Here is a 114,378-nt window from a genome sequence, read left to right as displayed (position 1 = left end):
TTAGCGATGTTGAGCATCTTTTCATGTGCCTGTTGGCCATCTGTATGTCTTCTTTGGAGAAATGTCTAGTTAGGTCTTCTGCCCATTTTTTGATTGAGTTGTTTGGTTTTATGTTATTGAGTTGTATGAGCTGTTTGTATATTTTGGAAATTAAGCCCTTGTCAGTCACATTGTTTGCAAATATTTTTCTCCCAATCTGTAGGTTGTCTTTTCATTTTGTTTATGGTTTCCTTTGCTGTGCAAAAACTTATAAGTTTGATTAGGTCCCATTTGTTTATTTCTGCTTTTATTTCTACTGCCTTCATAGACTGACCTAAGAAAACATTGGTATGATTTATGTCAAAGAGTGTTTTGCCTGTGTTCAGTTCCCTCAGCTTGGGTCTTTGCTTGAGTGGAAAGGACAGATGCCAGGACCCTAATGATCTTTCTAGCCCTAACAGCCTGTAATTCCAGTTAAATAAAAAGGAAGGAAATCATTTTGGCCCCCCTCTCAATGTTAATTTTTTTTAATAATTAGCAGGAAATCTTCAGGACCAGTCCCCAGAACTGGTGGGCTTGTCTTCTGTGGAGGTTTGGCGCTGTTCTGGGTGGGCCAGAACTTTCAGCCCAGCCTATGCTCCTAGAGCATGTATGCCGGGCTCAAGAGAATGAGATTAAGTGGGCAGTGAAGTTAGCTGGATCCTCTATAGAGGCATAGCAAACTCCTGGAGGGTGGCCCTTGGCACCTCAAAATCCTTACCAGACCTTGGTCCAGCATCTGGAAACTCTTGTTTCCAATTTTTTTCAAAATTCAAAACTTTTTCTCCCTGTTTTCTACTAGCCTCTGAAATTTCTAAACTAGAATTTGGACCCAGCTGGGGGGAAAATTTTTTTTTTTAAGGTACATCTACATCTTGCTTACCCAGAAATAACTTTTCACTTTCATTTCTACTCATCAGAAATATGGTTAAAAAAGAATATGTTTGAATATGAATTGTTTGGAGAATTGAATATGTTTGGAACTGAATATGTTTGGAGAGGAGTGAGCAGTTTGGGGTGGAGGCATATTTTGGGTCAGCATGACCCAGGGGTCCCTGCATCTGAGAGTCCTACTTCATTACTGGAGAGACCAGCCAAATACTCATAGAACAATTAGAGAATGACCAAGTGCTAAACAGGCTTCCAGAGCAAGAGAAAGGCCTGGACTGGACAGAGTTCACAGAGCTCCTTAGGTTTCAATAAGCCTCAAAGGGGAGTGAGAGTTCAGGCAGAGAAGGTTCTTGAAGAACAGCCTCTCAGAACACTGTGCAAGGACAGGTCGACAAGATAACCCAGGTTATGTAAGGTCTGGGGTTGCTCATTCCTTCATCATTCAGTTCTGCCTGTTCTGGTGGAAAGAGAAGAAGGGAATGAAAAAGAAAAGTGGGGAAGGGCCCTAGAGCTGGGCAGTGCCCTCTGCACCCTGCTGGCTCCAGGTGGGTTGGGGCAAGTGGCGCCCTGCAGTAGAGGTTGTCAGGGCTCTGGCTGGGCTGCATGATGGCTCGGCGGATGTTCATACGACCAAGGGCCCAAGGCCCTGAAGTCCCTACCCCCTCAGCCCCAGCAGCTGGACCTCGTGAGCTCTCGGAACCCAGCAGGGCTGGATCTGGAGTATCCCATGATGGGAGGGCACGGAGAACACCAGGACCTCGAAATGCTTGAGGCCCTGGTCTCAGGCACACAGCAGGCTGGCCTGCCTGCTAGTTTCCAGACGCAGCTAGTAGGAGGCATGGGCAGCAGAAGCGAGGCCTAGCGCCTGGGCCAGCTGGTGGTGCGCCCAGACCTGGCAAGCAGGGACCTTGCTGTGCCTGGTCCAGAGCCACGTGGGGAGCCAGAGTGGCCAGAGCAGGCCGTGGGCTTCTGGGGCCCTGGCGTCAGAACATATCACCTGGAACCTGCCCAATCTCCCCTGACCTCAGGAGCAGGGTTACTGACCTGGTTATTACTTGGTTTGCAGACCTCCTGGGGACACCAGCTGCTGAAGGCTTTAGCCTTCCACCCCCTCCCTCTCCCGCAGCTCTTTCCAAAGACCCCCCCCCCCCACCGTCCGTCCTCCCTCCCCGCCCTCCAGCCACTGCCCTCCCCATCCTAAAATCCCACCTGCCCACTACATCCCAGTGGCCTTCGGTGGCCCCCTACGGCAACACTGGCAGGAGGCAGCATTCCAGCCCCTCAACCTCACAGCCCCACCCAGACTCAGGGCAATGGGGTGGGCGGGGGCACTGACTGAGGGGACCCCTAACGTGCGGGCAGCAGGCTCCCTACGTCCTTGAGTTCTTCCTATACTGGGAGCTCCAAGAAATTCACAAGGCAGGGGCTGCAGGCCACAGCCGACTCCAACACAGTCATTCCCTTTCCCAAGGGAAAGACGTTCCCTTGGCAAGACAGGGACAAGCCAAGAGAACGAATGTCCTTTTGCACCTGGACCCCATAGTACAAACTTTGTGTGCCCTTAGGTCCCAAGGACATAAGACCTATCTGAGGCCTCAGGCCCCGCTGGCGTGCTCATGGATATCGCTCTTACAGAGCAGCGGGTGGGGCTGGCAGGCACCCTGTGAGGGGCAGCCTCAACACTTCCTGGCCCAGCTAGAGCAGACAGCCCTCCCTCGGGGAGCTGCCCTCTCCCCCACAGCCTGCCCTCTCTCCCTCTCTCTCTCTCCCCTCCTCTCTCCTCTTTTGGCCACCTGTGGGCAGGGTTCTGGTCTGGGTGGGTTGCATGGTGGGTTTGCAGGAAAGGCTGGGCTACTGCCCTCTGGACTTCCTGGCTGGCTTCCATTGGGTGGAGCAAGTCTGAGCTGAACTGGAACACAGTACTCAATGCTAGCAAACTGTATGCTCAAAATGAACCTATGGCTGACGTGAAATTTGGAATACTTCTTACAACTACCATTAAATATGTAGTTTCCATGTGCTGAAAGTGACCTCCATCCCACATCTTCAAATTAAGGGGAATAAAATGGTTCATATGTGACTCATATAATTGCAGTGATAAGTGCAGGCAATTTAGTCATGAAGGAGAATGACCCTGTGTGATTCTCTTTGTTTCAGTTCCATGAGTCTCTGAGGACTTTGTGAAGAGTCACACTTTAAGTATCATTACTGCAGTTCAAGAGATCATTTGAACTGCAATTTATAGATAAGTAAATGAAAGTGTGAGAGATGAGTCCAAGGTCAACAGATCCAGAATAAGAAACCAGCTAGTTATGGTTTTTTCAAAGGCATGCATCAGCCACTTGGATACTTGATATGCTAACACTGTCCACCTAGACTTTAAATCCAACCTCACTGACCCATATATGAGGTGGTCGAGAAACATTCGGGTGCTTACTTGAATTCTTATTTAAAAAGTACCCTAGGGCTTTCCAGGGAATCCCTGGTGGCGCAGTGGTTGAGAGAGAGTCCGCTTGCCGATGCAGGGGACACGGGTTCGTGCCCCGGTCCGGGAACATTCCGCGGCCTGCGTGCCGCGGAGCGGCTGGGCTCATGGGCCATGGCCGCTGGGCCTGCGCGTCCGGAGCCTGTGCTCTGCAGCGGGAGAGGCCGCGACATTGAGAGGCCTGCGTACCACAAAAAGTACCCTTTACTGCTGCAACAGTGAAGTACAGTTCCTTAGTACATAACACTCCTTTTTTTTCTGGTCTACATTCTGGTTCCTTGTCACTATCCTGGATTCCAAGTGAATATGAAAACACAAGGGGAAATAGTTTCCTTAAAATCACTAGTTCAACTGGTTTAACCTATTTACAAAAACAGGAAGGTCTGTCAGAATGAGAAAGTTCTTAGAGACCAAGGAGTTGGTACATGGGCACTCCAGCAGGTGACCACTACACCAACCATTCTTTTTTCAGATCATTATTCCTAGGGGTTTATTGATTTTATAAATCAAGTTTGGGCTTTGTTAATTTTCTCTATGGTTATTCATTTTCTATTTAACTAATTTCTGCTCTTTTTATTTACTTCACTTACTTGGGTTTGATTTGCTCTTTTTTTTTTCTAGCTTCTTAAGAGGAAACTTGGATAACTGGTTTTAAACTTACCTTTTTTCTTTTTCTAATGTAAGTATTTAAAGCTACACATTTCCCTCTAAGCACCACTGTAGCTACATCTTACCAAATTTGATATGTTACCTTTTTATTATCATTATTTGAAATATTATATAATTTCTTTGTTATTTCTTCTCTAAAGCATGGAGTTTTATGAAGTGTATTGTTCAATTTCCAAATATTTAGGGCTTTTCTAGACATCTTATTATTACTGTTTTCTAATTTAATTCCAGTGTGGTCAGAGAACATAATTTGTAATATTTTAATATATTGGTATACATTGACCCAGAATATCTCAGTGAATTTTCCATGTTTACTATGAAAAAATGTTATTTTTTTCTACAGTAGTTAGGTGGAATAGCCGATAAAAGTCAATTGTGTCAAGATTAATAGTGTCATTCAGAAACCTTCTATGTACATATTGATTTTTTGTGTAGATGTTCTATCAGCAAACTTTAATTATATATTTTATTCTTCCAACTTCTTTTCCAATATACACTTTTATATTCCATGTTAGTAGTTCACTAAAATTATATAACTCATCTTTGGAATTTCATAAACAATTTTAAACTGTAAACAATACTTATTAAAATTCAATAAATACATATAGGTGGTAGCCAAACCAACTTAATTATTAATTAACTAATTCATAGTGATCATTAAATAGGTAATGTTTTAACATTACAATTCCCTTCTAAGTGTTTTTATTTCCAGGTAACCCAAGTCTTTATAATAAGTTTATGAAATTTCAGTTTCTCATTTGGTCAGTCAGTGTTTCTAACAGGGCATTTTTAATTACTATTAAGAAATAGCAATAATAAAGTAATGAAGTTGCAAAGAAAAGAAATAACATAGCATAAATTGTTCACCAACTACTGTTTTACATCCAAAATATTGACCTTCCTTCAATCCAAAATATTGATAGCCTTTACTTTGTTTTTTCCCCTTTGCTTACTGATATATCTGAAAATTAGATTGAAGGATAGCTGAGTCCCTTACATTTGATCTCTTTTAGAACACTAAAGATAAAGCTTAAAAAGTCAACACTTAGGGCTTCCCTGGTGGCGCAGTGGTTGAGAGTCCACCTGCCGATGCAGGCAACACGGGTTCGTACCCCGGTCCAGGAAGACCCCACACGCCGCGGAGCAGCCGGGCCCGTGAGTCATGGCCACGGAGCCTGTGCTCCGCAACGGGAGAGGCCACAACAGTGAGAGGCCCGCGTACCGCAAAAAAAAAAAAAAGAAAAAAAAGAAAATCAACACTCACATTTTCACTGAGTTCAGGTTTTCCTCTATGTCTATAGGGACTAATTTTCCAACAGAATGTCCATGTCTTTTATCCATTCAACTAACATCAGTCGAGCACCTAAACTGTGTCAGGCACTGAGGTGGAGGGAGGACCTGCACAGCTACCAGCTAAAAGGTCAGAGGCCATCCTGACTTCTCCATTTAAATTAGCCTCCTTTCCACATAAGGGGTGTGTAGAAGTTCTCTTTGAGGGAATGATAACACCTGCGGGATGTGCAGGTGATGAGCAGGAAAAAGAGTATTCTAAGCAGAGAGGATAGTACCAGAGATAGGAAAGAACTTGGTGTGTTCAAGAAGCTGCAAGAAAGTTGGCATGATCAGAGGATAGTGAACAATGGAGAGAGGGTCAAAAGGTGAGATGCAGAGACAGGATACAAATCAGGCAGGGTATTGATCAAGGATTTGTGGATAATGCATTCTCTTATCCCATGATATTCTTCTCATGCATTGGTTTGAAAAGAGACATTTATTTTCTACTGCTGAAAGACAGAGAGAAAACATAAACAGGGAAGAGAATATATATCTGTATGTATGCAAGAGAGATCATAGCATCTCTGTGCCTGAAACTAAGGGATGTGTTAAGAGTGAGCCAGAAAATGAGAACATATCTCTGCCATCCCATCTCTTTTTGCTAGAGAAAAAACAACTAGCAAGACCCTGCAAATAGACAGTTCAATAATTCAGTGCAACAAATATTTATGATTTCGTCTGGGCAGGTCCCTTTGTTAGACACTGTGTGAAATCCTGAAAAGAGTGGCCACAGACCCTGTGCTCTGGTAAACATTTGTGAGGGGGGTTCAGTGGGAAAAGTCTAACAAGAGATGGATGGGAGAGACAAGAGAGGAAAACCCATTAGAATCTAGCATTGCTGATTGGAATACAGCCATTCAAATATAATGAAGTCTAGAGGAAGGATTCTTGGTGAGGATAGGAGAGGTTTGTGTCTGTGTGTTTATGTTTTGGAGACAGAAGGGACAAAGTAGAGATAACAAACATAGTTTTAAAAGTTGAGATCAGCTACACTTTTCTTATCCTCTCGCTCCGAGTTTAGTGGTTCTCATCCCTGTCTTCCCATTAGAATCACCCAGGGGAAACTAACAAAAACAGACAAACAAACAAATAAAGCTTAATATAAGACTCCATCCCATCCCATCCCATCACATCCCATCAAATCACATCACATCACATTACAATTAGAGCAGTCTCCAGCAGTGTGGCTGGATAGCAGCATATTTAAATATTTACCCTGAGTATTTTAAATTGCAGCCAGAGTAGAGAACCACGAGCCTAGCCTCTACTTTGGAAGAAAGTCTAAAACGATGAAAGCCTCAATATTTGAATTACTTTCTGGATATTTTTTATTGTTTCTGGAATTTCAATAAATGGTCTCAAAATACACGATGTGACCAACTGAATGATTGCCTTAGAGACTAAAAGGCTTTCAATGCATATACACTTTACTAATGCTTTTCCCTTAATTTACAAAACTACTTTCTAATGGAAATAAAATCAATGTAGTTCAGATTAAAGTAGACACAAATCTTTCAGTTATGGTATGTATAAAAGTTTTTTACAGTTAAAAAACCCTCCGGATTTTTTTTAAAAAACAGGATACTACAGAAGGAAATAAATTGCATAACACAACTTCATCAATTCTTTTCTTTTTCTCCCCTAAGAACTGGACAGTAATGGTAATAATCTGAAACCAGAAAGGAAAAGATAATTTACTTCTCTTAGACCTCTCAGAGCAAAACTCCATCCCATTAAGGTAATAAAACCAATTGAGATAATCACTAAAATAGTAATGATTATGATAATAGTTATGGATTGAACACTTTGGGCCTCAAATTTACTTTTTTAAGTTAGTTTATCCCTTCACAAAACTATTAGTAACCTCCAATGTACATGAGTGTATGTGTATGAGTTGGAAGGGGGCAGGATCAGAGCTGGAGGATGAATAATGTATGCACAACCACAGGGAGCCTTTTCACACATGTAGATCTAAACATTGGATTACCCGGGTTGGGTGGGGAGTGGGGTCTTCTGCACTTTAAAAAGTTAGCTTATTAATTCTGGTACATTTTCCTTCTGTACGGTTGAAAACTACCATTTAAAACTACGAGCCATTCAAGATGAATAAAAATCAAATAACATAAAAATATTTTAAAGTTTTCATTTTAATAGTAAAACTGGGAAAGTCCCAAGCAAAGTGGAATGATCAGTCACTCTAGTATAATCATCTATGGTACATTTTAACCCATATGCACCTTGAGAAATTTCTACTGTGGAGTGATGTCAGCATCATGGGAGAATAAAATGTCTCATTTTTGTGCCCCTCTCAACAAGAATTATTTGGCATCTGTCGATGGATGCAAGTGCCTTTGAGGGAGCTGTGGAATTCAGCACCATATATCAAGAGACCTGGGAAGAATCTCACCCACCCATGAATCGGGTAATAGGCATACAGACCTCGGTCCTAGCTGTGGTCCTAGCCCATGGATCAGCTCTGACCGCTCTTGGCCATGGTCCAGTACCCTCTGGAAAACAATATTTTAGACAATGACCCAAGAATGAGAGAGCTTTTGTGGAAATCCAGGTTTCCAGAAGAGAAGTTCCAGCACACCACTGGAACAAAAACAAAAACATATGAGTTTGGGTGCAATGGAGAGGAGTACTGAGTCATGAGCTGCAAGAATGGATGGTGGGAAAAGACTAGGAGAGTGGCAGATGGCACTCTCTGAGAGAATTAAAGGGCCACCGATCCTACTAACTGCATCACAAGTTCTATCAAGAAGCCTGCCCACAAGCTTCTGGGAGCACCTTACCTGAAGATACTCTGGATGGCCCACAGGCATCCCAGCACTCAGTATGCCTCACTTTTCCTCTACCTTCACCCCTCTGCCCCTGGGGCTAGCTCCCAACACAGGCACACTCCAGACAGCAGCAGCAAGAGTGAGATTTGGCAGACAGCTGGTGGGCATGCACAGATAATGGAACCAGATCAGGCCAGGAAGAGACCACAAACTTGAGTTTTAGTGCCACCTTATGGAAAACAAAGACTGTCAAAATCCAGGCTGGTGCATTGCAGGATTGAGGGCAGGCATACAATCTTAAGAATTTTACACTCCCTCTACCACCAAGAGGGAACAAGAGGGGTGGTGAAGATGTAACCACAAAAGGCTGGAGAAAGCCTCAGAATCACTAGCAGCACTGATAGAAGGTATTTCTCTCCTGAAGGCAGTAAAGACTGAAGGAGGTGACTGCTATTTCAAATGCAAAGACAGCAATGAAAAACTTCAAGGAACATGAAAAATCAAAGAAACATGACACCAGGACTTCCCTGGTGGCGCAGTGTTTAAGAATCCACCTGCCGCTGCAGGGGACACGGGTCAAGCCCTGGTCTGGGAAGATCCCACATGCCACAGAGCAACTAAGCCCATGTGCCACAACTACTGAGCCTGCACTCTAGAGCCTGCAAGCCACAATTACTGAGCCCATGTGCCACAACTACTGAAGACCGCGCGCGTAGAACCTGTGCACCACAACAAGAGAAACCACCACAATGAGAAGCCTGAGCACCACAACAAAGAGTAGCTCCTGCTCACCACAACTAGAGAAAGACTGCATGCAGCAGCAAAGACCCAATGCAGCCATAAATAAATAAATAAATTTATTTAAAAAAAACAAAGAAACATGACACCACCAAAGGAACACAGTAATCTTCCAGTAACCAGCACCAAAGACATGGAGATCTGCAATTTACCAAATACAATTTCAAAATAGTTATTTTAAGGAAATTCAGTGAGCTACAAGAAAACACAGAAGACAATTCAACAAAAGAGGGAAAATAATACATTAACAAAATGAGAAGTTTAACAAAGAGATAGAAATCATTAAAAAAAACACAAATTCTGGACCTGAAGAATAAAATGAATGACATGAAAAATGCCATAGAGAACATTAACATCAGAATGGATCAAGCAGAAGATAGAATCTGTGAGATAGAAGACTAGAACTTTGGAATTATCCAGTCAGAGGAGAAATAAGAAAAAAAGACTGAAAACGAGTGAGGAAAGCCTATTTGATCTACGGAATGACATCAATAGAGCCAATTTGCAAATTATCAGAGTTCCAAGGGGAGAGGAGAGGGAAAAGGAGACAGAAAGTTTATTTAAAGAAATAATAGCTGAGAATGTCCCAAATCTGGGGAGAGATTTGGATAACCAAGCTTATGAAGCTCACAGGTCACCAAACAAAATCAACTTAAAGAGTTCCTCTCAGTGACACATTATAATATAACTCAAAAAACAAAGACAAAGAGAGAATCTTAAAGCAGCAAGACCAAAGAAATTGTAATTTATCAGAGATGAAGAGAACTTAAAGAGATGAAAAAAAGATATTCCATGCAAATGGTAAACAAAAGAGAGAAGCAGCAGCTACATGTAGACAAAAATAGATCTTAAACTAAAAACAGTAACAAGAGAAAGACAAATTCTTGATGAATTGACCTCTTTATCATTATATATATAAAACATTCGTAAATATATGTGCACCCAACATCAGAGCACCCAAATACATTAAACAAATACTAACAGAGCTGAAGGGAGAAATAGACAACAACAGTAGGGGATTTCAATTCCTCACTTTTAACAATGGATAGGTCATCCAGGCAGAAAATCAATAAGTAAACATTGAATGTGATCTATACTTTATACCAAATGAACCTAACAGACATGTACAGAACATTCCATCCAACAGCACCAGAATACACATTCTTCTTAATGCACATGGAGCCTTCTTTATGATAGGTCATGTGATAGGTCACAAAAGAAGTCTCAGAAAATTTAAGAAGATTGAAATCATACAATGTATCTTTTCCAACCACAATGGCATAAAACTAGAAATCAATAACAGAACAAAAGCTGGAAAGTTCTGAAATACTTGGAAATTAAACAACACACCCCTGAATGGGTCAAAGAACAAATCCAAGGGAAAAGTCAAATATCGTGAAAAAATGAAAAATAGAAACAAAAAATATCACAACCTATAGAATGCCACAAAAGCAGTTCTAAGAGGGAAGTTTATAGTGATTAATACCTACATTAATGAAGCAACTGACAAAGATTAATCTCTAAAATTTACAACCAGCTCATGCAGCTCAATGTCAAAAAGCAAATAACCCAATCCAAAAATGGGCAGAAGGCCTAAATAGACATTTCTCCAAAGACGATATACAGATTGCCAACAAATACATGAAAGGGTCAACATCACTAATCATTAGAGAAATGCAAATCAAAACTACAATGCGGTATCACCTCACACCAGTCAGAATGGCCATCATCAAAAAATCTACAAACAATAAATGCTGGAGGGACTTCCCTGGTGGTGCAGTGGTTAAGAATCCACCTGCCAATGCAGGGGACACGGGTTCAAGCCCTGGTTTGAGAAGATCCCACATGCCGTGGAGCAACTAAGCCCGTGTGCCACAACTACTGAGCCCATGTGCCACAACTACTGAAGCCCATGCACCTGGAGCCTGTGCTCCACAACAAGAGAAGCCACTGCAATGAGAAGCCCGTGCACCACAACGAAGAGTAGCCCCCGCTCGCCACAACTAGAGAAAGCCCGCGCGCGGCAACAAAGACCCAAATGCAGCCAAAAATAAATGAAATAAAATAATTAAAAAAAAATAAAAATAAAAAAATAAATGCTGGAGAGGGTGTGGAGAAAAGGGAACCGTCTTGCACTGTAGGTGGGAATGTAAATTGATACAGCCACTATGAAGAACAGTATGGAGGTTCCTTAAAAAACTAAAAATAGAACTACCATATGACGCAGCAATCCCACTATTGGGCATATACCCTGAAAAAACCATAATTCAAAAAGAGTCATGTACCACAATGTTCACTGCAGCACTATTTACAGTAGCTAGGACATGGAAGCAACCTAAGTGTCCATCGACAGATGAATGGATAAAGAAGATGTGGCACATATATACAATGGACTATTGCTCAGCCATAAAAAGAAATGAAATTGAGTTATTTGTAGTGAGGTAGATGGACCTAGAGTCTGTCATACAGAGTGAAGTAAGTCAGAAAGAGAAAAACAGATACCGGATGCTAACACATACATATGGAATCTAAAAATGGTTCTGACAAACCTAGGGGCAGGACAGGAATAAAGATGCAGATGTTGAGAATGGACTTGAGGGCACGGGGAGGGGGAAGGGTAAGCTGGGATGAAGTGAGAGAGTGGCATAGACATCTATACACTATCAAATGTAAAATAGCTAGTGGGAAGCAGCTGCATGCATCGCACAGGGAGATCAGCTCGGTGCTTTGTGACCACATAGAGGGGTGGGATAGGGAGGGTGGGAGGGAGATGCAAAAGGGAAGAGATATGGGGATATATGTATATGTATAGCTGTTTCACTTTGTTATACAGCAAAAACTAACACACCATTGTAGAGCAATTATACTCCAATAAAGATGTTAAAAAAATAATGCTAGAGAAACAGAGGCCTGTTGCTCAGTGAAAAGGCTTGCTCTTATCTTGAAAGCTGGGGATTGTCACTGAAAGCTTTTAGCATGGGAGTGACATGATCTGTGTTGTAGAAAAATCACTTTTTCTAAATGTAAGACTGACTTGACAAGAGGAAGACTGGTTAGGAGATGGTTGCATCCAGGTGAGGATGGGAGTTAATGAAGTAAGTCAGGGCAGAGGTTTGAACAGGAGCTAATATGAGAGCCACTCAAATCTTCAGGTTCTGGCATTGGGTTGGGCAAAAGTGGTGAGAGGGAGGCACTGAGGACGACCCTGAGGTTTCTGGCATGGGCAAATGAGTAGTGTAGGATGGTGGGTGAGACCTCTAGCCTGGGAGTCAGAGACACTTGGTTCTGGATACAAAAATTAAAAAAAAAAAAAAAGGATCCCTGTCCTGGTGGGGGATACAGACTAAAAAATACTCACTTTCAATACCAAGTAGTAACAGCAAAGATAAAGATAAGCACAGGACCCAGCCTGGGAGGGGGAGGCGTGGCAGGAGAGTGGTTTAAGGCATGCTTGCTAGAATTATACGGCATTGGAGTAAAGAAGGTGAGAAAGGTGCTCAGGATGGAGGGGGCTACATGCCTAAGACACAAAGGAACAAACAGGATGGTGGCCTGGGAGATGTCCCTGACTCTCTGGCTTGGGTTCCACTCACCTGCTAACAGCACCCAGATCCACATTTCAGGCAGACTGCTGCCTCTGTCCACTGGCCACCGCCACATCAAAGTTCCACCTCAAAGCAGTGCATCTGTGAGTCTTCCCTGCACATGCAGCGCCCCCTCCTGAAGTGCCCACTCAATCTGCTCCTCACCCGCCTGGCCCAATGCCACTCCCATCCACACAGGCTACCACTTCTGGGATCCTGAGAACCAGCCTCCACTCCTGTCTCCCCTGCCCCATACCCAACCTGTCACCAAATTCTATTCCACTGTTTCAAAAGTTCTAGGACCTGCTCCATCACCATTACTACCTTTATTCCAGTTTCCAGCAGCCGTAGGAGCACCTCTCTCTTTTCACATTATTTTAATTGAAATATAGTCTACATACCACAATATATCCTTTTAAAGTGGCCGATTCAGTGGTTTTTTAGTATTTTCACCATGTTGTGCAACCATCACTCTTATCTAATTCCAGAGCGTTTTCATCACCGCAAAAGAGAAGCTCTGTACCCGTCAGCAGTCCCCATTCCCCCCTCCCCCTTCCCTCTATCAACCACTAATCTACTTAATGGCTCTATAAAGTCCCCTGTTATGGACATTTCACAAAACGGAAATCATACAATATGTAGCCTTTTGTGTGTTTGCTCAAGAATCCATCTCAGGAATTCCTCGGATTTCTTCACTATTAATGGCAGTGATTTCAAAGCCTGCTTCACTGTGAATTTCATATCAAAATGAATTAAGCATAATGTTTTTAAGTTTCATCTATGTTGTAGCATGTATTAAACATGTTTTTTATTTTCTGTTTTCTGATGCTTTGACATCTGGGGCCTTGCTGACTCTGGAGGGATGGCCTCCTCTCTCAGGGCTTGCTAATTCCTAGAGATAGTAAATGACTTCTCTGCAAAGTGTAACTTTCATTTGCAAACCAACCAACTCACCACTGCCCATCTACTTTATCTGGGTCAATACCAATATCCACCTGTTCTAATCACCCCAGGTCCAGGTACCAGACAACTAGGGACAGCCTCTATGCCCCAGAGCCCACTGAAATTATTCAAAGTAGTCAATCTTAACCCTGCTTCCCCTGCCTTGCCCATTACTTGCCATGGAAACCACAATAAGTGTTTTCTCCTCACTCCCTCTGCCTCTTGAAGCTGGTGCTTCCCCGTGTGACTCCCTGTGGCAGGGTGTGCCCCCTCCTTTTGGGAACTGTGAGTAACAAGTATCTTTTCAATGCTAATTGTCTCCTGATCTGTTGCCCTTACTAAAACCCTCAAATTTTCTACTAATACACTGTATTTTTTAACAGTTGGAAAACCACTTATCTTTATTATCAGTGTCAGGGGTCCACCTTCAAGAAGGTGCGGCTCACCTGCATCACATCAGGATCCCCAAGTGCACCTAGGTACCTAGATCTGACCTTCATTTGTTGAACTTGTTCCAGGAAAATCCTGTGGTTTCTTCTTTTGCTTCCTCAGCCCTGATTAACCTGGACAAGAGTGAGATTTTAGCCACTCTGGCTTATGATGGAATCCAAGATTGATTCAACATTCTTTGTTCTCACCTCTCCTGCACTGACTGACCCAATCAGTCACAATTTGTTTATTTTGTCTTCCAAGCTGGGCTCTAGCACCATCCTGGTGGAGGAAGCACCTTAGCAGACTGTCCAATCTGAGTACAAACATGGAGTAGTCTTTCCGTACTGTTGACACACAGCTTTCAATCCAGTATATAAATGCTGCTACTTTGCAGCCCGCTTTACCCTCTCTCCAGGGCAGCCAGGGAAGTGAGGGGTTCCAAAGCAGAGGTCCTAGGGACACTAAGTCAGCACACAGTTTTCAGGCTGACCTCCATCCACTCACACAGAAACACATTTCTCTCCTTCAACAATCATCATCCTTGTACCATTTCAATGGTGTGATCTAATCATGACTCAGCATGCTGTTTGTCTATTGTTATGTAACAAACCACCTCCAAATTTGGTGGCTTGAATTGAAAATAGAGTGTCAAATACATATTTCTGTACCCATATTCATAGCTGCATGATTCACAATAGCCAAAAATTAGAAGCAACCCAAGTGTCCATCGGCAGATGGATGGATAAACAAAATGTGGTATATCCATAAAATGGAGGCTTTACAAGGAAGGAAATTCTATACATGCTACAACATGGATGAACCTTGAGGACATTATGCTAAGTGAAATAAGCCAGTCACAAAAGAACAAATACAGGGCTTCCCTGGTGGCACAGCGGTTGAGAGTCCGCCTGCCGATGCAGGGGACACGGGTTCGTGCCCCCGTCCGGGAGGATCCCATGTGCCGCGGAGCGGCTGGGCCCGTGAGCCACAGCCGCTGAGCCTGCGCGTCCGGAGCCTCTGCCCCGCAGCGGGAGAGGTCACAGCGGTGAGAGGCCCGCGTACCGCAAAAAAAAAAAAGAAAAAAAAGGACAAATACAGTGATTCCAGAAGACCTAGAAGAGTCAAATTCATAGAAACAGAAAGGAGAACAGTGATTGCCAGAGCCTTGCGGGAGGGAGGATGGGAAATTATTGCTGAATGGGTCTAAAGTTTCAGTTTTGCAAGCTGAAAGAGTTCGGAGATGGATGGGTGATGGCTGCACAACATTATGAATGTACTTAATGCCACTGAACTGTACACTTTAAAATGGTTAGGATAGTACATTTTATGTTATGCATATTTTACCACAATTTTAAATTTTTACTGGCTTAAAATTATGCTCTGTTATTATTTCTCAGAGTTGTGTGGACTGACCGGGCAGGGAGACATATTTGGAGACTAGCTACCACAATCCATCTCAGGGATTTCTCAAGTTTATTCTCTTTTTTTTTGGCTGCATCAGATCTTATTTGCATCACGCGGGCTCTTCCTTGTGGTGTGCGGGCTTCTCTCTAGTGTGGCGTGCAGGTTTTCTCTCTCTAGTTGTGGTGCACAGGCTCCAGGGTGCATGGGCTCTGTAGTTTGCGGCAGTCAGGCTCTCTAGTTGAGGCACAAGCTCAGTAGTTGTGGTGCATGGGCTTAGTTGCCCCGCGGCATGTGGAAACTTAGTTCCCTGACCAGGGATCGAACCCGTGTCCCCTGCATCGGAAGGTGGATTCTTTACCAATGTACCAATGGACCACCAGGGAAGTCCTTCAAGTTTATTCAGTATTACAGCAGTGACTTCAAAGCCTGCTTCATTGTGAATTTCATAGCAACAACCAAGTTCCCAGAGAGCTTGTTTCAACTTATAGAGCACTGGAAAAGTTGTGAGCTCTTCTTGGCATATCTGCTACCAACCTCCTTTCCCATTCTAGAAAAAAAAAATCTTAATTTCTTATGAAACTATGTGTCCTTTGAGATTAGGTTAGAAGTCAACTTCTAATTGGTAATTCATGAGGGCGTATTTTAGATAGGGTAACCACTCATATTTCAGAGTATATTTTGTGTTTCTATTATCAATGCCTAGCCCTTTCTCAGTTAGCATCGAATTTCCTGCAACCCAGGAAACCCATCAGCCTTAGGCAAACCAGGATGGGTGATCACTCTACTTTTAGACCTTCTCAATTTTATGAACTCACCTAATGTTACATAAGGCTGATATTCTCAAACCATGTATATGTCTTAAAATTGTGATTCCAATCTTGAGATCTCTACAAAATTCCTTTGTCTTTCTGGTGGTTGTCCCAATCCATGATGCTTTGTGTCTGGTGCACTTGACTCCAGAGCTCTATAAATCGATAGATAAATCCTTTCCTTCACCACAGTACAATAGATAAATCCTTTCCTTCACCACAGTACAATAAGAGTTTCACAAAAAGCAGGAATGGCTGGCTATAGGGTCAAACCTCTGACTTCAGCCTCAGGGTCAACAATACAGGGGAGGTGGTGGACACAGAGAGATAGAGGAGGAGAGAGAGGAGGAGACATAGGAGAGAGAGAGACAGAGACAGAAAGCGACAGAGACAGAAAGAGAAAAAGAGAGGCCACTCCCTGGAGAATAAGTAGCAATAAACCTTTGAAAGAACTAGTAGAAGCAGATTTCTCTGTAACACCACAGGTTAGGACTCTGTTCTTAAATTTTGAGCAAACATATAAGCAGAGGCACAATACAGAAACATTCATTAGGAAATTGGAATTGAAACCAGAATCTCTGGGAAAATTGTTTATAGTATGTCTAATATCGTTTCCAAGTTAACTGTACGGACAGTTGCATGTAGCTCCTGTTCTGTTTGAAGACTCTCAGCCACTTTCAACTAATCCTTTTGTTGTCTCCATAAAATCCCAAGTTAAGTCCCCACTCCCTGAATATGCCTTAAGCAGACTAAATGTGGCCTCATTATCCCACCACAAATTCTGATAATAATCTCTGTGCTCTACTGACTTGTCACTAAAAGAAAATTACTAAAGTGGCTATTCACATACGGCATGTATTCTGTTTTCTAGTCTAGTTAACTTCTTACCTTAACCCAGGAACTAAAGCCAGGATGGCTCTGACCTCACAGCTGTGGTTGGTCATCACTGAATCCCAGACTGAGTGTCTCTGCAGGAGAGAGGGAGGTGGTGGGAAAGGAGGGAAAATAATCAGTATTTACCACGTGACTGCCTCGTGCCTGGCCCTGTGCTACCATGGATGTTCTGATTAATTGTCCCAACCACTTTATATCTGCCTTCCAGATGGGGAAACAGGCTTAAAACGTTTGAGTAATTTGCTCAAGATCCCAGGTTAAGGACAGAGGAAAGCCAGAATTCCAACAGAACTCTGTCCTATTCCAGTGCCTATGGTCTCTTCACGGGAGGTTTGTGCAAATACCACCTAATCTCGAGCCTTTACTCTCAGTCTCAAATCACACAGAGCATTTCCAAATACACTTCTGATAATAGCATTATTCTAAGGCATGCTAAGGAGTCATGGGAATGATGTTTCATTATGGGAAGAGACATAGAGTTGGAAAAAGAGTAGACAAAGGCAGACAAGAACTGAAGCGGTTTTACCGGGATAAAGCCAGTGTACCTAAGATTGCCTCAGACCTGTGTATCCTGTACTGCCTGGCCATCCCTCAAGCTTTGGCTCAAAGGCTGCCTGACCCCTGTGCTGTCCCCACTGCATACTCCCCACCCCTGAATCCCTTTGGCTCAATTAAAAGGCATTCATGTACCTGACTGCCATCCCAGGGTGAATCTATTCCACCATGCCTTCCTTCGCCCCACCCCACAATGCCCCAGGCAGAAATAGCTTCTAAGTGGGTAGAAAGGATCCTGAGCTACTAGGCCTCTGTCCCCATGCCAAAATGAACTCAGAGGTTCAGCCTGTGGCTTCAGTTCAAGGGAGCAGGAAGGACAGGACCAAAGGGGACCTACTAAAATGTAACTTTGAAACAGGCAAAAACCGTGCGCATCTTGCCGGATAAACCTATCAGTGTTACTCCCAGACTGGTGGTTCTTAAACTCTTTGAACCTCTAGTAGTAATAGTAGTGGTAGTAAATACTCCAAAGAGGTTTATGTGAGTACAAGAGTTTAGCCAACTCTGAAATTAGAGGGAACACAGTACACAAGATTTCCCTTACTTCTGTCAACAACTGCAAGTTTAGGGGTCCCTAAGATCACCCTTGGGTGTGATATTTCCCTAGAAAGACTCACAGAATTCACTGAAAGCAGTTATACTCATGATTATAGCTTATTACAAGAATACAGATTGAAATCATCTTACTGAAGAGTGCAAAGAGCAGAGTCCAGGAAAAATACCACACCTGGAGCTTCTACAGTCTTCTCGCCATGGGGTCAGGATGCCTCACCCTCCTGGCATGTGTGACAGCATGCACAGAGTGCTACCTACCAGGTGGGCTCACTCAGGTGTCAGTGTTCAGCGTCTTTACTGGGGCTGTATTAAATAGGCATGGGTGATCTTAGGCTCCAGCCCCGCTGAGGGTGACACAAAGAAAGACCCCACTCACACATTGATAGTCTTTCTGGTGTAGCCAGCGCCCGGTCTAAATCATATTGTTAGACTATCCAGTGGGACCCAAGGTTTGCAAGCAAACAAAGGTTATCTCCCGGAAGCTAAGGGCAAAGGGCAGAACTCTCTTTGGGCAAAGTTAAATTTTTGACTATGCAGTGGGATATATCTATGGATGTTTACTAAATTAGAAATTAAAACAAAAGTTTTAAAATATTTACTGATTTGTGTAAAAATTATATATACCAATTACATGTTAACAAAAAATAGTAATTTAATGAAAAGCTATTTTCCCAAAACAAAAAAGAAATCAGTAAGAAGAGTTGCAATGTTTTAAATTTTTGCATATCTCTTTAATGATTGGCTTACTTTAACTTATCTTTTCAGGTAACTGTGGATACTCTTCTTTGATATGACACTAAAACAAAACTAGCTGTAGTTTCTTAAAGGTTAATTACAGTGTGGAATCTGAAGCCTTAACAATGAACTTTGTGGATTCTGTTATATTACGGTTTGGCTTATCTTGCACTTTAGATGGATTTTTTACCCATAAATGATTGTAAAACATCACTGTGATGGTTAATTTTATGTATCAACTTGACTGGGCCACAGGGTGCCCAGATATAAGGTTAAACATTACTCTGGGTATGTCTGGATGAAACTAACATTTGAAGCAGTAGACTGAGTAAAGCAGATTGTCCTTACAATGTGGGCAGGCCTCATCCAATTCACTGAAGGTCTGAATAGAACAAAAATTTGAGCAACAGAGAATTGCTCTCTCTGCTTATAGTCTTTGAGCTGGGACAGTTCCTCTGGTCAGACTCGGACTCAGACTAGAATTTACACCATCCACTCTCCTGGTTTTCAGGTCTTTCGACTTAGACTAGAATGATACATAACTCTCCTGGGTCTCTCTAGCCTGCAGATTTTGGGACTTCTCAGCCTCCATAATCATGTGAGCCAATTTCTTCATAAACATTCTGTTTCTCTGGGGAACCCCAACTAATATAACCATGCATTGATCATTTGAAAAATATGGGTTCACTGAGTTATGCAGCTATTCCAAGTATTAATATACTTCCTTATCCAATATCAAAAATTACATTTGCTTCACTGTTGAATAGAAAAGCCTTTAAGGACTGGGAAGCCGTCAAGCTCATGGTGAATACAAGTATTTCAAAATTATAATTTTTCCTTCCAAGCCCAGATTTTAACACTGGCAACACATTCTTTCAGTTGTTTTCCTTGAAGTCAGAGACTCACTTTGATTATTTTTAAAAAATAACTACCAAACACCCAAGTCTGAATATTCATAGTGTTACTGAGTCTAAGCTCATACTACTCACCGCACGACAGGCCAATAATCAAGAGACGAGTTTTTGGGACAAGGAATAAGACTTTATTTGGAAAGCCAGCAAACCGAGAAGATGGTGGGCCCGTGCCCCAAAGAACCATCTTGCCTGAGTTAGAATTGAGGCTCCTTTTATACTAGAAGGGGAGGAAATAAAGTGAAACACTTCTGGGGCTTCCCTGGTGGCGCAGTGGTTGGGAGTCCGCCTGCCGATGCAGCGGACGCGGGTTCGTGCCCGGAACCGGTAAGATCCCACACACCGCGGAGCGGCTGGGCCCGTGAGCCATGGCCGCTGAGCCTGCGCATCCGGAGCCTGTGCTCTGCAACGGGAGAGGCCACAACAGTGAGAGGCCCGCGTACCGCAAAAAAAAAAAAAAAAAAGTCAAACACTTCCTGGTTCCCATCAGCCTCCAGAGGGAGAGTTTAATTTCTTCCTCTCTGCAGTCATTCACAGGTTGGCCTGGTCAGGATGTTTCCTGTAAGCTAAACAAAGGTATTTGAGCCTAATGCTCATTACCTGGGAAGATTCCCGGAGATGGACCATTATGTATTATTTAAGCTTATAGGCAACATCCCTGTAGTGATTAGCTTGTAATAGAATACAAAATGTTCTTCCCTATTACAATACTTTATCATAGTTGTTCTTCTGAGTAAAAATGGTGTTTCATTAAAAAAAAAAAAACAGTACAAATCACAACTCAACAATCACCCCAGTGTGTGCCTCAAGAGCCCATCTGGTCTGGGACAGAAGTAACAGGCACAAGGCTGGCAACATGGAGCCCCTGACCTCAACAGCACTGCACTGCCTAAGCACAGGTAACGTGAACTCACCTAGCAACTGGTACCTGAGCACTTAGGGATTAGGGGCCCATGGTGAGTGCCCCGTTCTCACAAGGGAGCAGAGTGGGGCTGCCCACTTCATGCCATTGAAGGGCTTGATCAGATCACTGAGCCACCAGCAAGCAGCTGGGCATATCTGAGTCAAATTCTAGCTCCCTGTTGCCTGTTCTGATAGAGCACTGGAAGACTGCCCACAGAGCATCTGGAAGCCCTGAGTGGTCCACAGGGGCACCTTTTCCCTGGGATTTGATAGGGCACCTTGGGAAAGAAAACAATGTTGTTGAGGCCAGCAGTTCCTTTGCTGTGTTTACAACAGTGGAAACTCAGGGAAAACTCAGCTTACAAGAGCTACAGTTAGGGTGCAGGTCATGGCAAAACCTCAGACAAATAGCAAACGGTGGCAGTGGTCAAAGCACAAGCACTCCAGCGGGGAGTGATGCCTTCCAGGCTGCCTCCACCATTCAGCAAATCCTGTTAGTAAGGCAAGAGCAATCAGGTGTCATCTGTCTCTGGGGACAAACCACCCTGCTCACTGCAGATTGTTTTAACCATAAAACCTTGGGTGAGGTGTGGTAAGGTCAAGGGCAGATCAAGGGAGGGAAAATGGGAAGAATTTTACAGTTTGTTATACTCAGAGTCCTCTGAGAGAACGTGCATGCCACACAGGCCCATTCAGGGGAAGTATCGGGTTCAGTCGGGAGGCAGAGGGAGATAGGGGAACTGTGGGCACTTTACTGTGGTTTCCACAGGAAGGAACAGGCAGGGCAGAATAAGCAGGCTCATTAGCTAGTTTGAATACTTTCACCAGCTCTGGGGCATAGGGGCTGTCCCCGGTTATCTGGTACCTCACCCTGGGTGATTAGGGCATGTCGATAGTCAGAGTGTGAGAGTCAGATAAGGTAGGTAGTTGGGGGTGTGGAATTCATTGGCTGCTCAAGAAGGGAAACTGACCAGCCTCTAGCCAGGGTCTCAAAACTAGGTCAAGAAGACATTTATAAAAACTTTATTACAAGTGGCATTGAGTATATTCACAATGTTGTGTAACCATCACCACCATCTTTTTCCAGGACATTTTAATCATCCTAAACAATAACTCTGCACCCATTAAACAATAACCCTCCACTCTTCACTACACACACACCCCCAGTTAACCCCTATTCTACAATACTTCTGGCTCTATGAATCCGCCTATCTTAGATGCCTCATATAAGTGGAATCATACAATATTTGTTCTTTTTAATGTTCGAGGTTCATCCATGTTGTAGCATTCTCTTCGGTTCCTTTATGATTTTTATCTCTTTACTGATATTCTCTATTTGGTGAGAAATGTTTCTCCTGGTTTCCTTCATTTCTTTGTGGATGGTTTCCTTTCATTCTTTGAGCATATATAAGACAGTTGGTTTAAAGTCTTTGTCTATTATGTCCAATGTTTGAGCTTCCTTGGGGACAGTTTCTGTTAATTTCTTTTTTCCTATTAACGGACCATACTTTCTTGTTTCTTTACATGCTTCACAATTTTTTTGTTAAAAACTGGACATTTTGAATATTATAATGTGGCAAATCTAGAAATCAGATATTCCCTCCTCTCCAGAGTTTCTTTTTTTTTTTTTTTTTTGCAGTACGCGGGCCTCTCACCGTTGTGGCCTCTCCCGTTGCGGAGCACAGGCTCCGGATGCGCAGGCCCAGTGGCCATGGCTCACGGGCCCAGCCGCTCCGTGGCATGTGGGATCCTCCCAGACCGGGGCACGAACCCGTGTCCCCTGCATCGGCAGGTGGACTCTCAACCACTGCGCCACCAGGGAAGCCCCTCCAGAGTTTCTTGTTGCTACTCACTGTAGAGTGTTTGCTTAGTGACTTTTCTAAACTATATTTGTAAAGACTATATTCTTTGTTATGTGAAATGCCTGAAAAGAAGAAAGAAAAAAGAAAAGCCTCTTTACGAACTTTTAAGATTCTGGCAGGCAGAGATCTACACTTGTCTTATGGGCTCCAAGACAAGCCTGGTATGTAAGTTCCCTTGCTTATGAAACCTGTCACTTACCAGTCTGGAGTGGTCTGCCTCTTGCTTCAGTTTCTCTCTGCCCTCCATCCAAGGGGGCAGGTTTCAGATTTTACCCAGGAAGCCCTTGAGTGTGTGAACCAACGAAATGCTAGCAAACATAATTTAACAGACTATTAAAAGGATTATATAATGGTGTTGGGAAAACTGGATATCCGCATGTAAAAGAATGAGGCTGAGGGCTTCCCTGGTGGCGCAGTAGTTGAGAGTCCGCTTGCCGATGCAGGGGACACAGGTTCGTGCCCCGGTCCGGGAAGATCCGACATGCCGCGGAGCGGCTGGGCCCGGGAGCCATGGCCGCTGAGCCTGTGCCTCCGGAGCCTGTGCTGCGCAACGGGAGAGGCCACAACAGTGAGAGGCCCACGTACCGCAAAAAAATAAAAATAAAAAAAAATAAAAAGAATGAGGCTGAAATCTTACCTTACACTACATACAAAAATCAACTCAAAATGGGTCAAAGAACTTAACATAGAGCTAAATGTATAAAACTCAGAAGAAGACACAGGGGAAAACCTCATGGCATTGAATATGACACCAAGAGCATAGGCAACAAAAGGAAAAAATAGACAAATTGGACCCCATAAAAATTAAAAACTTCAAAGTTTTTGTTTATTTTTTTATTTTTAAATAAATGTATTTATTTTATTTATTTATTTTTGGCTGAGTTGGATCTTCGTTGCTGTGCACAGGCTTTCTCTAGTTGGTGTGAGCAGGGGCTACTCTTCATTGTGGTGTGTGGGCTTCTCATTGCAGTGGCTTCTCTTGTTGCGGAGTACGGGCTCTAGGTGCGTGGGCTTCAGTAGTTGTGGCTCACGGGCTCAGTAGTTGTGGCGCACAGGTTTTGTTGCTCCGCGGCATGTGGGATCTTCCCGGACCAGGGATCAAACCCATATCCCCTGCATTGACAGGCAGACTTTTAACCACTGTGCCACCAAGGAAGTCTCAAAGGAAAGTTCTTATGAGACACTGTTTCTTTGTGAGAGGCTCTACCTGGAAAAGCATTGTGCTAGGAGGTATTGCTCTATGGGGATGTATTGTGTTTCTGCCCCCTTCCAGAGCTGAGACCTCTCTGGAGGCCTAAGGGGTACTCTCTCCTTTGGTTGTGTCTGCCCCAGTGCCCAACACATACCTTCCAGAGTCACAGATACATCTAATTCAAGTGGTACCCCTGACTGGGAGGTGCTTAGAGCTTTAATCTGCTTCACTAACATCTTTCCCTTGTCAAAGGTGGCTTGTTGCCCTGATACCCAGTCCTATATGTGCCTTTCTTTACCAGATGGTGAGAGATGGAGGCATTGTGCCAGATGGGGAATGAAAGTCCTCCAAACCCCAAAATTCCTACAAAAGCTTGCACTTCTTTTACATTCTTAGGGATTGGATAGGTTTGTACCTTACCAATCACAGCTTCTGAGACAATGTACATCTTATCCAACAAAACAACTCCCCAAAACTTTATCATGTTGCCTGGGCCTTGAATTTTCTGTGGGCTCACCACCCATCTTCTCCCTTGCCGATGTTAGCAAAGTCTGCAGAGTGTCCTGCAGCACAGGCAAGTCTTTACATTCAACATAATATCATCAATGTAAGGGGCCTGTTTTACTGATGTGCGAAGGAGAACAGGGGCAGGTCTCAGGCTACTATCCATGACATATGGTGGGGCTGTGCAGGCAGCCTTGGGGAACCACTTGAAAGGCCCACTATTGTCCCTCTCACATGAAGGCAAATTGATCTTAGTTACAGAAACCTGTATTTGTCAGAGTCTTTTCCATGAATCTCCTTGAAGATGAAGCACTTTTGCAGGAACTTTTGCAAACAGCAAAATAAACAATAACTGTCTATAAATGAGAAAAGACTTTAAAAATAGCCATGGTTAAAGATCTGATGAGAGTTCATTATAATGCAATTGACAAGGAAACTTCGTTATCTCTGTGACATACAATTAAAAATTATGAATGATAACATCATACCAGGATATATCAGATTTTTAGGAATTTCATACCAATATACCCTAAAGAAAGTTTAGCATCTGCTTCCCAGGTAATTTAACATATAAAATAAGCCCAATTAGTTTAATATCTCTCTTTTATAAGGAAAAAGAACATATCTTTTGAGATAGTTCAGGGACCCTCTGGAAAATCCCAAAGTTAGTTCAAGGTCAACAAGACCTCATTTAGAATTTGATTTTGGGGAAGCTTGTCAAAAATATCAAAAGGTTTTAAAACACTTGATTAAATAGGATCATCGTTCACTGTGAAACAATACTTAGTTATCCATTTAACTAGGCAAATATAGAAAGTTACATAGTTGTAAAAAAAAGTAACTCTTTTAACAGTTTTCTTAAGTAATCAAAAACCTGATAAAGACAACATGAAGCACAGGAAATTATTTTACTAGAAATTAGAGACCTTTTACAAATTAATTTTGGCAATACCCTCTGAAGGTTAAAAAAAATCACATATACATAACATATATCCATAGATATACATAAACGTAGAGACAGACACAGAGACCCCATAGCATTTGTTCCAAAACCTTAGCCATACATCAGGTATAACAATACAAAACTCATTAGTTTATAAATAACGGTTGAATCCAAATTGTGTCCCTAGCAGGCAGAATAAGTTAAGGTTACCCATTCATACAGCTAAAGATTTTACTAATATTTATAGAGAAGACTTAATATTTGTATTTGCTCATGACAAATAACCTTATGGAGGCTGTGGACTAAATCTGGGATGAGAAAGCTTCTGTATTTTAAAAAGTCTCTTTATCCCCTTTTTCCCTGAGAATCTGTGAGCAGTGTTTGAGTTATCTCCTGGCATGTTTACATTTCAAAGACATGATAAGATTTACAACTGCAAAGGACAGAGAAACAATGAGGTTTTCTCCCAAGAATTTTGGGGTATATTCCTCTACTATCAGAAGTCTAGGGAAATTACTATTTAAATTTTTCCTTTGTATTAGGGCACAGGGCGCTCCAACCATTTCACTGTTAATATAACAATTCACCCTCCTCACTTTCCCAGGGATTTCACTTCTTAGTGTCCCAATCAGGATTTATCACAAATGCTTGAATTTTCATCCATAGCAGCTTGCACCCTCCTAGCTTTGCAAAACAACACACTAAGGTCTGCAACTTATTATCCTGCTTTCCCACCTAGTCTGCTAACCCTGAAGCCAGCAGAGCAGTGGACACCACAAGTCATTCTCTAACCTCAGCTCTTCTTCCAACATTCTAACTTGACCTTCAGCTTCTAGCTGGGCATTGGTGGTCAGCCCACTGTGCAGCCATGCATTCCACTTCTCTGCCCCAGTGAGCTCTGCACAGTTCCTCAAACAAGTGAATTAGACCAGCCAGCATTTTGTGCATCCCCTTATTCACGTGGCAGTTCACAAGCACCTAACATACGGATCACCCTCCCCACATAGAGACTGATGGCCAACTCAGGATTTCCCCTGAGTATGCCTCTCTCCCAAGGCCCATTTCTTTGGTCGCCTGGCTGGCTCACCAATTGTTCATTCACACACTCAGGAGTTTCCTGGGTGAAATCTGAAATGGGCCCCCATATACAGATGGTACGGAGAGACTAAAGAAAGAGGCAGACACTCTAAATTGGTAGGTAGCAGGTTTAATAAGGAAGGGAACTTGCATACAAGGCTTGTCTTGGGCAGCCACAAGTAGACCTCCATACTCACCCACTAGAATCTTAAAAGTTTATATAGATGTCTTAACTGAGTTCCGTCAGACATATGCCATCCAGATGGTCTCAACAGCACTTTATTATCTGAAAGTTGTGTCCCTGTGGCAACTTCTAGTATGGGGAAGGCAAGTGAATAAACAATCCAAGGACTGGGTAGAAGATGAGGAGCCTCAGATTGCCTGGGTCTAGCTCATGGGTCAATCAGCAGTGACGTCTTCTCAATGACTTCCTCCAGCACATTTTGTGGAGAGTCTTTGCATCAATAGTCATAAGGAATATTGGTCTGTAGTTTTCTTTTCTTATGGTTTCTTTGTCCAGTGTTAGTATAAAAGAAATTCTGGCTTCAGAATAAGTTTGGAAGTATCCCCACCTCTTCAATTTTTTAAAGAGTTTGAGAAGGATTAGTGTTTATTCTTCTTTACAAGTTGGGTAGAATTCTGCCAGTGAAGTTATCTGGTCCAGGCCTTTTCTTTGTTGGGAGGTTTTGTGATTGTTTAAAAAATTGTGGTAAAATACATTCTTTGTTGGGAAGTTTTTGATTACTGTTTCAATCTCCTTGCTAGTAATAGGTCTATTTAGATTTTCCATTTCTTCGTGATTCAGTTTTGGTAGATTGTTTTTCTAGAAATTTGTCCATTTCATCTAGGTTATCTAATTTTTGGCATACAACTGTCCATGGTACAGTTGTATACCTCTCTAATAACCCTTTTCATTTCTGTAAAATCCATATTAATATCCCCACTTTCATTTTAGTTATTTGAATTTTTGTTATCTGAGTCTTCTTTTTTCATAATCTAGCTAAAAAATGTTTATCACTTTTGTTGATCTGTTCAAATAACTAAACTTTTGTTGTATTGATCTCTCTACTGTTTTCCTATTTTCTATTTCATTTATCTCTGCACTAATTTTTATTATTTCCTTCCCTCTACTATCTTTGAGTTTAGTTTGTTCTTCTTTTTCTAGTTCCTTAATGTGTGAAATTAAGTTGTTGATTTGAGATCTTCCTTCTTTTTTAATGTAAGCATTTACAGCTATGAATTTCCCACTGAGCACTGTTTTTGCTGCATTCCATAAGGTTTTTTTTAATATAAAATTTATTTATTTATTTTTGGCTGCGTTGGGTCTTCGCTGCTGCGTGCGGGCTTTTCTCTAATAGCGGTGAGGAGGGGCTACTCTTTGTTGTGGTGCACGGGTTTCTCATTGCAGTGGCTTCTCTTGTTGTAGAGCATGGGCTCTAGGCATGTGGGCTTCAGTAGTTGTAGCACATGGGTTTAGTTGCTCTGTGGCATGTGGGATCTTCCCGGACCAGGGCTCAAACCCGTGTCCCCTGCATTGGCAGGTGGATTCTTATCCACTGTGCCACCAGGAAAGCCCCTTCCATAAGGTTTTGTATGCGCTGTTTTTGTTTTATTTTGTCTCAAGATATTTTCTAATTTCCCTTGTGATTTTTTTCTTTGACTCATGGGTTATTTGGAGTATGTTGTTCAATTTCCACATATTGTGAAATTTTCAGTTTTCCTTTTGCTATTGATTTCTAGTTTCATTCCACTGCAATCAGAAAATATACTTTGTATGGTTTCAATTTTTTTAATTTTTAAGATTTGTGTATCCTAATATATGGTCTATCCTGGAGAGTGTTTCATGTGCACCTGAGAAGAATGTGTATGCTGCTTTTCTTGGGCAGAGCGTTCTGTATATACCTGTTATGTTCTAACTATTATTGAAAGTAGGGTATTGCAGTATCCAACTACTGTTGTAGAACTATTTCTCCTTTCAATTCTGTTAATGTTTGCTTCACATATTTAGGAGCTCTGATGTTTGGTGCACATATATTTATAATTGTTAATATCTTCTTGGTGATTTGACCCTTTTATCAATATATTATGTCCTTTTTTGTCTCAAATAACAGTTTTTGACTTAAAGTCTATTTTGTCTGATATTAGATAGCCACCTCTGTTTTCTTTTGATTACTGTTTGCACAGAATACCTTTTCTATCCTTTCACTTTCTACCTATACATGTCTTTTAAACACAGGTATGCAGGTCTAATTCAACAAGTAATTGATATTTGAAATATCAATGTAATTCATCACATCAACAGGCAAAAGATAAAATCATATGATTATATCAATAGATGCAGAAAAAACATTTGACAAAATCCAACACCAATTCTTTTTTTTTTTGGCCATGCTGCGTGGCTTGTGGGATCTTAGTTCCATGACCAGGGATTGAACCCAGGCTCTCGGCAGTGAAAGTGCAGAGTCTTAACCACTGGACCGCCAGGGAATTCCCTAACACCAATTCATATTAAAAACTCTCAGTAAAATAAGAATAGAGGGGAATTCCTTAACTTGATAATAAACATCTACAAAAAAACCTACAGCTAACATTATACTTAATGGTGAGAAACCAGATACAAAGAACTCTTAAAACTCAACAATAAGAAAACAAAAACTCAATAAAAATGGGCAAAAGATCTGAACAGAACCTCACCAAAGAAAATATATAGGTGGCAAATAAGCATGTGAAAAGATGCTCAACATGATAACTGCCAAAAATGGAAACAGGTGAATATCTTAGGTGAATGGATTAAAAAAACTATGATACATACAAACAATGGAATATTATTCAGCAATAAAAAGAAATGAACTATTAAGCCATGAAAAGACATGGGGGAAACTTGAATGCATATTACTAAGTGAAAGGAACCAATCTGAAAAGGCTACATACTGTGTGATTCCAACTATATGATATTCATGAAGACACAAAACTATAAAGACAGTAAAAGTACCAGTGCTTGCCAAAGGTTTCCGGGAAGGGAGGGGTGAATAGTTGGAGCACAGGGGATTTTTAGGGCAGTGAAACTATTCTGTAAGATACTATAATGGTGGACAAGTGACATACACATTTGTCAGAATCCATAAACTATTTAATGCAAAGAACGAACCCTAATGTAAATGATGGACTTTAGTTAATAATAATGTATAAATATCATTTCTTCAATTGTAACAAATGTGCCACACTAATACAAAGTGTCAATAAGAGGGAAACTGTATGGGGGTGAGGAGAGATGGGGTACACTTTCTGTACTTTCCCTCAATAATCCAGAAATTCCACTCCTAGGCATATACCCAAGAGAAATGAAAACATACAGCCACACAAAAACTTGTACACAATTATGCATAGCAAGATTATTCATAAGAGCCAGTAAGTGGAAACAACTCACATGTTTATCAACTGATGAATGGGTAAATAAAAAGTGGTATCATAGGGCTTCCCTGGTGGCTCAGTGGTTGAGAGTCCGCCTGCCGATGCAGGGGACGCGGGTTCGTGCTCTGGTCCGGGAGGATCCCACATGCCACGGAGAGGCTGGGCCTGTGAGCCATGGCCACTGGGCCTGTGCGTCCAGAGCCTGTGCTCCGCAACGGGAGAGGCCACAACAGTGAGAGACCCGCGTACTGCAAAAAAAAAAAAAAGTGGTATCATAAAATTATTTGGAAAAAAAGAAATTAAGTATTGATAGTTAATATATGCTATGTGGATAAACCTAAAAACATTATGCCAAGTGAAAAAAGCCAGTCATCAAGGACAATTTATTGCATGAATCCATTTATATGAAGTGTCCAGAATAAGCAAACAAAAAAGTAGATTGGTGGCTGCCTAAAGCTGGAGGGAATGGAGGTTGCGAGATAATAGCTAAGAGATACAGGATTTCCTTTAGAAAATTAAATTTTCTAAAACTGTTTATGGTGAGGATGCACAACTCTATACTAAAATAGCCATTGAATCATATGGTTTAAATGGGTGAAGTATATGTAGATGAGTTAATATCTTACTATAACTGTTTAAAAAACCAGAATGGCAGATGAACTTATGAATACAAAAATAGGTTTAAAACTGACAGATGAACAGAAAGATAGCTGAAAGATGGACAGACAGTCAGATAAACAAATAGTGTAAAGGTAGACAAAGACAGATGGACAAGTGGCCACATAGAAACACATACAGAAAGAGAGTATGTAGATACTCCCTACATACTTGCATAGGGAGTTAGATAGATAGAGAGACAGGCAGATGGCTAGATAGAGGGATAGATAGATGGACATTCAAGCATTCACACAGACAGACAGGTAGGTAAATAGGAAGAAAGAAACAAAAACAGAGATGATAGAAAGTAGGCATAAATATAGACAAAAAGATAGGTAGAAAGCCAAAATGACAGACATACAGAGACCTGCAGATAGACAGTTACTAGGATTGACAGACAGAAAGACAGATCTAGACAAACAGAATGACAGAGATACAGACACACAGAAAGATACAGAAACAGAAAAAAAATCAGGAAAAAAAGAGACAGAAGGACAGATCAATATTATGATAGTGATAGATGATGAAATGGATAAATAGACGTATTGACAGATGGACAGAGAGACATATTGACAGCTATATAGATAGGGAGCAGAGAGAGACTTAGAAATAGAGAAACAGAAAAATAGGCAGACAGAGAATCAGACAGAAAACCAACAGAGTAAACAGACGGTCAGATAGGTGAACAGAGATTAAGACATCTAGACAGACAGAAGACAGACACATTGAAGGGATATAGACAAATAGATGTATAAATGGATGGACAGAGAAACAGAATACAGACGCAGATAAATAGAAAATAACTAAGCATTCAGACACACAGACAAGTAGATAAACCAGAAAGAAAGATGGACAAGGGTTCCACTTACGTGATGCTGGCATGAGAGGCTCTGTGGGCCATCAAAACAAGCGGAGCTGTGAAAACATTTAAAATATCTGAAAATAGTCCTAAGGACATACTGTACAGGAAATGAAGAAACTTTTGTTTTTTTAATTTTTGGCTGTGCCGTGTGGCTTGCAGGATCTTAGTTCCCTGACCAGGGATCGAACCTATGCCCTTGGCAGTAAAAGCTCAGAGTCCTAACCACCGCCAGGAAATTCCCAACATTTATTTTTTAAATCAATTAACACTCAATAAAAACAGCAACAGTCTACAGCATTTGAGGCACAACCAGCTCTCTTCCTCCCCAGCCTTCTCAGTGTGCTGAAAGCTCCTCTCCAGGTGGTGGCCAAGAAGGCAGGGCTCCTCTCCCCTCAGCCCCCCACTGACCAGCATTTCACTGGGAGAATCAGCATTTCTCATCCCCTGCAACTCCAAGTAAAGAAGGTAACTTCCTGGTTTGTGCAGCTGAGCAGTTGGGGGATCCCTTTGTCCACCCATCACCCAGAGAAGTGACCAAGGATACTTGAAAACAATCACCCTCTTAATTAAGAGCAAGGAGCAAACTATGGCCAGCTGGCTCACCACCCAAAGCAGGGTGGAGACAGCTAAAAGAGCCCTCCTGGGGTCGAAACACAGTGATCACAAATACACAAACCACTCAACACAGTGTCTCTCTCTTTCTCACACACACACCCCACTCCAATAAGCTTCGAGCCCTCATACTCACAGTGTCTCACACACAAAGCCCACCCAACACAGTGTCTGCCACAAACACACAACACTAAATACAGTTTCATATACATGTGTTTCTAAACAGTGAGTTGGAAACATCTGCTGAAGGTGGTTCAATAAAAAGGGCCACGTGGACACTTCTCGGCCCGTCTTGGCTGGCTTCATCTCCCCTCTGAAGCAACACAGAAAACCTTCTGGAGGTGCATCCTGCAACAGGGTCCCATATCCTCCTACACCCGACACAAGCTGACTTTGGTGGAGTCCCTACCACCCTCCCCAGGACTTCCTGGCCCCCCTCCAGAGAGAGACAGAGACATCTTCATGGTGTGCAACCACTTGCACCCTGTGAAGGGTTGTGGTGGGACTGGGGCACCTCCTTGGCCCAGTCCTGGCCCTCTCTGAACAGTCCTGGTCCTCCCCCCGCCCCGCCATTTGGACATTTTTTGGTGGAGGCTGCTCATTACTGAGACTCCACAGGACTGAGGCATGACCAGGTGTGCAACCTCTAGGACCCCTGGCCAACCCAGACCGCTGTCCTCACTCCAGGGGGTGGCCTGGAAATGGTAAGGGAGAATCATACGCTCACCAGGGCCCAGGTGGAACCGTGCCCAGCCCCTCACCTCACCTTGGTGCCCCCAGGGCCTGCCTGTCCATCCTGGGTTGTCCCCATCACCAGAGGGGGACAGAAAACATTGGGAAACGCACTGACCAAGCAGAGTCAGCCAGGCCCGGGTGCCCCCTGTCAAAGATAAACACAGCGAGACATTAGTTAAAGCCAGAAAACAGGTTTTACTCAGTAACTTCTGACAGTAGGGGATAGAGCTGAGCTCTGTTCCAATAAGTGCAGAGCTGATTTGGGCATTTTAGGGGAGAATGATGGAGGGGCGTGTGACGGCTGGGCACAGTCAGAGAGCTGAAGAAGTACACAGTGTTGCTCAGTGCAGATGCAACGTGTTCATCTGTGTTTGTTCACTGGCAGTTTTGGAAGTTAGGACAGAGACTGGGAGACAGAGGCCTTATCTTAGTGATTACATTTCCAAGGAATGGCTCTCAGGTCCTTGAGAGAGATGCTTCTGAGTTGCAAGAGATAGATACAATTACAGACTCCTTTCAGTAAGTCCTCTAAGAAAGGGAGGGCAGGGGCCAATCGTCAGGTGTCGGCTGGAACACTTCATGTCAGCACTGGGCGTTCCCAAGCAGGTATTTTGTTTGGGGTGGGTGGTGGGTGGGACCTGGGGTCATCCTAGAGACACATGCTGCCAAAAGACAAGCCACAGTTTGCTCAAGTCTTTTAGTGGAAGGGTTTGGATGGAGTTGTTCTGTGCCATGAGTTCTTGCAGTTCTTACTCTCTGGGCCTCAGAGGGTGGGCCCTGTGCAGCGGTGTGGTGTGTGCATGGACAGCTTCCACAGTCGCCCCTCTCTGCCTGAATCATTCCAGGACTGTACAAAACATTGTGTGAGGTGCTCCCAATGCTGGGGAAGCCAGTCCCAGACTTCCTCTCCAAGCCTCCCTAGGTCCAGAAGTGGACATGGAAACATTTTCTAAAGGGGCGTGTGATGACAGGGGCCCATGCGGGACTGTGGCTGGACCATCTGCCCCTCCACAGGCATCTCTGGCTGGCCACTCCAGAGACACACATCTCTGTGTGTCTCTGGAGGCACATCTGACCACCGAGCCACACCTAGGACTGTGGTCAGGACGGTGCTATCACTGGGCCTCCCTGTCCAACCCAGATCAGTCTCTGACTCCAAAAGGGACTTGGTAAAAATTTCAACAGACACATGTGGTAACCAGGCCCCACGCAGGACTGTGTCTAGGCCCCAGTACCACCCCATGGCATCCCTACCCAGTGCTACGCACAGAGAAGACTTGGAGACATTTTCCACAGTTGACCAGGGCCCATGCCTGACCATGCTCAGGACACTCCGTGGGGCTCCCTGGCCATCCCAGGCTGGTCTCCACCACTGATGAGAGATTAGGAAAGTGGTTGGGTGCCGCCTCCAGTGACCTGCCCTACAGAGGACCTCATGGAGTCTCGGTGGGATCTCAGGGTGCATCTGACCTGCCTGCAGTGCCCCCTTCTCTGGTCGGGACATGAAAACATTTGGGGGGCTGCATGAAACGACCAGGCCCACATGGGATACCACCAGGCCTGGGCACGTCCTTCTTGATTCTCACTGGCTCCCCATCACTGGAATGGGTCTTAGGAATGTTTTAGGAGTGCCTTCTACGACTGGGCCCCATAAGGCACCCTTCCAGGGGCCTCTCTGGCCAGCTCAGACCAATCCCCATTTGTAAGGGGGATACAGAAACAACAGCTGAGATGAAGACTCCCTCTTGGAGCCTCCATGTCGGTCACAGGCTGGTGTTCACCACCAAAGTGGGACATAAAATTTTCTGGGGGCACATCAAAAACTGGACCTCACACATTACTCTCCCTGGGCAGCCCTTGCTGACCTGGGCCAGTGCCCACGTCCTTCAGAGGTGAACATCCAGAGGCCATCCAATGACCGGACCCACACAGGCAGGGCCTGACCCTTAGTGCCCTCTCAGACCTCCCTGGCAGGCTCATGGTGGCACACACCCACCCTTTGAGGGGAACTTGGAAATGTTTCTGGAGGCACACCAATGACTTGGGCCCATGCAGGACCAGAGCTGTGTCCATGCTGCCCTCCCCTGCTTCCCATCTGGCTCGGTCAGTCTCGGCCAGAGCGGGGCTAGGAACACTCAGGTGGGTGCTGCTGACAGCCGGGCCTTTGTGGGACTGTGGCAGAGCCCAGAGCCCTCCCCAGGCCTCCCTGGCAGGCCGTTCACATCTCAGCCACTGGAGGGGGATTGAGAAACGTTTTGGGGAGGCACCCTTTTCATTCAGAGTCAGGTACCAGCCCAGGTCAACAGGGAGGCCACAGGGGGCACCCCAGTTCTGGCCATGGTCCCACTTGGAGACTAAAAGGTGGGTGCACATTCTGAAGATATTGATGTCTCCCTCTTGAGGGGGGTCATCACCAAGACAAGCCTGGAGGCTGCAGAGGCACCTTGGCCCTGGCTGTGCTCCTGCCTGGTGACTGGTCCTTGGAGATACCTCAAAACATTTCTAAGCCTCTCTCTGGTGTGGAAAGGCCTGGGCAGGCCAGGGAAGCCTGAAGAAGGAGCCTGGATAGGTCCTGGTATTGGGATTCCCACCCCCAAAGTTTCTAATTGCCCTTCCAAGGCCAGGACCAGCCCCATTAGTACAGACAGGCCTGGGGAGGGCACTCTGACCACAATCCTGCATCAGTCCTGGTCACTGGCTATATCTCCCCCAAACATTTCCAATTTCACCTCCAGAGGTGGGCATCACCTCAGGTTGGCCATGGATGAAGGGAAGGGCATTGGACCTCCCCCAAATTTTTGTAAGTTCCCTCTAAAAGCCAGTCCAACTTGGCTGGGCATGTAGATCTGTCGTAGGCATCCCTAGACTGGCACAGTCCCATATATGGCACATTCGACAGAAACACCCCTTAAATATCTCTAAGTCCCTCCAAAGGGGACATTGGGACAGGCTGGACAGGAGGATGGGGATGGCACCCTTAGCCAGGCTGCCACTGCCTGGGGCCTATTCTTTGCATGCACTTCCAGAAAATTTATCCAAGGGCCATTCTGGAGGGCTGCACTGGCCTAGGCCAGCAAGGGACACATGGCAGTGCATCCAGCCTGTTTGCTATCCTGTCTTTGTATGTTCTTTCCAAAAATGTTTCCACATCCCCTGCAGAGTGGGTGACCAGCCTTTGAGGTCCACAGAGGATATCTGGGGGCCAACTGTATTTTGAATGGGGCTCAGTCATCAGAGGCACCTCTAGAAAAAATTTCCAATTCCCCTTCCAGAATGGGAACACTGGCCCAGGCCAGCCAGGGAGGCCTGGGAGAGTAGCTCAGTCCCTACTGGGTCCAAGTCATTGGGAGCGCCCTGTGGAAAGTTTTCTAAGTATCCCTCCAGAGGTCAAGACCAACCAGCTACATAGGGAGGCAGGAAAGACACATGTAAGTGTGTATGTATACTTTGATTTTGGAGATGTACAATAAGCAATTATAGATTTGGAGTGCTAAGGAAAATGTGAGCTGCATACACAAATTTGAGAGTTATAAACACACAGATGATAGTTGAGACTGGAGTAGAAAAGACTGCCTAGGGAGAGAGTATAAATTCCATTTCACAGAATCATTTCTACTGCTATGATTTTCGCCTTCTTGTGGGATTTGTGCAGTTGTGTGCAGCCTATGTTTTAGGTAGTTGTTTGTATCCCCTCAAAATTCATAATTTGAAATCCTAATGCCCAATATGCTGGTATTCGGGAGGTGATTAGAAAAGGAGGGTGGAGCCCTCAAGAATGGAATTAGTGCCCTTATAAAAGAGGCCCCAGTGAGCTCCCTTACCCCTTTCACCATGTGAGGACACAACCAGAAGTCAGCTTACAGCAAGCGGGCCCTCACCCAATCATGCTGGCACCCTGATCTCAAAATCCAGCCTCCAGAACTATGAGAAATAAGTTTCTGTTGTTTATAAGCCACCCAGTATGTGGTACTTTGTTACAGCAGCCCAAACAGACTGAGACAGTGGTGTATCAGCTATCTTTTACTACGGTAATGCAATGTAATAAACCACATGAAAACCCAGTAGATCCCTAAAAGAAAAAATTAAAGAGTTCTATGTAACAAGTCTTGGAATGGTTACGAGCAATTCTTAACGGAAACAGTTTTAAAGTACAGTTTTAATTACGAACAACAGCAAAGACATTACTCTACCTCTGGCCAACGATGTTTACCAAATTCTCCTTTGGCCACTGGGAGTCACTGGCAAGAGCAGGAGGTGTAGCACTCAGCCTGTGTGGGGGACAACGCACTTTCCTTACACCTGCCGGAGCGTGGGCCATGTACTATGACCCTTGTAGGCAGAGAGGGACCGAAAGATCACTGGAGATCACCTCTAGGAGAAACTGAAGCTTAGAGAAGAATGGGCAACTAACGGATCATGGTACCTGAAAGTTCAGGTGCAAACAGATACACCGAATGAGAAGTGGCTGCTCTCAAAACATTAGGAGTTAAACCATCAACCAAGGTTAGCCAGAGACTATTATTAATAAAACTACTAATAACGTCTACCCCTTTTAAGGCGTTCCTAAACTTAACCACATGAGACCCAAGCCACCAACAAAAATCAGAGCCAGGGCTCAACGCGATTGCAGCGCGAACTCTCGCGAGAGAGGCCGCAGCCTCGCTCAACTAGGCGGTAGCTCGAACACTCGCGAGAGCGGGCGAGACCGGGCGAAGGACTGCGGGAGCGCCGGAGGTATGGCGTCTCCGGCGCCGTCTTGGAGCCGGCTGGACCGACGGCAAGAACGCGACGTGCGCGAGCTCGTCCGCCTTGTGGCGGGCGTCCAGGACGAGGCGGACCCCAACTTCCAGCTCGCCTTGCACTTCGCTTGGTCCAACTTCAGGTGCGGTCGCGGCACCGGAGCCGGGGACGGAAGGGGTCTGGCGAGGTGTGCGGCGCGTGGCGCGACCGGCAGAGCCCCAGCGCGCCTTGCCGCTCCAGCTGCTTGGTGACCTCGCGCCTTCTGGGTCCCTGACGCAGTGACACACGCAAGCTCGAACAGTGGGTTGTGGGTTGCTGGGGGTCGTCCTCCAGTCTTAGAAGTGCGCCCCTAGGGAAGGGTTCTGTCTATCCAGTTCCCTGCCCCGCCCACTGCCCATCAAACAATTTTTTGAATGGATGGGTGAGTAAAGTTTTAGAGCAAAATAATGGCCATACCCAATTTTAAACTGTATTCTCGCTGACTCTCCCTCCCTGCTTGGGCCACTCCAGATCTCTTTTACCCTGCTCTTTTTCTTTTTCCAAAACGCGTAGCATGACACATGGGATAACTTACCTGTTGTTACTGTTTGTCGTCTCCTCCCCCACCTTCATGCAGAATACAGCTTCCACCAGGGTAGGGATCTTCGTCTGTTTTGTTCAGTTCTTATTCCAGCACCTAGAACAGTTCTTGGCATAGAGTACACCAGGCCACCTAATGCAACTTCTAATACAGTTTTTCATGTAATTAATTTTTAAAGATTTATTCCGTTTAGGTACTTAGGTGAAGTCAGAGCTCCCATTTTTCTTTATGGAACATGTAAATTAGACGATACTGTTTTGATCATTACCTGTAATTAAATTATTATTTTTAAAAAATTATCAGAAGAATGTTAGTCATTGTTAATAGTCTACCTGTTTAATTTCAATAGAAATCTTATTGAATAGTAAACAGTTTTGCAAAATCTGTAATCTTGATTATCAACCTTAATGATCATAAAGTGCCTACCTGGTTTATAATAAGAATAGATGAGTCTAACAGCCCCCCAAGTTTCTGAAATAAAATACTCAGTTCTTAAATGTAACTTATAAATATAACAATTCCTGAATAGGTGATATAAATAGAGAAATTTAAATGCTGTATCTCAAATAATTTTTTATATTATTATTTCTAAATGATAGTAGGTAAGTAGACATCATTTTAGAGTTGAGAGAGACATTAGCAGTTATTATCTACTTTTGCACACTGAGAAACTAAATTATTATAAGTAAAGTGGTATTCCACTCAGCCATTTACTGGGTTAGAATTTGATATGTTATTTAGTAGTATAATTTACTTCAAGTACAGATTATGTGGCTTTGATACTAAAAGATGAAAAACAAGAGTTGAGTGAGCTATACTATAATTTCATGATGCTTTAATCCATCAGAAAAATGAACAATTCATGTTTGTTTTTTAAAAAACTGACCACATTCTAGGCCTTAGAAATTCATAGATAGGCAAAATAAAGCTTCCGTCCTTTGGTAAGACAGACAAAAATTAATTACATATGATGTAGAATAGGACTTCTTAACCTGAGGGCCTGAAGATAGAATTCAGATGTTATGGATTTGGACAAGAAAAAAATTACACTAATCTCTAACTAAAAAGTAGCATTTCCTTCAACTATGAATGAAAGCAACAAGCAGTTACTTATTATATGACTGTGTCACCAGCAGAAATCACATATTTCACTGCCATATTGTAGTTATTGCAGATATTTTTAAATGTCATTTACTGTTACATAGTTATGAACCCACTGCTAGATTTTGTTATTTAATGCTGTAACAAAGATATATGTCTCTTACTGTATCACAAACTTTAAAAAAATATTTCACAAATAAATAAATAAATAAAAATAAAAATATAGGGCTTCCCTGGGGGTTCGTGCCCCAGTCCGGGAAGATCCCACATGCCGCGGAGCGGCTGGGCCCGTGAGCCATGGCTGCTGAGCCTGCACGTCTGGAGCCTGTGCTCCGCAATGGGAGAGGCTACAACAGTGAGAGGCCCGCGTACCGCAAAAAAAATAAAAAGTAAAAAAAATATTTCACAACTGTATTTCACTATGCTTGGCTTCTTTTGTATTTCATTTTATGATTAAAAGCATTATCCTGAGAAGGGGTCCCTAGGATTCACTGGGCTTCACTGGCATAAAAGGGTTAGGAACCCCTGCTATAGAATGTATTGTGCTGGACTTAGACACATGGCATTATGAAAAGACAGAGGAGCCAGAGAACAGGGTTGGGTAGCTCAGGACAGCCTGTGTCCTATGGAAAGAATGCTTGAGCAATCTCTCAGATTCAGTGGTTGTTTACATGAATGATAGAGGTGATACAGGGAGAGAGGTGCACTCACTGGAAACATATAGCTGAGGATAGGGTGTCGGGGAGATGTGCATGGTTGTGAGACTAATCTGCATAGCTATATGACAAGATTGTTATAAGAATTACATTTTCTCGTTTAGATTTCATCGTTTCTTAGATGTCAACAGCCACAAAGTAGAAAAGACAATAGAAGGGTAAGTTTATATGTGTGTATATATATGTGCATGTTCAGATATATATGAATTTTCTTATAGACCTTTTTGTTAATATAGTTTTACAGTTACCGGTTGATATTTTTTTTAACGTTTTAGGATTTATGAAAAATTCATCATTCATTCTGATCTCAGCAAAGCTGCTAGTTGGAAGAGATTAACTGAGGAATTTCTAAATGCATCACTTCCAAGCATAAAGGAAATCAAGGTATGCTATATTGTGAGATCTCTGTTGTATTTTACTGTTTCTAATCTGATTATTGTCAGCCTGTTTCTATTAACATTTAAACATTCATTCTGTTTTAGTATTGTCTACTAACTAGAACCAGAATCTCCTGGAAATTGACTTAAGTGTTGCCATCAAATCCAGTGTGTCTCAAGCTTGTGATGAAAGAAGTATGTTCTTGTTTAATCATCTTAGCCCCAACCTACTATGGAAATTGAGATCAGAGATTGGCAGAAATAATAGCACTCTCTGGCTATCCTTAAACTTTTAAATGACTTCTCTGCACTTGGCAATAATAATTATCCATATATTGCTCACTAGATGCCAGGTGCTTTTCTAAGGACTTCCATATTCTGTCATGGGTCCCCAAGACCACCTTTAGGCTCAATGATTCACTGGAAGGATTCACAGAGCTCCCCCCAAAAAAATTGCTCTCCTTTTTGTTATGGTTTATTACAGTGAAAGGATACAGATTTAAAATGAGCAAAGGGAAAAGGCATGGGGTGAAGTCCAGGAGAAACCAGGCACAAGCTTCCAGATGTCCCTTCCCAGTGAGCTTGCATGGGGATGCACTTAACTCTCCCAGTGACAAAATGTTGCAAACTAGGGAAACTCTCCTGAGTCTTGGTGTCCAGGATTTTCTTGGTGTCCAGGATTTTCTTGCCCATGTGGCTGACCTTAGCTACTCAATCTCCAGCACTCCCAGAGGTCAAACCAAGGACTTCAGGCCTACAAAATCGTTCACCATAAGTCACATTGTTAGCATAAACTGTCTGGTCAGGCTGATAACAGTGTGGCCCAAAGAATGGCATACTGTACTAGCAGGATATTCCAAGGGCTCAGAGGATATCTCAGGAGCCGGTCAAGGGCCAGTCCTGAAGATCTTTGAGATGTTCAGGGTTTGGGCAACCCAGGCCTCCTGAGTTAACCCTTTAGTGCGTACATATATTAACTCAATCTTCACAATAACCTCTGTGGAGTATTCTGTTATTGATAGACTTTCCCTTTGTCTGCACTGAGTTGGTGGCCTAAGAAAGAAAGCTTTAGATAGAAAGAAAGCTCTGGATAGACTATAGAACTTAATAATTTAGGCACTATGACACCATAATATTAATAATAAACATAAAGGCAAGCATTTTTAGGGCATTTACTACGTGCCAAGCACTGTTAGTCCAGTAAAGACCATCTTCAGTACGTACTGTTACTATCATTTTGCCAGGCAAATGCCCTAATCTCAGTTTCATCTGTACCAATGAAAATACCTATGTGGTGCAGAATAATTAAGTGAAACATTGAGTGTCACTTCTGATTCCTACTTTGACCTTTTTGTTGCCATCTTTGGTTATTTTTCTGTACACCCCCAGTCACAGGGCTCACTGAACACAGTGAAACCACATACCCTAGTTCTTCTGTGGCACATCCTATGTCCTGTACCTGCCCTTCCCCTTGTGCCTGAGGAATCTCATCATTTAATGTTAAATTCAAATATTGTCTATACATACTTTTAACTTGTTTATCATGTTTGTTATTGTTTATTTCCTATCTTCCCAATAACATAGGAGTTTTACAGGTGTAGACTTTGCTTCTGATGTGTTCTCAGGCACCTAAAACAGAGTAGACAATAGATATTTGTTGAGGAAATAAATCTGTGTATTCCTTTCTGCCTTGCTGTCCCTCTCTGTCCTTGGCTTCTTCCCCACTTACACAGGCAAAGTTGGTTGGTTGCCCTTTTCTCCTTTGCTGTGGTGTCTTTGACACATCTCTTGTAGTGCAGCAATAACGTCACATTTTTTCAGCTTTATTGATATATAACTTACTATAAAGTTCCTCCATTTTGAATGTACAGTTCACTGATTTTTAGTAGATACGTAGTTATGCAACCACAGTCCAGTTTTAAAACATTTCCGTCACCCCAGAAGCTCTCCTCAAGCCCAGTTTTTTTGCAGTCAATGCCTGCTCTCACCCCAACCCCACACAACTACTGATCTACTTACTGTATGTATAAATTTGCCCTTCTGGATATTTCATATAAATGAGATTGTACAATATCCAGTTTTTGTGTCTGCTTTACTTTCATGATGTTTTTGAGGTTCATCCATGTGTAGCATGTGGCCATATTCTATTCCTTTTAATTACTAAATGGTATTCCATTGTATGGATATGGCCACATTTTGCTTAATCACCAGTGGATGACATTTGGATTGTTGCCAGTTTTTGGTTAGTATGAGTAATGAACTGCTGTGTATATTCTCATATGAGCTTTCTTCACGCTTCTTGGTAGATTTCTAGGAGTGGAAGGGCTGGTTTAAATGGTAAGCTTAGGTTTAACCTTTAAAAAAACTGCAAAATTATTTCCCAAAGTGGCTGTATCATTTTATATTCCCACTAACAGTGTTTAAGTGTTCCAGTTTCTCCACATCCTTTCCAACACTTGTTATAGTTTGTCTTTTTGATTGTAGACATCCTAGAGAGTAGGTAGTAATGTCTCCTATGGTTTGATTTACATTTCCTGAGTGACTAACGATGTTGAGCATTTTTTCATGTGCTTTTTAGCCATTTGTATGCCTCTGTGATATTCATTCGAGTCTTTTAACCATTTTTAAATTGGATTGTCTTCTTATTAAATCCTCAGAGTTGTTTGTGTATTTCTCATGCAACTTCTTCATCAGGAAAATGATTTACAAACATTTCCCTCTAGACCCTACCTTATCTTTTCATTTTCTGAGTGATGTTTTTTTGAAACTCAAAAAATGTTTTCATTTTAATGAAGTCCGTTTTAGCTATTTGTTTCTTTCATGACTCATGCTTTTGATGTCATATCTAAGAACTCTTTGCCTAACCCAAAGATATACTTTTCTCCTCTGTTTTCTTCTAGCACTTTTAGTACTTGCACGTAGATTCGTGACCCACTTTGAGTAAATTGTTGTATATGTTGTGAGGAAAGGATCTAAGTTTGTTTTTTTGTTTTTGCCTACGAATATATTCTTCTGTCCTATCACCATTTGTTGAAAAGATTATTCTTTTCCTATTGAATTGTCGTGGCAACTTTGTCAAAAACAAATTTACCATATAAGGATTTACGGGCTTTCAATTATTTCATTAATCTTGTATGCCTGTCCTTACACAAATACTACATACTACACTGTCTTTATTACTGTAGCTTTATAGTAAGTTTTGGAATTAGGTGATATAAATCCTCCAACTTGTTTCTTTTTCAAAACTGTTTTGTCTATTCTAGACCCTTTGAATTTCCATACACATTTTAGGGTCAACTAAACTGCAAAAGCCAGCTGGGGTTTTGGCAGGGATTGCATTGAATCCATAAATCAGTTTGGGAAGTATTGCCATTTGTTAGGTTGAATTGTGTCCCCCAGATAGATATGTTCAAATCCTATCCCCTGATAATCTGTGCATGTGACCTTACTATAGGGTCTTTGACAATGTAAGCAAGTTAAAATGAAGTCAAACTGGATTAATTCATTGATTGGTGTCCTTATAAGAAAATAGAAATTTTAATACAGAGATACATATGGGGCAACACCATGGAGGGAAAGAGGCAGAGATTGGAACAATGCAGCTATGAGCCAAGGAGCGCCAAAGATGGACAGCAACCATGAGAAGCTAGGAAGAGTCAAGGAAGAATTCTTCCCTTGAGCCTTCAGAGGAAGCATAGACTGCCAGCACCTTGATTTCAGACTTCTAGCCTCCAGAACTGAGAGAATAAATTCCTTTTGTTTTAAATCACATGGTTTGTAGTATTTTAAGGAAACCCTAGGAAACTAACACACAATCTTAACAATATTAAATCTTTTTTTTCTTTAATAATGCAGTGTATTTATTTTATTTATTTATTTATTTTTGGCTGTGTTGGGTCTTCGTTTCTGTGCGAGGGCTTTCTCTAGTTGCAGCAAGCGGGGGCCACTTTTCATCACGGTATGCGGGCCTCTCACAATCGTGGCCTCTCTCGTTGCGGAGCACAGGCTCCAGATGCGCAGGCTCAGTAGTTGTGGCTCAAGGGCCTAGTTGCTCCGCGGCATGTGGGATCTTCCCAGACCAGGGCTTGAACCCGTGTCCCCTGCATTAGCAGGCAGATGCTCAACCACTGCGCCACCAGGGAAGCCCCCAATATTAAATCTTTTAATCCACAAATATGAACTCTCCATTTACTTAGACCATTTTTAATTTTTTCACCAATTACCTCATTTCTTTTACATTTATTCCTAAATATTTTATTCTGTTTGGTGCTATTATGAATGGAATTGTCTTAATTTCATTTGTGGTTTGCTTATTGCTAGCATGTAAAAAATAGAACTCATTTTTATATTGATTTTTTTTATGCCTAGCCTTGCTAAACTCATTTATTCTAGTAATTTTCTTCTGGATTTCCTTAGTATTTTCTACACTTAGGATTGTGTCATCTCTGAATAAAGACAGTTTGACTTCCTCCATTCCAATGGGAGGTGTCTTTTTGTTTTTTTGTCTTATTGCACTGGTATCAATACAATGCTGAACAGAAGCCAAAGTTCACATCTTTGCCTTGTTCCCAGTCTTAAAGGGAAAGCTTTAGTTTCAACCATTTATTATGATGTTAGTTTTAGGATTTTCACAGATGCCCTTTATCTGAAGGAGGATGTTCCTTTGTATTCCTAGTTTGGTGAAAGTTTTTACCATGAATGAGTGTTGGATTTTGTCACAGTTTTTTCTGTGTCTTTGAGATATCATATCTTTTTTTGCCTTGAATCCTATTCATGTGTCTTAGTCAGCTCAGGTTGCCGTAACAAAATACCACACGCTGGTATTTTGGTGACTTAAAAAACAAATTTATTTTCTCACACTTCTGGAGACTGGGAGTCTAGGTCAAGGTGCTGGCCAATTCAGTTCCTGGTAAGGACTGTTCCTGGCTTGTAGGTGGCTGCCTTCTCACATGGTGGAGAGAGAGAGAGCTCTCTGGTCTTATCCCATTGGACCAGTTGCTCCACCCTCATGACTTGATTACCTCCCAAAGGCCCCATCTCCAAATACCATCACAATAGGAGTTCGATTTTCAACATATAAATTTGAGGGGGACATAGTTCAGTTCATAAGATATAGTGTATTACATTAAATGATTTTTGGTTGTTAATCTGATTTACTTGTGTGTGGACTGAGAAGTACATTCCTACTTAAGCTCTTTTCAAGACTGTCTTGGCTTATACTTTGTGTGGGCTCTCTCATCTCTGCACATGAACTCAGTCTCCATCGGCCAAAGATGTGGGTGGCTTGGGTCCACTCCAGTCTCTGCTGTGCACATCACAGCTTCTAGTCAACCCAAGACATGTGGAGAGCTTAGCAAGCCCCCTTTCATTGTCTTGCATCCAGGAGCTCCCTGATAAACCCTCAACTGTTCTGCTGGTCCACTGCTTGCCCGACACTCAGGTCTGCAACTGCTGGTTTCGCCACTCACTTGCCACTGCGATCACCACTAAGACAATGGCAGCAAAGCTGCTAGTGTTCACTTGCTGTCCAGCCCTGGCTGAAGTACCACTCTGATGGAGCTGGCGGGAGAAGGGAGATAGCTTTAGGCATACATGCCTCAAACTCACACTGTTCTTACCTGAGGTTATTTTCATGGATAAACACTGCATTTGTATACCTATGCTTGATCCAGAGCACTGAAATGGTTGTCTTTGGCAATCTTGTCCAGACTTACAGTTACTTTTTGGGGAGAAGATCTGAAGGCCATCTTCCTCCATCATGCCAGAAGCGAATCTCTAACCCCACTTTACTTAGATTTACAAATAGATAGACATAGTTTCCATAGGAGTTACTCAGTAAAGGACACCTTACCTCCAGGCTTGAAACGATGTTTGGCAAAGGAGAATTTAGGGTTATTTGTTATTCCAGAAGAAATAAGCAAAGACTTTGGCATATCTGTAAAACGCCACTGGAACTAGGAATTCTGGCTCTTTGTAGCTTTGGACTTCAGAGGATGTGGAAGTAGAAAATTATTTCTAACTTTGAGATTCAAGGCCACCTCTGATATAATGAATGTATAGCACATGGAATTGCTCTTTCAATATATATGTACATGTATTTCTTGACTTTCCATTAAGTAGCAGGGATTGTGCAGGTCTTCATAAGACAGACTATGAAGGGACACGTGACTGATTTAGAGATGAAGCTCTAACTCTTTACTTTCATCTCTTTGCGAACAGGTAGCATAAAAGAGCAAATTAACCCGTGTTTTAAAGGTTAATTGAAGTATAATTGACCTACAACACTATGTTAGTTCCATGTGCACAGTACAGTGGTTTGATATTTCTAGTTACCGTATGTCACCATACAAAGTTATTACAATATTATTCCTATGTTCCCAATAGGGTACATTTCTTCCCCATGACTCATTTATTTTGTAACTGGAAGTTTGTACCTCTTGATCTCCCTCACCTATGTCACTTATTCCCCATCCCTCTTCCCTCTGGTGACCACCTGTTGTTCTCTGTATCTGTGACTCAGTTTCTGTTTTGTATGTTTGTTTTGGTTTTCATTTGTTTTGCTTTTTGATTCCACATGTAAGTGAAATCATACAGTCTTTGTCTTTCTCTGTCTGACTTACTTCACTTAAGCGTAGTATCCTCTGGATCCATCCCTGTTGTCGAAAAAGGCAAGATTTCATTCTTTTTAATGGCTGAGTAATAGTCCATTAATACCACCACCACATCTTTTTTATCCATTCATCTGTCAATGAACACTTAAATTTCTTCCATATCTTGGCTATTGTAAATAATGCTGCAATAAACACAGGGGTGCATATATTCTTTGAATTTAGTGTTTCTGTTTAGTGGAATTGCTGGATCTTATGGTAGTTTTTGTTTTGTTTTGTTTTTTCTTTTTTGGTTGTGCTGCACAGCTGCAGGATCTCAGTTCCCCGACCAGGGATTGAACCTGGGCCATGGCAGTGAAAACCCAGAATCCTAACCACTAGGCCACCAGGGAACTCCCTATTTTTTATTTTTTGAGGAAACTTCATACTGTTTTCCATAGTGACTATACCAATTTACATTCCCACCACCAGTATACAAGAATTCGTTTTTCCACATCCTCGCCAACACGTCTTATTTGTTTTCTTTTTCATAATAGCCAGTCTGACAAGTGTGAGGTGACATCTTGTGGTTTTAATTTGTATATCCCTGATGATGACTGACGTTGGGCATGTTTTCCTGTGTCTGGCCATTTCTTTGTCTTCTTTGGAAAAATGTGTATTCAGATCCTCTGCCCATTTTTTAATCTGATTGTTTTTTTTAATATTGGCTGTATGAGTTCTTTGTGTATTTTGGATATAAACCCATATTGGATATATGGTTTGTAAATATCTTCTCCCATTCAGTAGGTGGCGTTTTCATTTTGTTGATATTATCTTTCATTGTATAAAAGCTTTTTATTTTCTGCAGTCCCATTTGTTTATTTTTGCTTTTGTTTCCCTTGCCTGAGGAAACATATCCAAAAAATATTGCTAAGACTGATGTCAAAGAGTGTACTACCTATTTTTTTTTAGGGATTTTATGGTTTCAGGTCTTATATTTAGTCTTTAATCCATTTTGAATTTATTTTTGTTCATGATGTAAGAAAGTTGTCCACTTTGATTCTTTTGCATGTAACTGTCCAGTTTTCCCAACACCATTTATTGAAGAGACTGTCTTTCCCCATTGTATATTCTTGCTTTCTTTGTCATAGAATAATAGCCCATATAAATGTGGATTTATTTCTGGGCTGTCTGTTCTGTAACACTGATCTGTGTGTCTGTTTTTGTGCCAGTACCATACTGTTTTGATTACTATCACTTTGTAATATAGTTTGAAATCAGGGCATGTGATACCTCAAGCTTTGTTTTTCTTTTTCAAGATTCTTTTGGCTATTTAGAGTCTGTTGTGTTGCTGTACAAATTTCAGAATTATTTGTGCTAGTTCTGTGAAAAATGCCTTGGTATTTTCATAGGGATTACATTGAATCTGCAGATTGCTGGGTAGTGTGGCCATTTTAACAGTATTAATTCTTCTAGTACATGACCACTGTAGATCTTTGCATTTCTTTGTGTCATCTTCAATTTCGTTCACCAGTGTGTTATAGTTTTCCAAGTATAGGTCTTTTACCTTCTTAGTTAGATTCATTCCTAAGTATTTTATTCTCCTTGATGCAACTGTAAATGGGATTGAGTTCCTAATTTTTCCTTCATTAGTTCATTGTTAGTGTATAGAAATGCAACAGATTTCTGTATATTAATTTTGTATCCTGCAACTTTAGTGATTTCATGAAATAGTTTTAATAGTGTTTTGGTGGCATCTTTAGGATTTTCTTATATATATTACCATGTCATCTGCAAACAGTGACAGTTTTACTTCTTCCTTTCCAATTTAGATTCCTTTTATTTCTTTTCCTTCTCTGATTGCTGTGGCTAGGACTACATTGTATGAAAGTGACAAAAGTGGGCATCCTTGTCTTGTGTCTGATGTTAGAGGAAATGCTTTTGCCTTTTTTTTTTAACTTTTTTTTTTAATTCAAACAAAGTCACAAAAATTATAATCATCCTCATCAGTTCACTCAGTCCCATTAATTAATTTTTTTTTCATCTTGATCTTTTGTTAGCACTTTTATGAATTCATCAGTTTTCCATTAGAGTTCTGAAAATGCTTATTCATTCAGCACTATATTTCAGCAGTATAGTCAGTTGCCAGAAACCTGTACTTGTCAGAGTCTTTTCCATGAATTCCTTGAAGATGAAACCCTTTTACAGGAACATTTTTGCAAAAGCATCAGAGTATACCCAGAACTGTCTGTAAATGACAAAACACTTAAAAATGACCACGGTTAAAGATTTGATGAAAGTTCATAATAATACAGTTGACAAGGAAATTTAGTTATTTCTGAGATATACATTTTAAAGTAATAACTAGAATTATGATTTATAACATTATACCAGAATATATAAGATTTTTAGGAATTTCATGTAACGGCTGAAACATTTATATTGATATATTTCCATACAAATAACCCAAAGAAAGTTTAGTATTAGTTTTTTGGTTTTTTGTTTGCTTTATACAGCAGGTTCTTATTAGTCATCAGTTTTATACCCATCAGTGTATACATGTCAATCCCAATCGCCCAATTCACACCACCATCAACACCCCCCCACAGTTTTCCCCCCTTGGTGTCCATACGTTTGTTCTCTCCATCTCTGTCTCAACTTCTGCCCTGCAGCCCGGCTCATCTGTACCATTTTTCTAGATTCCACATACACGCGTTAATATACGATATTTGTTTTTCTCTTTTTGACTTACTTCATTATGTATGACAGTCTCTACATCCATTGACATCTCAACAAATGACTCAATTTCGTTCCTTTTTATGGCTGAGTAATATTCCATTGTATATATGTACCACAACTTCTTTATCCATTCGTCTGTCGATGGGCATTTAGGTTGCTTCCATGACCTGGCTATTGTAAATAGTGCTGCAGTGAACATTGCGGTGCATGTGTCTTTTTGAATTATGGTTTTCTCTGGGTATATGCCCAGTAGTGGGATTGCTGGATCATATGGTAATTCTATTTTTAGTTTTTTAAGGAACCTCCATTCTGTTCTCCATAGTGGCTGTATCAGTTTACATTCCCACCAACAGTGCAAGAGGGTTCCCTTTTCTCCACACCCTCTCCAGCATTTGTTGTTTGTAGATTTTCTGATGATGCCCATTCTAACTGGTGTGAGATGATACCTCATTGTAATTTTGGTTTGCATTTCTCTGATAATTAGTGATGTTGAGCAGCTTTCCATATGCTTCTTGGCCATCTGTATGTCTTCTTTGGAGAAATGTCTATTTAGGTCCTCTGCCCATTTTTGGATTGGGTTGTTTGTTTCTTTAATATTGAGCTGCTTGAGCTGTTTATATATTTTGCGGATTAATCCTTTGTCCATTGATTCGTTTGCAAATATTTTCTCCCATTCTGAGGGTTGCCTTTTGGTCTTTTTTATGGTGTCCTTTGCTGTGCAAAAGCTTTGACGTTTCATTAGGTCTCATTTGTTTATTTTTGTTTTTATTTCCATTACTCTAGGAGGTGGATCAAAAAAGATCTTGCTATGATTTATGTCAAAGAGTGTTCTTCCTATGTTTTCCTCTAAGAGTTTTATAGTGTCCGGTCTTACATTTAGGTCTCGAGTCCATTTTGAGCTTATTTTTGTGTATGGTGTTAGGGAGTGTTCTAATTTCATTCTTTTACATGTAACTGTCCAGTTTTCCCAGCACCACTTATTGAAGAGACTGTCTTTTCTCCATTATATATCTTTGCCTCCTTTGTCATAGATTAGTTGACCATATGTGCGTGGGTTTACCTCTGGGCTTTCTATCTTGTTCCATTGATCTATGTTTCTGTTTTTGTGTCAATACCATATTCTCTTGATTACTGTAGCTTTGTAGTATAGTCTGAAGTCATGGAGTCTGATTCCTCTAGCTCTGTTTTTTTCCCTCAAGACTGCTTTGGCTATTCGGGGTCTTTTGTATCTCCATACAAATTTTAAGATTATTTGTTCTAGTTCCATAAAAAATGCCATTGGTAATGTCATAGGAATTGCACTGAATCTGTAGATTTCTTTGGGTAGTATAGTCATTTTCACATTATTGATTCTTCCAATCCAAGAACATGGTATATCTCTCCATCTGTTGGTATCATCTTTAATTTCTTTAGTCAGTGTCGTATAGTTTTCTGCATACAGGTCTTTTGTCTCCCTAGTTAGGTTTATTCCTAGATATTTTATTCTTTTTGTTGCAATGGTAAATGGGAGTGTTTCCTTAATTTCTCTTTCAGATTTTTCATCATTAGTGTATAGGAATGCCAGAAATTTCTGTGCATTAATTTTGTATCCTGCAACTTTACCAAATTCATTGATTAGCTCTAGTAGTTTTCTGGTGGCATTTTTGGGATTCTCTATGTATATTATCATGTCATCTGCAAACAGGGACAGTTTTACTTCTTTTCCAATTTGGATTCCTTTTATTTCTTTTTCTTCTCTGATTGCCATGGCTAGGACTTCCAAAACTGTGTTGAATAATAGTGGTGAGAGTGGACATCCTTGTCTTGTTCCTGATCTTAGAGGAAATGCTTTCAGTTTTTCACCATTGAGAATGATGTTTTCTGTGGGTTTGTCGTGTATGGCCTTTATTATGTTGAGGTAGGTTCCCTCTATGCCCACTTTCTGGAGAGTTTTTATCATAAAAGTGTGTGGAATTTTGTCAAAAGCTTTTTCTGCCTCTATTGAGATGATCATATGGTTTTTTCCTTCAATTTATTAATATGGTGTATCACATTGATTGATTTGCGTATATTGAAGAATCCTTGCATGCCTGGGATAAATCCCACCTGATCATGGTGTAGGATCCTTTTAATGTGTTGTTGGATTCTGTTTGCTAGTATTTTGCTGGGGATTTTTGCATCTATATTCATCAGTGATATAAGTCTGTAATTTTCCTTTTTTGTAGTATCTTTGTCTGGTTTTAGTTTCAGGGTGATGGTGGCCTCATAGAATGAGTTTGGGAGTGTTCCTTCCTCTGCAGTTTTTTGGAAGAGTTTGAGAAGGATGGGTGTTAGCTCTTCTCTAAATGTTTGATAGAATTCACCTGTGAAGCCATCTGGTCCTGGACTTCTGTTTGTTGGAAGATTTTTAATCACAGTTTCAATTTCATTACTTATGATTGGTCTGTGCATATTTTCTATTTCTTCCTGGTTCAGTCTTGGAAGGTTATACCTTTCTAAGAATTTGTCCATTTCTTCCACATTGTCCATTTCATTGGCATAGAGTTGCTTGTAGTAGTCTCTTAGGATGCTTTGTATTTCTGCAGTGTCTGTTGTAACTTCTCCTTTTTCATTTCCAATTTTATTGATTTGAGTCCTCTCCCTCTTTTTCTTGATGAGTCTGGCTAATGGTTTATCAATTTTGTTTATCTTCTCAAAGAACCAGCTTTTAGTTTTATTGATCTTTGCTTTTGTTTTCTTTGTTTCTGTTTCGTTTATTTCTGCTCTGATCTTTATGATTTCTTTCCTTCTTCTAACTTTGGGTTTTGTTTGTTCTTCTTTCTCTAGTTCCTTTAGGTTTAAGGTTAGATTGTTTATTTGCAATTTTTCTTATTTCTTGAGGGTGGCTTGTATAGATACAAACTTCCCTCTTAGAACTGCTTTTGCTGCATCCCATAGGTTTTGGATCGTCGTGTTTTCATTGTCATTTGTCTCTAGGTTTTTTTTTTTTTCCTGGGTTTAAACTGTCTTTTTTTTTTTTTTAAAACATCTTTATTTGGGTATAATTGCTTTACAATGGTGTGTTAGTTTCTGCTTTATAACAAAGTGAATCAGTTATACATATACATATGTTCCCATATCTCTTCCCTCTTGTGTCTCCCTCCCTCCCACCCTCCCTAGCCCACCCCTCCAGGCGGTCACAAAGCACCGAGCCGATATCCCTGTGCCATGCGGCTGCTTCCCACTAGCTATCTACCTTACGTTTGTTAGTGTGTATATGTCCATGACTCTCTCTTGCCCTGTCACAGCTCACCCTTCCCCCTCCCCATAACCTCAAGTCCGTTCTCTAGGAGGTCTGCGTCTTTATTCCTGCTTTACCACTAGGTTCTTCATGACATTTTTTTTCTTAAATTCCATATATATGTGTTAGCATATGGTATTTGTCTTTTTCTTTCTGACTTACTTCACTCTGTATGACAGACTCTAGGTCTATCCACCTCATTACAAATAGCTCAATTTCGTTTCTTTTTATGGCTGAGTAATATTCCATTGTATATATGTGCCACATCTTCTTTATCCATTCATCCGATGATGGGCACTTAGGTCGTTTCCATCTCTGGGCTATTGTAAATAGAGCTGCAATGAACATTTTGGTACATAACTCTTTTTGAATTTTGGTTTTCTCAGGGTATATGCCCAGTAGTGGGATTGCAGGGTCATATGGTAGTTCTATTTGTAGTTTTTTAAGGAACCTCCATACTGTTCTCCATAGTGGCTGAACCAATTCACATTCCCACCAGCAGTGCAAGAGTGTTCCCTTTTCTCCACACCCTCTCCAGCATTTATTGTTTCCAGATTTTTTGATGATGGCCATTCTGACTGGTGTGAGATGATATCTCATTGTAGTTTGGATTTGCATTTCTCTAATGATTAATGATGTTGAGCATTCTTTCATGTGTTTGTTGGCAGTCTGTATATCTTCTTTGGAGAAATGTCTATTTAGGTCTTCTGCCCATTTTTGGATTGGGTTGTTTGTTTTTTTGTTATTGAGCTGCATGAGCTGCTTGTAAATTTTGGAGATTAATCCTTTGTCAGTTGCTTCATTTGCAAATATTTTCTCCCATTCCGAGGGTTGTCTTTTGGTCTTGTTTATGGTTTCCTTTGCTGTGCAAAAGCTTTGAAGTTTCATTAGGTCCCATTTGTTTATTTTTGTTTTTATTTCCATTACTCTAGGAGGTGGGTCAGAAAGGATCTTGCTGTGATTTATGTCATAGAGTGTTCTGCCTATGTTATCCTCTAAGAGTTTGGTAGTTTCTGGCCTTACATTTAGGTCTTTAATCCATTTTGAGCTTATTTTTGTGTATGGTGTTAGGGAGTGATCTAATCTCATACTTTTTTACATGTATCTGTCCAGTTTTCCCAGCACCACTTATTGAAGAGGCTGTCCTTTCTCCACTGTACATTCCTGCCACCTTTATCAAAGATAAGGTGACCATATGTGCGTGGGTTTATCTCTGGGCTTTCTATCCTGTTCCATTGATCTGTCTTTCTGTTTTTGTGCCAGTACCATACTGTCTTGATTACTGTAGCTTTGTAGTATAGTCTGAAGTCAGGGAGCCTGATTCCTCCAGCTCCTTTTTTTCGTTCTCAAGATTGCTTTGGCTATTCGGGGTCTTTTGTGTTTCCATACAATCTGCGAAATTTTTTGTTCTAGTTCTGTGAAAAATGCCAGTGGTAGTTTGATAGGGATTGCATTGAATCTATAGATTGCTTTGGGTAGTAGAGTCATTTTCACAATGTTGATTCTTGCAATCCAAGAACATGGTACAACTCTCCATTTATTTGTATCATCTTTAATTTCTTTCATCAGTATCTTATAATTTTCTGCATACAGGTCTTTTGTCTCCTTAGGTAGATTTATTCCTAGATATTTATTCTTTTTGTTGCAATGGTAAATGGGAGTGTTTTCTTGATTTCAATTTCAGATTTTTCATCATTAGTATATGGGAATGCCAGCGATTTCTGTGCATTAATTTTGTATCCTGCTACTTTACCAAATTCATTGATTAGCTCTAGTGGTTTTCTGGTAGCACCTTTAGGGTTCTCTATGTATAGTATCATGTCATCTGCAAACAGTGACAGCTTTACTTCTTCTTTTCCAATTTGGATTCCTTTTATTTCCTTTTCTTCTCTGATTGCTGTGGCTAAAACTTCCAAAACTATGTTGAATAAGCGTGGTGAGAGTGAGCAACCTTGTGTTGTTCCTGATCTTAGTGGAAATGCTTTCAGTTTTTCACCATTGAGGATGATGTTGGCTGTGGGCTTGTCATATATGGCCTTTATTATGTTGCGGAAAGTTCCCTCTATGCCTACTTTCTGCAGGGTTTTCATCATAAATGGGTGTTGAATTTTGTCAAAAGCTTTCTCTGCATCTATTGAGATGATCATGTAATTTTTATTCTTCAATTTGTTAATATGGTTTATCACATTGATAGATTTGCGTATATTGAAGAATCCTTGCATCCCTGGAATAAACCCCACTTGATCGTGGTATATGATCCTTTTAATGTATTGTTCAAGTCAGTTTGCTAGTATTTTGCTGAGGACTTTTGCATCTGTGTTCATCAGTGATATTGGCCTGTAATTTTCTTTTTTTGTGTGATATCTTTGTCTGGTTTTGGTGTCAGGGTCATGGTGGCCTCGTAGAATGAGGTCAGAAGTGTTCCTTCCTCTCCAATTTTTTGGAATAGTTTCAGAAGGATACGTGTTAACTCTTGTCTAAATGTTTGGTAGACTTCACCTGTGAAGCCATCTGGTCCTGGACTTTTGTTCATTGGGGCTTTTTTTGATTACTGATCCTATTTAATTATTGGAAATTGATCTGTTCATATTTTCTGTTTCTTCCTGATTCAGTCTTGGGAGATTGTACATTCCCAGGAATTTGTCCATTTCTTCTAGGTTGTTCATTTTATTAGGCGTACAGTTGCTCATAGTAGTCTCTTGTGACCCTTTGTATTTCTGTGGTGTCAGTTGTAACTTCTTATTCATTTCTGATTTTATTCATTTGGGCCTTCTCTCTTTTTTCATTTTTTTTTTGATGCATCTGATAAACAAATTACCAAATTTGTTTATCTTTTCAAGGAACCAGCTCTTAGTTTCATTGATCTTTTCTATTATGTTTTTGTCTTTATTTCATTTACTTCTGCTGTAGAGCTTTATGATTTTCCTTTTATTAACTTTGGGTTTTATTTGTTCTTCTTTTTCTAGTTCCTTTTGGTGTGAGGTTAGGTTGTTTATTTGAGATTTTTCTTTTTTCCTGAGTTAGGTTTGTATAAACATCCCTCTTAGAACTGCTTTTGCCATGTCCAGTAGATTTGGATCATTGTGTTTCCACTTTCATTTGTCGCCAAGTATTCTTTTATTTCCTCTTTGATTTCATCAGTGAGCCATTGATTCTTTAGTGGCATGTTGTTTAGCCTTCATGTGGTTGTGGTTTTTGCAAATTTTTTTCTTGTAGTTGATTTCTAGTCTCTTAGCAGCATGGTCGGAAAAGATATTTGATATGATTTTAGTCCTCTTAATTTTACTGAGACTTGTTTTGTGGCCTAGTGTGTGATGTATCCTGCAGAATGTTCTATGTGCACTTGAAAGAATGTGTATTCTGCTTTTTTGGATGGAATGTCCTACATATATCTATTTAGTCCATCTGGTCTAACGTATCATTTATGCTACTGTTTCCTGATTGATTGCTGTCTAGATGATCTGTCCATTTATGTAAGTGGGCTGTTAATGTCCCCTACAATTATCATGTTATTGTCAGTTTTTCCCTCTATGTTTGTTATTATTTGCTTTCTGTATTTAGGTGCTCCTATGTTGGGTGCATATATATTTACAGGTATTGTATATTCTTCTTGGGTTGATCCCTTGATCATTATGTAATGTACTTTGTCTCCTTTTACAGTCTTCGTTTTAAAGTCTGTTTTTGTTTGATTTAAGTATTGCTACCCTAGCTTTCATTTCCATTTGCATGGAAAACCTTTTTCCATTTCCTCACTTTCAGTCTGCCTGTGTCTTTGGATCTGAAGTGAGACTCTTAGGAGTGGCATATATATGGGTATTTTTGTATCCCTTCAGCCACTCTGTATCCTTAGATTGGAGCATTTAGTCCACTTACATTTAAAGTAATTATTGATAGGTAAGTTCTCATTGCCATTTTGTTAATTGTTTTGGGATTGTTTTTTTATTTCTTTTTTGTTCCTTCTTTTGTTCTCTTCTCTTGTGATTTGATGACTATCTTTAGTGTTATGTTTGGATTCCTTTCTCTTTTTGTGTGTGTGTATCTATTATAGGTTTTTGGTGTGTGATTACCATGAGGTTTGTATATAGCAAGCTAATATATACACGTGATTATTTTAAGTTGCTGATTTCTTAAGTTTGAACACATTTTCACAACCCTGCATTTTTCCTCTCCCCATAACATTTAATGTTTTTGACATCATGATATATCTTTTTGTTTTGTGTATCCCTTAATTTACTTATTGTGGATATAGATCATTTTACTACTTTTATCTTTTAACCTTCCTGCTAGCTTTATAAGTGGTTGATCTACTACCTTTACTGTATATTTGCCTTTACCACTGAGGCTTTTACTTTTGTAATTTTCTTATTTCTAGTTGTGGCCTTTTCTTTTCCAGTTAAAGAAGTCCCTTTAACAATTCTTGAAAAGCTGGTTTGGTGGTACTGAACTCTTTAAGCTTTTGCTTGTCTGTAAAACTTTTGCTCTCTCCTTCAAATCTGAATGATAGCCTTGCTGGGTAGAGTATTGGTTGTAGGTTTTTTTCCTTCCATCACTTTAAATGCATCATGCCACTCCCTTCTGGCCTGCAAAGTTTCTGCAGAAAAGTCAAATGATAGCCTTATGGGAATTCCTTTGTAAGTAACTTGTTTTTCCCTTGCTGCCTTTAAGATTCTCTTTTTAACTTGTTTTTTTAAATTTTATTTATTTTTGGCTGCATTGGGTCTTCATTGCTGTGCACAGGCTTTCTCTAGTTGTGGTGAGTCGGGGCTACTCTTCATTGCAGTGCACAGGCTTCTCATTGCGGTGGCTTCTCTTGTTGTGACGCACAGGCTCTAGGCACGTGGGCCTCAGTAGTTGTGGCAAACAGGCTTAGTTGCTCCGCGGCATGTGGGATCTTCCCAGACCAGGGATTGAACCCATGTCCGCTGCATTGGCAGGCAGTTTCTTAACCACTGCGCTCCCAGGGAAGTCCATCTGTCTTTAACTTTAATTTTTGCATTTTAATTACAATGTGTCTTGGTGTGGATCTCTTCGGGTTGATCTTGTTTAGAACTCTCTGTGCTTTCTGGACCTGGATGTCTGTTTCCTTTCTCCCAGGTTAAAGAATTTTGCAGCTATTATCCTTCAAATAAGTTCTCTGCCCCTTTCTCCTTCTTCTGGGGCCCCTATAATGTGAATATTAGTACTCTTGATATTGTCCCAGAAGTCTCTTAAACAGTCCTTATTTTTAATTTTTTTTGTTCAGTTTGCATGATTTCCACTGCAGTCAGTTCACTGATCCATTCCTCTGTATCATCTAATCTACTGTGAATTCCTTCTAGTATATTTTTTATTTCAGTTATTGTATTCTTCACCTATGTTTGGTTTTTCTTTGTATTTTTTAACTTTTTGTTATGCTTCTCATTGTGTTCAATCTTCTCCCAAGTTTGTTGAGCATCTTTACAGTCATTGCCTTGGAAACTTTACCAGGTAGATTACTTATCTCCACTTTGCTTCTTTCTTCTGGCCTTTTATTGTGTTCTATCATTTGGAACATGTTTCTCTGTCACCTCATTTTGCCTAATTCTCTGTTTTCACTTCTGTTCATTAGGTGGAATGCTTACGTTTCCCAAACTTGAACAAGTGGCCTTATATAAGAGATGCCCTATGGGGCCCAGCAGACCACTCCCCTCTGGTCACCAGAGCTGTTTGTTCTGTGGGTGCCCCCTCTATGGGCTGCATGGACCCTTCTGTTGTGGTGGGCTGACTACTGTGGGTGCAGTGGTACACAGGACGGTCCTCAGCACAATTGGCTGCCAGACTCAGCCTCAGTTAGGTCTGCCTGGATGCTGGTGGGCAATGCCGGGTCCTGGCACAGCTGGCTGCAGGACCCAGGAGGTCCTGGGGCTGGGTCTGGCCCACTGGTGGGTGGGGTTGGGTCGTGGGCACACTGGTAGACAAGGCTGGGTCTCCACATGGCTGGCAGCTGGCCTGGGGGCCCTGGAATTGTTACAGACTGGCTGGTGGACAGGTAAGCCCCCTGTGCTAATAAGCTAGAGGAGGACTCCAAAATGGTGCTTGCCCACACTAATGTCCTTGTGGTAGAACAAGCTCCCCACGATGGCTGCCAGGAGCATCTGTGTCCCCAGGATGAGACCCAGTTACCTCCTGCCTCTCTGGGAGGTTCTCCAAGATCAGCAGGTGGGTTTGACCCAGGCTCCCTTCAAATTAGTGCTTCTGCCCTGGGTCCCAGAGCATGTGAGATTTTGTGTGTGCCATTTAGGAGTGGAGTCTATATTTTCCACAGCCTTCTGGGTCACTTGAATATAAGCCCTACTAGCCTTCAAAGCCAAACATTCTGGGGGCTTGTCTTCCCAATGCAGGACCCCCAGGCAGGGGAGCTCAGTAGGGGGCTCAGACCCCACACTCCTTGGGAAGAAGTTTTGCAGTTATAATTATCCTCCTATTTGTGGGTCACTGACCTGGGATGGGAGCATGGGTCTTGACTATACCATGTCTCCACCCCTCTTAACCATCTCATTGTGGTTCCTTCTTTGTATCTTTAGCTTCAGAAAATCTGTTCTGCTAGTCTGCAGAGCATTCTCACTGATAGTTGCTCTGTAAATAGTTGTAATTTTGGTGTGCCCGTAGGAGGAGGTGAGTGCAGGTCTTCCCAATCTGCCATCTTGGACAGTCTCCTGTATCATCTAAATGTTAAGTTCCAGGGCCCTAACTTTTAGCAGCAGTCTTCTTTGTTCTTTAATGCTATTAGTGACTTCAGTTAAAACGTGATATTAGCTGATTGATAGGTTATGTTTTAGCCATTAATGCTAATTTTTAGTTCAGTGATTAGCTCAATTAATCAGTCTTCTAGGTGTCAAGCTCCCTTACAGATGTTAGCAAAAAAAATGAACAAGGGGTAGGGGAATGGCCTCATCCAGGTCCTCTTCCCAGGACCATGTGCTGCTTTTGTGCATCACCATGCAGCTACAGGGCGGTAGTTCTGGTCCTTGGCAAAGTAGGGAGGTCTGCAAGGGCACTGTGTGTGCTCTTGCTTTTACTGTACATAGTTCTCTCCTCTTTCACTGGTAACATTCACCTGTTTCAGGTGTACAGAATTCTTCCAAAATAAGCAATCTGATGTTAGCAATTATTACTAAATAATAGATTTATATATTGGGAGTTCTTTTCTTCAAGTATTTACATTTTAGACTACTCTTCTCTATGGAATGAAAATTATTTTTTTTTTGTTAAAGGAATTTAACGCATTTCTAAGCAGAGAATTTGTGATATATTGCCTTATCATTCCCAGGAAAGTTTACCAAGTGTCTACTGTGTCCCTGTCATCACTGGGTGGTAGGAATACGGAATAAACAAGACATGATCATCACTACCCAAGTAGTTGTGAATAGCTATTTAATTATAATTACAATAAACACTATGAAGCTGTACATAAAGTACTATAGAACATATAATAGGGAGAGGTAACCTGAGACTTCCTTACCTTCCTTGATTTTAATTCACCTCCTCTCTCCTTTCCATGCATAGTTTATGACTATTTGCATATTTGGAGTATTTTTCATTTTTGGCAGCTTTTTTAAATGTGATTTTTAAAATACAATTTAAGTTTTAAAAAAACTTAGAAGTTGAAGAATACTAAAAGGAACTCCTGTGTACTTTTTGCTTGGGTTCACCAGTTGGTGTCCTTTGATCTGGAACATTCCTCACCCTTTCTTTTTTTGACCGTGACATTATTGAAGAGAGCAGGCTAATTATTTGGTAGCTTGTCCCTCAGTTTAGGTTTGTCTGAGATTCCTCATTATGATTCAGGTAGTGCATTATTTGACAGGTTCCTTGTCTGTACATGTTTGAACTATAAAAACAAGTTTAGAGTTTGAGATTTATTTAGGTATGATTTGTGTTTTCTTAAACCAGGAAAAAAAATTGAGGACATAACTGTCATGGGGTTATCTTTTCTTTACTCAAACTAGTTTAGAAAGCTCTTACCAACCTCAGTGATTCATATTTTTCATTTCTTGTTTTAAAGACAGATGCACATTATTCCATACTGTCACTTCTTCTATGTCTGTCTGATTCTCCTTCAAACAGCAATTATGTGGAAACACCAAGAGATAAAGAAGTGGGTATGTTACCAAATGCTTTTCATATATATAACAAATAAAAGAGAAATTGGTTTTATGACTTAATTACCAGACTTTGAGATTTTATAAAAAGTTGTAAAACAAATCTGAAACTAAAATATTTCTGTTGTCTTAAGTGCAATTATAGTTGTAAATTTTCTTTTAAAATATGAGTTCTGACTTTGTAAGTTAAACTTTCAGTTATATAAAGAGAAAAATCACTTTTGAAGATAAAGAAATTAAATTTTTTAATGTATTAGAATGTCAACTTATTGAATGTTTCAATATTTTTGAACTTTCATTTCCCAAGTGTATTTTATTATGAGTTTTGTTAGACTTTTTACTGTAATTTGGGGTTTTTTTCCCACATATTTTTGATCAAGCTGATGAAATTCTTCTGCTGTATTTTAGAAAAGAAAGACGATTTCGACTGGGGAAAATACTTGATGGAAGGTGAAGAAATTGACCTTGGCCCAGATGTAGACACACCAGTAAGTAGCAGTGGTTTTGCTACTGAAAATATAAATACATGCCAAGTTATTTAGATGATTTTTATGGGTCCTTCTGCCCTACAGCAACTTATCTAAAACAGGAACACTCTTCACTAAATTAGAGTGGTTTATTATGGAAGTTTTATTAAGATTTTGCACCCAAACATCGGTACTAGGAAGTTGATCAGAAAATATATGTATCCCTTAAGGAGCTGTAAATCTTGGGATTTTGCCACCAAAACTAATTCCATCCTATAATAGTAACTTTCAAGATATGTAGAAAAAGGTTTTTATTTGATAAAGTTTTTGCTTTTCTTCTGAAATTTTCTTGATCTTTTAGTCTAAATAGCTCCAGTTGTTAGGTGCTCTAAGGGTAAGGTGTATTGCCTTCTTTTAATTAGAATTGGTCTGAAGAAAGTGAAGATGAAGATGATCAACAGCCTTTAAGCAGAGAGGACTCTGGGATTCAGGTGGACAGGACACCATTAGAAGAACAAGATCAAAACAAAAAGCTGGGACTTCAAGTCAGCTGGAAAGGTAGTGTGTGTTCTTAGATAATGGCATCATTTTCTGATAGAAGAATTCTCTAGAAGGAAAGGCAAGCTTTGAGAATCAGTTCCATGTGGTTTAAAATATTGGTAAGCTCTGCCGTCCTTAACAACAAACCTTTTTAAACCATTAGATCTTTCTTCTGTAGTGCCTAAGAAGTAGCTCTATAGAATTAATGTTGAAAGGGCATTTACAGTGCAATTTTGGTCTTTTTTTAATATAGTTCTGAGAACTTTGTTAGTCCTAAATGGTTTTCTTTTCTTTTCTTTTTCTTTTTTGAGAAGGATTGGCTTTGCTAAAGTTAGTGACTAAATAAAAGGAAAAGATCCATACAATTTAATTTTAAATTTGAATGTCTGCTTTTTCAGTTTTTAGTAAAAAAAATATGAATTGGTAGAATCCAGAAAGAGCTGGAAACAACCTTAGAGATTAGAACATCTAATCCTACTTCTCATTTTGTAGATAAAAAACAGAGGCGTGGTTACAGTGTTTTTCCCACGGTCACAGCGGGGAAGCTAACCCCAGAAGCTGGGGTCTGTGACCTAGCCCTGTTCATTGTACCTGAACCTTGCCAAATGCACATAAAGTAGTTAAAGTTGATTTAGCATGCTAACGATTTTCTGCTTTCTTTTCTCTTCCCTTTCTTTTTCATTCTTGAATTGGACCTTTAAGGGTAGAGTGTGGGTTAATCAGCTCAGAGCATGTGAGCAGCAGCAGCAGCCCGTGCAGGGCCTTTTGGTTTAGTTTATTTCTTCTCTTCTGCCCTTTCTGATTCTCACTCCCCTTTCCTTTTCTCTGCCAACCCAGTGACAGGCTCCTGTTCTAATGTATTTGATATCTGTACTCAAACATGTTGAGTTCTTGTAAAGTACATTGTTTTGGTTGGTTGTATTCCTTTTTTAAAATTACATACTGGTATTATGCTTTGTGTAAACTCTGTTCTGTTCTTCTTTTCATTTAACTCTGTTTTAATCTGTCCATGTCACTCTGTGCATATCTCTTCTGTTGCTCCTAATGGCTGAGTAGGATGCTGCAGTTTGCAGTACCTCATTTCTGTAATTGCTTCTCTTGTGGACAGGCCTGAACTGCCTTCAGCCATTCTCCCTAATGCCATGCCGAATTATGGACCTGGTCCACAATCTCATCCCTACTTGATTAGGACCCCGCCTCTGATTTGGTCTGCTGTTTTCATTTGCATTTGTCTGACTACACAGGATAAGTACTTGGGATCAGTCTTGCCCCTTCTACGATGTATCCATTGACATCCTTTGCTTGCTTTTCTTTGGAGTTTCATGTCATTCTTGCCCATCCCCACACTTCAGAGTTCTTTGTATATCTAGATAGTAATTCCTAGGTTTTAGACATTGCAATTTTCTTCCTCTAGTTAGTCACCTGTATGTTCATGGTATCCTTCAAACAGAATCTGTGATTTTTAAAAATACCTTATTGTACTCAAATCTGAATTTTTCATGGTATGGTTAGAATTTGGGCCTTGATATTTTTCTCTAAAAGAACATTCCCCTGTATTTTCCTTCTGTTTGCTTTTTTAGAGCTTGTGTTTAGCTCTTTAGTGACCACCAGATCCTCTTTTATGTATGAAGTGAGGTTAAAAGGTCCAGCTTATTTTTCTCCCATGTCATGAGCAGATTTCCCAACAGTCCATTCTTTCCACACTGCTTTGTGGTTCTAACATTATTATGTATCTATACACTTATTTATTTCTGAACATTCAGTTCTCTTCCCTGAGTGTGAGTTGTGGAGGAACAGACTTTTTATTTATATGGCTTTGTACTGTGTTTCAACACATAGAAGGCAAGTTTCCCCCTCACCTCCTTTACTCTTTTTCAAAATAGGCTTAGCTATTTGTGGGCTTTTATTCTTCTAAAGACATTTTAAAAGTTCCTTTTTAAAAATTCAGCTGGAATTTTTATTGGGATTGCATTGAATTTATAGATTTAGCTTGGGGAGATCTGACATCTTTACTATGAAAATATCTGCATTTATTCTAATTTTTTAATGTCTTACCAGATTTTGGAAATTTTCTTTGTAAAGACCTTAAGTCTTTGTTAATTTCTATGTATGTTAATAGTTCTTATTGTGAATAGTGTCTTTTTTTGTTTTATTTATTGCTGGAGTAGGGGGACACTTGTTTTTTGTAAATTATTCTTATATCCAGCATTCTTGCTGAACTCTCATACTGCTTATATATTGTTGATTCCATTAGGTTTTTTGCATAGACAATCAGTATTGTTTGCAAATATTGACAGTTTTATCTCCTGCCAGTTCTTCTTTTTTTTTAATAAATTTATTTATTTTATTTATTTATTTTTGGCTGTGTTGGGTCTTCGTTGCTTTGTGGGCTTTCTCTAGTTGCGACGAGCGGGGGCTACTCTTTGTTGTGGTGCGCAGGCTTCTCATTGCAGTGGCTTCTCTTGTTGCAGAGCACGGGCTGTAGGCTTGTGGCCTTCAGTAGTTGTGGCGCGTGGGCTCAGTAGTTGTGGAGCACAGGCTCAGTAGTTGTGGTACACGGGCTTAGTTGCTCTGTGGCATGTAGGATCTTCCCAGACCGGGGCTCAAACCCGTGTCCCCTGCATTGGCAGGCAGATTCTTAACTACTGTGCCACTAGGGAAGCCCCTCCTGCCAGTTCTTATACCTTATATCTTCTTAATGACATGTTAACCGTGTCTCTTTCCTGGCCAGCCCTCTAGTCTGCAGAGGAAGCAGTGACAATGAGCATGGGTTTCCTGGAGTGGTTTTTATCCCAAGAGGGTTGCCCCTGAAATTCCTTAATTAAGTGTGATAGTTTTTGGCATAGGTTCTGGATATGTGTCCTTTGTAAAATTAAGACTTTTATTCCTGTTTTTCTAGGAGTCTTTAATTATAAATAAGTATTGAACTTTATCAAGTGCTGTTCTTTATCTGTGAGATAATTCTATAATTCATCACTTTTACTCTAGTACTTTACTGATAGATTTTTTTGATAGTGAATCATCCTTGAATTCCTGAGCTAAACTTCCTTGATCATTCTGTTATTTTTTTACTATAGTACTGGATTGGGTTAGCCTGTTTTAATTGAGAATTTTTAATCTTTATTCTTCGATGAATTACTTTTTCTATCATGTCTTTATCTGGTTTTGGAAGCAGGGTTATATTGGCCTCATAAAATGTTAGACAGCTCTCCCTTTTTCTGTTTTCTACAACAATCTGTATAAGATAGCTAATCCTTCAAACCCTGCTACTAGTCCTGAGGCTTTGGGGGTGCTTGGGAACATCTTAGGTTACCATTTCAATTTCTTTTATGATTATTGAATTATTCAAGTATACTGATTGTGTCTTTTTATTCATGGGTCATTTTAAAATCGAGTATTTTTTTTTTTTTTTTTTTTACTTTCTAGCAGTGACAATTAAATTTTGTATGTCTGTGTGTGTGTGTGTGTGTGTATGGTTTTAAGTAAATGATTATATATATAAATGTTGTTGGGTAGCTGTTATTTTAAAGACCCTTTGTCAATTGAATATTTGAATGGAATCATAAGTCCAGATATTGTAGCAAAGCTGATCAAGTATTTTGTTGTTAACTCTTATAACTTAAATGTAAATAAATTCCCTTCCACTAGATGAGTCAGATGCCCGAAGCTGGCTGGAACAACATGTGGTCCGTCAGTACTGGACAGTCAGGTCCTCGAGGTTTCCTCATAGTTTACATTTGCACTCCAATCTAGCTGCTGTCTGGTAAGAAGCTATTTTCCATTTCATGTGTTGATAGAGGAAACTTGGATGTTTTAATATTTGGTTTTGAATTGTGACTTAAATCAAATGCTTTCTTGAACTTTAACAGTTTTCAAAATTGAAGTATTGAATTTACAGTGTTGTGTTAGTTTCAGGTATACAGCAAAGTGATTGTTATACATACATACATTTATATATGTGTGTGTGTGTATATAATCCTTTTTCAGATTGTTTTCCATTATGAGTTATTACAAGATGTTTAATATAGTTGCTTATCCTATACAGTAGGTCCTTGTTGTTTACCTGTTTTATATGTAGTAGGGTGTATATGTTAATCCCAAACTCCTAATTTATCTCTCCCCCTGTCTGCTATCCCCTTTGGTTAGCAGTTTCTATTCTATGCCTATGAGTGCAATTATGTCTTATAAATAAGTTCATTTCTATCATTTTTTTAGATTCCACATATAAGTGATATCATGTGATATTTGCCTTTCACTGTCTGACTTATTTCACTTAGTATGATAATCTCTAGGTCCATCCATGTTGCTGCAAATGGCAGTGTTTCATTCTTTTTATGGCTGAGTAATATTCCATTGTGTGTATGTGTGTGTGTGTGTGTACCACATCTTCTTTATCCATTCATCTGTCCATCTTTTGATGTACATGTAGGTTGATTCCATGTCTTATCTATTGTAAATAGTGCTCCTATGAACATTGGGGCTCTGTTTTTAGTTTTTTAAGGAACCTCTGCACTGTTCTCCATAGTGGCTGCACCAATTTACATTCCCACCAGCAGGGGAGGAGGGTTCCTTTTTCTCCAAATCCTCTCCAGCATTTATTATTTGTAGACTTTTTTTTTTTTTGTAGGACGCGGGCCTCTCATTGTTGTGGCCTCTCCCGTTGCGGAGCACAGGCTCCGGACGCACAGGCTCAGCAGCCATGGCTCACGGGCCCAGCCGCTCCGCGGCATGTGGGATCTTCCCGGACCGGGGCACGAACCTGTGTTCCCTACATTGGCAGGCGGACTCTCAACCACTGCGCCACCAGGGAAGCCCTATTTGTAGACTTTTTAATGATGGCTATTCTGACTGGTATGAGATGATACCTCATTGTAGTTTTGATTTGCATTTCTCTAATAATTAGGGTACTGAGCATTTTTTCATGTGCCTATTGGCCACTTGTATGTCTTTGGAGAAGTGTCTTTAGGTTTTCTACCCATTTTTTGATTGGGTTGTTTGTTTTTTTTCAAATTAAGCTGTATGAGCTGTTTATATATTTTGGAAATTAATCCCTTGTCATTTGCATCATTTGCAAATATTTTCTCCTTGTCGGTAGGTTGTCTTTTTGATTTGCTTATGGTTTCCTTTACTGTACAAAAACTTTTGAATTTAATTAGGTCCCATTTGTTTATGTTTCTCTTTATTTCCATTACTCTAGGAGACGGATCCAAAAAAATATTGCTGCGATTTATGTCAAAGAGTTTTCTGCCTATGTTTACCTCTAGGAGTTTTATAGTGTCCAGTTTTATATTTAGGTCTTTAATCCATTTTGAGTTTATTTGTGTATATGGTGTTAGAGTCTGTTCTAATTTCATTCTTTTACATGTAGCTGTCCAGTTTTCCCAGCACCAGTTATTGAAGCGACTGTTTTTCTCCATTGCATATTCTTGCCTCCTTTGTCGTAGATTAATTAACCATGAGTGTGTGGGTTTATTTCTGGGCTTTCTATCCTGTTCCATTGATCTATGTGTCTGTTTTTGTGCCAGTACCATACTGTATTAATTATTGTAATTTTGTAATATAGTCTGAAGTCAGGGAGCCTGATTCCTCCACCTTCATTTTTCTTTCTCAAGATTGTTTTGGCTATTCAAGGTCTTTTGTGTCTCCATACACATTTAAAATTTTCTTGTTCTGGTTCTGTGAAAAATGCCATTGGTAATTCGATAGGGATTGCATTCTGTAGATTGCCTTAGGTAGTATGGTCATTTTAACAGTATTGATTCTTCCAATCCAAGAATACGGTATATCTTTCCAGCTGTTTGTATCCTCTTCAGTTTCTTTCATCAGTGTCTTACAGTTTTTGGAGTACAGGTCTTTGACTCCTTAGGTAGGTTTATTCCGAGGTATTTTATTCTTTTTGATGCAATGGTAAATGGGATTGTTTCTTTAATTTCTCTTTCTGATATTTCATTGTTAGTGTATAGAAATACAACAGATTTCTATATATTAATTTTGTATCCAGCAACTTTACTGAATTCATTGATAAGCTCTAGTTGTTTTCTGGTAGCGTCTTTAGGATTTTCTTATATATATTATCATGTCATCTGCAAACAGTGACAGTTTTACTTCTTTTCCAATTTGGATTCCTTTTATTTATTTTTCTTCTCTGATGCTGTGGCTAGGACTTCCAAAATTATGTTGAATAAACGTGGCAAGAGTGGGCATCCTTGTCTTGTGTCTAATGTTAGAGGAAGTGCTTTCGCCTTTGAGTATGATGTTAGCTGGGCTTATCGTATATGGCCTTTATTATGTTGAGGTATGTTCCCTCCACACCCATTTTTTTTAGAGTTTTTATCATAAATGGATGTTGAATTTTGTCAAAAGCTTTTTCTGCATCTGTTGAGATGGTCATGTAATTTTTATTCTTCAATTTATTAATGTGATGTATCACATTGATTTGCAAATGTTGAATCATCCTTGCATCCCTGGGATAAACCCCACTTGATCATGGTATATGATCCTTTTAATGTATTGTTCAAGTCAGTTTGCTAGTATTTTGCTGAGGACTTTTGCATCTGTGTTCATCAGTGATATTGGCCTGTAATTTTCTTTTTGTGTGATATCTTTGTCTGGTTTTGGTATCAGGGTGATGGTGGCCTCGTAGAATGAGGTCAGAAGTGTTCCTTCCTCTGCAATTTTTTGGAATAGTTTCAGAAGGATACGTGTTAACACTTGTCTAAATGTTTGGTAGACTTCACCTGTGAAGCCATCTGGTCCTGGACTTTTGTTCGTTGGGGCTTTTTTTGATTACTGATCCAATTTAATTACTGGAAATTGATCTGTTCATATTTTCTATTTCTTCCTGATTCAGTCTTGGGAGATTGTACATTCCCAGGAATTTGTCCATTTCTTCTAGGTTGTTCATTTTATTAGGCGTACAGTTGCTCGTGGTAGTCTCTTGTGACCCTTTGTATTTCTGTGGTGTCAGTTGTAACTTCTTATTCACTTCCGATTTTATTGATTTGGGCCTTCTCTCTCTTTTTTTCTTTTTTTTTTTTTTTTGATGAGTCTGATAAGCAAATTACCAAATTTGTTTTTTTCAAGGAACCAGTTCTTAGTTTCATTCATCTTTTCTATTATGTTTTTGTCTCTATTTCATTTACTTCCACTGTGGAGCTTTATGATTTTTCCTTTTACTAATTTTGGGTTTTATTTGTTCTTCTTTGAGTTAGGTTTGTATCACTATAAACATCCCTCTTAGAACTGCTTTTGCTGTGTCCAGTAGGTTTGGATCGTTGTGTTTCCACTTTCATTTGTCTCCAGGTATTTTTTTATTTCCTCTTTGATTTCATCAGTGAGCTGTTGCAGACTGTGGTTTTCTTGCTTCTGGTGTCTGCCCCCTGGTGGGTAAGACTGGTCCAGGGGCTTCTTCAGGCTTCCTGCAGGAGGTACTGGTGCCTGCCCACTGATGTGTGAAGCTGGGTCTTGTCCCTCTTGTGTGCAGGGTTGTATCTGTGGGCATGTGTAGGGGTGGCTGTGGGCTCAGGAAGTCTAGGCAGCCTGTCTGCTGAGGCGAGGGGCTGTGTCCCTGCCCAGTTTGTTTCACCTGTGGCATCCCCACACTGGAGCCTAGAGCCTACTGGGTGGGACCAGGTCTTGGTGCCAAGAGGTCAGCCTCCATGAGAGCTCACACAGGTGAATGCTCCCTGATATAGCCACCACCAGTGTCTTGTTCCCAGGATGAGTCACCAGCCATCCCCCACCTCCCCAGGAAACCCTCCAAGACCAGCAGGTAGGTCTGGCCCAGGCACCTATCATATTGCTGCCTTTGCCCTCAGTCTCGGTGCTCATGAGATTTTGTTTGTGCCCTTAAGAGTGGAGTCTCTATTTCCCTCCATCCTGTGGAGCTCCTGCAGTCAAGCCCAACTGGCCTTCAGAGCCAAATGCTCTGGGGGCTCCTCTTCCCGGTGCCAGACCCCCCAGACTAGGGCATGCCTCACGTGTGGAAGAACCTCTATAATATAATTATTCTTCGGTTTGTGGGTCACCCACCTGGGGAGTATCAGATTTGATTATATCACGAGTCTGCCTCTCCTACCTGTCTTGTTGTGGTTCCTTCTTTAATATTTTCTGGTATGTTTCAGTGTTTTTTATCAGTTTTTCTTTCCACAGTTAGTTGTAATTTTTCTGTGCTCATGAGAGGATGTGAGCTTAGGGTCCTTCTACTCTGCCATCTTGGCCGCTCTCCTCAGTCACTTATTCTTCATAACACTTCGCACTTGCCACTTAACCTGTGATCAGTTCCTCATCGAACTAGCTCCGTTTGCCTGATGAGCAGCAAGCCAAATGCTGAAACTCCAAGGTTTGCAGCGGAAAGGGTTTATTCACAAGGCAGCCAAGTGAGAAGGGAAAACAAATCTCAAATCTGCTTTTCCTTGAAATTTTTAACAATTCCAATTAAGCAGGGTTTTTTTTGTTTGTTTGTTTGTTTGCGCTACGTGGCCTCTCACCGTTGGGGCCTCTCCCGTTGCGGAGCACAGGCTCCGGACGCGCAGGCTCAGCGGCCGTGGCTCACGGGCCCAGCCGCTCCGCGGCATGTGGGATCTTCCTGGACCGGGGCATGAACCCGTGTCCCCTGCATCGGCAGGCGGACTCTCAACCACTGCGCCACCAGGGAAGCCCTAAGCAGTTTTGTTATTTAATTATTATTTTTAAAGTGAAATTATTTAACTATAATCTGTCTTTTGATTTGTTATTTTCAAAGTGGATTGGTTTATATTAGGCCATTTATTTGATTTCTGTTTTAGTGTACTTACTGCAAAAATAGCTACTATTTTTCCAAAACAACAATACATAGTTTTAAATATTTGCCTAAGTCGGCAATAAACTTAAAATTGCTCTGAAAGTGCTTCTCTGACAGTATTTCAGTTGACTTGTGAAAATGAATATGGGAGGAAATTTAAAGTATGTATTATGTTTATTTGCTTATCGATTACTGGTTAAATTACCACTAAATTACACATATTCTTTGAGACTTCTACTTTTACTTAATGAGAAATCTTTTCATTGACATTTGATGTTTGTTATCTAATAGGGACCAACACTTGTACACCAGTGACCCATTATATGTTCCAGATGACAGAGTTTTTGTTACTGAAACGCAGGTTATTCGGGAAACCCTGTGGTAAGACCTGTTAACCTAATTCATAGTCTAAAGACTTTATTAATGAGAAGCAGAATTTTGGTTTTCTGAAGAAAGGTGTTTGAGGGTTTTTCACATGCATATTAGAAATAGACCATTAGGTATGAACCCAAATCAGGTCCCTGTGGACACCTAAATTTGGATTGGGAGACTCAGTAAGCCCAAACTTTAGAGTCAACCATGGAGATTTTGGTATATTTACCTCTTTTCCATTTAAATACTGTCATATATGATTTAACCAAGATTAGACTATCACTTTTTAAATATGTGAATTCAAGTTAAGGTTTCTAATTTTCTGCTTACTGCTTTTTAGGCAGAGCACATCAGTGAGAGTTACCTGTGCCCTGTACCTAGGAACCAGGAATCTCAGAATTTAGACTGTGTTCACACAAAAATGAAGATGAAGAATGTAACATGTAGTGCTGTTACTACTGAGATTTCCAGTTTCTGGTTCTCTCTTCCATAAAATATAATACTGACATGCTTAAAAGTGGGAAGATCTGTTTGGACCATCATGTATGTGAGGAAATGTTTTGACAATACTGTTTTGTACTTTCTTAAAGATGGTATTGAAATAATCAGTCTTAAAGTAATCAGATAAAAAGACTGATGTCTTGTTTTCTAATTATCTGACCTCTTTGTCCTCCCTTACCCTCCCCTTCTGAATCTTTTATTAAAATTTCTTAGGCATTACTGTAGTGTATATTTTTCTAAACTTAAAGTACATTCATCTTTTTATTTCAGGTTACTTTCAGGGGTAAAAAAGCTCTTTATATTTCAGCTGATAGATGGAAAGGTAACTGTGAGGAACAACATTATAGTAACTCATTTGACAAATGTAAGTTATTTGTATTTACTGTAATTAAAATTAAATAATAAGATTTATGTAAATCATGGTTATGTAACTTTAGAACATTTTGCAAAATTAAAATTAACTATTAAATATATTTAAGTTCCAAAAGGCAAAATTAAGTGTGTATTTTTATAGTGCTTAGAGAATTCTTTTATATTGTTTGTGGTGTTCATATTTAGTTTTGATTTGTATTTTCTGTCATTCTTTATTGGGAAAGCTGTCTACTGTAATTTTTTTGCCTACAGTACATTTACCTTATATTTATGTGTTTTTAAAAAGTGTAAGCCACGTTCTATATTTTATAAAAATTAATGCTTACACTGTTTCCTCTTAATGTAAAACTAAATACTCGTTTTATTACTTTGTCTTTTACTAAGTATACTGTTTAAAAAAGTCACAAAAGAAATATTTTACAGTGAGGGGATATTAATTAGAATGCCTACAGAAGACTGACTTTAAATCATTGTGGTTTGCTTCTGTTGTAGAGCTGTTTACGATCAGTGCTAGAACAAATAGCAGCATATGGCCAGGTTGTGTTTCGACTCCAGGAGTTTATTGATGAAATCATGGGGCACAGCTCTGAAAGCATGTTACCTGGAAATGGTTCCGTTCCTAAGAAGTCGACAGAAGCACCTTTTAGAACATACCAGGCTTTCATGTGGGCCCTGTACAAATACTTCATTAGTTTCAAAGAGGAACTTACAGAAATTGAGAAGTGCATCATCAATAATGGTATTTAAATATTCTTCCCTTTTACGCATAACACACGTAACTCATATTTTGAATGCCATTTAGGTTAATAATTAATATAAGATTTGAAAATTTCATGGCAAATAAGTAATTCTCCTGGATACACTCATTTTTTTAAATTATTTTAAATTTGTATTTTTAAGCCATTCATATCTCTAAAAATCCAAGCAGTATAGAAAGATTTACAGTGAAATTTTTTCCTGCTGCGTTAGTTCCCCAGCCCAGAGACAACCAACTGATCTATTTCTTGTACATCCTTCCAGAAATAATTTAGACATATGCAAGCAACATGTATTCATATACACATGCCTAGTAGTCTTTCAACTGCTCTCTTCAAATTGCTTTCTAATTTAAATTTTGAGGAATATACCGTACAAGTATTTAAAGAGCCTCCTTGTTCTTTTTTACATATTGAGCATCTTATTGTATGGATGTATCATAGACCAGTCCCCTTTTGATGGACATTTGGGCTCTACCTGATCTTTTCCTGTTGGCAACAGTGCTGCAGTGATAACCACTTACATATAAGTAATTGTACACATGTGCACCAAGTTAGCTATAACACAAATTCTTAAGAGTGGAATTGCTAAGTCAAAGAGTATGTGATGGCATATGTGATTTTAGTAGATATTGCCATATTGTTCTCCACGGAGGTACAGATAAATAACTTTACACCCTTGCCAGCAATATATATGAGTACCCGTTTGTTCCCAGTCTTGCTAGCAGTGTGTTATCAAACTTTTGGGTCTTCATCAATATGACAGGTGAAAATGGTAACCCAGTGCATGCAGGTTTTCCCCCTTAACTTTTATTTACAACTAATGCAAAAAATAGTGCATTGAAGTCCCATGTTCCCATCACCCAGCATCCTCCAGTGTTGACACCTATAGGACGTTATCAAAACTAGGAAATTGACATTGGCATAGTACATTAACTAATCTGCAGGTCTGACATGGGTTTCACCAGTTTTGCAGGGCCTTGTTTTTTTTCAAGGAGGTAAGCAGTATCTTTCTGCTGTTCTTTTACCTTTTATCACATGTGTAGATCTCTATGACCACCTCCATATTTAGGGTTCAGAGCTGTGCCATCCTGACGAAGGGACTTGCTCTTGTTACCTTTAGTAGTCACCCTCTCCGCCTCCCCTCACTAAAACAGGAGCCCATTGTAGTCTGTTTTGTATTTGCCCAGAGTAGTTTTATTCTGCATTCATTTTTCATAAGTTTGGTTGAGTATCTTTCTGTATGTTTAAGAACTGCTTGAATTTCCTTTTCCATGAATTGTCACTTCCTTTATTCATTATTTTTCTGCTGAGTTGTCTTTTCCTTCTTTAGGGGGTTCTTTTTTGGGGGAAATCAGTTCCTTGTAACATGAGATTAAAACCTGCCATCCTGGGCTTCCCTGGTGGCACAGTGGTCGAGAGTCCGCCTGCCGATGCAGGGGACACAGGTTCGTGCCCCGGTCCGGGAAGATCCCACATGCCGCAGAGCGGCTGGGCCCGTGAGCCATGGCCACTGAGCCTGCGCATCCGGAGCCTGTCCTCCGCAACGGGGGAGGCCACAACAGTGAGGGGCCCACGTACTGAAAAAAAAAACAAAAAACCAATAAAAAACCTGCCACCCTCCGGTTTGCCATGCCTTTCCATAAGTAGGTTAGCATTTATATCACATTTTGAATGCAGATATTTTTCCTTGCTAATAAGTTTGATTTCTTGATATTTGCAGATACTACAATAACTCTTGCAATAGTGGTGGACAAGTTGTCACCTCGATTGGCTCAGCTCAAGGTTCTGCACAAAGTGTTTAGTACTGGAGTAGCAGAAGTTCCACCTGACACTCGAAATGTCGTTCGAGCATCTCACCTGCTCAACACCCTGTACAAAGCCATCCTTGAATATGACAATGTTGGAGAAGCCTCTGAGCAAACTGTATGTGGGGATCCTTGTCTAGTCCACCGTGTGTGACTAATTCTGCTCAGCCATAGGAGTGGTCAATAACCTGTCATAGATATTTGTAAAAATAGTATGTCAGACAGTTGTTGTGAGTTTTCAAATTAGATTCTAAATTTGAGGCTGCAGGAAACCAGCTTTTCATCTGTAATTGCCAAGATCACCAGATGGATGAGGCAAGAATAAAACAAAACATAAAAGCAAGATGTGAAAAATACCTAGCTGATTTTTATAGATATTTGTAATAACTCTTTCTTAAATAAAAATACAGATCTATTATATGAGGTATCTAGAGTAGTCAAATTCATAGAAACAGAGAAGAGAATGGTGGTTACCAGGGACCGGGGGAGAGGAGAAAATGGGATAGGTAATGGGTACAGAGTTTCAGTTTTGTAGCCTGAAAAAGGTTTAGGAGGTCTGTTTTCATAACAATATGAATACATTTAACACTACCAAACTGTACACTTTAAAATGGTTAAGACAGTGTAGTTTATATTATGTATTTTTTTACCACAATTTAAAAAAATACAAATCTAGACTTTAATCTAGAAAGCCGCATGTTTCTTTGGGCACATAATTTAGGTGTTTTGCCTAGTTTGTTGGTGTGACTCTTTTTCCTCACCATTTTGATACTGCATTTCAATAAAAAGTTGATTTCTTTCAGCTCTGTAATTTCTTTTTATTAGGAACTATAGTAGAACAGAATCACTTCCTTGTTAATGGACATTTTGCTAATAGCACTATTTGGATAGGATAACCATATACCAGTTTGGACTGTCCAGTTTAGACCTGTTGTCCCTGGGTAACTTTCACTCCTAAGAGGGTCCTGCTATGAACAATATGGTCTTCTCATATTTAGGTGAGGTTTTTCATAAGGATTTTATAGCATATGGTTAGGATTTTTAATTTCTTACTTTGTTTCAAAAAACATAGAAATTGGATCACTTTTTAAAAGGTGCTTCAGAAACGCTCGAACCTCATTTAATCCAGAGACGAGGGAGTTCTGAGAATGGATGTGCGTGCTGCACTGTCTCCGCAGGTCTCCTTGCTGTTCTCGCTCTGGGTGGAGACCGTGCGGCCCTACCTGCAGACTGTAGATGAGTGGATCGTGCATGGGCACCTGTGCGACTGTGCCCGGGAGTTCATCATCCAGAGGTGAGGGAGGCACAGCAGGAGCTGGCTTTACCTCTCTTCTCCCATGTGGAGATCGTACAGTTCTGTTAGCTTCACCTGATCCATAGGCAGGTTCTTTTGCATTTTTATAGAAGACATCAGGTACCAGTGCAAAAATATTTTTCCAAGTTTTATGTCAATCACAGCTTTGCTTATTAGCAAATTATATTTTTGAGCGATAGTGTGTTTTGGGCTGGCTGGTATGGTAAAAGGCACACTGAGTCCCTTAAAATGAATTAGGTGATGTCAGATGGCTTCATTAAAGGGAACCAATGGGAATAAATTATCTATGAGACAAAAGGTGTGAAAATATTACAGAATATGCTTCTAATATATTTATTCCTCCTAATTGGCTGCTCTTTTTACCTTTTTAGTATAATATTTAATAAAACAATTAAGGAAAATCTTGATCATCATAAAATCTATGATGATTCCCCTTCACTTAATTGATTTTTCTGAACAGAATCATGGAAACTGCAATGTAGAACTATTTGCACTCTCTTAACTCAGTCTTAAGTTCTGCACTCTGTACAGATACATGTTTTTTGTTTTGTTTTGTTTTAATTTATTTATTTATTTTATTTTTGGCTGCGTTGCTGCATGAGAGCTTTCTCTAGTTGTGACGAGTGGGGCCTACTCTTCGTTGCAGTGCATGGGCTTCACATTGCGGCGGCTTCTCTTGTTGCAGAGCACGGGCTCTAGGCATGCGAGCTTCAGTAGTTGTGGCTCGCGGGCTCTAGAGCACAGGCTCAGTAGTTGTGGTGCATGGGCTTAGTTGCTCCACAGCATGTGGGATCTTCCCAGACCAGGGCTCGAACCCGTGTACCCTGCATTGGCAGGCAGATTCTTAACCACTGCACCACCAGGGAAGTCCCTGGATACATGTTTTTATTGATAGCTATCCATTTAACTCATCAGGGAGAGTAACTTAGAGCTACAGAAAGGTAACCCTGTTTACACAGTGATCATATAAAAAAACTGGCCTTTCTTTAGCTGAATCTTGGGTCTCATTATGTCTTGTTTGTTCTGTTGCACATGAGGATTTTTGTAAAAACAGGATCCTGACTATCCTTAGGGGGTGATGAGTACACCTTGTTTCATTGTTAAAATAGTCCAGTGGAAATAGTTGTGGAAAAAAAGATGTGGAATTCTGGAGTTTACTTTCAGAGGAGATGGGTAAACTTATTCTACCTTTAAAGAGAACCAAATTAATCCTACCTTGTTTAATTCCAATTCAGGAAACTTTCTGCATAGTTAGATTTTACCTATGCCATTCAGAGTATTTGTCCACTTTTCTGTGTTAAGCTGAAGTCAGGTAAAAACATCTGTCCCATTTTACCTAAAGATTGCATTGTTTTACTAATAATTGATATTACTGTGTTTTGGAATGTTTGGACAACATGCCTAAGCTAGAATAGATATACTGTTGTTTTTAAGGAAGAGAAGTTAAAGTTTAAAATTCTTTTGAATTCCTATAGAAACAAGAATGTTCCGGTAAATCACAGAGACTTTTGGTATGCAACTTACACGCTATACAGTGTATCGGAAAAGACAGAAAACGAAGAAAAAATGAGTGATAACGCTAGTGCGAGTTCTGGCAGTGATCAAGGGCCCTCCAGCAGGCAGCACACCATGGTGTCCTTCCTGAAACCCGTCCTTAAGCAGATCATAATGGCTGGCAAGTCAATGCAGCTGCTGAAGAACCTGCAATGCATGGAGAGCACCACGTGCCAAGCCACAGCCAGAGGTAACCCCTTAGTGGTGGAGCAGCTGCTCCAATCTTCACGCTTGCCATTCTGAGATATGACATTATTTTGCAGTTTGAAAATTATCAAAGCCTTTTATTTTCATGGAACTGATCACCATGATCAAATTGATAGATCATGCTGCTCTGACTGAAAAAACATTGTCCTCGTTGGAAACTTTATCACGGTGTTTGAAAGGCAGTGATAATACGTTCCACATGCATTTTACTTACTCTTGATGCCTTAGAACTGGTCCTTTAACAATAATTCTCTGGTATTTCTTAATGCAGAGCAGCATTTGGCACCTGAGGACATGAACTCTGGCAGATAGGAATTTGTTGGTGAGCGGTTCAGACTTGATCATAGGTTTTGAGAAAATTTTGATATAATTTCTGGTCTTTTTGGATGTAATTTAAGCAATATACTTAAGGTTTTATCAACTGTCTAAAAAGGCTTTGAGAGGTATAGATGTGACCTTAGTTGTTTTGTTTGTAAATCATCTTAATGTTACGTTAATTAGTTTAAATTATTATATCTACTTTAAGTAATATTTTCACTTTGTGGAATGTTTCCTTTTTAACTGAATAATAAAACGTAAAGAACTTTCCAGGGCCACTGTTCAAAGTGTTTTTCCCAATGTAATTATGACTCCTATTAGTGTTATCATAGTGCTATCTAGTATAATGGTAACTTTACTTTCAGGCTTCCTGCTTAAGCTGTTACTCTGTTCAGAAAAAAACTAACTTATACTTTGAATGTTTAACCATGAACTTTGCAATTGTCTAACAGAGGTTATAAAAATGTTTAGTTGTACTAAGGGTACTATACTGTAAGGGTAACAAAACAGGGATAGACCTTCATAGGCCAAAGGAAAAATACGAGGCTATAATATATTTAGATAAGTTTACTTAATATTTCTTAATGTTAGTTATTTACTAGAACATAATGCACCTTACACATTTCTTTATGTTTCAGATGCAGAAAGAAAAAGTCTGTATACCCTGTTTCTGGAGTCTGTGCAGTCTCGTCTTCGACACGGAGAAGACTCCACTGCACAGGCCCTCACTGAGCAGCAGGCCACCAGAGAGACCCTCATTAAGATGCAGTCCATTGCCGAGAGGCATCTTGAACTGGATGATGTTCATGATCCGCTGCTGGCGATTAATTTTGCAAGGTGATACGCACCTGCAGGATTTTCAATGATTGAAATGGCAGAATCTGTGCTGCAATATTTAGTAACTGTTTATCTCTGCCAGGTAGGGCTTTCCAGCCTTAAAAATAGAAACCTTTGTAGCCTCTCCTTTCTAATGAATGAAATACAAGAATATATTGCATTCACTTATTTCAGATACATAACTTAGCCTCTTTATTATTTGTGAAAGTCCACAGATTATCATGAGCCCTAGGCCCATGGGCAGCGCTGTCACTCATACAGAAGACGCTCATGGAAGTTAGGGGTCCTGGGACATGTTGAGTCAGACCCTCCCGATGTATCTTGGCCCTTAGGGGCTTTTAGATAATTGCCCCAATGAAATAAATTATTAATACCCACACAATACCCTGTTTATTGTCTAATGGCCGTCATTCACTACTTTCAACCCTAAGGGCTAGAAAGACCTACTCAGTACTTGATCTTTTAGGCAGAAGCAACTCTGTGAAGGTCTGCTTCACACAAAGAATACTTTGAGGAAAAAGATTTTTATTTCTGTAATAGTTGGTAATTTTACGACTAAAGGTAAATATGGGACTCCAGAGTTTTGATTTAAGAGAATTCTGTTGAGATGAATGAATAAAGAACATGTGGTGTATATGTATACAGTGGAATACTACTCAGTCATTAAAAAGAATGAAATTCTGCCATTTGCAGCAATATGGATGGACTTAGAGGGTATTATGCTTAGTGAAGTAAGTCAGATGGAGAAAAACAAATAATGTATGATATCACTTATATGGGAAATCTAAAAAATACAGGGCTTCCCTGGTGGGTCAGTGGTTAAGAATCCGCCTGCCAATGCAGGGGACACGGGTTCAATCCCTGGTCCAGGAAGATCCCACATGCTGCGGAGCAGCTAAGCCCATGAGCCACAACTACTGAGCATGTGTGCCACAGCTTCTGAAGCCCACGTGCCTAGAGCCCACGCTCTGCAACAAGAGAAGCCACCGCAATGAGAAGCCTGTGCACCGCAATGAAGAGTAGCACCTGCTTGCCACAACTAGAGAAAGCCCACGCGCAGCAACGAAGACCCAATGCAGCCAAAAAATAAATTTTAAAAATAAAAAATACAAGAAACTGGTGAATATGACAAAAAAGAAACAGACTGACAGATACAAAGAACAAAATATTGGTTTACCAGTAGGGAGAGGGAAGGGGGAGGGGCGAGATAGGGGTGAGGAATTAAGAGATAACAAATTACTATGTATAAAATAAATAAGCTACAAGGATATATTGTACAGCACAGGGAATATGCCAATATTTTATAATAACTATATAACCTTTAAAAATTGTGAATCACTATGTTGTACACCTGAAACTTATATAATATTGTAAATCAGCTGTACCTCCATTAAAAGACAAAAAAAGAATTGATGTCTTTTTTTAAAAAGAGAATTCTGTTGACAGCAACTCTTACAAAGAAGACTCATATTTTTATATTAAAGGTTGTATTTGGAACAGAGTGACTTTCACGAGAAGTTTGCTGGTGGAGACATATGTGTGGATAGATCATCAGAATCTGTGACTTGCCAGACTTTTGAATTAACGCTGAGATCTTGCCTCTATCCTCATATTGACAAACAGTATCTAGATTGCTGTGGAAACCTCATGCGAACTCTAAAAAAAGATTACAGGTATGAGGAGTGGTTTCATTTGGGAGGTAGTTGGTAGTTTATTGTACTTTAAGAATAGCTCAAGTTATTTTTAAACCTAGATTTCAAGCTAATTTTTATTAGAGTAGGGAATGGTTAGGCAATAAACAATTTTCTTTTGAGAAGATCAGTAGACCATCAGTGTTTTCCTAACTTTATTGTGAAATTTGTTTCTGAGAATTTATCCCAAATGAAATACAGAAAAAGCTTGTTACACAAAAATGCTTGTCACGAAGTTTGCTATCAGAGAAAAAACATGAAATTACTTAGTAATGGATGACTAGTTCTTTAAATTGCGGCATATCCATAAATATGCACATCCATATTAAAATATGGCGTATTCATTTCCATGTATGAACTTCTAAAGTTCATACAAATTATGTTTATACAGAGTTTTAAATAATGTAAAGTTTCTTAAATCTTAAAAAATAGGATATATATTATAGTAGGAACTATTTTTTTAATGCATGGAAAAAAGACTGGGAAGAAATACCCTAAATATTAACAGTGGAAATTCATCATGAATAGATTTGGATTAACTTTTTTTATTACACTTTTGTGACTTTGCCAAATTTTCTTCAATGTTATAGAAAAATAACTTCTTTCTGATTATTAAAAGTAAACCATATGCTGTTTTTATTATTTTTGAAAATCTTTAAGATGTATTAGTATTTCTAATTTTAGTAAATGTACAGTGTAAACGTGTTTCACTAAAAATGATACCTGATCCTCATCTAGAATCCTATCTTATGAGCCTAAGATTTTTCTGTCACTTATTTTCTCTTCATTCAGGTTGGTTGAGTACTTACAGGCCATGAGGAATTTCTTCTTAATGGAAGGGGGAGATACCATGTATGACTTCTACACGTCAATTTTTGATAAAATAAGAGAAAAGGAAACCTGGCAGAATGTGTCTTTTCTTAATGTCCAGCTTCAAGAAGCAGTAGGACAGCGTTATCCTGAAGACAGTTCACGGTAAAATATGGGAGGACCTTTTATTTTAAAAATTACAAGATAATCCATGTGTCACGAACTCTTCTCTTTTATATGTTATCTTATTTAATCCTCACACCAACCCCTATGAGTTTTACTAATGTTATTTTACACATTAGAAAACTGAGGCAGGGACTTCCCTGGTGGTCCAGTGGGTAAGACTCCAGGCTCCCAGTGCAGGGAGCCCGGGTTCGATCCCTGGTCAGGGAACTAGATCCCACATACCGCAACTAATAGTTCATATGCCGTAACGAAAAAGATCCCTCATGCCACAGCAAAGATCCCACGTGCTACGACTAAGACCTGACACAGCCAAATAAATATTTTGAGAAAAAAAAAAAAGCTGAGACAGCAGCGACTTGTCCACTGAATGAGAGGAGATGTGAGATGGCACCGTGTGGTCTCTCAGGGTCTGATGGCCTTGCTCACATGGCTGGAGTCCATACTGGCCGCCTTCCTGCCCCACCCTTGCCCTCCAGCCGGCTGCACCAGCCTTCATTGTGCTGTCACAGGCGGTGTTCTGAGAGAGTGAGAGCAGAGCCCTTGGCACTGGCCAAGGCCTGAGCTGCAGGCCTCACCTCACAGACCCTTACTTCCACCACAGGCCAAGTCAGAGGCCAGCCCAGTTAGAGGGGAAATAGATTCCACCACTTTTCACAGACAGCGTTGCCTGTTTTCAAGCTGTTGTACTGGTTTATCCCCGGCTCGGGAACTCACCTTCCCTCCTCCCTGTCAGTCGGCCTGCTGAGCACCTGGGCCAGGTCTGTGGGTTGATGCCATTAAATCTTTGTATAACAGAGGCTCATTTTCCACCCTGCTTGTTCGTCCTTTTTCCTGTTCCGCGTCCTTGCTTGGCTACCTTTCTTGGCTCCCTCAGTGGCCCTTGAAAAGTAATAATGATAATAATTAACATTTATTACATGCCACTTAGGACATTATTTTCCTCACAGCCATGCCAGGTTACTGACCATCTACTACTTAGTAGTAGATAAAATAATTCCTTTTATTTATGTCATGTGTTACCTTTGATGATTCCATAGAAGTAGAATTTTCATCAATTATATGATTAGTAAAAGCAGGGTAACCGCTAGATTCTTTTCATAGTAAGGAATTAGTGCCTAGTAATCCCCAGGGGGGGCCAGGGAAGGCTAAAGTTATATTTTTCACTATCAATAGAAACTCATGAATTTTGTTATTTTTAGTATGTTTCAATCTATTACAGTTATTCTTTTTTTCTTGCTCAGACTGTCCCATCTTTACCCAGACGGAACTCCTTCACTTGACTCTAGTAATCTTGGAGAGCATCTTTGCTTTCAGGACTGGATGTCTGGACTCATCCTGTGCACTTCCTGCCCCAGGCTCTGCACCTCTTCCAGGATCACTGGTCCTGTCTGTTCTGTGGCTTTAAAAGCCCTTGGTCTGTGTCCCAGAGTGTTCGTCTATACTGGATTATACAGTACTATACAGTACTTCTGGGCTCACTCAGTGGATGGAGCTAGGAAATATGTAGAAAGAGGAAGATGAATCATAAGCTCATATTGATATTTCCAGTATGTATTAAAGATTATAGGATTTCACTTTTTTGATTTCCTTTTGTATCTTCCCTTGAGGGCTTCTTACTAACTCATGAACATAAATATTTATTATATTTATTCTATAATAAATCATAATAGTTCCAAAGTAACAATAACAGCAACAAGCCCACTGAGAGTTTAAAACATGCTTGTGACTATATTCTCTTCCTGTACTTTCAAGTCATCAGAATCCTGTATTTCAGGGTCACCTGGAACAATTCTCAATGTGATTATACCACAAATATAGGGCTGGGTTCATTTGTTTTATTTTCTACTTTTAGGAATCACTTCATTTTTATTTTTCTTGATTCCATTTTGTTTTTTAATTGTATAAAACAGCTATATATTTCTTAAGTTAAAATCACTGATACAAAATTACTTTTAGGGAGCTCTGGCTTCTGTTCCTATTCCTGTCCATTTTCTCCCTTTCCTCATAACCTTTTTTATTAGATTTTATTTTATCCTTCCAGTGTTTATTTTTTGGAACCAAAACCATATGTGTACATATTCCTTTTTCTCCTCACATGTTACAGAAAAGGAAGCACACAGTGTGCTCTCTGTAACACCTGCTTAACTTTTCTTAAGTAGATAATACATCTCAGACCCACTGCATTGCAGGCTAGAGAGCTTGTCCTCACTACTTTACAGCTGATTGTGTTCATTCAACCAGGTGTCCTGTTGGTGGACACGTGGATTCTGTTCTTCTGCGATGTATGTATGCAGTGACTGGTCTTGTGCATTTCACTTCTTATTTTTGCCAGTGTAACTTTGGAGTATTTTTCTAGAATGGGATTGCCAGGTAAAAGGGTAAACACCTGTGTAACTCTGCTAGCTGTTACCAAATTCCTCTTCATAAAGGCCGTATTTTTTCTAATTCCCACCAGCAATGAGGCTTTCTCCACAGCCTCACCAACAGAGTATGTTGTCAGACTTTCGGATTTCTGCCAGTCTGATGATGAAAAATGATGTCTCAGTGTAGTTTTAATTTACATTTTTCCATGTGAGCGTAGTTATCTTTTCATACGCTTATTTTTGCTTTTGTTTAAAAGTGAACTCTCCATATCTTTTGCCACTATTTCTGTCAGTATCAAGTTGTTGGTCTTCATCCTCTCCATTTTTAGAAGCTCTTTTTTTCTTTTGGCTGTGCCACGTGGCTTGTGGGATCTTAGTTCCCCAACCAGGGGTCAAACCCACGCCCCCTGCAGTGGAAGTGCGGAGTCCTGACCACTGGACTGCCAGGGAATTCCCTAGAAGCTCTTTTTATAGGTTTCCCAGTTTGGCATTTGTCTTTTTGTTCTGCTTATGGTATAACAATTTCTTGTTTTGTCATGAAGATATTTTTTAGTTTTATAATGTATCTATCTTTTTTATTACTTCTGAATTTTAAGTGATAGTTAAGAAAGTTTTACTGTATCCAAGTGTATAAAGAAATTCACCCATGTTTTCTTTTAATGCTTGAATGGATTTTTTTACATTTAGGTGTTGATCCATTCGGAATTTATTCAGCTAAAAAACATGAGAAATAGATCCAGTTTTATCTTTTTTCCAAATGACTGATTGGTTGCCATCACTTACTTCTTTAAAAAAAAAAAATCCACCTTTCCCCATTTATTTGATACCCCTTTATCATTAAATTTTCATATGCACTTGAGTTATATGCATTGGATCTCTCTGAATTTTCCATCCTATTTCACTGTTCTGTTTATTCACATGCCAATAGCTTTCTGTTTTATTAATAGGGTTTTCCTGGCTATTCTTGCTTATTTATTTTAACAAATGTACTTTATTTGTCATCTTGTCTAGCTCCATCCACCAAAACAAAAACAAAAACATTCGTGATATTTTTATTGAGATTCCCACTCATAGATTAACTCAGGACAAATGTGCCACCCCATTGGGACCCCTTCTCCTATGGCTTCCATGTGTTCTAGGTGCCTGTCTGTACCCTCAGTCTCCCTGAGTCTGCACCCACAGGTCTCCTTCCCGGTTCCAAGCTCCCCTGCCCTGCCCATACCCCTCCCTTGTCACTGGTGCTCCTTCTGCATCCTCCCTGTGAGCCCCTTGCCCTCCGCCCACCCTTAGCATAGCTTCTCGCTCTCCTGCCTGGGGCACCTTCGTTCCATGTCGATGGCTTCAGCAACCGCTAGTGACCTGCAGGTCAGTACCTTTAGCCCAGGTGTCTGCACAACCAGTGCCTCATGACTTTCCTCAGATGCCATGTGTCCAAAACTGAGCTTCATCGTTTTCTCAGCCCTTTGTTTCTTCTGGATGGGACCACTGTTCATCCCAGTGCCCAGTGTAGCTCACCTTAGATTCCTTCCTCTTTGCCGGCCCCCACATACCCTGGTCCCTCGGTTCTGCCTCCTGGATGACATTCCCCATGCCCTTCAGCGCTCACTGGAGAGCACCTCCCTGCCGCCTGCTAACCAGCTGTCTCGGCATCTCTCCCTTCCACTTGGCCCTCCAGGGCCACACGGGACACTAGCCGCCCCATCCCCACGCACGCTTGGGCTGCTTGGCGCCTCGGAGCAGATGGGCCGAGCTTCTCCTGAGAGAGAGAGCTTTTCACTGTCTGGCTCCCCACCTCGCTTCTTGTGTACACAGAGACAGACACATCACCTCTCTCCACCATACTTCCCGCTTCAGGGATTTGGGACATTTGTGTTTTCCCCGAGAGCTGTACTCTCTCCCCCAGGAGCCTTCATGTGTCTGCACCCTCCAGTTACCTGAGTTAGCTGCTCTCCCATGGGCATGGCCAGCAGTTGTCTGCACTCCTGCAAAGCTCTGCCCCCCTGGCTTGGTGACTGGAGGGTGACTGCACGTTTTGTATGCTCTGGGCTATGAGCCCCTGGAGGGGGGCAGGGATTGGCTTTTTATCACCTGCTTAGTGCGGCACTTGACAAGGTATTCAGTAGCTGCCTACTAAGTACTTGGTAGATGCACATGTAACAGACTTACAAGCTAAAAAAATTCTGACTAGTCTGTGACATGGAATGAATTGGCTAAACTCGTAAATCACACACCGACCCTTACATCTCTGGTTGTAAGGCTAACTCCTGCCTTGGCCTTCAAGTTAACCTTCCGTGGGCTGCATCCAGGCATCGTCACAGGTGCCTCTGTATCCTGGGAGAGTCACGTCCTTTCTCAGCACAGTGACAGAACTGCTCTGAGGAGTGAAGGAAATAAGTGCCTGGCTCAGGAACATTTCCATGCCCTATGGTAGCTGCATTCTATTGAGAGTCACGCTCAGACTAGTTGGGCAGGAGTGGATGAAGCCATGTGTGACACCTTTGCTTTAGAAGCAGACCCCATTCTTTTTTTGTTCGTTTGTTTTTTTAACATCTTTATTGGAGTATAATTGCTTTACAATGGTGTGTTAGTTTCTGCCCCATAACAAAGCGACTCAGCCATACACATACATATGTCCCCATATCTCTTCCCTCCTACGCCTCCCTCCCACCCTCCCTATCTCACCCCTCCAGGCGGTCACAAAGCACTGAGCTGATCTCCCTGTGCTATGCGGCTGCCTCCCACCAGCTATCGGTTTCACACTTGGTAGTGTATATATGTACATGCCACTCTCTCACTTTCAGACCCCATTCTTGCCCACACACTTGCATATGCCTGCTCTCCAGGGTGAGAACAGCCTCTCCCGCCACCAGACACACACACACACACACACACACACACACACACTCACACTCCCTTTCCCTCTCTCTCTCTGTCTCTCTGTCTCTCCCCACCCTCTCCTGCCACCCCCAACAGAGTGTCCGTCTCCTGAGCCTCTCGCTGAACTCTACCAGGACTAGGCACCTGCCAAATACAGTTAACCTTCCCTGACTTTGTCTTTTTTCCTAAGTAATTTACTATAAGTATCTTCTTTTTTATAGCTAAACCCATTATTTAAAAATTTTGCCCCCCTTCTTTATTTCTAAAACCTGATTTCTATTCTGGAATATATGCTTAGAAAAATATGGAATATCTGCATTCCTTTTATGAAATGTCTTTCTGGAATATATAAATTAAATAACTCAAAGTGCTAAATAACTAAAACTTATATTTCTTTATCTAGTCTATCTATATCTTTTGAAAATGTTGACACAGCTAAGAAGAAACTCCCTGTTCATATCTTAGATGGTCTGACCCTGAGCTATAAGGTATGTGCTGATACTCTAAGAACATTTTCTATTAAAATTAAGGCATACAAGGGACTTCCCTGGCGGTCCAGTTGTTAAGACTCCGCACTTCCAATGTAGGGGGCGTGGGTTCGATCCCTGGTCGGGGAACTAAGATCCCACATACTGTGCGGCACAGCCAAAAAAAAAAAAATTTGAGACATATGAGTAATAGGTTACTTTCTATTCTAATTTTCTGTTTTTGTTTTCATAGGTCCCATGGCCTGTGGACATTGTTATAAGTTTGGAATGTCAAAAAATTTATAATCAGGTGTTTCTTCTCTTATTGCAAATAAAATGGGCAAAATATAGTCTGGATGTTTTACTATTTGGTGGTAAGATTTGTTTTCAACAGATAAATTATAATTTAATTTTAGCACTGAAAAAAAGGTTGGCAGTCTTAGGTCATTTTTTATATATACACAAGTGCCAAAATGATATGTATTTATGGCCATAGCTTTACAGACATCAGAATTAACTTCCCTGAATGAGTACAGTTAATCTGAAATACAATAACTAAATTAGGAATTTAGCCAGAATAAAAATTCTTAGGTTATGTGAAAAAGTTTTAATGACAAGTTAATAGGCCTTTGTTTTTATATTTTTGATGACAGTGATAATCAGGGTGATATGGCAGCTTTAACTGCTTCACCTTCCAGATAGGGAGGATGGGGTCCCTGCTGTGCATCCAGCCGAGTGCCCTTTACAGGGCAGACGACCACACCATTGCAAGTCCTGCTCTGTGCAGTGGTGCCGGTGGGGTCTGCGTGGATGCTTTTCCCACCCCCTCTCCTCTTCGTTCCTTTACAGAACTAGCTAGTCCTGCTGAAAAACCACAACTTGAAGGACTTTTAGGTGGACAAGACACAGCTGCTAATTTTGGACCACAGAAGGAGCCAGTAAGACAGCAGATTCATCGTATGTTCCTCTTAAGAGTAAAGCTCATGCACTTTGTGAACAGCTTACACAACTACATCATGACCAGGGTTCGTGTCTGTCCATCCACTCAGTTCTGTCACCGTGTATACATCTGTTCGTGGAGAATTACTTGTAATATATTTATAAATACAAACAAGCACACAAGATACTTAATAGACTGTAAATGTGAAGGTAGCACATACTAAAAACTTGATCATAAAATAACATGGCAGCAGGGGGAAGTGTTTTTTAAAACATGCCAGAGCACATGTTTCCAGACACTCTCTCTCTCCTGTCTAGTGACCCCTTGGGATGACACACCCAGAGCGCCTCTTTTGGACTTGCCATCAGAACTTGCCACATAGTCCTTTAAATGTCAGCAGTGGGAACAGGGCTGTCCCTGGAAAATGACTTCAATTTTTTGTAATGGAAGCCTAAAAACAAATCTGTCAGGCTAGTATGGGGTGTAAGGAGGAAAATGCAGCCAGATTATATACTTTTTTTCTTAAATATAAGAAGTAACTCGTAGAGTAAATAAAACTGCTTTTATTACACATATTAAAACCAGTTCTAGAGGAACTTCTGAAGAGGAGTTCAGATGTTTGAACAGTAGCAATGTTATTCGAGGACAGTACTCATTGGGATTATAATGGTTGCTAAAAAAGAATTTGTAGTCATTCTGGTAGATAGGTTCTAAGAACCCACTTTTGTTTGGTTGAAGTGAGCCTTTGAAGCCTGTGTTTTATACATGATACACATGGCAGAGGTGCTCTCTTTCCCGTGCACTAGTGGCCTTCAGAGGACCAACCTTAAGCCCGTAATTGTTGAGAGTAAATGGTTAAGTTTTTGTTTAATTTGTTTTTTGTTTTCTACTTGAAGTACAGTTATGTTCCTTTTAAAGAAAGACCATTATGTAAGCAGTGGAATTTATTAAAACATATAAATTCAATTTATCTGGTGACTTTTTTAAAAAAAATCAATGCATATCCTATACAGTTCATATACTTGCCCCTCCACACAGGAGCAGTCTGTTAGTCCAGAGTGAGGCATTCCCTCCCTGTGCAAGTGAATGTAGAAGAGGTTGGTAAAAAAAGTTTTGTGTGTGGCACATTAGTTCTCAAAGAAAAAATCTATTGATTAAATTTGTCATCTTTCAAGATTCTTCACAGTACAGGGCTGGAGTTTCAACATCAAGTCGAAGAAGCCAAGGATTTAGATCAATTGATTAAAATTCACTATAGATACTTGTCAACCATCCATGATCGATGTCTGCTGAGAGAAAAGGTATGTGAGGTGTCACCTGTGAACTTGGCCACTGAGGCAGGAATGAAGCCAGCCAAGGGAAGTTGTCTCTCTACTTTGGAATTTTATACTTATTAAGCTTCTGATCTGCAAAATATTTTTTTGACATTTTTATTGGGGTATAATTGCTTTACAATGGTGTGTTAGTTTCTGCTTTATAACAAAGTGAATCAGTTATACATATACATATGTTCCCAGATCTCTTCCCTCTTGTGTCTCCCTCCCTCCCACCCTCCCTATCCCACCCCTCTAGGTGGTCACAAAGCACCGAGCTGATCTCCCTGTGCTATGCGGCTGCTTCCCACTAGCTATCTACCTTACGTTTGGTAGTGTATATATGTCCATGCCTCTCTCTCGCTTTGTCACAGCTCACCCTTCCCCCTCCCCATATCCTCAAGTCCGTTCTCTAGTAGGTCTGTGTCTTTATTCCTGTCTTACCCCTAGGTTCTTCATGACATTGCAAAATATTCTTTAAGGAAGGACCAGATCAAATAGGCTACAAATTTGTGCCATATGACTGGAAATTACATATAAGAGAAACAGCTGACAACTTTATTGTGACAGTCTGCACTCAGCACTGTGTTTGGATTCAATAAGAAAATTTTATCTGCAGTTATGGAATAATAGTGCTTTGGTCAGGAAATGTGTCCAGCTTGATGTGAATATATTAAGTCATCTTACAACTATTGGAATAACTTGCCCCATTTCACTGGTGAATTCAAATGGCTGTCCCAGGAAAAGGTAGCTTGCTGGCTCTGTTGGTCAGACTCTGCTGCTGATATACCTGTACTGTGGGTGCAGCACGCGTGTGGTCCAATTCCAAGTGCATTTTGTTCAGAGCCTAGTACCCTTCCTTATACCTAGAAGGCAATGATTGCACTGAGCTTTTTCTGTGACTCATTTAAATTAGGTGAAAGTGTTGGTGTCAGTGTCCAAACATGGTCACAGAGCCTATGTTCTTCCATGGCTTTCTCTCCAGGTCAGTTTTGTGAAGGAAGCCATCATGAAGGTGTTGAACTTGGCCCTCATGTTTGCAGATGGTTGGCAGGCTGGCCTGGGGGCATGGCAGTAAGTACGCAGCTTGTGGGGCCTCTGTGCTGTGACCATTTCAGTTTCACTTTTAGCTGGCTTCATTCTGGGAGCCTTGTTTTTCTTCTTGGCAACACATCACATACACTTATAATTATGGAAAGAATTGAAGAATTGAATTTGTTCATCTAAACTAGGCAACATCAAGAATTATGCAATTCTTTTCTGAGCAGTAAAACAAGAAAAATCTGAAGTCTTTTGATTAGAACAAGCAAATATCCTTAAATTACATTCCTGTTGTATAGGTTTGCTGAAGTTTTGTTAATGGATGCCTTCGAGCATACACAGAAGCGGGTGGGGAACATAACAGACCCTGGGGTCCATCACTCCACTTCAGCAGATGCCAGTGACAATCAGTTCTGTTTTGTGTTTACTGTCCACTCCCACTCCCATTCACTCAATTATTTTAAACCAAATTCTGGACATCATGCTAGATCCTAGTCCAAAATTGTATTTTAGAGAGCTCTAAAAGAATGATTGTATATTTTACTTTTAGGGTGTTTATTATCTACACCTATCACATAGAAAGAGGACCCAGGAGCTCTTTCTTCCTATCCAGAGTACCATCCTCTACTGTTACCTTGAATGTGCAGCTCAATAGTTTGTCCCTGTCTTGTTTATAAAATTAATGTAATCTTGCTATGATTACTTCCTTGAAATATATTTAAAAGAGCAAGTCTGGTTGACTGGGCTGTTGGGATAATAGCTTGTACTTAGTTGTTATTAGTAAGGAGCCGAAAGTTCGTTATAGCACTAATCTAAAATCTTAACATATGGCTGTGTCAGAATACTCTGAATGGTAGATAAAATTCCTCATTGCAGGGGTGAAAACAGAAATCTTACTTTATTATTGCTGTCTCAAGTGTGTGCAGCAGACTTCCCCCTCCATGTCACTGTCAGGTGGAGGAGGAGGTAATAACACTGCTGCATATTGTTGGCTAAAATTGAACTGTTTCTTCAACAAGGGGGTGAGGAGGACTTAAGAGGCATATTAACCATCACAGTTTATGGAAATTAACTGATCTTGATTCACATTTAAAGCAGAAAGTGAAAAATTTTTAAAGCAAGGTGAAATTTTTAAGCAAATGGTATGGTGGCTATGATTTTAAAGGAGTATTTACCTTTAGTGTGTACACACTGAAATATTTATGACTGAAATGCTATGATGTCTCAACTTTGCTTCTAAAGATATGGGGCTAAGGGTATAATTGGGACTGCCTGCAGGGGGGTGACTACTGAAGCTGGGTATGGGTGTTTGCTATTTCCCATAATAACAGTTTTCTAGTAAGTTTAAAATGTAAGGTTTTATATCTTTAATGTGCTGTTTATTTGAAAGAAGGTGTGCTTTTGAAAAGTAAAAGTATAGAACTGTACAATAGAAAAGGGAATATCCTCAGTTATCCTCACTCTAGAACTCACTACCATCCTGAAGCAGTAGTTTTGTATCCTAATGACACTTTCCTTCAGACTCTTTGAAAGTTTGGCAGGAAATTTTATATTTTATTTTAGAATCTTTAGAGTTAGGATTCTACATAATTAAACTGAAGCACATTTGAAATTACTCCAAAGGTATTTTATAGCCTACCTAGTAACTCCTTATGCATTTACCTAAATTGAAATTTACTTTCTTTCCTAGAATGGAATCTATAGAGAAAATGGAGTCTGATTTTAAAAACTGCCATATGTTTCTTGTAACCGTTTTAAACAAAGCTGTCTGTAGAGGATCCTTTCCCCATCGTGAGTATTATGTTAAAATATTACTGCTTTTATATTTTCTGGTAACTAAGTCTACCTGTTATTGTTTTGGTACTGATCTCATGAAGAATTAGAATTTTTCACCACTTTGAACCTGGAAAGTCCCTCAGCAGTTGAATTGTTTTTCCCAAATTACAGTGGGGTGAGTGAATCAGTTGTAAAACATTGAGACTGAAGATTTTGCTTTCTAGTATATCATGTGTTACACCAATGGATTTCTAAAACCATTGTTAATTAAAGCAGATGGCAGAATAGGTTTCAGTACACTTCACTGTCATGTGTAGCCTTTGTAACTATTCCTTTTCAAAAGATAGGGTTTGCGGGGGTGGGGGGGTGTTTGTTTTTTGTTTTTTTAGCAATTTTAAAATTCCCAAGGCTGCCTCTTACACAAGGAAATGCAGGCCTGACGGTTCAGTACACAGACAGTGTGTGAAGCAGACAGAGGTCTGTGGGGTGAGTCATGGAGAGAAGACAGTCATTTAATCTACAGACACAAAGGACTAAGTAGTATTTCTTGCAGAGCTTTTTTGGGAAAAGTATGCAGGACTAATTTGTTCCCTATTTCTGTATGTTCAAATTGTGATATGCTCATTAAAAGTAGCTGAACATTTTTTAAAATACTGTTAGAGTAACGAGTGAACATAGAATAAACAAACAAAAACATATCATCAGAAAGTTGTGAATGCAAAGAAATCTAAATAAATTCTGGGATGAGATCAGCCCTTCAGTGCTGACCTGCTGCACCCACAGTTCAGGTAGGCGGGGCAGTGACTGGCCAGAGGCACATAATCTTTGCCAGGATAGTTTGCCAGGATAGAGAAACTCGTTGTTGGTGTGGCAGACTGGAATCCTAGAGGAGCGCACGCAGAGCCAGTCCTCCTGACCCCCAGCCCTCCCCGAATGCTCTGCGTAAGTGGTGAAGAAGCTGGGGGCTGGCCAGGCAGGAAAACAGAGAAAGTTCTGATCTCACAGTGCTTACTTAGAGCCCTATATTCCTGTGTCGTGTGACTTCTACAACGAAGAGGCATTTGTTTATTACGCAGGTATTTAAAAACAAATTACTGTTGTAAGCCCCTACTGCCACCTCTCAGCCTCCCCCATTTTTACCCCTGGCCAAAAAAAAAAAACCATACTGTGTTAGAAATGTGTTAGAGGAAACATTGATACATTTGTCCATTTTTGCACTGGGTGACTGGTAGGCAAGGAGATTCCACTCATAGCTCAGAACATGGCGTTTTGTTATGAATTGAGGCCAGATTTTATGACATTTTGAAAAATGTGATTTGCTCAGTGTAATGCCCAGATTTTTTTTGTTTTCAAAACTAAAATGATCTGAAATAGAAATAAATCATACTTTCTCAATTGTATTTAATAAATGATTATCATCTTTATTGTATGTTAGAAGTAATGAGTATTTTAATTAAAAATAGAAAGTGTCTCTAAATACTTTTCAAGACATTTATTAGAGCCTATTTAGCCATTTTCAAACATTTAAACCTATTTTATTAACCGATTTTTATTCTTCCCACAGTGGAATCTCTAGCACTGTCACTCATGGCTGGCATGGAGCAAATATCTTCAGCGTAGTAAATGCCTCAGATTTAATCTTCATACATGTACATTTCCACCACATGCAGCTGCGAAACGGGAGTCTATTTTGGTTTGTTTTTAAAACTGTTGTCTACTGTCTAGACAAGTGGGTTTTATGTGTTTTCTCTGGAGATTATTGGTTAGTATATTGGGTTATGCATATAAAACTGTATCAATAATGCAGAATGTGTATAGGCTGTTTACACTTATATTTCCTACTATAAGCTATAGATTTATGGTATTGATACCTTTAAATATAAAATAATTGTTTTTGAAAATGTAATTATTAATATTAAAAATAAATTAAAGCACTTTATTCCCCTTTTGCTTAGTCACAGAAGTTTTGTTTTTTTTTTTGTATGCCTGGGAAGTTCCAAAATGGAAAATAGCTTCCACCAATGTCAATAAATGTAAAAGCCCGCTGTTGATACATCCTACTGTATGGCTTTTGTGAGCTAACCACAATTAATTAAAACTATATTTACTGTTCAGTTTTCCTACATTTTCTTTATATACTTCTTGGCATGTCTCTAGCATTTATGACTCAGCCTATATTTACTACTTATTTTTTTAAAAACAACTAGTGAAGTCCACATAGCCTCAGAGCTGAGCACCAGGGGCCTCTGCCCAATCTCAGTCGTTTTACAGCATCAGCATTTCCTGCATGCAGATGGCAAAGTCGGCTAATAAGCCCTCCTGGGAATGAGCCCAGGTCTCAGGCTTTACTTTGAAGTCTTGGAGGAAGTTCACTGAGGAGGCCTTCAAATGCCAGGGATGAATAGTTACTTCCAGGTCTCAAGAAAACACTGCAGTATAACCTAACAGCTATAAGATATGAGAAGTATTTCTTGATCTGGTGCTTTAAGTCAGAACCCTGTAGAAACTGATGGAAGCATAGGCTCGCATAAAGCAGTCATGATGGAGTCAAGGTTCGAACAATGATGGCCTGGCTCTTTTGGTAAAGTTCTTTATGCATAGCAAAAATCATCACATCAAACATACCAAAACATAATTCTTTCATAAACTGAATTGTGTTTATTATCAGTGTTTCTAAACCTGGGGTAGAAGATACATTTATTTATAGGATATTTAGGAAAGTAAATATTTTCATTTTAAAAAATGAGTATTTGGAATTTGTTGTTATCTTAGACTGATTTTATACTGTATTTGTTCTTTTCTCATGACTTTAAGAGTTTCCAAGGGAAGATTAGCAAAGTTTAAATTGGGGGAAGAATAGACTTCACAAAGTGTCACCAGTTGGTTTCTTTGGGAAGGAGCCTCCAAGATGCAGAGTGCCCAGTGGGAGGAAGGGAAAGGGCGATGAACTGGCTGGAGAGAAAAGCCAGCCCTGCAGGGCTGAGACAATAGGCTTCTATCCCCCACCTTCATCAGTCCTTGGTTGTGGGTCCCTAGGGCAAGCATGACCTCTCCAGCTGAGGCCACCCCAGGAGCAGCGACACTGCAGCTGTGTGCTGGCAGTGCACCAGCACATCAGCTACACTCATCAGGTGATTCTTGAGTCATCTAAATAAAGGACTTTTACACTAACTCTAAGTAAGAACTGCTCCTTAACTAGTTTGTGTAGGAAAGTTAATGCTGTGATGTACATTAAATCGCCTTCTCCTCTGTGTGGAATAGATGGGATCTCTTTTACTTAATTTTTCTTCTGGTTCTGTTTGGACCTTTAATCTTATGGTTTTCCAGTTGGGCATGTTAGGAGCTTGGAAGTCATCATTCCCATCCTTGGAACAAGAAAAAAACTAAACAAAATGGAGATCAAGGGCTTCCCTGGTGGCACAGTGGTTGAGAGTCCGCCTGCCGATGCAGGGGACACGGGTTCGTGCCCTGGGCCGGGAGGATCCCACATGCCGCGGAGCGGCTGGGCCCGTGGGCCGTGGCCGCTGGGCCTGCGTGTCCGGAGCCTGTGCTCCTCAGCGGGAGAGGCCACAACAGTGAGAGGCCCACGTACCGCAAAAAAAAAAATAAATGAAATTTAAGAAAGGTCCTCTCCACTCCAAGATTTTATAAAATTTCACATTATTTCCCTTAGGAACTTTTAAGTTTTCATTTTTATATTTAACTGTTTGTTCCATCTAGAATTTATCTTGATGTAAAATATAATGTGTAAGATCAACTTGGGAATGATTTCCCATGTGAACGGATCCAGGAAAGCCTCCTTGAGAGGTGACATTTGAAAGTCATGTCTTATCAGTCATGTAAAAGGTGGGGATGGGAAGAATGAGCCTGGGGTGTCCATGACAAAGCAAGACCTGTGTGGCTAGTGCACAGAGAGCAAGGGGCATGTCAGGAGACAGGCTTGGAGAGGTAGTTGGGTGGAGAGGGGAGTCCAGGAGGAGCCCCTGTGGACAGGAGCTGGTGCCACTGACAGGGCTAAAACTGTGTGTGCTACTCTACTCGGCAGTGGCCTTCCAATTGGAGTTTTTGTACCCTGGGGTACATGAAGACTCTCCAGGTATTTTATGGGCATGAAAAATTTAAGGGAATCTACCAATCCTAGAATTAGGATTCAGAAGTGACATGGTTGGCCTGGGCTAACACCTATGAAATTTAAAAATGAAGTCAGACATTTTCTGATAGGAAGTAATCTGACTTAGCTCATTACTTCAGTCAGAGAATGGTTTTGCCAATGAGGACTGGTTTTGCAATTACGTTAAACTTGGGGATATTTGGCATAAATTGCATAGGTAATGTGTAGCTTTAAAAATTTAATGAAGACGTATTGAAAGCATTTGTGATAAGCCAATAGAGCAGAACCTATAGCCTTTGCAAAGTTAAGAGAAAATGTTTGAAGACCACTGAGTTAGAACATAGGCTCAACTTCTGTAACAAAGAGACCAGAACACATTTCCATGAGGAAAGAGAAGTTCATTTCTCTCCCGTGATAGTGCAGAGGTCCAAGTGGGGTTCAAGGTGGCCGAGTGGTTCTACACCATGAGGTTGAGGACAGAGGTCCCTTCTGGCTTCTTATTGCCAATGATGTTGCCCTTGTTTGAATAGCCAAGGACAGCTGGCAGCCCTCTGTCTACTTTTCAGCCCACAGAGGAAGAGAGGAATCAGAGGGCAAGCATCTGTCCTACATGTCACACGTAGTTGCAAGAAGACTGAGAATTTAGTTAAGGTACCTAGAGTTCCGGCCTTTTTCAAATACTGAGATATAATTTACCTACGCTTATTCACTTTTATCAGAGATTGATCTGAGACCTGATCCAAATTCTCTATCTCAGAAAATGCCCTACATACTTCCACTGGTGCAGGTGTGAGTTTGCAGTAGGACTTCATGTGCCGTAGATGGAGAGAATATACAGTTGAGAAGAAACCAGTTGAGTCTTTGACAAGCAATGTGGTCTGGTAGGATGGATTGGAATGTGAAAGCTGCGAATGAAAGATCAGTCACTTACCCCAACGATTTTTTCCCCCAGTCCTGCTCAGATTTTGCTGAGAAGGTGGCAGTAGATAAAAAGCTGGGAGTGTAGTAGTCCTGTGCCTTCTCAGAGTGATCGTATTCTGGAGCCCTGTCAAAGCCAAATCCAAATGTGGACCAAAAGTATCTGAAACTGCAGCCCAACCCCTCCTAGTTCAGATATTCACAAGATTAAAGAGGCGGTGGTATTAGAGGCTAGAGATTGGGAACCACAGGTTCAATATGATTAGTGCAGCTCAGCTGCAATTCAGTTCAAACCTAGGAGGAATCTGTAGAATCCTTCCCTGTCACCAAATATAGGACTCAAGATTCTGACACTCCCATTCTGATGTGTGTGTTTTTCCCCACACTACAATTCTGACACCAACTCGCTGTCATAATTCAACTCAGTTCTGACATTATCCACCTGCAGATAGTGTCAGATCAGGTTAAGGGCTCAGTCCTACCGTACTGCTGTGTACCCCACTTCAGATGCCAATCACAAGTCCGGGTTGTCGCCTGCTCTTCTGACTGATCGGCTGTAAATCGGAGGTGCCCACGACCCCCTCCTTGGGTTTGATTTGCTAGGATGGCTCACAGAACTCAGAGAAACATTTTACGTACTAGATTACCAGTTTATTATGAACTAATATAATTTAGCAGCAGCCAGATGGAAGAGGTGCATAGGGCAATGCATGGGGAAAGGGTGCGGAGCTTCCATGCTCTCTGAGCGCAACACTCTCCCTGCATCTCCATGTGTTCACTAACCCGGAAGCACTCTGAAGGCCATCCTTTTTAGGTTTTTATGGAGGCTTCATTACATAGACGTGATTGATTAAATTATTGGCCATTGGTGATGAACTCAAGTCTCCAGCCGCTCTCCCCTCTAATCACATGGTTGGTTCCTCTGGTGACAAACTGTCATCCTTAGGTTACCTAGGCTAGGGGCTTTCAAAAAGTCACCTCATTAACGAAAGGAAACTGGAAAAATGTCTTTAAAGTGTTGAGAAAGACTGCAGGTTCTAATGATGGCAGAGTAGTGCATATCGGACTGATATTTTTACCAGTAGTGATAAAGTCCAGACAAAATGTTTACAGTGGTACTAAAAAATAAGACACCTTTGTTGCTCTCATCACAGGAAATCCTAAGGATTTTAGGAGCTCTTTGTCAGGAGCAGGCATAAAGACCAAATATATATTTCTTATTATAAAACACAGTATCACAAGGACAGAGTTGCATTCTCTAGGAAATTAAATAAAGCAATATTATACTACAGTGTCCAATGTTCTTTTTATAGACAATATCTAGATTACCATTTTAAAACTTAGAAGATGTGTAACTATCACCATATATAACAAAATGGGACCCATAATCAAGGAAAAACATAGTCAATAGAAGCACACCCACAGTTAATTCAGTTATTAAAATTACCCGGCAAGTACTTTGAAATAATTTTATGATTGTGTTGAAGAATTTGCAGGAACAGATGACATACATGGTGAAGAAGACAGGTATTTCAAGTAGAGAAATGGGAAGTCTAAAAAAAAAACTAAAATATACCTCCCGAAATTTTAAAATTTATTAGATGGATTTATCAGCAAATCTGCTGAGACCGAAGACAAAAAGGTTAATAAACTTGAAGACATTACTAAAAATTACAGGAAGAAAGAGAAAAATTGGGAATGAAAAAGTATCACTAATTTTGTGTGATAATATATAATCTAACATACATGTAATTGATGACCCAGAAGGAAAAGACAGAATGTGCCAGAAAAATATTTTAAGAAATAATGGCTGCCTAAATAGACATTTCTCCAAAGAAGATATACAGACTGCCAACAAACACATGAAAGAATGCTCAACATCATTAATCATTAGAGAAATGCAAATCAAAACTACAATGAGATATCATCTCACACCAGTCAGAATGGCCATCATCAAAAAATCTAGAAACAATAAATGCTGGAGAGGGTGTGGAGAAAAGGGAACCCTCTTGCACTGCTGGTGGGAATGTGAATTGGTTCAGCCACTATGGAGAACAGTATGGAGGTTCCTTAAAAAACTACAAATAGAACTACCATATGACCCAGCAATCCCACTACTGGGCATATACCCTGAGAAAACCAAAATTCAAAAAGAGTCATGTACCAAAATGTTCATTGCAGCTCTATTTACAATAGCCCAGAGATGGAAACAACCTAAGTGCCCATCATCGGATGAATGGATAAAGAAGATGTGGCACATATATACAATGGAATATTACTCAGCCATAAAAAGAAACGAAATTGAGCTATTTGTAATGAGGTGGATAGACCTAGAGTCTGTCATACACAGTGAAGTAAGTCAGAAAGAAAAAGACAAATACAGTATGCTAACACATATATATGGAATTTAAGAAAAAAAAATGTCATGAAGAACCTAGGGGTAAGGCAGGAATAAAGACGCAGACCTCCTAGAGAACGGACTTGAGGTTATGGGGAGGGGGAAGGGTGAGCTGTGACGGGGCGAGAGAGAGTCATGGACATATACACACTAACAAACGTAGTGAGGTAGATAGCTAGTGGGAAGCAGCCGCATGGCACAGGGATATTGGCTCGGTGCTTTGTGACAGCCTGGAGGGGTGGGATAGGGAGGGTGGGAGGGAGGGAGACGCAAGAGGGAAGAGATATGGGAACATATGTATATGTATAACTGATTCACTTTGTTATAGGGCAGAAACTAACACACCATTGTAAAGTAATTATACCCCAATAAAGATGTTAAAAAAAAAAAAAAAGAAAGAAATAATGGCTGAGGGACTTCCCTGGTGGTCCAGTTGTTAAGACACCGTGCTCCCAATGCAGGGGGCCTGGGTTCCATCCCTGGTCAGGGAACTAGATCCTGCATGCTGCAAATAAAAGATCCCGTGTGCCGCAACTAAGGCCGTGCACGGCCAAATAAATATTAAAAACAAAAAAGGAATAATGGCCAAGCCCTGGTTGGTTTGGTACCCGGGGACATGGATCTAGGGTGCAGTTGCAGGGTCGCCTGCCTGTTACCACACCCCACCCACCCCGGGAGTGTGACACAAGCAAGCCTGGGTGTAGGGTGCCTGTCTGTCTCTATCTGGGTGTCTGAGTTCCAAAAATGTGTGTCGTTTGTTCCTCCTCATCCTTTTCTAGGACTGTTGTTTTTTCAGAGCTTGATTGTGAGAGAAAACCTTGTATGAAATACCCCCTTTGCCTCCGCACCTCCCCCCAAATAAAAGGGGAAATAAACATTGGTCCCCTGAAGAAGCCCTGCCTGGGGGAGGGTGGAGCCAGCCTGCTGAGAGGGCAGTGCCCTTGGGGCTGGGGCTGGACTAGGGCTCACACTGGAGCACCTACTTTCTTTGCACACAAAGAGCACCCCATTTCCAACAGCAGAGGGGAGTCCCTGCAAGGTGCCCACACCGCCACGGCTCCAAGCCAAAGAGGTTCACGATTGCCTTGTGTTTGTTGGGCCCAGACTGCTGCCCTGGAACCCATACATGCCAAGCTGTCCTCCTCACTTGATAGCCCTCAAAGCATCACATCTTCACACTGGGTGCCGCTTCCCCTTGCCCGTTATTCAGCAGTGGCTTCGTGGTCACCATCAGTGGCTCTGGCCCTGCCACAAGGACCCTGCTCCTCCTCTTGCTTTTAGGCAATCTTACCCAGCAAGGTAATTGTCCCAAGCATGTTGGCTTCCCTCTCAAGAGCAAACCCTTTCTGTACACATCTTTGGAGAGGTGAGCTCCTTGCAGAGGCCAGAGCAAGTGCAAGCCATGGAGTAGGGCTGGAAAGAGTCTGTGGTCCTCCCAGGGCCTGGAGGCTCTTAGTACCATTCATCCTGCCTCTTCTTGCTGGTTTGGGTTCTGAGCAAGTCCTAGAACCCCTCTTCTCCCCTGCCTAGTGGGGCGGCAGAGGCTACCCTCTCAACCGCGGTAGTCTCAGTTCCTCGGACTCTTTCCCAAATGGCAGGCTGCCTCTGGGCAGCACCATCAGTGTTTGGCACACACGAGGTGAGGCAGGCACCACCCTTAAGGACCTGAGCCCAGTGGGGGAGGCGGAGGGGCTCAGGCTTGAGAAGAGCCTATCTGTGTGCACAGAGTGAGGTGTGTGTGGATGTGTGTGCACGCGTGCATGATTTTATTCTGTTCTCCATGGGGACAGTTGAATTCAGGGCATTTTTCTACAAGAAACAGCCTTCTCTTCCCCCAGCAAGGACTGGCTGTAACCTTATGTCCATCTAAGACCCTTCCAGCCAAAAGAGAACCTCACCATGACAGCTGGTGTGGCCTGAGGGTGGCCAAGGTGGGAAGTGGGCATAAGAATAAATGCCTCCCCAAATTCAATGTGAGCCCCAGCAGGAGAGGGTGTCAGGGTTGCCAGGGCCCAGAAATGCAAGCTGACTCCCTGCCTGGCCTTTTCTTTGCTTCCTTGAGTAAACCTGGAGCAGCAGTAGCTGCCTCCTCCACCTGGGTGGCCGGTGGCTGGGTGTCTGTGGTGGGGCCTCATGGTGCCTGGGAGGAGATGAAGGTGAAGAGGTTTTTCCTTACTGTATAAATGAATATTTGTATGGTTAAATTAGTGCGCGCGCGCGCACACACACACACACACACACACACACACACACACCAAAAAAAAAAAGAATGGCCTAAAATTTTCCAGATTTGATGAAAAACATGAACCCGTAGATCCAAGAAGGTGAATGAATCTCAAGTTAGATAAAGACAAACAAAACCATACCTGGGTCCATCATAGTCAAACTGCTAAAAACAAAAGATAAAATCCTAAAAGGCAGCCTGAGGAAAAGAAATACATTACATACAGGGTAACAATGATAAGAGTGATACTGACATATATGAATCAAGGCAACTAAGAGAAACTGGAACAACATCTTTAAAGTATTGAGTAAGATTGCTGGTTCCAGTGACGGCAGAGTAGAGCATTATTAGGCTAAAATTTATGCCAATAATAAACTCTGGACAAAATGTTTTTTAAAAAGGTACTAGAGAATGAACAAAAGCAGAAAATTCGGGGTATTCAGAGAAGGAAACCACATTATTTGAAACCCACATTTACAAGGGTTTCTCTAAGAGCACCCCAGGATACACAGCACTCCAGGATGAACAGACAGAGCTCAGCTGGAAAGCTGAAGTCTCACTGGCTTGGACTCTAGGACTGCTGGGAAGGCTCAAACCCTGAAGGGGAGCCCTATAATCTGTATTAAACTCCTCTCACATACTTGATTGACTCCTAAGCATGCGTGTGTATGACAAGACCTCAAAGAGTGAAGAAGTAAATCAACAGCTGACAGTCAAAAGCACTGAACAAGGACTTTGAAAGATACTTCCAGAAGAAAAGGTGGTAAGTTCAAGACCCCTTTGGTTAGACTCAAAAAAGCTGGAGAGGGCTTCCCTGGTGGCGCAGTGGTTGAGAGTCCGCCTGCCGATGCAGGGGACACGGGTTCGTGCCCCGGTCCGGGAGGATCCCACATGCCGCGGAGCGGCTGGGCCAGTGAGCCATGGCCGCTGAGTCTGCGCGTCCGGAGCCTGCGCTCCGCAACGGGAGAGGCCACAACAGTGAGAGGCCCGCGTACCGCAAAAAAAAAAAAAAAAAAAAAAAAAAAAAAATTATTTATTTATTTGGCTGCTCCAGGTCTTAGTTTCGGCACGTGGGATCTTCGTTGCGGCATGCGGGATCTTAATTGCAGCATGCGGGATCTTAATTGCAGCATGCGGGATCTAATTCCCTGACCAGGGATCGAACCCGGGTCCCCTGCATTGGGAGCATGGAGTCTTAACCACCAGGGAAGTCCCTTGGAAAAGAATTTTTAAAAGAGTGAATATGTGTATATGTATAACTGATTCACTTTGCAGAAATTAACACAACATTTTAAATCAACTATACTCCAATAAAAAAAATTTTTTAAGTTCAGTTTGACATTTCTTATGAAAAGTTCCAGCAAAGCCAATTCAAAAGAGCCTATATGATAAATTACACTTATGTAAATAATCAGGACAAGCTTATTGAAATGAGAATTATTTTACAAACAAATTAGCCTCAATTTGGCTATATCTGGTAAGAAATTAGGGTAATTTTAGAGAGAAAAGTTTATGGTTTCAATGGATATTAAGTTCTGGTGCTGTTGTTAATGGTTTTGAGGTTCAGTATATACTGCCTAAGACTCACTTCCTAGATGGTTCCTTGATGGTATGTTACATTCATGGTAAAGTTTAATTGAATTATTAAAAGGACATTCGAAGTTTGTTTCTGAAGCTTATATTAATCTATATTTGAATGAAGGTCAGATGCCCCATGACCTACAACCACGAGATTATGCATACTGGAAAAGACACCACTTAAAGGACTGTCTCCAACTTAGATGGAAGGACCCTTATCAGGTATCTCATGCACAGCGAAACTGAAGGGAAATAACTCTTGAATTCAAATTTCCCACTTAAAAAGGGCCTCTGGGGACTTCCCTGGTGGTCCAGTGGTAAAGAATCTGCCTTCCAAGACAGGAGACGCAGGTTCGATACCTGGTTGGGGAGCTAAGATCCCACATGCTGCGGGGCAACTAAGACTGCAACTTAGCCTGCAACTACAGAGCCCACACACTCTGGAGCCCACGCGCCACAACTAAAGAGAAAATCCGCATGCCACAGCTAGAGAGAAGCTCACGTGCCACAATGACGAGCCCGTGCCTCAATGAAAGATCCCGCATTCCTCAATGAAGACCCCACGTGCCGCAAATAAGACCCGACGCAGCCAAAAAAATAATAAAAGAAAATAAAAAGTAAATAAATACATATTTTAATAAATAAAAGTAATGTAGTGAATGCATGGTGTTTATTAAAAAAAAAAAAAGGGCCTCTGCCCCAGACTGATGAACAGAGAGGACTACTGACCTCAAACTCACCTTAAAACAATGCTCAAACAGAGGAGAAATGACACCCACACCAGGATGAGAAGAAGACAACAGCATTGGTAGACAGTTGACCCAAGAATGCAGACCAGGCCTGTAAGACCCATCCTACCAGTTCAATTGAACTGTTTACCAAATGTTTGTCTCCCTATCAAAATTGAAATTTATTATTCTAAGTATACTTTTGCCCCAGTGTTCAGGATGGAAACAAAATTCTTTAGTGAAGTTGTCACAGAGTATAACTACTCATGACATGTATTGCCACTTGTTTTATGTCTACTGCTAAAAGTACATGTACAATGTTTGTGTGACAATTAGATATAATTGAGAAAATATATAATGTTTCCCTATTAGTATAAACCTCTGTGCTTGTTCACTATGTCCAATTAGTTTCCCCCAATTAGTTTTCTAGCTATCTATAAATAAAAAAGAGGCCTAGCACTGAGGGACATTATGGACTCAGGGCAGGCAGCAAGCACCCTCGAGTCAAGGGACAAATATTCTGATCATCAGTGCTTTCTATCAAAAGATTTGTGATCAAAAGGGAGAAAGAATGGAAGAAGTTTTCACCATGTTGAAATGGGGAAATCATTCTGACTTATACATGGTTTAATTTGAATTTTATGCTAACTAGAACAGCCTGGTTGGTGACGTATCAAACACCCATTGCACATCTGTTTTAATCATTAAAGAAAATGGTGGGTTGTCCAGAGTAAAGAATGACTGTTTTGAAGATAGAGATAAATGCCTCCCTTCCTGGGATGCCAATGCTAGTACGCCAATGATAAGCCTCCCTTGCCAGGTTCCAAGGCCATACTGACTGTACATGCTGATTTGTCTTTTTGAAACCTTGAAAAAGTGTACCCCTGCCATGTTTGATATTCTTTGTTCTGATGAGATATAAAACTGTGCGGAAAACTATGAAACCATTTTGGACCCTAACCAATCCTTGCTTAACAAGCCTTACTCCTTGCCAACTCCAATCCCAATTTTTGGTAAACAACTTATGAAATTTTTTTAGGTTTTGTCTTTGTAAACCTTCCAGCAAAGGGCTCTAGATTCTTTAGTCAGAACAGTACTAGACAATAGAATTGCTTTAGATTATATTTTAGCAGAACAAGGAAGCATATGTGTAGTGGTCAATAGCTCCTGTTGTGTATATATTAATACCTCAAAAGTTAAAACCCACTCAGGTAAAATTAGACAACAGGCAACTAGGCTCCAACAAATGTCATCACAAGAACCTGGATCTGACCTCTTAGGAAATATCTTTTCGTGGGTCGCATCAGAAATAAGGTCTATATTTAAGGGATTATTTAAACTAGGTGTCATTGTTTTGTGCTTACTAGGATGTATATTCCTTCTTGTCAAACTCTGTATCTGATGTGTGCCTCCTATCCTTAGACCCCCTACCCCAACCCATATGATGATCATTCAACATACAGGCCCAAACCCAAAGCATTGGCCTCATCCTGGAACTCATGAATATTTATAATTAAATGCAAAACAATTTCATTCTTCAAACCGAAACCTGTACCCCTTACCAGAAGGAAGCAGCTAGAGCTGTCATCACACCCTATCCTTCAAGACTGAAGAATGAACAACAAAAAGGTGGGATTTATAACTGCAGAACCAGCTCAAACTGACCCTATCCTTTATCTAATAAGATACTGAGTTGTTTTTCGGAGACAACAGGACAAAACTGCCATCATGCAGCTGAAGCATTTGCAGAGGAGAAATTTTGACTTCAAATAACACCCAGAACCAAAGTTTACCCTTCACCCCCATGGAACCAAAAAACAGGGACACGACCAGAACCTCAACACTGGAGCCCTTTCAGAAGTGAAGGGTCTGTTATCCAGGAAGATCCAGTGCTGAAACCCCTTTACCACACTTTACCATAAATGTTCCAAAGTTCCAAAGCCCTCCAATGGAATCCTGCCCCACCAGTATTTCCACATACCAACCCTCTTCCCCTAACTCATAAAAGTTTAATTGAACCCCAGAACAGGGAGACAGATTTGAGCCATGACTCCTGTCTCCTTGCTGGTGGACCTCACAGAAAAGCTCTTTATTTTCTTAGAAGCCAGTGCCATAGTGTTGGCTTCTATGCTCAGTAACAACACTACAGTACTACTATGTGATCCAAAGTTGGTTGAATCTGTGGATGTGGAACCATGGATACAGAGAGCTGACTCTAAGTTATACTTGGATTTTCAACTGTGTGGAGGGGCAGTGCCCTAACCCCTGCATTGTTCAAGGGTCAACTGTAAACCCTTATCTTCCTTGGATTCCTCCTGAGGAGTAGCCTCCTTAAACTTACTAGAGACCCTATGGTCTGAAAGTGTCTATGAGGCACACCCTTGATCTAGTCCTCTATGTGACTGAGGATAAGCTGGGGCACAACTTTTGAGTTTTCTGAAGTCTTAAGACAGTATTTTATAGTCGCACCCTCCCCCTTATCTTCAGACCACGTTGTCTTGGCAGTGAATTATATTTGATATTGGCACAGCAGCCATTTTTTAATTTTAGCATCATTTGCCACATGGAGAAACTGAACATCTTCAAACCATTAACTCAGGCTCCTTTTCTTTTTTTAAGTCTTTTCTGCTACTTTTTTTTGGCCCCGTGGCATGTGGGATCTTAGTTCCCTAACCAGGGAGCGGACCTGCGTCTCCTGCATTGGAAGGCGGATTCTTTACCAGTGGACCACCAGGGAAGTCCCCAGCCTCCTTTTTATTTAAAAATCTTTTCTAAGTTATCACTCTCCTCTCACATTTTACTAAAACTGTCAAGAAGAAACCAGGCAGCATCTGCAATACTTTGCTTGAAAACCTCATTAGCTAAATTACTCACTTCATTAGATATATTTTCTTCTCTCCATAAAACTGCAGGCAACAGCATTGTTAAATTTTCTCCTCCAGTTTTCAATGATATTTTTCTCCCTTTACTCTAAGCCCTCTCCAGCAACTTCCTCAAAGTCCTTGTCTGCAAAAACACTGTGTTTCAGGCACTTGAAGCTATCATTAACACACAGGTGAAACCCTGGTTTTAAAGTCACACCCACGTTTTAGGGTTTTGTTACAGCAGCATCCCTCCCTAAGTAACAAATCCCGTAACAGTCAAGATTCAATCCAAGAAGCAGAACCACTAATATATATATTATTTGTGTAAATATGGATAATCACATATGGACTTGTCACAGGGATTTTTCTGTAAAGATTTGACCTTACACAGTTGTGGGAGCTGGCTTCTCAGTCTCCATAAGGCTGGGTCTGCATCTGATGCTGGAGTGTGTTGTCCACAGGGCCAGTGGGCAGGAGAAGATGGATATGAAGTGAGGGAAAGAACAAGCTGGAAAACTTGTGTTTCCACAAGCATATGCCAGAAACCCCATTTTGGATAGACTAAAAGCCATGTCTATTTCTGTTGCCTCTGACTTGGCAGTGTGGTTGTCCTGCAAACCTAGGGCCCTCCTTCAGGAAGCTAAACATATGAATTGCTGTATGCGTCAGAGGATCCAAGGAAAGGCAGTGATTGGAGGCCTTGCCACTGCTTCGAGTTAACTGTCCGACATATGACACGTGTAAACTACAAATAACTGCTGCCTCACCCACCAAGTCTCCCTTAAGAACCTCTGTTGTCATCCCTCAGGAACACACAGGAAAGAGAACACAACTTGGGTCAGGTGTCCACCCAGGTTTAATAAATGTGAGATAAGGTGGCGAGAAATATGAGGTCAGAGTGTACAAATACAGCTACTGAGATCCTGTCATTGTGAAATGGTGGGATCAGCTAAGAAATTATTAAGGTTCTGCTTAATGAAATAAGAAAAAAAGAATTAATATTGGAAATGAGACAAAATTATCATCATCTGAAGATAATCGAATTGTCTTTCTAGAACCCTCTCCCCTCAAAATGAGAGAACAATGCTCTGAAACTAGTAAGAATGCTTTCCTATATACCAATAATAAGTTAGAAAATATACTGGAGTAAAATAATCCATAACCCTGAAGATTTCTGCCACATTCAGACTAAGTTGTGTGGACTTTCTCCTGTGTAGAATGAGGAATGTATCAGGATTAGATTCAACAGAAATGATAGAAACCTCAAAATACCAAGGACATATAGAAATTAGAAGTTTGAAATATCGTATATTAACGCATGTATGTGGAACCTAGAAAAATGGTACAGATGAACCGGTTTGCGGGGCAGAAGTTGAGACACAGATGTAGAGAACAAACATATGGAAACCAAGGGGGGAAAGCGGTGGTGGTGGGGGTGGTGGGGGTGGGATGAATTGGTTAGGATTGACATGTATACACTGATGTGTATAAAATTCACGACTAATAAGAACCTGCTGTATAAAAAAATAAATTAAATAAAATTCAAAAAAAAAGAAATTAGAAGTTTGTTTCTCTCTCTTGCAAAAATGAAAAACAAAAGACCACTGAAATTAGTACAGCTCAGGTATGGAACATCTTGGTGACAAAGTTGTGGACAAAGAGTGTCGCCTGCCATTTCAGTAAACGAAGTATGTTTTGGGCCATCAGCCACTGCAGCTGCTTCCAACGGCACATCCTGAGGGATTTCAGGATGGGAAAGAAGAAGATAGTAGATAGTTAAGGTGCATATAAAAGGGATGATTTCAGTGAGCTCAGACTCTTGCATCTTCCCATACATAGAAAAGTGCTAAATTCATCAACTTGATGATGTCTGGTTTTCTTTAATAATTAGCAGTAATCTTGTTTTGTTGTTGTTGTTGTTGGTTGCACCGTGGCATGGGGAACTTCCCCAACCAGGGATCGAACCCATGTCCCCTGCAGTGGAAGCACAGAGACGTAACCACTGGGCCATTAGGGAAGTCCCAGTAATCTTTTTTATTATTATTATTAATTTATTTATTTATGTTTGGCTGTGTTGGGTCTTTGTTGCGGTGCACGGGCCTCTCATTGCGGTGGCTTCTCTTATTGCGGAGCATGGGCTTTAGGCGTGCGGGCTTCAGTAGTTGCGGCTCACAGGCTTAGTTGCTCCGCGGCATGTGGGATCTTCCCGGACCAGGGCTCGAACCCGTGTCCTCTGGATTGGCAAGCGGATTCTTAACCACTGCGCCACCAGGGAAGTCCCCAGCAGTAATCTTTTGATGTTCAGCTACTTGTTTTTGTTTTTGTAAAAACTCCTATATATCCTGGCTCCTCTCTTACCTCTTCAGAACAGTCCCTCAGAGCATCTGAGAGGCTGTGTCCCAAGTGTAAGTCCTCAGTAATGCCCCAAATAAAACATGATTCTCAACTTTTAGGTTGTGGTTTTTTTTTCAGTCAACAAAGTTGTAGGATTCTTTCTATCTTTTTGGCCCTCTACCCCCAGGTTTCATTTCATATTTCATGAGGGTTATTTTATCAGTCAGCAGGAGAAAGAAAGTGCTGGAGGCTGGCATATCAAGCCCTTTAAAGACACCTTCCAGAAGCTGCACACCCACTTCTGCTTAAGTCACATTGGCCAGAACTTTGTATCTAACTACACCTAACTATAAGCAGGCCAGGGACACATGCACCCAGCTAATCCTGGAGGTGATCCATACACTAACCAGAAAAGAGGTGAAGCAGGTATTGATGGCCATTAGCAGTTTCTACCACAATAAAAGAGAAAAAAATGAGCACCACCACACTTTACTTTTTATTTTGTTTTGATTTTGGTTCTTGTTGTTTTAAAAAATAATTCTGGGAACAAAACTGGAATAGGCAGCTCAGAGGGCCCTACCCCAACAAAAACATGAAAAAACAAGCAAGAACTCTAAGAATCAACTTTGTCAGAACCCTGGAATAGTTGAAGGTTAACAGCAACCAAGCAAGTACTGAATCAAGATAAAGCTAAATTAAAATGATGGGAAAGCTTTGTACATTTTTATTTGCCCTTGTCCCATCCCCTCCTCAACTTGCTGGTGACTTTGAAGACAGAAGCTAACGTTCCCAGTGCAGGACCCTCGTGGTCCCTGGCTTCAGAGGGAGCACAACTTATTTACAAAGAATTGTGTTTGCCTCTTCCAGACATCTGCAGCTACCTGAAGGACCAACATACGGTAATTGCCTTTGTTTTACCTAATTTAGAAAAGAGTTACTCAGGGAAGAAAAGAAGTAGGAATTCCTCAAAAACATTGTAAGACAAAAAGCAACACACAGCTACCTGGGGCAAAAGATTACAAATGAGGCATACCATACCATACCATACCATTTCTTCCTAAATCCTGGGAAGAAAAGCTGAAGAAAGTATTTCTTGAGGAAATTAACGCATTCGAAGTGTCTTGTGGACTTCCCTGGTGGTGCAGTGGTTAAGAATCTGCTTGCCAATCCAGAGGACACGGGTTCGAGCCCTGGTCCGGGAAGATCCCACATGCAGCAGAGCAACTAAACCTGCGTGCCACAATTACTGAGCCTGTGTGCCACAACTACTGAACCCTGTGCACCTAGAGCCCATGCTCCACAAGAGAAGCCACCGCAATAAGAACTCCGAGCACTGTGATGAAGAGTAGCCCCTGCTCACCGCAACTAGAAAGCCCATGTACAGCAACAAAGACCCAATGCAGCCAAAAATTAATTAATTAATTATTTTAAAAAAGTGTCTTGTATAGAAGCAATTGTGCCTACTGTGATGAAGCCACCATAAAAACCCAAAAGAAGAGGGTTGGAGAGCTTCTGGATTGGTGAACACGTGGAGATTCAGGGAGAGTAGCATACTCAGAGAGGGTATGGAAGCTCTGTGCCCTCTCCCCATTCCTTGCCCTATACATCTATTCCATCTGGATTTCCTGTATATCCTTTTATAATAAACTGTAATCTAATGGCTCTTCCAAATTTCTTTTTCCTGAAAAATACAATAACTGAATTGAACATTTCACTAGAGGATTTCATAGATATTTGAGCACCCAGAAGAAAGGATAAGCAAAATTGAAGGTAGATGGATATAAATCACCCACTGTGAGTAGAAAGAAGAAAAATGCAAAAGCCTAGGAGACCTGTGGGATACCACCAAGTGTATCGATATGCAGATAATGGAACTCCCAGCAAAAGAAGTGAGACAAAGGGGTAGAAATAATATTTGAAGAAACAATGGCCAAAAGCTTCCCAAATTTGATTTTAAAAAAAACAAAAACCTACACCTTCAAGAAGCTCAATGAATCCAAGAAGGATAAACACAAAGAGATGCACACAGAGACACATTATTATCCAATTGTTGAAAACCAAGGACAAAAAGAGAATCCTGAAAGCAGCAAGAGAGAAATGATACATCAGCTAGAGGGGATTCTCAAAAAATTTATCAGCTGGAGGAGGGAGTTGAGACTGTGGAGTGAGAGGACGTGGAGCTCACCTTCCCCCCAACAAACATCAAAAATACCTGTGGGGGCTTCCCTGGTGGCGCAGTGGTTGAGAGTCCACCTGCTGATGCAGGGGACACGGGTTCATGCCCCGGTCCGGGAGAATCCCAAGTGCTGCGGAGCGGCTGGGCCCGTGAGCCATGGCCGCTGAGCCTGTGCTCCACAACGGGAGAGGCCACAACAGTGAGAGGTCTGCATACCACAAATAATAATAATAATAATAAATAAATAAATTGTAATAAAATACATATAACATAAAACTTACCATCTTAACCATTTTTAAGTCTGCAGTTCAGTGGTACATTCATATTGTTATGCAACCAACACCATAGTCCATCTACAGGACTCTTTTCATTTGCAAAACTAAAACTCTGTACCCATTAAATAATAACTCCCCATTTCCCCCTCCTCACAGCCCCTGGCAACCACCCTCTACTTTCTATCTCTATGTATTTGACTATTCTAGGTACTACATAGAAGTGGAATCATATAGTATTTGTCCTTTTATGACTGATTTATTTCACTTAGCATAAGGTTCTCAAGGTTCATCCATGTCGTAGCATGTGTCAGAATTTCATTCCTTTTTTAAGGCTGAATAATATTCCATTGTATAGATATAACACATTTTGTTTATCCATTCATCTGTCAAGGGCCACTTGGGTTACTTTCATCATTTGGCTATAGTGAACAATGCTATTATGAACATGGGTGTACAAATATTTCTTTGAGACCCTGTTTTCAAGTCTTTTTGGCATATACCCAAAAGTGGAATTGCTACATCATATGTTGATTCTATTTTTCATCTTTTGTGGCATCACTGTACTGTTATCCACAGCATGTGCATCATTTTACATTCTCACCTATAGGGCACAAGGGTTTTAATTTCCCCACATCCTCAGCAGCACTTGTTATTTTCTGTTTTTTTAATTAATTTTAATTAATAGCCATCCTAATTGATGTGAGGTAGTATCTCATTGTAGTTTTTTTTAACATCTTTATTGGAGTATAATTGCTTTACAATGGTGTGTTAGTTTCTGCTTTATAACAAAGTGAATCAGCTATACACTCACTGTAGTTTTGATTAGTATTTTCCTAGTGATTACTGATGTTGAGCATCTTTTAATGTGCTTATTAGCCATTTGTTATTTTCTTTGGAGAAATATTTTTTCGAGTCCTTTGCCCATTTTTGAACTGGGCTGTTTGTTGTTGAGCTGTGCAAGTTCTTTATGTATTTTGGATATTAACCCCTTATTAGATATATGATTTAGAAATATTTTCTCCCAGTCCAAGGGCTGCCTTTTCACTATGTTGATTGTGTCCTGTAGTGCAAAAAAGTTTCAAAATTTGATGGCAGTCCAATCTATCTTTTTTTTCTCTTTTTGTTGCCTGTGTTTTTGGTGTCATAGCCAAGAAATCATTGCCAAATCCAATGTCATGAAGTTCTCTCTTATGTTTTCTTCCAGAAGTTTTATAGTATTTTTTCTTACATTTAGGTCTTTGATCTATTTTGAGTAAATTTTTGTGTATGGGTTAAGGTGATGGTCCAACTTCACTCTTTTGCATGTGGATATCCAGTTTTTCCAACACCATTTGTTGAAAAGACTGTCCTTTCCACATTGAGTGGTCTTGCAATCTTGTTAAAAATCATTTGACCATATATGTAAGGGTTTATTTATGGGATTGCTACTCTATCCCATTGGTCTCTCTGTCTGTCTTTATGCCAGTAACACACTGATGTGATTACTGTAAGCTTTGTAATGTTTTGAACCAGGAAGTTTGAGTCTTCTGGTTTTGTTCTGCTTTTTCAGGATTTTTTGGCTATTTAGGGTCTCTTGAAATTTCATATTAATTTTAGGATGGATTTTTGTATTTCTGCAAAAAACACCATTGGGTTTTTGATAAGGATTGCATGAAGCTACAGATCATTTTGGATAGTATTGACACCTTAAGAATATTGTCTTCCAGACCTTTTTCCAAAGACAATATTCAAGTGGTCAACGTGTACTTGAAAAGATGCTCAACATCACTAATCATCGCGGAAACGCAAATCAAAACCATAATTAGATATCATCTCACACCTGTTAGAATGGCTAGCATCAGAAAGACAAGAGATGGGCTTCCCTGGTGGCGCAGTGGTTGAGAATCTGCCTGCTAATGCAGGGGACATGGGATCGAGCCCTGGTCTGGGAGGATCCCACATGCCGCGGAGCAACTGGGCCCATGAGTCACCACTACTGAGCCTGCGCGTCTGGAGCGTGTGCTCCGCAACAAGAGAGGCCGCGATAGTGAGAGGCCCGCGCACTGCGATGAAGAGTGGCCCCCGCTTGCCACAACTAGAGAAAACCCTCGCACAGAAACGAAGACCCAACACAACAAAAATAAATAAATAAATTGCTAAAACTCCTACCCCCAACATCTTAAAAAAAAAAAAAAAAAGACGAGATAACAAATGTTGGGGAGGAATCAGAGAAAAGGAAACCCTGGTGTACTGTTCATGGCAATGTAAACTGGTTCAGCCAATATGGAAAACAGTATGGATGTTCCTCAGAAAATTAAAAATAGAACTACCATACTATTCAGCAAATCTGCTTTTGGGTACATATTCAGAGGAAACAAAATCGCTATGTCAAAGAGACATCGACAATAGCCAAGACATGGAAATAACCTACGTGTACATCGACAGATGAATGGATAAAGGAAATTTGGTATATATACATATATATAATACATATATAATATATATATATAATGGATACTATTCAGCAACAAAAAAGAAAGAAGTCCTGCTCTTTGCAACAACATGGATAAAACTTGAGGTCATTATGCTAAGCGAAAGAGAAAGACAAAATATTTTATGATCTCACTTATATGTGAAATCAAAAAAAAACAAAAACAAACAAAACACAGAAAAAAATCAGATTTGTGGTTACTAGAGGCAGAGGCTTGGATGTAGAGCAATTAG

The 114,378-nt window shown here is 40.7% G+C and overlaps 1 protein-coding gene and 1 long non-coding RNA gene across 6 annotated transcripts; one reads left to right on the top strand and one right to left on the bottom strand.

Moving 5' to 3' along the window:
• Window positions 1-29,780: 29,780 nt before the first annotated feature.
• LOC132428223 (uncharacterized) lies at window positions 29,781-32,704 on the bottom strand. Its single transcript, XR_009520084.1, has 3 exons — window positions 32,590-32,704; window positions 31,219-31,264; window positions 29,781-29,940 (listed from the first exon to the last, which is right to left on the bottom strand). It is a non-coding gene; the product is annotated as an uncharacterized lncRNA (long non-coding RNA).
• Window positions 32,705-37,272: 4,568 nt separating this feature from the next.
• Window positions 37,273-94,183, top strand: TUBGCP5 (tubulin gamma complex component 5). Of its 5 annotated transcripts, none has more exons than XM_060017034.1 (23): window positions 37,273-37,440; window positions 39,800-39,853; window positions 39,971-40,079; window positions 60,681-60,777; window positions 61,186-61,265; window positions 61,667-61,802; window positions 65,433-65,547; window positions 70,858-70,947; window positions 71,710-71,803; window positions 72,304-72,550; window positions 74,290-74,492; window positions 75,553-75,668; window positions 77,165-77,433; window positions 78,407-78,605; window positions 80,090-80,278; window positions 81,089-81,271; window positions 86,936-87,020; window positions 87,253-87,373; window positions 87,849-87,937; window positions 89,115-89,240; window positions 90,238-90,326; window positions 91,984-92,084; window positions 93,634-94,183. In XM_060017034.1, exons 1-23 carry the CDS (start codon window positions 37,295-37,297, stop codon window positions 93,687-93,689), a joined length of 2,994 nt encoding a protein of 997 aa, XP_059873017.1. In that variant the 5' UTR covers window positions 37,273-37,294; the 3' UTR covers window positions 93,690-94,183. The 5 variants fall into 5 exon arrangements, with proteins under 5 accessions (XP_059873017.1, XP_059873016.1, XP_059873021.1 ...); XM_060017033.1 differs by having other exon boundaries at window positions 87,849-88,024; XM_060017035.1 differs by lacking the exon at window positions 37,273-37,440 and adding an exon at window positions 37,458-37,719 and having other exon boundaries at window positions 87,849-88,024.
• The last annotated feature ends 20,195 nt before the right edge of the window (window positions 94,184-114,378 follow it).

Source organism: Delphinus delphis, chromosome 7, assembly GCF_949987515.2.
Source record: "Delphinus delphis chromosome 7, mDelDel1.2, whole genome shotgun sequence".
NCBI lineage: Eukaryota > Metazoa > Chordata > Mammalia > Artiodactyla > Delphinidae > Delphinus > Delphinus delphis.
Note: the sequence above shows the minus strand (reverse complement) of the source record. Positions and strands in the feature narration are given on the sequence as shown.

Excerpts from the sequence above, each read along its gene's own strand:
- TUBGCP5 (XM_060017033.1), top strand. The coding sequence starts at position 37,295 with ATGGCGTCTCCGGCGCCGTCTTGGAGCCGGCTGGACCGACGGCAAGAA. Across the intron at positions 70,948-71,709 it reads GTTATTCGGGAAACCCTGTG|GTTACTTTCAGGGGTAAAAA; the intron begins GTAAGACCTGTT and ends TTTTTATTTCAG. Across the intron at positions 74,493-75,552 it reads GAGAAGCCTCTGAGCAAACT|GTCTCCTTGCTGTTCTCGCT; the intron begins GTATGTGGGGAT and ends CTGTCTCCGCAG.